The sequence below is a fragment of the Tenrec ecaudatus genome, chromosome 11, assembly GCF_050624435.1.
Source record: "Tenrec ecaudatus isolate mTenEca1 chromosome 11, mTenEca1.hap1, whole genome shotgun sequence".
Classification (NCBI taxonomy): Eukaryota; Metazoa; Chordata; class Mammalia; order Afrosoricida; family Tenrecidae; genus Tenrec; species Tenrec ecaudatus.
The window spans coordinates 75,675,047-75,819,225 of NC_134540.1; positions in this window are offsets into that span (position 1 = coordinate 75,675,047).

Below are 144,179 nucleotides of genomic sequence, written 5' to 3' on the forward strand. Positions count from 1 at the left end.
GCAGCTCTTTTGTTACTCTGGTTATATTTATTCTTGAGTATTTCATCTTTTGGTTTGCTCATGTAAATGGTATTGCTTTCCTGATTTCCTTTACAGAGTTTTCTTGTTTAGCATTCAGGAATCCTCTCCACTTTATCAAGCATGGTGTCCATCTCCAGGGACTGGTCACTCTTGACAGTTTGTCCATAGTATGTAAGGTGAAGTCTTGCCATCCTTGCCTCTAAGGAGCACGCTGGCCCTACTTCTTCCAAAACAGATTTGTTTGTCCTTTTAGCAGTCCACGCACTTTCAGTATTCTTCACCAGTCCTGCCATTACAATGCATTGGTTATCCTCAGTCTTCCTTATTCAATGTCTAAATTTCACATGCATAGGAGGCAATGGAAAGTACTGGGGCATGGGTCAGGTGCATCTTAGTCCTCAGAGTAACATCCTTGCTTTTCAGTACTCTAAAGAGGTCTTGTGCAGCAGGCTTACCTAATGCAGCACATCTTTTGATCTCTTTACTGCTGCTCCCATGAGTATTGATTGTGGATCAAAGCAAGACAAAATTCTTGACAACTTCAACCTTTTCTCCATTTATCATGATGTTACCTACTGGTCCGGTTGTGAGGATTCTTGTCTTTCTTCTGAGCTATAGTCCATGCTGAAGGTTGCAGTCCTTGATCTTCATGACCAAGGGCTTCGAGTCCTCCTCACTTTCAACAAGCAGGTTGTGTCACCTGTATATTCAGGTTGCTTCCTCCAATCTTGATGCCACGTACTTCTTCATATGATCCAGCGTCTCTGATGATTTGCTCAGCATACGGATTAGACCAGAATGGAGAGAGGCCTCAACCCAGATACAGACCTTTCCTGATTTTAGACTATGCCACATCCCTTGTTCTGTTCTCACAGCTGTCTCTTGGTCCATGTACAAGTTCTGTATGCACACAATGAAACATTTAATTCCCATTCTTCTCCAAGTTATCCATAGTTTATTATGGTCCACACAATTGAATGCCTTTTCATAGACAATAATGAATTACAGCGATTGTTTTTCTGATGTTGAACCATACTTGCGCACATAGTATGAATTCCACTTGTTCATGAAGTGTTTTTAAAATATATATTGTTGGAGACTGGGAAATCACCCTGCCAGAGCTCCTGCTGTTAGACCAGAAAATTGGGAGATAAGGTGAAGGAAACGGGGAGGTGGAGTCCTGAAATTAGAACTAGGGTACCAGGGTCTCTCCTGAACCCCCCTTTTCGCGTGTGATTTTCACTCACAAAGCAAACCAAGAACACTTTAAAGTGCTCTAGCTTTGGCAAGCCCACAGGTGCCAGCTACGATTTCTCCAGGTGGATGCCCTAAAGGGGACAGAATCCCAGACACAAGGAGAACCCCACGCCAGAGCTCTCCGCGTGGTTGGCTGCCTTGAGCTCACAGCCTGGAGAGTGGCAGTGGTGGGTAGTCATAATCTAGAGAAGAAGAAAAAGCAGATATTTGTGCCAAGCAGATTGCAGTGTGGGAGGAAATAGGCAGATAGTTGGAGTCCAGGGAATGAATTTAGTTCCAATTGAACAAACAGGAAGCAACCTCCCTGATAAGCTGGATTTCCCCCTCTGGGGGTCAGCCCCCAATTTGGAGCACATCACAAGCATAATAATAATATAAAAGGGTGAAATATATATTATTGGTTTAAAACTCTAACCCAAGTCTGGTTGCTCAGCTCCAAGGAGCGAATGGGTGGGGGTCCCTTAACAAATCGGCATAAGAAGAAACCAAAAAAGGAATGCCAGAACTCAGCTACAGGTCCTGGTGGCTCTTTGCATAACAAAGACCCACTGTAGCAAGTGTCAACTTCAAACAGCCCCGAGTTACAGCCCAGAGACTTTGGGAGACAATTTTATTTGATTTTATTCTAGCTGGCCAGGGGGATAAAATAAAATAAAAATAAAATCCTCTGATTTAGTAAGCACCAGCAGACTACTAAATAGGACAATAAGCCCAGCTTCCCTCTCAGTGATTCTACACATAGCTGGGAGGCCCTGCCTGTCCTAGGGCACTAGACGGGGCTGTGGGAACACCCCAGTCCCTGCTGCAGTGCTACATACGGCACAAAGGCAGGTACATCAGCGAACTCCAGCACTCAACTGATGCCTGGCCATGGGTGCGATCTGGCCTTTGAAGTAATCCCACACAGCATCTGTGGAACCCGACATCAAATGGGTACACCACCCTGCTACCTTGAGGAAGAGTTGGAACTCCTCTAGCCTCATGGACAGGTGATCAAATCTCATCTCCATATCTACTACTCTATTTCTTCCTACTCTATTCACTAGCCCTTCTATCTTTCCCACTGTAGTCAGTCTCAACGAGCTCAGGTTTGTGTTGTTTTTTTTTCTCTCTTTCTTCTTTTTCTCTCTCTTTTTTCTTTTCCCATCTTTCTCCTCTTCTTTCCCACTCTCTCCTATCATGTGCCACTACTGGTTTCCAGGTAACTACCCTCTGCTTAGGGAAAATCAACCCAAATAGCAGGAGGAACTCCAACCTGTACTGTACACCACAAAGGGAAGCTGGGACAAACATCTACACTGTGCTGTGCTGCTGAGGAAACTTCCGTCGGACCTTTAAGGTGATCTCGCCATAATGGCAATTCTGCCCAGCACCACTGCATCACAGCATTAAAAGAGCACACCAACCTGGCATTGTGGGGCAGGGTCTAAACCCCTCTGTGTACACATTCAAGCAATTGGGGATCAGTTATCTCTTTATTTCCTCCTTCTCTTTCTCTTCCCTCTTTACCATCACAGCCAATATTAGTAAACACAGTTGGGTTTTTTCTTCTTTCTCTTTATTCTTTTGTTCTTTATTTTCTATTTCTATCTTTGTTCTCTTTGCCTCTCTCTCTTTGCTTGTATGATTCTCTCTGCTCCCTCTCATTCCTTTCACATGCCACTGCTGTTTCCCAGACCCCAATACTCTTCCTAGGGAAACCCTGTCCTCCCAGTGGGCAAGCTGACCCCTAAGACAGTGCTGAACACAGCACAGCATGGGCAAGCTATTTATTTATCTATTTTTAAAATGATCTCTCTTTCTCCTTCCTTTTCTCTTCTCTTTTTTCTGTCTTTGTGTTCTTCTTTCATGTTTTCTTATTTTCTCCTCTTCTTCTAGCTCTTCTCTGTTTCCTACCACAGCCTCAGCAGATTCAGTCCTCCCTTTTGTTGTTTTCTCTCTTTCTTTCTTTTTTTAAATTATAATTTTCACTTTTGTTTACTCTGTGCATTTTATGTGTGTGTGTTAGAGTGGGTGTGAGTTTTCTTGGCATTGTTTCTCCAGTCTGTGTCTTCCTCTTTCTCTATTTTCTCCCTCCTTTCACTCTCTTTCCTGTCACAAGCCACTGGCAACCTCCAGGCCACTCCCCTCTACCTTGGGCAACTCTGAAGGCCCAATTGGGGGAGCTCCCACCCACATTTATTGGCTTGGCAAGAAGCTGGGGAATCCACACTGGTCCTCTTTACACACCAAGCAGCAGCGGTTTCTCCCCTACAAAAAGTGGGGGCATCACAGTCAAATAAGACAATCAAGATAGCTGAAGAAAACTTGAGAGCCATGTCTGATGCTATGAAAAGAAACAATATTAGAATAATTGGGCTACCGGAACAAGACACAACAAGGAAGTCAACAGCGAAAATAGAAAGGGAATTCTTAGAGGAGAACCTCCCCAGCTTAATAAATGAAAATCAGACAACCATCCACGAGGCTGAAAGAACACCAGCCAGATTGAAGTCCAAGAAGAAGTCACCAAGACCCATAATTGTCAAATTATCCAATTATGAGGAAAAGGAGAAGATCATAACACCAGCTAGGGAAAAGCAGACAGTCATATATAAAGGTACCCCAATAAGAGTATGTTCAGATCTATCAGCGGAAACGATGAAGAAGAGGAGGGAGTGGAGTAGCATATTCCAAAAATTGAAGGAAAACAACACAAACCTAAGAATACTTTACCCAGCCAAATTATCTATTAAGATAGATGGAGAAGTAAGAGTCTTCCCAGACAAGGACAACCTCACAGAATACATAAAAATTAACCCAGCCCTACAAAAGATCCTTGCCGATCCAGTATGGGCAGAAGATCAACACTCACAGAAGGCAAATAAGAGGCCATCACATAGAACAACTCCACCCATAGGGCGACAAAGAGGAAACAGCCCCCAGAAAAGCATCAGTTCAATAGTGGAAAGAAAGAAAACATAAACCACACACACAAAACAAGCGGATAAGATAGGTAGATAGGAAAATATCCAACACAAAAGGTACAAGATGACACCACAGAGTCCACAGTTGGATATAATAACACTGAATATGAATGGCCTGAACTCAGGCATTAAGAGGCAGAGGCTAACAGACTAGCTTAGGAAACATAACCCATCGATCTTCTGTCTTCAGGAGACTCTTCTCAAGCTTACAGATGAAAACAGGTCGAGAATTAAAGGCTGGAGAAAAATATACCAAGCAAATGGTAATGCAAAAAAAAATCAGGGTTAGTGATCTTAATATCTGACCAAATTGACCTCAAGGTACAGGCCATAACAAGAGACAAGGAGGGGCACTATAAAATGCTCAAGGGAACAATAGACAAAGCACCAATGAGCATAATAAACATATGCACCTAATGAGAGACCAGCGAAATTCGTAAATCAAACACTCCAAAATACGAAAAAAGACATCACAGGCTCAACAATTATAGTTTGTGACTTTAAAACATCATTCTCTGAAAAAGACAGATCATTGGGAAAGAAACTCAACAAGGAGCCTACAGAGCTAGATAGCACAATTGGAAGACTCACCTAGATAGATATTTTCAGAGCTTTCCACCACATGCAAAAAAATCACAGTCTTTTCAAGGTCACGTGGCACATATTCTAAAATAGAACACATGCTGGCATACAAGTCGAACTTCAGTAAACTCAAGCACATAGAGATTAGACAGATATCACTCTCCAATCATTGCAACGTAAAGCTGGAAATGAGAAGGATAGTGAAGAAAACAAGGGTAAACAATTGGAGGATGAACTATTTCCTATTGTAAAAGGATTGGGTATTGACCCAGATCAGAGATGAAATCAGGAAGTTTCTAGAAACCAATGAGAATGAAAATACGACATACCAAAACTTGTGGGATACAGCCAAGACATTTATCAAAGGAAGGCTGATAGCAATAAGTGCACACATATTAAAAAAGAAGGGAGACTACTGGATGATAGAAAACTATGGGGAAAAAAATTAATGCTGCTAAAAGGTGGTTCTTTGAAAGAACCAAAGAAAAGAAGGAACAAACAGCATTTGCAAGGATGAGGGATGAAACAGGGGATATTACAATGAACCCTAAAGAAATCAAAAGGATAATTACACAGTACTATGAAGGTCTATAACAAATTCAACAATTTTCAAGAGATGGACAAATATTTGGAAACACAATCCCTCCCTAAACTATCCCAGATGGATGTCAAGAACCTCAACAGACCCATAGCAATGGAAGAAATAGACAAGGTAATCAAGGGAGTACCAACAAAAAATCCCTTGGGCCATAAAAAAAAAAAAGCCGAGCAATGAAAAAAATAAAAGAAAGAAACACAATGTTTTGGAAATGATGATGGTAACATATGTACAAATGTGCTTGATACAATTGATGTATGGAGTTTTTGTTGTAAGAGTCCCCAATAAAAAATGATCTATTAAAAATTTAAAATTAAAACAAACAAACAAACAAACAAAAACCCTGCACCATATGGCTTCACAGGAGAAATCTATCAAGCATTCAGGGAAGAATTGACACCAATCTAATACAAACTCTTCCAGAACATAGAAAAAGATGGAAAACTTCCAAACTCTTTCTATGAAGCTATATAACTCTGATACCTAAAGTGGGCAAAGATGCCACAAGAATCGAGAACTATAGACCAATATCTCTAATGAACATTGATGCAAAAATCCTTAATAAAATACTAGCCAATAGAATACAAAAGCATATTAAAACTAATTAACCATGACCAAGTGGGATTCATACCAGGGATGCAGGGATGGTTCAACATATGAAAGACCACCATCATTATTCACCACGTTGGCAGGAAAAATGATAAGAACCACATGATAATATTGATAGATACAGAAAAAGCAGTCAAGAACATCCAACTCACATTCCTCTTTAAGACACTCAACAAGACAGGAATAGAAGGAAAATTCCTCAATATTATACAAGCCATATATGAAAAATCAAGCGCTAATGTGGTAGTTAATGGAGAAAAGACTAAAACAATTCCACTGAAAAAGGGAACCAGACAAGGCCTTGTCCACACTCCTATCTAACATCATCCTGGAGATCCTAGCTAACAACATAAGACAAAGGAAACATATTAAAAGTATTTAGCTGGGGAAGGAAGAGGTGAAATTATCATTTTTCAAAGACAATATAATTCTATATATCAAAGATCCCTTAAACTCCACAAGTGGAGTGTTGGAAGCAATAGAGGAATATGGCAGAGTGGCAGGATACAAAATCAACAAACAAGAGTCTATTGGACTGCTCTACACATCAGACAAGATCACAGAAGAGATGATTAAAATGGTAGTACCCTTTATAATAGCTAAGCACAAATTGAAATACCTACGGATATACCTGACTAAAAAACCGAAAGATTTGTATGAGGAAAATTATAAAACATTACTTCAAGAAATCAAGAGTGACCTCAACAAATGGAAGAATATCCCATGCTTGTGGATTGGTAGACTGAATATAGTAAAGATGTCAGTTCTGCCCCAGGCACTATATAAGTTCAATGCTCTCCCGTTATGAACACCACCACCCTTCTTCAAAGAATTGGAAAAACAGACTACCAACTTCATATGGACGGGGAAGAAGCCCAGAATTAGCAGAGAAATCCTCAAGAAGAAGGACAAAGTGCAAGGGCTTGCTCTACCTGACTTTAGTATGTACTATACAGCCACAGTAATCAAAACAGTGTGGTACTGGCATAATGAAAGATATTCAGACCAATGGAAAAGAGCTGAAGCTCCAGAAATAAAAACATCAGCATACAGGCAACTGATCTTTGATAAGGGCCAAAAACATTAAATGGGAAGCAGATGCCATCTTCAATACATGGTGGCAGAAAAAATGGATATCTACCTGCAGGAAAATGAAGCAAGACTCCATGCACAAGAATGAGTTCAAGGTGGATCACAGACCTTGAGATAAAGCCCCAAACATTTAGGGCCATTAATGAGGGAATTGGGACAAACCTGAGAACCTTGGCTTGGCACAGGGGATACATAGGCTATCAGAAATAGGGAAGGATACAAACACAGAGGAGTCACAAATAGACAAATGGGATATACTGAAGATAAGATACCTGTGTACATTGAAAGAATTCACCAAGAGAGTAATAAGAGAGTTCACCAACTGGGAAAACATCTTTAGCAATGACACATCAGACAAAGGCCTTATTACTAAAATCTACAATACTTTGCAAGCCTACAATAAGAGAAAAACTAATTTCCCACTGAGGAGTTGGGCAAAGGACCTGAACAGAAGTTTCACAGAGTCTGAAATCCGAATGGCCAATAAACATATGAGGAAATGTTCCTGATCATTAGCCATAAGAGAAATGCAAATCAAAACAACCATGAGATACCACCTAACACCCTCAAAGATAGCCCAATTCAAAAAATCAGAAAGCAACAAGTGTTGGAGGGGCTGTGATGAGATAGGAACTCTCATCCCCTGTGGTGGACCTGTAGGTATGTACAGCCACTATGGAAATCGATTTGGCAATTTCTCAAACAGATAGAAATTGAGTTAGCATACGACCCAGTAACCGCCTTACTGGGAGTATACCCAGAAGAGGCAAGTAAAAAAAACACGGCCAGATATCTGTGCTCCAGTGTTCACTGTGACACAGTTCATAATCGCAAAGAGTTGGAAACAATCCAAATTTCCATCAACAGACGAATGGATTAAAAAACTGTGGTACATACATACAATGGACTACTATGCATCGCTAAAAAGCAGTGATGAACACATGAAGTATATCACCGCATGGGAAGAACTGGAGGAAATTATGCTAAGTGAAGTAAGCCAAGGGCAAAAGGAAAAGTATAACATGAGTCTGCTGAGGTAAGTTTACATATATATGAAAGAACAGAAAGGTAAATGCAAACGGGGCACAAGGAAAAAACTACTGTATACAAACACTCCTGGGGTGAGGTCCAGGTAACATGGCAGGGGCGATACCAAATCCAGGGGTACATATGGTAGCCAACTAAACAGGGGGTAGAAGGAGGAAAGGGGAAAGTAAAAAAAGATGTGTGTATTGTTTGTGTTTCCACAGGGAAAGAAAAAGGGACCAGATATAGTGCCAGTGCCAGATGAATGCAGTGTGCCGACAAGGAGTGGGGAGCCAGTGGAAGGGCCTTAGGGCTCAGCCCCAATACAGCTACATGGACAACTGCCCCTCCCCCAGAAGAATTTACTTAAGAGGATGGCACTGAAGCTACAGCCAGGGGAGAGGGGCATGCCTGATCAGAGGAAATATGAGCAAATGAAGGGGGAGGAAGAGAGAGTGGAGCACAACCTGGCCCATCAGGTCTGGAGAATGATATCCCCACTCTGAACAGTCAATGGACAGAGTGGACAACATGGCTGATCCCACTATGGGACACACCGTCCCTAGATGACCCAGGGCCCTGAGGGGGACAAAACTGGAGACTCAGGGTCGGGACTGGCCCAGACGACCCTGTGACACTGAGGCAAACCACTAAAAGTGGGTGGCAGAGCAACCGTGGGAGCAGAGCAGGGAGGCCCTGAGGGAGTACAAAGGACAGACTCTGGGTCAGAGCATGGTACCCCATTGGACCTGACTGAAGGATATGCCTAGAGTTGAAAAAATCAGACCTTGATCTATTGACAGGTTTTTCTTTCTTTTAAAAATTTTTTTCTTTCAATTAATTTATTCTTCTATGGGTAATTAGTTTCCTTTTTAGTTGTCATCGCGGTGTTCTTACTCATTGCCTATCTTGCTATGACTTGATTTTTGGTGCATATTATTATATGCAGATCTATCTATATAAGATAGGCTGGATGAATAGTCTGGAGGAGAAAACAATGGGAGCAATGGTTTCGGGGGACATGGGAGAGGTGGAGATGGGGGTAAGGAAGTGGTGCTGACCAACCCAGGGAAAGGGGAGCAACAAGTGATCCAAAATCAGTAGCAAGGAGTGTGTGAGAGGCCGGGTAGGGGTTCAGCAAGGGCAAGGAAACCGAGCAAAATTACTGAAACCCAAATAAAGGCTGAGCATGATACTGCGACAAAAGGAAAGTAAAAGGGTCTAGAGGAAAGAACTAGGTGACAAAGGGTATTTATAGAGGTCTAAAGACTTGAATGTACATATGTAAATACATTTATATGAGTGTAGGGAGATAGATTTACATGCATATATGTTTAGGTTTAGTATTAAGGCAGCATATGGACATTGGGCCTCCACTCAAACACTTATTTAATGCAAGAACATGTTCTATTAAATTGGCATTCCAGGATGCACACCTTCCTGACACGATAGCTAAAGAAAAATGTGTACATAAGCAAATGTGATGAAGAAAGCTGGTGGTGCCCAGCTATCAAAAGATATAGTGTCTGGGATCTTAAAGGCTTGAAGATAACTAGTGGCCATCTAGCTGAGAAGCATCAAAACCCACACGGAAGAAGCACACCAGCCTGTCTGACCACGAGGCGTAGAAGGGACCAGTTATCAGACATCAAAGAACTAAAAATCATATCAGTGGGTACCTACCTTTCTGATATGATCACTGAAGACAAACGTGTGCATAAGCAAAGGTGGTAAAGAAAGCTAATGGTGCCTGGCTTTCAAAAGATGTAGAGTCAGTGGTTAAAGGATTGAAGATTATCAAGTGGCTATCTAGTTCAGAAGCAACAAAGCCCACATGGAAGGAACACACTAGCCTGTGTGACCACGAGCTGTCAAAGGGATCAGGTATCAAGCATCAAGCAACAAAAAAATCATATCACTGTAAAGGTGGGTGAGTGCAGAGTGGAGACTCAAAGCCCATTGGTAGCCAACCGGACACACACTTACTGAAGGGTTGTGGAGAGTAGATGAGCCAGTCAAGGTGCAGGGTAGCAATGATGAAACATATAACTTTCCTCTAGTTCATAAATGCTTTTTGCTCACACTATCATGATCCCAATTCTATCTTACAAATCTGGCTAGACACTGGTACAGAGAGCAACTGGAAGCATAGGGAATCCAGGACAGATGACTTCTTCAGGACTAGTGGTGAGAGTGGCAATGCCTGGAGGCTGGAGGGAATGTGAGGTAGAAAGGGGTAACTGATTACAAGAATCTATGTATAGCCTCTTCCCTGGGGGATGGACATCAGAGAAAAGGGCGGTGTAACATCGGACAGTGTAACATATGACAAAATAATAATAATAATAATAGTTTATGAATGATGAAGGGTTCATGAGGTAGGAGGAGTGGGGAGGGAGGGGGAAAACGAATAGCTGATATTAAGGGCTCAAGTAGAAGCCAAATGTTTTGAGAGTGATGATGGCAACAAACGTACATATGTTCTTGACACAATGGATGTATGTATGGATTGTGATAAGAATTGTATGAGCCCCCAATAAACGATTTAAAAATATATTGTTATATTTGATTGGGTGGATTTTATTGAGATTTTTGCATCTATGGACATGAGATATATTGGCCTGTAATTTTCTTTTTTACTTATGTATATGCCTGATTTTGATGTAAAGGTTATATTTGCTTCATATAATGAATTTGAGAATTTCCCCTCTTTTTCCTATCCTCTGGAATATTTTGTGAATAATTAGCTTCAGCTTTTCTCTGAGTGTTTAGTAGAATCTGCTCATAAAGACTTCTGGGCCTGCAATTCTTCTGTTGTGAATCTCTTCTGGATTTCTACTTTAGAGCACGTTATTTTGGGTTGGTGGTGCATTTCCAGAAATTTATACTTTCCCCCCTACTTTTTAAATATTCAGATTTGTAGGAGTACAATTCTTCATAGTATTCTGTTATTATCTTTTTTTTTGAAATTTCAATTGGTTCTGTTGTGAGGCCTCCCATTTGGTTTCTCACTTGTATTATTTATATTTTGTCCTGTTTCCTTTGTGAGATTTGCCAGTGGTTTGTAGATCTAGTTAATCCTCACAGAACCAACTTCTTGTCTCATTGATTCTATTTTTTCTCTGTTCCATTTATATTTCCACTAGTCTTTATTATTTTATCCCCTGCATGGCTGTAGGCTTATTTTCAGTTCTTTTTCTAATATTGGAGATGCTGAGTTAAGGAGGTGATTTTGGTTCTCACTTCTTTTTTTGATGACTACTGTGGTCATTGCTTTCCGAGCGCTGCTTTAGCGGTTGTGTCGGGAGGGTGAGCACCATAGAATGCCAATTTATTTATTTGACTTTTTTTTTTTGCTACTACCACCAAGATCTACGCCTGCGGCGGCTCCACCCGGGGCCTGCGCCCTAGGCTTCAAGGCTCACAACGGAGGATTCCCGGGTCGGGTGGCTCTCATCCTCTCGCGAGTCCTGACTGCTGGATATGAGCCAGATGCTCCAGCACCATCCATTTTCAGGGCTACTTGATTCGGCAGGTGAGTTGTTACACACTCCTTAGAGGATTCCGACTTCCATGGCCACTGTCCTGCTTAGAATGCCAATTTAATAGAAGAAAGTATTCATGCATTGAGGAAGTGCTTGAGTAGAGGCCCAAGGTCCATCTGCCACCTTAATACTAAACCTAAATATAGGCACATAGATCTATTTACCCATCCTCATATATATATATATATATATATATATATATATATATATATTTGCATATGTACATGTCTGTGTCTAGACCTCTATAAATGCCCTTTGCCTCTTAGCTCTTTCCTCTATTTCCCTTTCCTTTCCTCCTGTCCCACTATCATGCTCCGTCCCCACCTGGGTTTCAGCTATACCTCTTCTTTACCTTACCCTCGATCATTCCCTACCAGGCCTGCCACACCCACCTCACCTCCAATGTGGATCCCTTGCTCTTTCCTTGTCCCTGGGTTAGTTAACACCACTTCCTTACCCCCCACCTACTCCTATCTCATGTCCCCCGGAACTGTTGGTCCCGTTGTTTTCCCTCCAGATAGTTCATCATCCAGCCTATCTTATTTAGACAGACCTGCGGAGATAATAACATGCACTAAAACAAGACAGAACAAAACTAAATAACAGTATACAACAAAACAACAACAACAAACCACTGACAAAGAACAAAACAAAACACATCAAGAAAGAAAAGCTTGTAGTTAGTTCAAGGATCGTTTGTTGGCCTTTAGGAGTGTTTTCCAGTCCAGTCTTTTGGGACACCACGCCCTGGCTCCAAAGTCCACTTTCAGAATTCCCTGGGGACATTGCCGCCCCATTCCCTTGTACAACCCAGAACTTTTAATGCATAGTTATTCAATTTCGTTATCCTTGATTATTTTTCCCCTTTGATCTTCCTCTTGCTGGTTGCTAATTTTATAGTGATATAATCTGAGAAGATGCTTTGCCATCTTCTGATAGTTTTTAATGCACGTCCTATCCTTTCTTCTGAAGCTCAAGGTTGTAGGGCTTTTACCTGTATCCGTTTCAGTAGGTTGTTGGTGTCTTTGTTGTAGAGGGCCTTTCATGTGTCTGTCCATATCATGCTGGACGTCCTCTATCTGACTTCAGTTTTTCACCACATTTTGAATCATTCTACAAAATTATCCCAATATCTTGATAAAGAGAGACAGAGAAATGTAAGTATTTGTCTCCAGTATCACTAGGTAACAAAAGGTCTAGGGCAGTGTAGATTCAGGAACTATGGTCTTAATTACACTATATTATTGCTAGAATGGCATGGAGTCCAGACCTGACCTCCTGCACTGACACAAGCCACAAGGAGAATCCAGTTCCACATCAGCCCAAGACCGATTTCTATGAAGTAGATGCCAGACATGCCTCACCTGCCAGCCTGCTTTATCCTCTTCTGACCCCAGTTTTCCCTCTCCCAGCACTCTACTTCTCTGCTGGTCTGACAGTCGGTTGCACTGGCCATAGGGCACTCACAGATGATGATCAATAGGATGGAGTTTTGAGTATTATGGAGCATTATGGAGAGCCTCACTTTTGGAATGTGATAGGTTATGATTAAGGGCCAGAATATTAAAGATGCAGTGATTTTGTTTGTAGTACTTGTTCTCAGCCATATGGGCATACCGATTCTCAGCTCTTCATCCACCCAGCCCGTGGCCTTTGCTGCACTGGAGTCCATGTTAGAAAATTCCTCTCATGCTACTAAATACCCAAAGGGCACCCTGATCTACAAGTCAGCCTCTGGCCCAAAGGCACATTCTGTGGACTGGGAAGCCTGTCTCTCTCGCTCATGCTTTGTCCCCTCTGCTTTTGCCACCTCCCCTCCCAGGGATCTCAGGGTCTAAAAGATGCACTCATCTTCCGAGTCTGCTTCATTTACGGTCTCGAGATTCCTCCCTCCTGCTTCTGAGATGGTTCAAGCAGGATGGCAAATCGGTGGGATCCCCGCATATGCCTCTGTTCATGCCTCTACCCCATCATCTCAGCAGATTTACAAACCCTACGGCTAAAACAAGTGATACGTAGTAATGAAACTGTGCCACAATCACGCTGCCCCAAGCCTTTACCAGGCCTCTTCATTCCCATCGGCATTGTTTTCACATCACTAGGCTGTTGTCAGATTCTTAATATTCCTGCTCCCCTGACCTCAGGTTCCTTTATAAGTCACAGGGGAGAAATACCACTCTAATAATCAATACATGCGAATTCTATTCTGAGGTTTAATTACCATATACACTCAAGTAAAAGCCTGCCTGAGATTCTTAAACAAAAGTTTTCGAAATTTTACTTTGAAAATTTAGGGTTGGCTTATACTCAACTATATACGGTATCTCTTGAGTATGATTAGAATGAGTCTGCTCCAGAGAGTCTGATAATTGTCAAGATCATGCAACCCTGGTGCCCCAGTTTCCATTAAAGGCACACCCAGTCATCCCTTATGGCTAGGCTGCCTCTCCTTGGGATGGGCAGAAGAATCCTAGAAATCTACATTCCAACCCACTCTGCCTGGGGACAAAACTTTTTACATTGCCGGTCAATGGTGATGAAGAAGGGCGTCTTTTGCATCACTGGCGCTGTGGCTAATTGTGCCAGGGTTGTAGAAGTGGGTGGACAGTGTGCTGACAGACATCCAGGATGGATTCAGAAGAGTGTGTGATATGAGGGTTTTCCGTGCTGACATCAGACGGATCTTGGATGAAATCAGAGAAAGGATGTTCACTGGTGCTTCATTGTTGATGCAAATGCGTTTGATTTTGTGTGAACCATAACCACCTATGGACAACCTTGAGGAGAACGGGAATGCCAGAAGACTTCATTGTGTCCATGCAGAGTGTGGCAGTCATTCAAACCGAATAATGGAAAATCAAATAGGTTAATATCAGCAAAGGTGCGTGGTCAAGGTTGTATCCTTTCGTCATACTCACTATTTGTATGCTGAGCAAATGATCTAAGAAGCTGGAGTATATGAAGAAGAACATGGCCATGGGAAAGCTTATTAACAAACTGCAATATGTAGACTACGCAACCCTGTTTGCTGAAAGCAAGGAGGACTTGAAGCACTCATTGAGGAAGATCAAGAACTGTAGTATAATCCAGTATGGATTATACAACTCCATGTAACGTAAATCCCAATTCTCACAACTGGACCAACAGGCGACATCATGATAAATGGAGAAAAGATTGAAGTTATCAAGGATTTCATTCTGCTTGGATCTACAATCAGTGCTCATGGAAGCGCAGCCAAGATACCAAATTTTGTATTTCGCTGGGTCAATGTGCTGCCCAAGAACACTTTAAAGTGTTTCAGAGCAAAAGGTCAATTTGAAGACTAAGGTGGGCCTGCCCCAAGTCAAGGTATTTTCAATGGCCTCATCTCCATGTGAGAGCTGGACCACGAATAAGGAGGACTGGTGAAGAGGTGATGCACTTCAATTATGGGGTTGGGTCAGAATATTGAAAGCACCATGGGCTGCGGTAAGAAGAATAGGTAAGTCTGTCTAGGAAGTAGTACAGCCAGCGTGCTCCTTATCATCAAGGATGGGGAGCACATCAATCAGGTACTTTGGCTATGTTCTAAGGAAAGGCCAGCCCCTGGACAAAGACATCATACTCAGTAAAGCAGAAGGGCAGCAAAAAAATAGAAAAACTTTTAAGGAGATGGATTGACACAGTGGCTGTAACAACAAGCTCAAACAACAATTGTGAGTGTGCCTCAAGACCAGGCAGTATTTCTGTGGTGAATAGGGTCACTGAATCAGAATCAAGCCTAACAACAACTCAAGTCAGAATGGACTCAATGGCAGTAGGTTTGGATTTGGTTTGGGTATAACCTCTGTTTTCCCTTGGAACAGAGGTAAATAAGCAGTCATAGGACCTACCAAGATTCTAGTAGCAGTAAATCTTTTTTACTGAAGTTATCTCTTGGAATGTAAGTGTTTTCAACAAATGGCAAATTAACTTTACCTGTCAGTAATATATCTGCACATTTCAAGATGAAACTCATGGGCCAATGAAAAGAATTTGGCCCAGAATCAAAGACTTGTACTATCGAAAAGACACACCTCAATTAAGTGGGTCAATGAGAGGTACCCTGCCTTAGCTATGAGCTGTTGGAATGTCCAGTTGAATTCAGCCAAGACAATACAAAAGCAAGAGCTGTGGCTGTGTCTGCTGTTGTTTTAGCCTACAGATTATGGGGAAAAACACATGAAGAAAAGTCCAAGAATTAGAGACCTGACAGCATGGATGGGGGCCCTAAGAGGGTATTTGAAGAGAAGGTGAAGAGTGCTAGAGGGAATGTCACACCGCTCGTTTGCTTGCAACAGGGGAAGTGCTCTAGACAGAACAGTGTCCCCCTCAAATGTTACATTGATGGCGCAATCTTTGTACCTAAAATTAAGGTGCTGTTTATAAGTAGGAGTTTCCTTTTGTTAATGATGTTGTATTAGTGTAAGTGGCTCCTAAATCTAATTATGTCTTATAAAAAGAGCAGAACCCACACAAGGCGAAGACAAACACTAGATCGGGACTGGTCTACAAAGAAATGCCAAGGATTGCTGGAAGACACCAGGAACTCGTTGTGAGGCCACAGAAGGAACAATGTGGATGAGACTCTGCTTTGGAGTTCTAGCTTCTTGGGCTGTGAGAAGATGTGCTTTTGTCCTTTCAAGGCACCCATTTGTGGTAGTTCTTGTTATGGCAACATTGGATAACACAGATGTGAAGGTTGTGAGACACACTGGGGACTGCTTTTCCTAAAAACAACTTCAAAAGATTATGAGTGTTCCTTAGAGCTTCTGAGCTCAGGTCGTTAAGACCTCATCCCACCAAGATGTAACTGTTTAATAGTCTTGGAAACTCTCCTTTCAATGTGTGTCATCTCTTAGAACAACATGTTCCATGAGGTTACCCGAGCATCGAGAAGTCACATGTCCTTAAAAAAAATCATTTTATTAGGGACTCATACAATGCTTACCACAATGCATCTATTGTGTAAAGCACATTTGTACATTCATTGCCCTCATCACTCTTAAAATATTTGCTCTCCACATAAGCCCCTGGCATCAGCTCTTCATTTTCCCATCCTTCCCCGCTCCCCCCTCCCTCATGAACCCTAGATAATTTATAAATTATTGTTTTGTTATAGCTTGCACCATCTGATGTCTCCCCTCACCCACTTTTCTGTTGTCCATCCCCCAGGGAGGAGGCTATATGTAGATCCCTGTAATCTATTCCCCCTTTCCACCCTACCCCCCCTCCACCCTGCTGGCATCGCCACTCTTACCACTGGTCCAGAAGGAATCATCTGCCCTGGATTCCCTGTGTTTCCAGTTGCTATCTGTACCAGTGTACATCCTCTGGTCTAGGCACATTTGTAAGGTAGAATTGGGATCATGATAGATGGGGGTGAGGTGGGGAGGAAGAATAGGAAATTTGTATGTTTTACCATTGCTTCACTGCACCCTGACTGGCTCATCTCCTCCCCATGACTCTTTGGTAAGGTGATGTCCAATTGCCTACAGATGGGCTTTGGGTCTCCAGTCTGCACTCCCCCTCATTCACAATGATATGATTTTTTGTTCTGATGATGCCTGATACCTGATCCCTTCGACACCTCATGATCATACAGGCTGGTGTGCTTCTTCCATATGGGCTCTGTTGCTTCTGAGCTAGATGGCTGCTTATTTACCTTCAAGCCTTTAAGACACCAGATGTTATATCTTTTGATAGCCGGGCACCATCAGCTTTCTTCACCACATTTGCTTATGCACCCATTTGTCTTCAGCGATCATATCAGGAAGGTGAACACACAATGATGTGATTTTTTTTTTTGTTCTTTGATGTCTGATAACTGATCCCTTCGGCACCCCATGATCACACAGGCTTGTGTGCTTCTTCCATGAGGGCTTTGTTGCTTCTGAGCTAGATGGCTGCTTGTTTACCTTGGAGCCTTTAAGAGCCCAGACGCTATATCTTTTGATAGCTGGGCACATCAGCTTTCTTCACCACATTTGCTTATGCACCCGCTTTGTCTTCAGCGGTTGTGTTGGGAAGATTAGCATCATGGAATGCCAGTTTAAAAGAACAAAGTACTCTTGCATTGAGGGAGTACTTGAGTGGAGGCCCAATGTCCACCTGCTACCTTAATACTAAATCTATCTATCTATCTATCTATCTATCTATCTATCTATCTATCTATCTATCTATCTATCTACACATAGATCTATTTCCACATCCTCATATGTAAGTATATTCACATATGTACATGCCTTTATTTAGACCTCTATAAATGCCCTTTACCTCCTAGCTCTTTCCTCTATTTCCTTTTACTTTCTTCTTGTCCCACTATCATGTTTAGCCTTCATTTGGGTTTCAGTAATTCCTCTCGGATACATTACCCTTGGCCATGCCCTACCAGGCCTCCTTCACCTTCCTCACCACCGTTTTGGATCACTTATTGTTCCCTTGTCCCTGGGTTTGTTAACACCACTACCTTTTCCCCCACCTCCCCCTCCTCCATGTCCCGCTGGAATGTCGGTCCGATTGTTTTCTCCTCCATATTGTTCATTCAGCCTATTTCTTTTAGACAGACCCCCATAGATAATAACATGCACAAAAACAAGACAGAGCAAACCCAATCAACAAAACAAAACAAAACAACAATAACAACAAGAAGCTAATGACAAACAAAACAAACCAAAACACAACAACAAGAACTTTTTGTTGGCCTTTAGGAGGGTTTTCCAGTCGTCTGTTGGGGCGCCAAGCCCTGGCCCCAACGTCTATCCTTGGTACTCCCTGGGGAGAGAAGTCACATATCCGATTCAGATATCCTACATGCCTGCGTCTCTTGCTCCAGAAACAGTACTGCAAGAAGATATGAGCAGGTAGTATACATGGATATTTTTTGGTGAAAGTTTTCCTTAGAATTATTCTCATAAAGGTTACCAATATACTATTGGGAAAGAGTTGCAATCTTTCATCTGTCCTAGCCCCCACAAGAGGCCCGGGGTCACTGTGGATGTTTACTGACAAAATTTACTGGAGCCAAAAGGCTGACTGCTGTCAAAACAGGAACCACCGTCCTGGTCCCGTGTTTACACGAAACTGAGGTTAAGCTATGTTTTGAAAATTATAAGAACATTTGGTTACCACATCTTAAAAAAAAAGACATAGTGAGGTGTAAGGAATTTTCCAGGAATATACATGATTGGTTATGTACATATGCAGATCAAGTCTTCGTGAGGCACTGGCCATGTGCTTGACCCTGGGTCAGTCTCTATTCTCTCCCGAGTTGGGTCAAGTTTATCACTCAACAAGTGAAAAGAGTTTTCTTGATGGCGGGTGCAGAGTAAGGGCTCGCTAGAAGTTTTCTTCCTTCTTTTCGCTCTTAATTAAAGGTATGCAATTAGATGGTAGTTTAAGATGTTCAGGTTTATTTAGCTAGAAAAGATCGAGGTTTGGGGCATATGAACATTATTGTAAAAGTCACAGTACAACTCTTAAAATAGTGAAAACATATAATTTATATAGAGAGATGAATTGGCAATGGAAACTGTAAAAATCTTAATAAACAATGAATTGTACTTATCTATTAAGTTGAAAGTATTTCCAAGTTAAAAAAATTAAAAATAAAAACAAACACAAATTTGAAAATATATAAAAGAAGTGCCCTTTTCTGGGGGAGTTTTGGAGAACAAACAGGAATGCTCACTACCTGCAGATAGTCAGCAATGGGTGGAATACAATGTGATGGATTGAGTTGTAGCCCTCAAATGGGTAAGTTGAATTACTTACACTTGTGACTGGGAATAGGGGTTTTCTTTTGCAATGTTACGGAGGCCAATTCTAGCCAAACCCAGAGGTCTGAGCCCCAGGGGTAGGACGGGAACTAAGAGAAAGCAGGTTTACCTCTGTCAACACAGATTTACAACACTGAGTAGAGAGGAGTGGATCATGAGACTAAAGTTTTAAAATGACCAAGGCGGTCTTCAAATGAGCACCAGGCTGGTTTAATAACCAAAGCTTTGGGGGATGGGCAGAAGGGTAGTTAAAGATCATGGGTCGAAGGGTAAGGGGGGGGTGGTGGGGCTGACAGAGGCTGGCTGTGGCTATTGAAAACCGAACAAACCGGCATGTTGTGCTTTGCCCCCAGAGAGTTGAGACTCCTCAGTAAATTACAGAGCTTATGAAAGAAAATGCTCCCCCGTCCCATCTAAAGGTAACACATGACTACTCAAACGTATAAGCTAAGGTCACAAGGAGCGTGCCAGGGAGGCAGGAAGCTTTTGACCTGATCCTATCTGCCTTGTCAATCTCCTGGAAGTCTTTCTGGTATCAGACGCCCCTGCTTCCTCCTGGAAGCCCTGCTCTGCTGTGCCGGGAGCTCAGGGAAGCAACCTCTCCTCTCCAGGCCCTCACCGGTTTCCTTTGACTCCTGGTTCTTTAACCACCATTTTTGGGGGTCCTACTTTCTGCTTTATTTTATTGCAGAAAACACATTTCTAGTCATGACCTCACTTACTCATCTGATAGAGATTCTCTTTACGACAATATGTATAGTTTCTGCTGGTTGTACGCTAATGTTTAAATGTTCAACTCATAAGGCTTGTGCCCACACCTTAAAATGAAATGCTAAGTTTACTTTTATTAACCTACTAGCAGGGGGTCCTTTAGATGCTTGATCCGAATGGAGAGAGGGAGAAAGTCGGAGGAGGAGGAGGAGGAGGAGGAGGAGGAGGAGGAGGAGGAGGAGAAGGAGGAGGAGGAGGAGGAGGAGGAGGAGGAGGGGGAGGAGGAGGAAGGGGTGGGGGTGGAGTTCTAGTTTACTATATGTGTATTTATTAGAACTTGGTCCAAATAGCTGAATTGTAAGCTAACATTTTGACCTAAATTTCAAAATAGTATACATTTTTTTCCAGGAAGTGTGATACCGCAGTGACTAGAGGAAATAAACAGGATTGGCCACATTCCACTTCACTATTACTGAGTAGCAAACTACTACAGAACTTATAGTTATGACTAATTTTTATACCTCAGTATTTTGTAGGTCAGGAATTGGGCTGGGCTCAGCTTGTGATTCAGCTGTTCCAGGTCGCGTCTACGCAGGTTACTTAATGACATTCGGCTGGGAGATGTTTTGGTGGGAGGGTTCCTTATACATCTGGAATCTTGGAGTGGGAGTGGGATCTGCCTTCACTTTTTCATGGGAGGGATAGCAAAGAATCTGCAGGCATATTTATTCTCCAATAGACTCTATTGACATTCTGTTCACTATTTGGTTTTGGTTAAATTCATTGGGCCCCGCTAGCTTGGTCCGTAGAATAGACAATTTCCGCTCTTTACCAGCATTCTGAGGCTCCTTATGCAGGAACTAACTCGCCAGGGTCCTAAATTGAGCAGCACTTTTAGAGGTGGAGCAACTAGTGGTTGATAGAAAAATATCACACCAACATTTTCGTCGATATACTTTTAAAGTCGTTAAATTTTGATCATTGTGTCATTTGACGTGTAGTGACAAGGGTAGCCCAGCGTGATGGTAACAGTGTAAGTTTGCAGTTACTTAGGCTTAAATCTCTGCTCTGACGTTTATTGGCTGCCAAAGTGTGGGGGAGTCATTCGAATTTTGTGATTTTCCTTTCAAAAATGAAAAGATGAACTCTACCAGATATCTCAGTCATCCTTCACTCCTAATTGGTGTCCATTCCTTCAAACCCCAAACTGTGGAGGATTCGCAATCACTCCTCTCTCCCCAGATCCTGGCGAACCCGGTAAATCACGCTCACCCTGCCTGCTCCGTGACACTTGTCTCTGTTTTGTGCTCCCACACTCCTGCTTCCTGGCCATACTTCCCCCATTAAGCACCCGCCTTCAAGGCCATGCCCCAGGCTATGTTTTCAGAGGAATCAAATAATTGGTACCTTGAAGGATCATAGCAAATGTCTGTCTGCTCAAGAGCCTGGCGCCGAGATGATCTCAATGCGTGGACTGTCTTCTGGTCCACCTCATTCGAAAGCCCAGGTGGCGGTTTGGATGGAGGGGCCATCAGCAGAAGCCTGCAGGATGTCCCGGGACGGCTTCCAGATTAAGGGCAAGCTACGCATGGTGTGTGCTTGCTCCTTCTCACTGCCTTGATGGGCTGCTACTCCCACCCCACCTGGGATTAAGAATTAAACAGGAACTGCTGACTGGCCCCACCCCCCAATACTCCTGGTAAAGTGAGGAAAACATTTTTTCTTCATCTTTTTAAATTGTTGTAAGTATATATAACTTATGCAACATTTGCAATTGAACCCGGCTCCCGTTGGGGAACCACCCCACATAATTGTTTCCAAGGTTTCCGGCATCATAAACAGAACTCACTGCTTCCCAAACGGGGCTCCCTGATTCTCCCCCTGCCCGCCTCTGATAACCACCGGCAAACTTGCACTTCTGTACATGGGTCCTGTGCCACAGGGGTGCCCGTAGGGGATACGTTCTGGGGAAATACTTATGTTTCATCTATGAAGACATCTTGCCCACTTTGGTTCCAGGAACAACCCGACAGCAAGCGAGGTTTGTTGGACTGGCTTGGGGCTATTGGAGACAAGTGTGACCGACAACGATACTGGCCTCAATGCATGTGTGAGAAGGTCAGCAGCTCAGGGAGCAAATGACCCCCGGCACGCCCCTGACTCCGCCAGGCTCACTGTACCTGGAAGAATGGTGGCATGCAGAAAGGGAGGGGGAGCCTCCGTCTCTCATAAAATGCCCTTGGATGGGCTGCAATGTCAAAGGTGTCACGAAACCTTGGAGGGAAAGAGTTACATTGAGAAGATGGGGGGAAATGGGCTAACCAAAAAGTGTGGGCAAGGTTAAGATACACTTTGCAAGGATCTTTTATGTCTGAGAGGTTTTTGAACTTCTCTGGCTTTGACTTTGAAGATAAGAGTCCTGAATTTCCTCAGGATGGACACCGCTGAGTAGAAGCTGCATTAGAAAGAGTCGCGATACACGTGTTTAGAGAAAAAAGTATCCTTGGTAGGTACTTGGCATTCTTTCCAAACGATTTTGTCCTAATAATATTTTTATTAGGGGTTGAAACAATTCAATCTTGGTTGAATTGTATTTCACTGGAGCTCAGCCAGAACTCTGTGACCAACAGCAATATTCCTTCACATTTTTAAAGCAGGAAACTTGAAGCCCAGAGAACAGAGAATATTTAGAACGCTGCCAAAGACTTCAGAAGGTTCCCCTGTTCTCAGAGCAAATGCCCAGGCATCCTCCTGCATCAACGAGTCCACGTCTAAAGGCGTGGGAGCGAGCGGGTGGACTAAAGGAGCTGCAGGCAGACAGTGCAGCGGGCGCACGTGGCAGCATCCCTCTGAGGCCGTCATCTGCAGGGGCACTAGGAAGGGATTCCTGGAGGGCTCGAGTCTTCTTTTTGATTAGAAAAGAATCCAAACACTCTACCTCTGCTGAATACCGAGTGCCCAGCACAACCCATCCGTTCATTCACTTCATGTGCCTTTGACATTGGGGAATCTGTAGACCTCTACTTTTCAAGTAGGATGGGATGAGCTCCCAGGTGTGCTCCAGGTACACATGTGGATCGTTGGACGGGCCGTTAGAGCAAAAGGCTGAGGTGAACTCTCTGGAGGGACACAGGGGTGAGGACAGGGACTTTGCCTTTCTTGTCACTGCATGGTCATAACCTGACACTACCCTTTACTCATTCAATGTGTCCTTTTGCTCTGATGGTGGAGTAGGTTACATGTTGATCTGCTATGTGGTTAGCAGTTCAAATCCACCAGCTGCTCTTTGGGAGCAGGATTAGTGTTTCTGCTCCCATAAATATTGATAGCCTTGGAAGCTCACAGAGGCACCTCTGCTCTGCCCTGTAAGGGAGCTATGTGTCTGAATCAAATCTGTGGCTGTGAGCTTACTTAGTGTTTAGTGTATGTCAATACTGTGCTAGTGGCCAGGACAAAACCAACAGTGTAATAACTTCTCTGTCCTCAAGGTGCCTACCATCGAGGATCAAGACAGACACCCTCATTTCAGGGGACGTCAGTGCCCTCGGAGAGAGCACGGGATAAGAATGCACCATCTGCAGATAGAGAAAAAGGGTGTGCAGCCTGTCTATCCTCCTCACTACTTTGTGATTAGGGCAAGTTACTCAAACCTTCTAAGCCTCCGTTTTCACATGTGAATTACAAGTATTATTAATGGTTGCCTTGTAGATTTAGGGGAAATGAATTAATGAAGTAGTGTTTGAAACAGGACTCACACACCAAGCACTGATAACCATTTTGATAGTTATAGCTGCCTGGTGTTCTGGGAGTATTGATGAGAGATGTCTATTCTAGGTTTGGGGGCAAGAAGCAGGAAAGGTATCCCAGGCAAGACCTCAACAGTAAGAAGATGTCAGCCTGTTGAGAGAACGCGGAAGATTTTTCAGACTCCATAAATAGCACACGCCTAGCCAAATCAGAGAGAGTGGAGACTTGAAAGGAAATGCAAGGCTTTCAGCCTGGGTAGCACTGTGGGGGTGGGGGTGGGAGTGAGAGACTGACAGGAGATGAAAGCAGAGCTAAACATTCATCCACTCAATAATTATTTGCTGAAGGAAGAGACGAGTCCCTCGGGGTGCAGTATAGCCCTGTATAGCACTGACGAAACATACGACGTTTCTCTAGTTCTTTAATGCTTCCTCTCCCCAACCATACTATCATGACCCCAATTGTACCTCACAAATCCAGGTAGACCAGAGCATGTACACAGGTACAGGTAAGAGCTGGAAACACAGGGAATCCAGGACAGATAAACCTCTCAGGACCAATAATGAGAGTAGCAACCCCAGGAGAGGAAGAGGAAGGTGGGGAGTGGGAGAACAAAGGGGGACCCGACCACAATGATCTACTTGTAACCCCCTCCCTGGGTGACGGACAACAGAAAAGTGGGTGAAGGGAGACAGCATTTGATGGAAGACATGAAAAAAATTTAAAAACAAATTTTTTATATATTATCAAGGGTTCATGAAGGAGGGAGGGTGAGGGAGGGAGAAAATGAGCTGACACCAAGGGCTCAAGTAGAAAGAAAATGTTTTGAGAATGATGATGGCAACATAGGTACAAATGTGCTTGAGACGATGGATATATGTATGGATCGTGATAAAAGCTGTAAGAACCCCAATACAATGATTAAAAAAGAAAACAAACAATCCCAGTAAATATATATTTACAAAAGAACAAAAAAAGTAATTGCAGAATGTCTTAGGTAGGGTAGCCTAGAAAAACAAAGCCAGTGACACTCAGACTGAAGAAATAACTTTATTTCACATAAACAAAGAACTTTATATTGCATGAACAGAGAACTTTATATCAAGAAGGTGTCTCAGCTGGTCCAACTCAAGTCCATGGGTCTGATGCTGGCTGGAACCCTCTCTGACTCATGTGGCTGCAGGAATGTGAAGCAGGAAGAAGCGGAGGCTTCAGGTCAGTATGTGCAGGGCCATGTGGTCCAAGGTCCAGCAGCTCTCCGGGTTGGCAGCCCGTGCGAGGCTGCCCCTGGGGGCAGACACACAATGCAAGTGAGGAGGAAGGCATAACAGGGAGGCATTATCTGACGATGACCTGATTGATAGGTTAGACTCCACCTCTACATGTTCACACAGGTTCAAGCTGACAGAACTTGAACTTGCCTTTGTATAGCTTACAGTCTCACAAGAGAGAAAGAGAACAATATAATTAACCTCATAGAAATTAAACAAACAATACAACTCTTTGCTAAATCTGTTTGACTAATAGCAACCCAGTAGAACTCACTCTATAGGGTTTCTAAGGCTGTACATCTTTATGCAATCAGACTGTCACACCTTTTCTTCTTAGAGGGGTGGGTGGGTTTGAACTGCCAACCTTTTGGCTATCAGATGAGTGTTTAATCATGCGCCACCAGGGTTTCTTCATAGGTTCTTGTTGCTGTCGTTACATGCGGACTAATCAGATCCAAGTCACAGAGACCTCATGTGCAACAGTGGAAGACACGGCTTGGTCGTGTGCCATCCTCACAACGGTTGTGATGTGTGAGTCCATTGTTGCAGCCACTGTGCTAATCCGCAGCATTTGAGCTCTCCGCCTTTCTGCTTCATCAAGCATGATGTTATTTTCCAGGAACCAGTCTCTCCTGAAAACACGTCCCGAGTATGTGACAGGAAGTCTCACCATCCTTGCTTTTAGGGACACTTCGTTTGTCCTTCTTACAAGACAGATTGTTCTTCTGGCAGTCTTCAGGACTGTCAACACTCCTTACCAACACCCTCACTCAACTGTACCCACTTGACTATGGGCATCCGTATTCACTGACGACTTTCGCGTGCGGATGAAACAATTGAAAGTAGCATGGCTCGGGTCGGGCACCTCCCTGCTCTTCACCACGTGAGAGTCCTTCATGCAGCATATTTACCCAGTACAGTATGTTGTAGGGATTGCCGACTGCTCTTAGGTGAGCACTAACTGCGTCCAAGCAGAATGAGACCTTTGACTTGAATCTCCTCCCCATTTACGTGACCTTTCCACTATTATCTAGCGGTCCAGTTGGGAGGATTTGGGTTTCCTTTACGTTGAGTTGTAAACGCTATTGAAAGTGGAGGCTTGATCTGTCAGCAGGTGCTATAAGGCCTCCTCCTTTCAACAAGAATTAGTAATTCGTAACAGAAACCAGTAAGCATTATGTGTCACAATAAATGTCCATATAAGGTACTTGCTGATTTCACAACTGGGAGATACTAGTGAAGGGGTTATAAGAAGATACGTAGTGGGAATGACATGTGAATAGGGCTCGAAAGCACTAGGATTGGAAGAAGTGGAAAAGGCTAGAGCAGAGGTTCTCAACTTGTGGGTTGCAACCCCTTTGGGGGTCAAACGACCCTTTTACAGCAAAATTACAGTTGTGAAGTAGCAATGAAAATAATTTTTATGCTTGGGGGGGTCACCGCAACACGCGGAACGGTATTAAAGGGTTGCGGCATTAGGAAGGTTGAGAACCACCGGGCTAGAGCATGGACTAGCTGTCAGAAAGCACAGAGGACATGGGAAAGCTCTTCTTGTAGTTGCTTTCTTTTAGTACATGGGCATTCATTGATCCATCCATTCAGCGAACATTGATTGAGCATCTGCTATGTGCTGTAGGGACTTCCTCCTTTCTGAATGTCTTTGGCACGGATGTTGGACTATTCTGGTATGATTATTCTTTTGCAACTATGGGGTCTGATGAGGGCTCTGACCCCCACATTCCTAAGCCCAACACTGAGGAGATATCCCAGATGTCCTTAAACATTTGACCTATGTTCAACTACTCCATCTGTTCTCATTTGAAAGGGAAGACACTTTTTTGTAAGAATAAATAACTGCATAAGAACACTAATAACAATACTTGAAATATAGTTGCTAGAAATGATGAAGAATTATTTATTTAAATATTAAAATTTTATTTTTTAAAATTTATTTACTTATCAATTTTTAAAGTTTTTGCTTATATTTTTATTTTTATTGTGAACTCTTAAAGATTCTATTACAATTCATAGTTCAATTAGATCAAGAATTGCTGACTTCATCATTTTCAAAACATTTTCTTTCTTCTTGAACTCTTTGATATCAGCTCCTCTTTATCCCTACCCCCCAGGAACCCTTATTATGACATATTATTTATTTATTTATGCCATATCTTACACCATCCAATATGTCCATTCACCTACAATTCTGTTATTTGTTCCCCTCGAGTGGGTTTATACAGTCATCACTGTTATTGATTTCCCCTTCTCCCTCTCTTCCCGCTCCCCAGGGAATCATCACTCCCATTATTATTTCTGAAGGCTTTATCTATCCTGGATTTCATGCATCGAATGACTTTAATTATGCAAACGAACATACGAAGGTATCCCAAGATTAATGAGATGAAATTGAGACCATAATAGTAATGGGAGGAAATATTAAAGAACTAGAGGATAATTATATGTTTCATCAGTGCTGTATTGTATCCTGGATAAATCATTCCTTCCATGTGGCCCTTCTGTGAGGAAATGTCCAATTATCTTACAGGTGGGTATGTGGTCTCCACTTGGTCTGTTCTCCTTCATGTCAATCTGATTGCTTGTTTTTGAACTTCTGATACCTATTCCTGTTGACCCCTCATGGTCACACAAGCTGGTGTGGTTCTTCCATGTGGACTTTGTTGCGTCCCTGCTACATGGCTGCTTGTTTAACTTCAAGCCTTTAAGATCCCAGATGCAATATCTTTGAATAGCTGGCACCATCAGCTTTCTTCACCACACTTGTTCATGCACCCCTGTTTGTCTCCAGTGATCACGTCGGGAGGGTGAGTGTCATACGTTGTCACATTATTCAAACAAACCATTCTTGTACTGGGGTAAAATTTAAATAGAGGCCCACAGTCCATCAGTTTCCTCGTTGTATTTACACACACACACACACACACACACACACACACACACACCGACAAATACACCTATCTTTATATATTTACATATCTATATTCATACCTATAGATAAATTTTGCTTTCTTCTCTCTGTTTTTAAAGGATTGCTTATTTTTTTCACTTCTGTTTTCTTAAAATCATTTTATTAGGGGCTCATACAACTCTTGCCACAATCCATACATACATCAATTGAATTACTTATTTTTTTAAGAGTACCACGTGGATACTCCTGGATACGCTCACCGCTCACTCATCAATCCTGGGGAGAAGGTGGGGTGGAGCTTAGTGGATTCATTTAGGAGCTCTGTGCTTCTATTCTCTTTGGGGTCAAGCTGTGGAAGAAAGCACCTTTTGTTCTCTGCCTCCTGCCTAGTGTTTTCCAGGTGGGGCCTCACACTAGAAAGCCAGAGAGTCCCACACTTGTCGTTGTAGAGGAGAAGCCTGTTGAGCTCTGACTCTCAGAATTAGAAGCCGTTTGCCACATTTCCAAATGCATTCTTCCAATACCAGATTTGTCAATAAAAAGCATCAATTTTGGGGTGCCTTCTGTCTACCCTTTTGTCTTTTCTCAGAATTGGTCCAGAACTTCAAATAGGGACAATTGGAGCGGTGAAGAGAAGAATTTGTGTGGGGAAATACATACATCATCTGATGTTCCCAGGAGGATGAATTTCAACTGTGGTAGCAGTCCTGTGGGTTTTCCCCTGCACAGCTGGGTCATGCGGCTGTGGTTTTTACTAGGTGGTGATCATGTTTCAGTCTTTGTCATGCTTGGCCCCTTAGAATCTTCCCTGGGCGGGTTGCTGTAGCTCATATTTTCTTATTTCATTTTATTAAACCTTTTTATGGCAGGCTACAGTCTAATCCAATTAAAAACAGTCTTCCTGGTAAAGGACATCACTCTTGGTCAAGGAGCATGGCAGTGAAAAAGAGGAAGACGCTTAATGAGAGGGATTGACAGCCCAGGGCTGCCACAATGGGCTCGAACACAGCAACAATTGTGAGGCTGACTCAGGCCTGGGCTGTGCTTTGCTCATTCGCACATAGGGCTGCTGAGTTGGAACTGACTGGATGCTGGCACACAACAAGGATATAACAACCACAACAGAAATGAAATAAAATATAAACTTATCGCAAATACAAAAACAATAATGAGGGAGCCAATTGTTACGGCTCAACCTTGAACTAACTAGATACAGGTGGCAAAGTGTCTCAAAAGTGAGAAAGAATCAGGCCTTTCTAACATGTGGAGAAACAAGCTGCTTTTAAGCCTCTTAAGCCATCGCCTCTTCTCTCCTTAGAAGGTCCCAAGCTTCTGCCACTCGGTGTCCCCCTGAGTACTTGACTCTGTGCATCTTCTTTGGACAGCTTGGCTCATTTACTTGCTTGGTTCAGGGATATTTTAAAGACACAGAAAATGTGTGCAGAAGGTGCAGATTGTTCCTGTGTAGCTTCTCTCCCCACTTCACACAGTTGCTCCAATTATCCACCCTGCCTCCTGTGTTACATTTGTTCAAATTGATGAATCTAAACTGACACATTATTGTAAGTTGAAGTCCTTAAAGAATTTCATTAGGACTTACTGTTTGTGTTGTGCAGTCTTATGCGTTTAGACAAAGGCATCTGCATCATTGTCCATTATTAGTCTGTCTGACAGGATAATATCACTTCCCTGCACATGCCCCATACTCCCCACTTGCGCATCATTCTCTACCTCTCCCCTCACCCCCCGCCTTTGACAAATGGCTTGCTGTTCAAATTTAGTGGGACTTGCGTCAGGTCTCAAGTGTGTTAGCCCTTGGGACTCTTTATACAAGGATAGGTGAGAAGTCAATTCAATGTCAAGGCTCTAAAAAGCCATGTGCATCCCTGCAGAAGATAAACAGACCAGACTGCAATGCGTCCCCTAAGGGCAAAACCCGGACTAGATTTGAGTCAGAAGGAATCGAGGAGGGGCAACTTAGTTTTAGTGTCAAAGTTATTGAAATTCGATTTCTTTATATTTTAAAGTGCAAGGAAAAAATAATTTCATCTTTTTTTGGTGTGGTGAAAATACTTCCCATATAACAAAACATTTGTCAATTCTGCAATTTGAGAATGTACTATTCAGTAACATTGGTTAGTATCTTCATGTGACACAACCATTGCCGCTGTCTTTTACCAGTTCTTTCCACCATGGCTGACTTTATCTCATTGCCTCATGAACACTAACAACCCTCTTCCCCTTCTTCCCATCCTTGGTAGCCATTAGTATGTTTTGGCTTCTATACATTTGACTCATAAATGAGATCACACAGTAATTGTTCTTGGCAGCAGACTTATTTTACTCAACATAACGTTCTTAAGGCTCATTCACATTGTGGCATGAATCAGAACTTCATTTTTTTTGGGGGGGAGCCATAATTTAATAAGTGTCCAAATCTCCCTGGAAACCTGATAATGGGAACAGTTTATAATTAAAATCTGGCTACAAATATTATTCTACATCCTTTTGGATATATGAAGGTTGTCAATCCAAGACTGCATGTGTTTGCAGCAAGAACCTTTAACAGCTAGTGTATAAATGCCTGCCAGATTTTATTATGGCTGATTTATTGAATAAAGGACATGTGTTATTTTCCTTGCAAAAATTACATAGAAGGAGTGTTGAGGTTGTGATATTTAAACTTTTGTGTAAACTTGACTTTGCTAAGATTATTGGTGGTTTGTAAAAAGCAGCTAATCTCTTGTGATGGGATCTTCTGAAGGATGTTGTCTGCTTCCAATATAAGTGGACACTGTGGAAAAGCTTGTTTGCCTTTTCTGAATATAAATCCTGTATCTACCTCATCACCTGACTTCTGGGTCTTTGGACTCGAGTCAGTGTCCTTCTGCATTGTCTGCTCATCCTGGGAGTTGTCAGAAGCTTCATTTGCTTCTGCAACTAGAGCTTTCCATTTGACCAGTCATGTTGGATTCCTCAGTCCTTGAACTACAAAAGTCATACAAAGTATGGAGCCTTACAACTCACCCACAGAAATTGGACCTGCCCACTCTGTGTGTGTGTGTATACACATACATATAATGTATATAAGCTCACTAGTGTTGAGTGTGGCTTTGTTTTCTGGTTTTGCTTCTCTGGAGAACCCAGCCTGAGACAACAGTGGAACACATTTATTTCACTGGCTTCTTACATTTGACCATTTATTTTCTGGTATAACTTAAAAAAATAACATTTTTATTGATATATAATTCTCATTTAATTAAATAGTTTAAACATATTAAAATGAGTTGTGAAATCATTCCCACAAGCACTTTTAGAACATTTAGTCATTGTTATTAGGTCCCTATATCTCCCCAATCTTCCCTGCTATAACCCTAAAGCCTTGAAGGTAAACAAGTGGCCATCTAATTCAGAAGCAACAAACCCCACATGGAAGAAGCACACCAGCCTGTGATCATGAGGTGTCGAAGGGATCACATATCAAAGAACACGTATCACGTATCAAAGAACAAAAATCAAATCATTGTGAATGAGGGGGAATGCAGATTGGGGACCCAAGATTCATCTGTAGGCAACTGGACATCCCCTTACAGAAGGGTCATGGGGAAGAGATGAGCCAGTCAGGGTACAGTATAGGAACAATGAAATATAGAACTTTCCTTTAGTTCCTAAATGCTTCCTCCCCCCCCCCCCCACTATCATGATTCCAGTTCTACCTTACAAATCTGGCTAGATCAGAGGATGTACACTGGTACAGATAGGAACTGGAAACACAGGGAATCCGGGACAGATGATCTCTTCAGGACCAGTTGTGAGAGTGGCGATACCTGGAGGTTGGAGGGAGGTTGGGGGTGGAAAGATGAGGATCTACATATAACCTCCTTCCTGGGGATGAACAGCAGAAAAGTGGGCAAAGGAGACATCAGACTGTGTAAGATGACAGAAAATAATAATTTATAAACTATTAAGGGTTTCTGAGGGGGGGTAGTGGGGAGGGAGGGGCAAAATAAGGAGGTGATACCAAAGGCTCAAGTAGAAAGCAAATGTTTTGAGAATGATGATGGCAACAAGTGTACAAATATGCTTGACACAATGGATGGATGTATGGATTGTGATAAGAGTTGTATGAGCCCTCAATAAAATGATTAAAAGTATATCAGAAAAGGTGTGCATCAGGATTGTTTACTTTCACCATACTTGCTCAATCTCTGTGTTGAGCAAACCATCAGAGAAGCTGGATTATATGAAGAAGAGTTTTGCATCAGGATTGGAGGAAGGCTTATTAACAACCTGCGGTATGCAGGTGACACAGCCTTGCGTGCTGAAAGTGAGAAGGACTTGAAGCATTTGCTGAGGAAGATCAAGGGCTGTAGCCTTCAGTATGCATTACGACTTACCAAGGAAGACCAGTATCCTTACAATTGGACCAGTAGGCGACATCATGATAAATGGAGAAAAAACGGAAGCTGTCAGGTGTTTTTTCTTGCTTGGATCCACAATCAATGACCATGGAAGCAGCAGTCAAGAGATCAAAAGATGTGTTGTATTAGGTAAATCTGCTGCACAAAATCTCTCCAGACTCTTGTTTCAGATTGAAAAAAAGGATGTGCCTTTGAGAACTAACGTGCACCTGACTCAAGCCGTGGTGTCTTCAATCGCCTCATAAGCATGTGAGTTAGAAATTGAATAAGGAAGCCCACAGAAGAATAGATGCACTTGAATTGTAGTGCTGGAGTAGAATGTTGAAAATAACACGGACTGCTAAAAGGACAAACAACTGTCTTGGAAGAAGTATGGCCAGAGTGCTCCTTAAGGGGCAAGGATAGCAAGAGTTCGTTTTACACGCTTTGGGCATGTCGTTAGGAAAGACTAGTCCCTGGAGAATGACACCATGCTTTGTAAAGTGGAAGGGCAGCCAAGGAGAGGGAGGCTCTCAAAGAGATGGATTGACACAGTTACTGCAATAATGGTGTGGCAGTTACATAATCTACTCAGAACTTGAGGAAGGAGTAGAGTCTGGCCTGTCAGTCAGGTCGTAGCTTGATGACCGCATTTGGAGGCGCCATGGAGGTAAATAGTTCACTGGAGGCCAGACACACTCTCTCTGCTTCATCTTTACAATTGACAAAACATATATTGCTATGCTGATGAAGCCAGGGCCCTGGAGCTGGAGAAGCCATGTGGAGACCCATGCCGGTGCTGAGATGGCTTCCACTCGTGCCACTGGATCCACATGACTTTCCATTCAGTTGCCTGTGATCTTTTTGCATTTAGCATCATTGCATGTGTTGCATGAGTCTGAAGAGGAATTTATAGACTGGTATCAGACATACGGACTGATATCGGACTTATGGACTTGATCTGGACTGGGCTGGTGTGATAGTTATATAATCATTTGTCAATTTGAGGATTAAGAATGTAGGGGTGGAATCTAGCCTGTCAATCAGATCATAGCCAATGAGGCCTCTGTGTGGGCATGGCCTTCTCCTGAGAATTCTGGGAAATCTTGTATTTTTCTCCTTGAAGATGGAAGGCACTTCTCTCTCTCTCTGCTCATTCTCTGGGAGACGTTGCAGCTGACAAGATACATGGAACAACACTAGTGCCCTGAGCTGGAGAAGCCACATGGACCTACCCTGATGCAACCAGACCTCTGAAGCCAGAGAAGCCACGTAGAGACCCCTGCTAGTGCTGAGATGCTTACAATGCCACTGGATCCAAAGACTTTCTCCCCACTGGCCTGTGATTGTCTTGCATTTGGTGTCAATGCATGTGTTTCATGAAGCTGAAGAGGACTTTATAGATTGGTATTGGACATACGGATTAATATTGGACTTATGGATTTGGACTGGACTGGGTTGGGATGCTTTCTTAACGTGCAATTACCTTTTATGTAAAACTCTCTCTTATACACATATGAGTTTTTATGATTTATTTCTCTAGTCTATCCAGGATAACACAGCTGGGATGTTTTTTTTTAATGTACAATTACTCTTTATATAAAGCTCTTTCTTATACACATATGAGTCTCCCTGGATTTGTTTCTCTGTTTACCTAGACTAACATATTAGGCTCGGGCATAGGAATGGCGAGGATGCTGCGGGGCTGTGCAGTGCTTCATTCTGCTGTGCATAGGGTCACCAGGGGTCAGAACTGACCATATGGCACCTAACAGCAGCAACAAGAAGTCATCCATTTCACCTTTTATTGTGCTTGCTTTCCTTATGATATTTGGTGGTATGTGTTGGCCCTGCAATAGGGCCCTTAAATTTGTCCAAATTTTCTCATAGGCCTGGTTGCATAGCGGTTATACTTTAGACTCCTAACTACGAGATCAGCAGTTTGAAACCGTCAGCTGCTCCACAAGAGAGAGATGAGACTTCCTGCTCCCATAAAGAGTTACAGTTTTGGAAACCCACAGGGGCAGTTCTATCCATTCCTATATGATTCAGAATTCACTTGCTGACAGGGACTTTGTTTATGTTTGTTTCTTAATAGCTCTGCTGCACTAAGCTCTATGATCCATCTTGAGCTTATTTTTCTATGTTGGGGTGAAATATGGGTTCTGTTTCATTTGTCTGCAGCTAGAGATCCTGTTTCTCCAGCACCATGTGTTGGAGAGGCTGTTTCTTTCTTATGTAATGCTCTTCTATCCTTTGTTGAAAACCAGTTGCCTAGCAGTGGATGCATTTATTTCTATGCTTTCTGTTCTGTTCCACTGGTCTATGTATCTATCATTGTACCAGTGCCGAACTGGTCTGACTAATGGGGTAGTGTAATAGGTTTGGAGGTCAAGTAGTGGGATTTCTCCTACTTTGTTTTTCTTTGCTTATCTTAGGATATTCCCTCTCCATATGAAGTTAATAATTAGTTTTTCCATTTCTTTAGAGAATACAGTTGGGATGTGGATCAGAATGTTTGCACTGTATCTACAGGTTGCTTTGTGAGCTCTGACATTTTCACGATATGAAATGTTTCCATAGGTGAATACAGGAGATTCTTCCACTTGTTTGCTTTTTTGGAATAGGGTTCTGTAGTTTTCATATGACAGGTCTTTTGTTTTTTTGGGTTCAGTTGATTCCTAAGTATTTCTTCTTTTGTATAGCGATTGTAAATGCTATTTCTTGATGTCTTTTTCAGAGCTTTCTTCACCGGCATACAGAAATCTAACTGATTTTTGCTTGTTCATCTTGTTTCCTGCTACTTTACCAAATCTCTCAATTGTTTCCACCAATCTTGTGTGTGTGTGTGTGTGTGTGTGTGTGAAGTCCTTAGGGTTTTCTACATATAAGTCACACCATGTGCACATAGTAAGAGTTTTACTTCTTCTTCTCCCTCTTGTATTCCCTTAACTTCTTTCTATTGTCTAATAGTTGTAAGACTTCTAGCTCAATATGAATAGTGATAGGGAGCATCCATGTCTGGCTTCTGTTCTCAGGGGTAGTAATTTCAGTTATTTCCCACTGAGTGTGATGTTGTCCATTGGTGTTTCATATTTGGCCCTTATGATGTTGAGGAACTTCCCTTCTATTCTTATTTTGTTAATTGGATATTGTCAGCTGTCTGGAAGACCTTCTGATGCATTTTAAAAGACAATTGAGATGAACATCATTTGGGATGGGACAGGAAGCAGAGTATATTTTCAGCCTTGGCTAATGCTTGGCTTTGCAGCAAACACACTTTCCCTATCCATTTCCGAGCCTTGTACAGCTAACTTTCCACTGCCCCCCCCCAATAGGTGGGGAGTGGGTCATTTCGTTACTATTATTGATGCTTCTTTTGGCATGGGAAAGTCTCTTTACCCTCACACACTCCCAGCTTCCTATCCAGTGACTTTAGGGGAGGGGGGACTTGGACAGAGTCGCTCAGCTCCACTCAGCCCCTTCTTCCCTCTTTGGAGTCGCCCGACTGCCCACAGGAAGCCAACGTTTGCTCTGCTCATGCTTACTCTAAACACGGCAAGCACAAGACTCCCACCCCCAACAACGGGCCAGCTGTTCTCCAGCTGTGTCAAATTCTGGGAAACGGTACTAAGAATTGTTGAATAGATATATTAAACAGTGCCAGATATGGATATATATGTGTATATATACACAATAATAAGAGTTTGGGGGAAGGGGGGAGGAGGGGATAAAAGGGAGCTAATATCAAGGAGTGTGTTAGTCTGGATAGAGTAAAGCAACAAAATCAATATACACTCATATTTTATGATAGTTTATGATAGTAAGTGTACATTAAGAAAGCATCAAGGGCTGTGGGGAGGTGACGGACCAGTCAGAGTGTAGTGTAGCAGTGATGAAACATACAATTTCCCTCTAGTTCTTGAATGCTTCCTCCCCCCGACTATCATTATCCCAATTCTACCTTACATAACCAGCTTGACTGGAAGATGTATACTGGCACGGATAGGAACTGGAAATGCGGGGAATCCAGGACAGATGAGGCCTTCTGGAACAGTTTTGACAGTGGCAATATCAGGAAGGTGGAGGGAGGGTAAGGGAGAAATGGGAAACAGATGACATGGTCTACATGTAACCTCCTCCCTGGAGTACAGACAGCAGAGAACTAGGTGAGGGAGACGTTGGATGGTGTAAGATATGATAAAAATAATAATTATTTATAAATTATCAAGGGTTCAGGGGGAGGGGGAAGCGGGGATGGAGGTGAAAATGAGGAGCTGATGCCAGGGGCTCAGGTGGAGAGTGGGTGTTTTGAGAATGATGATGGCAACATATGTACAAATGTGCTGGACACAAATGATGTATGTACGGATTGTAAAAAGAGTTGTGTGAGCCCCTAATAAACTGATTAAAAGACCACCAGCAGTGGAGGAGGGTTCCTACTTCACCACAGCCCCTCCAACACTTGTTGCTCTCTGATTTACTGATCTGGGCTAGCCTCAGGGGTGTTAGGTGGTATCTCATGGTTGTTTTGATTTGCATTTCTCTTATGGCAAGGGACTTCGAGCACTTTCTCATATATTTATTGGCCATATTGATCTCCTCTCTAGTGAAAGTTCTTCTCATTTCTTTTGCCCACTTCCTTAGGGGGTTAACTGTTTTACTCTTTTTGCAGGTCATGATGGTGTTGTAGATTTTAGTAATGAGCCCTTTGTCTGATGTGTCATTACTAAAAATCTTCTCCCAGTCTGTGGGTTGCCTTGTCACCCTCTTGGCAAAGTCTTTCGAGGTGCACAGGTGTTTTATTCTTATTAGATCCCATTTGTCGATTTCCAGATCACCTGTGTGTGTCCCCTTCCCTGTTGCAGTGAGCCTATGTGCTCCCTGGGCCAGTGCTCTGAGATTAGTCCCGATTCCCTCCTTAATGGTCCTGATGGTTTGGGGTTTGACTTCTAGATCTGTGATCCACCTTGAGTGTATTCTTGTGCATGGGGTGAGGTAGACGTCTTGTTTCAACTTTCTACATGTGGATATCCATTGTTTCCAGCACCACTTATTAAAGAGGGCATCTGCTTCCCACTTGACGTTTTTGGGACCCTTGTCGAAGATCAGTTGTCTATATGCTGATGATTTTACTCCTGGGCTTTCTATTCTTTTCCACTGGTCTGAGTGTCTATCATTGTGCCAGTACCATGCTGTTTTGACCACTGTAGCTGTGTAGTAGGCATTAAAATAAACTGATTAAAAGAAAAAAAAAAAGAAAGCATTCAAACCCAGCCAGTCCGAGCCCATAAGTCTGACATTAGTCCATATGTCCGACAGGTATCTACCAAGTCTTCCACAAACTCACAAAACACATACAACAACTGAAGGCAGGAGGAAAGTGGAATCAGTGAGTGGGTAAGCATCTCAGTGTTGGCAGGAGTCTCCACGAGGCTTCTCCAGCACCCAGGGCTGCATTGGGGTAGGTCCGTGTGACTTCTCCTCAGGGATATCTTGCAGGAAGTGAGCCTTGCCAGCTGAAGCATGGAACCAGCTAAGGCAGCTGTACCCTGGTTTGACCATTACAAAGCAAGACCCAAGAACTAGAAAGGCGAGGCTCACCAAGCCATTTATCTCTCTGCCCTTCAATTAATCCCACATGTGTTTATTGGCCAGGTTGGCACAATAAACCTTAACTATCACAAGGAGGCTAAGAAGAAGGTAGAATTTCTTGAACTGATTGTAGTAACAAGTGTATAATACTGCTTGATGTGAGTGAACTAAAGAATGCTACATCTATATGAGCTCCCAATAAAATGATTTAAAAACATCCATTTCAACATTAAGAAAAATAGAACAACTACTTTCACAATCAAAGCTACTTTCACAATCAACTTCTGATTAAAAGAAAATGATTAAAAAACAGAAGTCCACTGTTGTTGCATATCTACGATGCAATATTGGGCACATCACAAATGTGTTAGGCCTCTTTCCTCCGATTCAGCCTTACTTTTGTCTCTTACTGTTTCCTATCTTCCAAAGTCATCTCTCCCTTGGATCTTGATGAGTAGTTCTATTCCTACACAGCCTGACTCCTGGACTTCCCAGGGCCTGGTCTTTCTGCAGAACTGGTGGGCAGCGATTCTGGGACTTCCTCTACAGTGGGTGTGTTTTGCTCTGTACTGAAGAATGAGGAAGAGATTTTGCAGGAGACCAGGAGGAGGAGAGGCTGTGGCTGAGGCCTGACTAGAGGGCTGCAGACCTATCGTGAGGGACTGGCCAGGACACAGAGACCCCTCAAGAGCCTTGTCAACCTTGTAAGTCATGTGAGGACTTCAGAGAGAGCACAGGAGGTCTTTAGTGGCCGCTGGATACTTTTGCTGTGGACTGTAAGGGGCAGTACTCTCCTCTGTAAGGTAGCAGGGTAGTAATGAAGAGCCTGTAAGAGATGGCAGCGAGAGCAGGTCACAAAGAATAAGACTGCCAGGGGCAGGAAACAGGTCACAAAAACAACAGGGAATCCAGTTCTAGGAGGTCACAGAAATGACCCAAGAGATTGGCAGGTTGGGCAGGAGTGGGAGATCATCCAGAGTCCTGTTACTGAGAATCTAGTAGTGCACACAGGCTGACTCTCTTATGAAAACAAGAATCACGCAATGTCTGTTCATGCAACAGATATGTCCAAAGTACCCACTATGTGGCAGGTCACCTGCCAGGGCCAGGGGATGCATGAGAGGACAAGAATATGCCAGTTCCTGATGATCTTACAGGTCCAGTCCATCCTCTCTGAAAAGTTCCTCAATACTGAAGGCATCAGGTTATTTTTGGTGCCTATTTTAGAACATATATTATTTTTGGTGTTTATTACTACTATTCTTACTGGTAAAGATCAGAGACCACTGTAACCTTCAACGTGGCCTCTACATCAATGTAAAGAAAACAAACATTCCGACGACTGGACCAATAAACACACAAAGCAGACACTAGACCAAAGCCGGCAAAGGTTTAGTTGAATTGTGCTTATAATCAATGATTATGGAAGCAGCCTTCCACAAATCAAACAATATGTTGCATTGGCAAAATCTGCTGTAAAAAACCAAAGAAATATCTTTACAATTGAACATCTCCTCACAGAAGGGTCACAAGGCTGGGTGTAATACAGCACCGACAAAACACACAACACTTCTCTAGTTCTTTAATGCTTCCTCCCCCCACTATTATGACCCCAGTGTACCCTACAAATCCAGTTAGACCAGAGAATGTACTGTGGCACAGAGATCTTGACACACGGAATCCAGGACAGATAGCCCCCCCGAGGAACAATAATGGGAATAACAATACCATGAGGGTAGGGGGAAGGTGTGAGGAGAAAGGGAGAACCCATCGCAATGATTGACGTATAAGCCCACCCACCCAGGGTGACAAACAACAGAAACATGGGTGAAGGGAGACAAGGGATGGTGTAAGATATGAAAATAACAATAATTTATCAAGAGCTCATGAGGGTGGAAGGGAGGTAAAAAATGAGGAGCTGACATCAAGGGCACTTGATAAAAAGTGTTTTGAGAAGGATCATGGCAACATACGTACAAATGTTCTTGACACAATGGATGTATGGATTGTGATAAGAGCTGTCAGAGCTCTCAATAAAATGATAAGAAAGTCTTTAAAGTGTTCAAAGCAAATATGTTATTTTGAGCACCAAGGTACACCTAATTCAAGATATTGTTTTTTTCAATGGCCTCATATGCACGTGAAAATTGGACAATAGACAAGGAAGACTGAAGGAGAATTGATATTTGAATTGTGGCACTAGCAAAGACCACTGAACGTACTGGGGACTGCCAGGAGCATGAGCAAATCGGTCCTGGAAGAAGTCCCGGCAGCCTGTTCCACTGCAGGCAAGAGGGTGACACTGTGGACATGTTCTCAGGAAGGATCCATTCCTGGGGAAGGACATCATCCATGGTAGAGAGTCCGGGAAAAGAGGAAGACCTGCAAAGAGATGGAGTGACACAGTGGCTGGAGCTAAGTGCTCCAACGTGAACCTGAGTGTGACGATGGTGCTTTCTTCCTTTTTAAATAGGGCTTGAGATTGACTCACTCTCACCTAACAACAATATATGATGAGCATCTACTCTTATTTGGGGAGGTACTACTTTTACTGGATAACATTTATGTTTGCTTCACTACCGACACTGTACAGAGGTGTAAGTTTTCACAACTTATCATCCCCTCCTTGGGAGATTTTGTAGGAGGTGAGAAGATTCAACTACAGCAATTTAAACCAATAGAATGACATTCTCTTATTTCATATATATATATATATATATATATATATATATATATATATATATATATATATATGCATTGCCTTATGTCATGTGGGGGTATCAAATTTGGGCCCAGCATCACAGATTTAGATTAGTCACAATATTAAGTTCAAGACACATTTTTCATTAGCCCATGGCATGCCTGTTTTTAAAATAGCTTTGTTTGACAGTAGATTAAACAATTGTAACCCACCAGGAGCAGCGGTGCAGAATTTGATGAAATTTAACAATTTCCTAATCCACCCCACCTTGTATCTGCCTCTCACCTGATGACATCATTACCCTGGATTTTGATTTTGTAGTTCTTTTGCTTCCTTAAAAAGGCAACCTCAATTTAGCTAGAAATATCCAGGAGAGACAAGTTTATCACTTATAGATGTACTTGTAAAAATAACACACACATTATGTATACAGAGAGAGAGAGCAAAAGAGAGAAGAAAAACTGTTAAGTTTTAGTTATTTTTCCAGGAAAGGACATCATCATGCTATAGGTAAACACTTCATTGGTAATATATTGCTCATATAAACTACCATTAAACACTATTATTTTGAAGCTAATCTCACATATATTATGTCATCCATAAATATTTTAGCGTGCCTCTTAGGTAAACCACAAAAACTAAGACTCTCAAAATGCAATTTATTATTTTATCGCATCATGGATCCTTTGTTCAAAATTCCCATGGTCTCATGCTTTTATGAATAGTGCGTCTCATTCTCCTGAACTGGGTGAGGTGGGGAAATGCAGACCCCTGTGTGGCCAGGGAAGAAGCTAAGACTTTATCAGAGGCTCCCTTCTGGTTGCAGTTGGCTGTTTCTCTGGGTTTGCTGGAGCTGCCAAAAGCTGAGGGTGATACTCCACAGGGAACTGGGTGAAACATCCCAGCCAGGAGGAGGGAAGCTCAGCAACGTGGCTGAGCTGAGGACACAGGCAGGAAGAAGCTCCTGAGCAGCAGGCTGTTCACCCTTACCTAACCCGGTTTCTCATCCTTGCCAGGTGAGAATTCCTGATGAAATCCCAAAAGCCCCTGCCTCTTCTGACTCCTTCTCCCTTTTTATATGCTCAGAAAATAGAAAAAGAAGAGGAGATAAAAGTAAGGAAATAAAAAAGTAAGATCAATGATTGCCTACAGTTTCCATGGCTAAAGCCAGAGGCATCAGCCTTCTGGGTAAAGGACCACTCTCTCTTACTGCTGCGGAGTTGAGTTCAATGTACAGCACCCCCAGGCACAGAGTGGAACACTTTGTATGACTTCTGGGGCTGTAGATCTTTATGGGAACAGACAGTCTTATCTTTCTCTCCATCCTGTGAAGGACTCCAAACCAAACTACATGGTAAATATTTTAGGCTTTGCTCTTTTCACGACTCTGCTTTCAAAGCACAAAAACATATGTATGCCAATAAATGTGGTTGTGTGCTAATAAAACTCAATTTAGAGCAATGTTAGTCTGAGTAGGCTAGAGTAGCAAATTCATAAACACACATATGTGTATAAGAAAGAGCTTTATACACAAGAGCAGTTGATTATTGAGAAAATATCCCAGTCCAAGCCAGATCAAGTTCGTAAGTCTGATACTAGCCCACATGTCCGGTACCAACCTATAAAGTCCTCTTCAGGCTCATGAAACACATGCAATGATGCTGAATGCAGGAAGATCACAGGCCAGTGGCTGGGAAGTCTTGTGGATCCAGTGGCATTGTAAGCAGTTCAGCACTGGCAGGGGTCTCCACGTGGCTTCACTGGCCCCAGAGTTCTGGTTCCATCAGCCTCTCTCCATGTGACTTCTCCACAAGGATGTCTCTCAGGGAGTGAGCTAAGAGAGAGTGTGTCTCCCACCTCCAAGGAGAAACACAGGGGTTCCCAGAATCCTCAGGAGAAGCCCATGCCCACACAACGGCTTCATTGGCTATATTCTGATTGACAGGTCAGGCTCCACCCCTACACTCTTAATCCTCAAATTGACACCAGATTATATAACTAGCACAGAGGGCTCTGGATTTTGGTCTTAGCCTGTATTTTGTTGACCTCTGATCACAACTTCTGTATATTCTTCTTTGGTAGCATAGTGGGTTACACATTGACCTGCTAACTGCAAGGTCAACAGTTTGAAACTACTAGCCGCTTCTCAGGAGAATGGTGAGGTTTTCTACACCCGGAAATATTTACAGTCTTGGAAACTCACAAGAGCAGTTCGACTCTGTCCTGTACTGTCACTCTAAGTTGGAACTGACTTAATGACACTGTGCTGCTATTGTTCTTTTGTGGTTACATCTGAGCATTAAATAGCTAGCACTCTACCACAGTCACTATTATCCTTATGCCCATTCTTCAGACGAGGAGCCTGGAACACTGTGAGACTGAAGGACTTGCCCTAGACCACAGAGGCATCGCATGGCAGAACTTGAGCTTGATCTTCACAGTTCTCATTGTTAACGTTTACTCTTTATCTATATGCAAACAAATTTTAATCCAGCTACAATCATACAAATGGTGCCATTTAGAATGTTCCTTAGCATCATAAACAAACACTTCAATTTCACAATCTTGATCATTCTAATTCATAATTGATGCTTAATTAAAAAAACCATCAGGACAATCAGTTTCAATTTGCTATTCTCAAGGATCTAATCATTTTCTTTCAATGAATTATAATCTAAGGTGAATACCCAGGAGCAGCTTTATTGGATAGGGGCGTTGCTTTGTTTCATTTGTTGTCAATTTCTATAGTTTTAGTCTTCTTAGGATGGCCAATTTTGAGCTACCATCTTGACATCACTGAACAAGAATGGGGAGAGAGATGCACACTCAAAGCCTGTAAGCAGGTGCAAGCTGGCCCCAGCACCACGCCCCCGGACTGGATACGTGTGCCTCTGTACCTCCCAGTACTAAGTTACAAATGATACCACAGGGTGTGACAATGACTTGAAGATAGCCCTGGCATCCATTTTTTAAAATGTTTGATAGTGTGTTTGATACCAATGCTTCCACTGACCTGTCATTGGTTTTGTGCTTAAATAATTAGGCTGCTAACCAGTAGTTTGGTAGTTTGAGTCCACCAGCTGTTCTGAGAAAGAAATGTGTCTCATAAGGTCACTATGAATGAGTTAGAATTGATTCAACAGCAAAGAGCTCTCAATACTCTACCTTTCTTCTTTATTTGTAAGACTATCATTACATTACGTGCCCTGTGGTGCTGTCAGGTAAGTACTGAACTGATTGAAAGGTCAGCGGTTAGAATCTCCACGGACAAAAATTGAGGTTATATGTTTCTATAAAGATTAATAGCCTCAAAAATCCTATGTAGGGCCACTGTGCGTTGGAATCAACTTGATGGCACTGGAGTTTTTTTTGGTTATACCTTGGGTGTATTTCTCAGCTTACTAGTGTACGAGGGCATAACCCCCACCCCCCAAATTTGAATTTTTTTCAAAGTCATTTATTTATTTATTTATTTTCTACAAAGCAACCGTATCACCTTCAAAGTATTCTCCATTACACTTAATACATTTGTCAAGTCTGCGATTCCATTCTTGGAACCTTTTTCAAATTCATCTGTTTGGATGGCTGACAGCACCTCCTTCGTATTTTTCTTCACCTCTTCTACATCTTCAAATCACTGTCCTTTCACATTCCTCTTCATTTATGGAAAAAAAGAAGTCACATGGAGCAAGGTCAGGAGAGTAAGGTGCGTGGGACAAAAGAGGCATGCTGTGCGTTAGCCAGGTGCATTGTTGTGGTCACAAAACCAGTCCTCCAACTGCCACAAATCAGGACTTTTTTGTCACATATTGCTATGGAATCTTTTCAGAAGGTCTAAATAGAAAGCCTGATTAACAGTCTGACCTGGTGGAATGAAATCCAAATGCACTATCCCCCTCACATAAAAACAAATGAACACCCACCCAAGGGGAGGGTGTTGTTTATATCTTTACAGGGAAAGAGGGACTAGACTTCAACCCAGTGCTCCAACATGTGAATGTAACATGCCAGCATGAAGCAGGGAACTAGTAGAGGGGTCTGAATGGCTGGTCCCAATCCCAACTACGTGGACAGGCTTCGGAGGACAGCACTGAAGCTACAGCTCAGGGAGAGGGACATGTCTGATCAGAGCACATGGAGCAAATGAAGGGGGAGGAAGAGAGAGCGGAGCACATCCTGGCCCACCAAGCCTTGAGGGTGATATTCCTGCTCAGAGCAACCACACTACAAGACACTACATCCCTCACTGATCCATAGCCCTATGGGAGACAACACTGGAGACACAGTGGAGGAATTATGCCCGGTCTTACCCCACCACACCAAGTCAAAACACCAAGGGCGTGCAACAGAACAGCAAGGGGAGTAGCACAAGGAAGTCCTGAGGGAATACCAAAAATAGACTTTGGGGCCAGGGAGTGGCACCCCATCCGACTTGACCGGAAAACACTCGTAAATGTCAACAAACAGACCTTGAACTGTTTACAGGCTTTCCTTTCTTTGTCATTAGCTTGTTGTTGTTGTTTTGTTCCCTTTTGTTGATTTGCTTTGCTCTTTCTTGTTTTTTTGTGTGCGTATTATTATCTTTACAGGCCTATCTAGATAAGATAGGCAGGGCAAACAATCTGCAGGAGAAAACAACAACGGGACAGATGGAAATGGATGTTAACAAACCCAGGGACAAAGGAACAAGTGATCCAAAATTGGTGGCAAGGAGGGTGTAGAAGGCGTGGTAGGGCTTGATCAAGGGCAATGTAATGGAGAGGAATTACTGAAACCCAAATGAAGGCTGATAGTGGGCTGCGAGGAAAGTAAAAGGAAATAGAGGGAGGAACTAGGAGGCAAAGGGTGTTTATAGAGGTCTAAATACCAGCATGGACATATGTAAATATATTTAAATATGATGATGGAGAAATAGATCTATGTGCATATATTTATAGGTTTAGTATTAAGGTAGCAAGCAGATGGATATTGGGCCTCCATTCAATTACTCCCTCAATGCAAGAACACTTTGTTCTATTAAACTGGCATTCCACGATGCTCACTTCCTGACACAATCGCTGAAGACAAAGTGGGTACATAAGCAAATGTGGTGAAGAAAGCTGATGGTGTCTGGCAATCAAAAGATATAGCATCTGGGGTCTTAAAGGGTTGAAAATAAACAAGCGGCTACCTAGCTCAGAAGCAACAAAGCCCACATGGAATAAGCACACCAGCCTGTATGACCACGAGGTGTCGAAGGTATCAGGTGTCAAAGAATAAAAAAATCATATCATTGTAAATGAGGTGGAGGGAGAAATGGAGACCCAAAGCCCATCTGTAGGCAACTGGACATCCCCTTACAGAAGGGTAGCAGGAGGAGACGAGCCAGTCAGGGTGCAGTGTAGCAACGATGAAACATACAACTTTCTTCTAGTTCTTTAATGATTCCTTCACCCCCCCCCCCCAACCCGAGTATTATGATCCCAATTCTGCCTTACAAATCTGACGAGACCAGAGGAAGTACACTGGTAAAGACAGGAACTGGAAACACAGGGAATCCAGGATAGATGAGCCCCTCAGAACCAGTGGTGAGAATGGAGATACCAGGAGGTGGAGGGAAGATGGGATAGAAAGGGGGAACCAATCACTAGGATCTACATATAACCTCCTCCCTGGGGGACAGACAACAGAGAAGTGGGTGAAGGGAGACGTCGGACAGTGTAGGACACTACAAAATAATCATAATTTATACATTATCAAGGGTTCCTGAGGGAGGTGGGGTGGGGAGAAAGGGGGAAAATGAGGAGCTGATACCAGTGGCTCCACCCAGCAGAACATTTTTCCATTTTATTGGGGAGGTACCCCCTTGTATTCCTGTATATCTATTTTTCTGATGTTGTTTGCTGTGCAGTGCTGTTACGTTTGTTCTGATTCATAGTAACTCTATGCACAACAGAACAAAACACCAGCTGGCCCTGTGTTGTCTGCACAATTCTTACATGTGAGTCCATTGTTGCAGCCACTGTGTGAATCCCTGCTGCTGAAGGGCCTCCTCTTTGTGCTGACCGTCTACTTTACCAAGCACGATGTCTTTCCCCAAGAACTAGTCTTTCCTGAAAACTTTTCCAAGGTATGTAAGATGAAGTCTTGCCATCCTTGATTCCGACGAGCATTCTGACGGTACTTCTTCCGAGACAGATCTTTTGTTGTTCTTGTGGCAACCCACGGAAATGTCCAGTGGTCTTCACCAGCACCACAGTTGAAATGCATTTCTTCTTCAGTCTTCCTCAGTCAATGTCCAACTTTCATAGGCATATCAGACAACTGAAAATACCATGGCTTGCGTCTGGCACGCTAGTCTTTAAAGTGAAATCCTTGCTCTTCAATGCTTTAAAGAGGTCTTATGCAGCAGACTTGTCCAATGTGATATGCCATTTGATGTCTTCACTGCTGTTCCTATGAGCATTGATCATGGATCCCAGCCAGAGAAAATCTTTGACAACTTCAATCTTTCTCTATCATGATGTTATCTATTTGTCCAATTTTGAGGACTTGGGTTTTCTGTACATTCAGTTGTAAACATGGACCTTGTTGGTGATAAGGCCCCAAAGAGAAAACGATACTAGTTTCTCTGTTTAGGCGTCATCTCTTTACACATCTCTTGAGACATCCAGGCACCAACACAATCTCAGCCTGATTTCCCAGATTCTTATCTTCTAAAATCTGATAGGGGAGGCAGGTATGGAGAAAAAGTGAACCTGTCATTTCTAAGCAGCTTTGGACACACCTGGAAATTCTGGTGAAATTGCTTTCAGTTTGTGCTCTTGGAGACCAGACATGCTAGTTTATGAACAATATAGGCAGAGCTATGACAATTAGCTCAGGCTAGGAAGATTCTTTCTTATTCGACTAAAATGATTATTTATTTTAAAATTTTAAATAATTTTATTAGGGTCTTGTACAACTCTTATCACCGTCCATATATACATCCATTGTGTCAAGCACATTTGCACATATGTTGCCATCATCATCCTCAAAACATTTTCTTTCTACTTGAGTCCTTGGTATCAGCTCCTCATTTTTGCCCCTCCTAGATTGTATAAGCTCCCAAAGTTCAAACCAGACAAATCACAGTTCTGTTTTGGGTTTTTCTATGGATCCCAGAGGTTGGCTACTGCTTTTGTTGGATTTTCTTCCATCAGGTTGGTGCCCTCCTCACCTTTCCCCACCAACTCACTATAGCTGGGATAGACCCGGCTCTGTACTGTCAGCGGAGTCTTACGCTGGTGGTGCAGTCTGTATTCGCAAAAGCATTGTATTGGGTTGTCATGCTCTGCCCTGAAATCTTGACTGAATCACTAGCTTTCTGAGTTTCAGTGCGTCTGGAGCAGACACCCCAGGCAAACATGGGGCAGATGTATTATGCTGAGAACTTACAGTCACTTGTTTTATTTGGATAATGGAAAATTAGGTTTTTAAGATCCTTCATGTACGAAGTCAAGTAATAGCCAGTGGTGGGAACAGCAATGTCTAGTGTTGGGAAACACGGTTGTCTCATCAAACATAATTTGCATATTTAACATAGGGAGTTTCCAGCCCTGCAATCCTCAAGGGTGCCTCCTACCCTCCTCTCTCCATCATTAACATTCATTCTGGAAGCTGAACTTGAGATGCGGGCAGCAGCCAGGCCCGAAAAGCTGTGGTCAGGATAACTGACATTGGTAATTATTGTAGTATGGTAGTTATTATGTCCAGAGATTTGCACAGTCCCCTACTATCTCTTATTGTGCAGTTAAAACATTCTTGTTAAAAATAAAATAACATTCTGGCCGGCCATGGTTTCCAGGCAAATCATTGTGTTAACTACACATAATTTCTATTCAATAAATAGAAAGGTCTTTTAAAGTATTAGGCAGCAGCCACATTTCATTCAGAGTATTAAGATCTTAATCTAAAAATATTTGATATTTGGAGCAGTTCCTCAGACCCAAAGGGTAGGTCTGGTTGCTCCAGTTTCAGAATGAGGAACCTTTTTCTAGAGATGACTGTTTATGAGAACAGAATCCTTTGTTTTAACATCAACATTCTTTAGAGCCGCAAGTGGCTCACAGTTCCCTGAGAAGCACAAGAAGTGGGTTAGATACTGTGGCTAAGCCTCATAGCCCGCTCAAAGATTTATGAACATGTTTAAGGATCAGGCTGCAGAATGAGTAATGGAAATGTATTAGTTCCAAAAATATAGAACCAAGTTTCAAAAAAAATCAAGTAATGAATGCTATTGTGCTATTTTAAAAAATCATTATCAATGTCCGCTAGTGAACTACAGCTCAGCTTTTGTAGTTATATATTAAGTTTGGCTTAAAAAAACAACATGCTTTTTAAAAAAAATTAATCATTTTACTGGGGGCTCTTACAGATCTTACAACAATCCATATATTGATTGTATCAAGCACATTTGTACATTTGTTGCCATCATCATTTCCAAAACGTTTTCTTTATACTTGAGCCCTTGGTATCAGCTCCTCTTTTTACCCTCCCTCCTTTACCCTCCCATCCTTGTGACCCTTGACAAATTTTAAATAATTATTAGTTTCATATCTTACATCTTCTCCTGTGTCCCTTCACCCATGTTTCTGTTGTTCATCCCATGGTGTGTGTGTGTGTTATACATCTAACATTGCAATCGGTTCCTCTTTCTCCCCCTTCTCCATCCACCATTCCCCTGCCCTTAGGGTATTGATATTTCCATTATTGTTTCTGGGGGATTTATCTGTCCAGGATTCCGTGTGTCAAGAGCTCTTCTCTGTACAGTGCACTTGCTCCGGTCTAGCTGGATTGAACAACAGAATTCCTAGCGAAACTCCATTTTTAAAATTCCAGAAACCCACAAAGCTGGAAGCGAGAAAAGTATTTTTGATATTGCCTGTGTGTCGCACATTTGATATAGGATCGTCTCCAAAAGGAAGTGTAAACCTTATAATGCTTTTGCAATAGCTCTGCAAGGAGAGCGACCATATAAGGACAGGGTAGAACTACCCTGTGTTTCCAAGATGAACTCTTCATGGGAGTAAAAAGCCCTATCTTTCTCCCGCAGAGCAGCTGGTGGTTTCCTATGGCTGACCTCGTGGATGGCAGCCCATCAGGAACCTCTGCACCGCCAGGGCGCCCAGTAAGGTTGAGTTGCCTGCATAATGCTTCTAGCATGAAACATAGGAACGTACTCTATTGCCTGCTTTCTCTCTCACTTGGCCATCAGGACAGCCACTGTCTATCCAGGTGCCACTGACCGTCTACCACACCAATGGAGCCTGATTTGGGGTCAACTCCCAGGAGTTAGTCTTGACCTTACAAACCGAAAGGCCTAAGCCATGACTCCCGCCCAGAAAAGATGCTCCCCAGTCCGACAGCAAACCTGACCTGTGGCCTCTTCTTCCTCCTGTCAAACATCCATCACCAAACAATTCTTGGCTTTCAAGGAAATTTCATTTCCTCAAATGTGTCTGATAACACAGAACTGTAACATTGACCAAGCCCTTTCCTGTGCTATCAGCTAATCAACGGCAAATACCCTGGGACACTTGAGTCCCTGAAGGTCAGTTGCCTCCTGCAGGGCATTCTGAGGATGAGGAAGGGAGGGGGGAAAATGAGGAGCTGATACCAAGGGCTCAAGTAGAAAGAAATTGTTTTCGCAATGTTGATGGCAACATAGATGCAAGTGAGCTTAAAACTATTGAACTATGAATTGTTATAAGATTTGTAAGAGCCCCCAATAAAATGATTAATTAAAAAAATTCAGATTAACATCTGGATTCATTCTCTCTTCCCAGTACTGGTCTCAATGTTAAAATTTCCCCAGGGTTCTAGCAAAAAACAACCACACACAAAAAAGTGAACCTTTTCTTGCTTAAGATTAACCCTTTAACAAATCCCCAGAGTCTGACAGTGCAGCAGCCCCGCACCAGTCACACTCAGCAATTTCTCTTTGTAAGTCACCAAAGGAAAGAGCCCCTACTTTCCCCCTGCACTCATTGCTTCCTAATGGGTAAAGAACTCCTGATGGAAGACCTTAATGGCTTAATTTTATTTTTACATAGCATGGACAATTAAAAAAAATCTCTGATTCTTTGTGCTTTATTTACCTGTCCTTGATATTTCATAGATGTGAAGGCACACAGTCTCTGACCTTCTGTGTTGGACTTGGCACAGTGTTTTCCATGTCCATTTTTGTAGCATCTATCAGAATTCCATATCTCTTTATGGTTGAAAATTATTCCATTGTGTGCGGACCTCACAGTAGTTGACACTTTCATCCATTGGGTGATGGACACTTGGCTTGTGTTCATGTTGTGACTATTGTGAACAATGTGTTTGGAGGCCTAACCCAATGAAACTAATATGATCTAGTGAGGGGGATCATGGTGACAGGAATTACCTCCTCTTCTTTTTCTGGGAAAGATGTAAAGAAAAGGGGTGGAATTAGACAAGTCTTCATTTCAAACTCATGTTTAATTTCCATTGTTGAACTAATTAATTAGTCACCCTTACACTGTGGCCAGCCATTATGAGAATCAACCTTTGGCAAAGGAAACAATCTTGATACAAAATTAAAAATCTCTGGCCAATGTCTTCTCAGCAGAGCATTTATGAGAAGCAATCACAGATGAACACATTCCTGACAGCCATTCTGTGCTCGGTGATTAAACAATTAGTCCTCCCCAACTAAACTTCCTGAGGGAAATCTACAAAGCAGCTTTTCACCAAAGGTGGTCTTTCTTTAAAATTTGTCTCCATTTTTTTTTAAATACCTGTCTTGGAGTCCTGGAGACTAATTTCTTTAAAAATAGGACCAGGAGCTCAAGAAATGTTAGCTTGTCCAGCTAACCTCACTATGATAACTAGTACTGGCCACTGATGGCTTTGTAATTGATAAAGTACATTTGCCAAGGACCCCCAGTAACGGAAATAAATTGTATCTCTGCAGTGGAGCAGAAACGAAGGCTTGGGGTGAAGAATTATACACATACATTTTTAGCCTCTTCTCACTTTTTCCACTAAAGAGCACGTTGAAAGCTCAGCATGAGTAAAAGGAGCCCTGGCAGCCCAGTGAGTTAAGGGCACCCTGGGCTGGTAATGGGAAGGCTGGCTATTTAAATCCACCAGTAACTCCGTTGATAAAAAAGGGGGCAGTATACTTGCATAGAGAGTTAGTCTCAGGGACTCTTAGGGGAAGCAGTTCTACTCTGCCCTGTAGAGTTGTTTGAGTTGAACTCACTGGAGTCTCAGTGGGTTGCATGAGCAAGCATGAAGCAAATGACAGCGGCACCCAGACAGCACTGAGCTGCTCAGTCTTTTTCAGAAGCCTCCCGTCGCTCACAGTCCTTTCGTAGCTATCCCAGTCAGGAAGAGAAGCACACCATTTTCCTCAGAAAAGAAGAGTCTCAAAGACTAGATATGTACGTGCTTCACATATTTAAGCTGCCATCTGAATCCCCTGGATGGCTTCTTAAACAATGAATCTCTGCTTGCCTCCCGTCTTCCCTGTGCCAGAGTTACGGATGTGTGCAACATGGCATGCAGTCCAAGATTACGCATGTCTAACAGTGCTGCTAACTGTGGACCTGGTAAAAGTCATTGAGATACAGCATTACTGCAACACAGGATAATATGCAAGTTGGCTCCCTATTATTCTTATGCAACATTGAACTAACCATAAGAGGGGAAACTTCCCTGTGGGAGTCACCTAATGTGGTGTCAATTTAAGGATTAAGAGTGTAGGGGTGGAGTCTAAACTGTCAATCTGGAGACAGCCAATGAGACTTCTGTGGGCATAGCCTTCCCCTGAGAATTCTGGGAAATCTGGTACTTCCTCTTTGTAGGCAGAAGACACCTCTCTCTCTGCTAATCCCTGGGAGACATTGCAGAAGACAAGCCACATGGACACAACCAGAACTCGGAAGCCGGAGAAGCCACAGAGAAACCCCTGTCAGCGCTGAGATGTTTCCAATGACACTGGATCCAAATACTTTCTACCGACTGGCCTGTGATCTTCTGCATTTGGTGTCATTGCATGTGTTTAATGAGTCTGAAGAGGACTGTTATGGACTTGATCTGAAATGGGCTAGGGATGCTTTCTCAATGTTCAATTGGTCTTGTATATAAACCTCCCCCTTATATACATATGTTCATGAATTTGTTTCTCTAGTCTACCCAGACTAACACATCCCCCTCCAAAAGAAAAATTCCCCCAAACCTGATGCTTCATTTGTTTTTTGATGTGAGGGGGATAGTGCATTTGGAGTTCATTCCACCAGGTCAGACTGTAAATAAGCTTTCTAGTTAGAGGTTCTGAAAAGATTGCATAACATTGTGTGAAAAAAAGAGGCCTGATCTGTGGCAGACGGGGACTAGTTTTGCCACCACAACAATGCACCTGCTCACGCAGCCGTCTCAGCGCGCCAGCTTTTGGCAAAACCCAGCACGCCTCTCTTGTCCTACACACCTTACTCACCTGACCTTGCTCCATGTGGCTTCTTTTTGTTTCCACGAATGAAGAGGGACATGAAAGGATGATGATTTGATGATGTAGAAGAGGTAAAGAAAAAATGGGGAGGTGCTCTTGGCCATCCAAACAGATGTGTTTGAAAAATGTGTCCAAGAATGAAATCGCAGATCACTGTAATGGAGAGTACTTTGAAGGTGATAAAGCTGTTTAGCAAAATAAATAAATAGATAGATAGATAGATAGATAGATAGATAGATAGATAGATAGATAAAATATAGCTTTTGGGGGGAAATCCAGTTTTGGGGGGTGCCATCCTCGTCATCGTTGCTAGGTTTGAAGTAATTGCTACGAATGCATCTTTACCGTTCGCCATTTACTTTACCAAGCATCCTGTCCCGCTTCAGGGATTGAAGACAGGGATGATGCCAAACAGTCGAAGTCTAGCCGTCCCTGGTCACAACGCTCCTTGCACATAGAATTCCTGGTAAAGCTATGAGAGCCCTTGCTATGATATCTCACTGATATCAAGAGAAAAGAGATGTCTTGGGAAGATGAAGAGGGCCATTTCCACGGAACATGTCAATGCCCAGCCTTCTGATTGGAAAGTAAGATGAAATCGTAGCATCCTGAACTTACACATAAAGTTACAGTAACTGCTCTGTTGGCTGGTTCTGTGGGTGCATACCTTCCAAGGGGGACTTCCAAAGGGGATCTTGCAAGGCAACTGCTGTCTCACTCCCCCTAGTGGTGCATTGTAGTCTCAGACTAGGAACCCTGTCATCGCTACCCCAGGGACTTACCTTCCTTCTGACAAACCAAGCCAGTTACAAGTCAATGACTCCATGGATGTCAGTGTAGACTTTCACTCGAGAGGGTTTTCAATGGCTGTGATGTCTCAGAAGTAGATCCCCTGACTTTTCTTCCAAGGCATCTCGAGGGGTGGGTCTGAAACCCTAACCTTTCAGTTGGTAGTTGAGAGTTTTCCTTACACTGTATTTACCTTTTGGAGAGCCACATGCATGTCTTCTTCACCTAATGCTTTGGGATCATTGACATACCTGTTTTTCTTTGCCTTTCATACCGGAGGTATTCAAGGAATTCTACATGGGCCTTAATTGTCTCTGCAGCCTTGTTATTGAACTGAAATGGAAAGATTCCTGAGGATAAGTGTTTATGGTGACCATGTAGTTGAATATTCCCAGTGAAGTTGGATTGAGTCTTTTTGAGAAAATGTCATGTGACATGTCACACCTGTAATTGTTGGAATCTCCATGAACATATTGTGTGTCAAAAAAATAGTTACCCTCACTTCTCATTGTTTTGAATCAGAACAACAGAACTCTTATTGAAAAATGTGTTTTAACCTGTACTATAGACCAATTAATTCTCAAAAGTTATACATCATAGCTTTATCATTACAATCAATATTTAACTTGACACCTGAGAATTGCCTTGGCACTTACATGATGAATGTTGTATACAAAGTACACTTCTAAGAAAAATAGTATTAATCCAAATAAAAAAGGGACAGAAGACACAATTCACCAAAAATGACATCCAAGAATCATATGAATAAATGTTTGTGCTCACTAGCTATAAGAAAAATGCAAATCAAACAACAGTGAGCTACCACCGCACACTGGTACTGATAGCAACACTCAATGAAACAGAAACTAGCAATGAAGATAAATGGAAAAAGAGATGGCTGTTTGAACTGGTCAGAAAAACATCCTGCTGGAAAGGATGTGGAGAGATTGGAACCCTCTGGCGATTGCAAAATTTTACAACCACCGTGGAAAACAGTATGGCGCTTTCTGAAAGTAACAAATAGAAATGTCCTGTGATGCAGCAATCCCATCGAAATGAAGCACAAACCAAGAGCAGATATGTACACACCATGTTTACCTCAGAGCTATCCACAATAGCAGAAAGATGGGAACAACCAAGATGCCCACCTCCAGAGGAAGAGATCAACTCTGGTCCATGCAAACAACGGAATAGCATGCATCTTGAAAAACAATGATCAAACTGTCAAACACCTACAGCGTGAGTTGACCTCATCGCACTGGATGACCTTTTGTTCAGCAGAATTAGTCAGTCTCATAAAAACAAATATGTGTGACCATTATTTTACAACATTTGAAGAATATAAAAAACCAGAAAAATACCTCACCCAAAAGAAGTAAACTTTGAAGGTTAGTTGGAGGTTGGGGAAGGCAAAGGTCTGTAGGAAATTAATTTATTAAAGATCAACAATAACAACAAGAGCAACAGAAATAGACACCGACGTGGATGAGGATACGGACAAACACACCCATGAGCACAGACACAGATGTGAGTTGTTGGATGATGTTTGAGTGGCCAGACGTCTGAGTCTAGCTCTTATTCTATTCTCCACTAACCTTTCTGAAGACCTCTGGCTCCAGTTCTTGGTGATGGATGAGTATGTTTCTCTGACGAGTTCAAGCATCTCTTTTCCATTTATCTTCCCATCACCTCTCCCCCAGCTAGGACATTCGATCATTTCCCCATATACTCAACTATCTAATTGTCCAACTGTACACTCGCCCGCTCACTCATGCATCCTTTCCTGTCATTATACATTCAATCCTGTGCCCATCTCCACAGTACTTCTCTATTCCCCAACCCACTTATTTATCCACGCTGTCTTTCCACTCACCCTTCTCTCATTGATCACCTATCATCCTTCTGTCTAGTCATCCTTCCACTCACCCAGTGACTCAGCAACTCAATCCCTTACCCATCTGCTCACAATTAAAAAAAAAATTACAGTTGAAGCTCTACCAAGGGTGAAAAAAATCAACTATCTCAAACCACTATCTGTTTAATGACTGGATAAAGGGTTTATAAAAACAGAACAAATATGAATGTAACTCTAGTTGAATTTTTTACAATAGGAAATTTACTAGTATATGAAATGGGTTGATTTACTTAGCCAAGTACAGTGGGAAAAATAATACAATATATCATGCAAAATCCGATATGCTTATGATCTAACAGCTGCTGACAGGCCTTAAAAGCTGGTCAGGGTAGAACACTACTATGTCACTAATATTGAATGACACTGTTGAAAAGAGATGTCATCCCAGAAAACACCCTACCATAATTTGAATTTTAAGAGTAAATAGATAAAATTTTGTAGGGAAATAACTCAATGCGAATGATGACACCACTCCCACACGCACACATTGTCAAAGGGTAGGTTCTGTACTGAAGAGAACCCTCTAGAGGCTGGCTTCCAATAAATTATAAAAAAGAGTGACACAGTTTGAGGTTCCTGTGAGCACAAAATGTTCTCAGAGACATCTCTTTCAACCCCCGGGTGCATGAATGCTTTCAATAGTCTACTATAACTGTGAGTCATTACATAATCTTACTGTGAATGAGTAATCTTACTCTGAACAGACATACTTAAAACAGTCACATGACTCATAAACTATTAAAAGTCAACATTTTATTATTTCAAACATGAGTGGGAAGATATAAAAAATTATCCAAACATGCTCATTACCACAGCTGTGCCCAGGGTCCCGACACATGAAGGCTACCTTGCACAGTAGTGTATGTGTGGAGCTGAAGTGAAGTTTTTCTTTTTTATTTATTGTTAGCGAGCACTTGGCACTTAACAGAAAGATTGTCAGCTCAAATCCCCCCAGCCAGTCCTCAGGAGCAAGGTGTGCAGTCCACTGATGTAAGATAGCTAGCTTTGGACTCTCGATGGGCTAGTCTCCTCTGCCCTGTAGGGTCATTGTGAGCTGCAATCTATTGAACAGCAATGTGGTTGGTCTTATTAATCTATCAGTTGAGTGATTCTTATTTCTGGGTCTCTGTTTCCTAATTTGTAAAGTGGAGATACTCACTGATGAAAACCAAAGACTGCAGTCTTCAGTGTGGATTACACCTCAATAGAGAGAAAGCAAAAATCCTTACAATTTGACCAATAAGCAACCTCATTAAAACTGGAGAACAGACTGAAGTTGTTAAGGATTTCGTTTCATGTAATCTACAATCAACGCTCGGGGAAGCAGCAGTCAAGAAGAAAGAGCAAATCGGTGTTGGAAGAAGTACAAGCAGAATGCTCCCAAGAAAGGACGACAGCAAGATGATCTGATGTCCGTTAGCCATGTTACTAGGTAGGGTCGGTCTTGGTAATGTCAAGGCCATCAGGCTTGGTAATGTCAGGGTCAGCAAAGAGAGAAAGCCTCCGTGGAGTGGCTGGATGCAGTGACTGCAAAATGACCCAGCACGGACGGCGAGGAGGAGGCAGGAATTGGAAGTGCTTTGTTCTGCGGTCCACAGGGCCGCTCTGCATTGGAACCAGCAACAGACCACATTTAACAACAACTTCATTTGGCTGCGTGGTGGAGTTCAGAATGGGCTTGCACCTAGTGCATGCTGAGTAATCGCGAGCATCATTCTGATGAAGCAGATTTTTCATCACCACCACAGGGGACGGTTTCCCAACAGAGTTCTCATTGGACAGGGCTGGCTAATGTCAAAGAATGAACAGGTGCTTTCCATGATGGTCAAAAAATTTCTATGGCACAACCATCCTTGCCTCTTTCTCACCAGGGTAATTTTCACTTATTGTTATTTAGTCATAACAAGCCCCAATGATTGTCCTGTGTATCTTGGAGAAAATATACCAATATTCCCTCTTTGGAATTCCAAATCCCAGTAACTATAATCTGACTTCTCTGGCTTGAATGGGGATGGGCTAGCAGAATCCCTTAGGAGCCACTGTTTTGATAGGGACTTTTGGAAATCACTCTAATGAAGCTAAGATCATTTTGTCCTAGACATATGTTTAAACATTAAAACAAGAAAACCAAAGGAAACCAACCAACACAGGTATGAATTAGAATCCTTGCAACCAAACCTTTTTACTCACTCTCCTATCTAGTTACATTACCAGTCACTGATTGGCCTATTATTGACTAGGGTGTTGGATAATTTCTATCAATGACTAAACAATTTGCCCTTTCTCTATCAGTATATAGTCTATATACCAGGGATTGCAAGCGTTTTCTTAAATAGTTAGACAGTCAATGTTAGGGCGTGGGCTCACCACTCAGACTAGGGGCATGGTGCCCATCAGAGCTGCAAGAGCAGAGCTGCCAGTCCAGTCAGCCTGGAAGTTGAAGCCAAGGATGAAGGGCCCTTTACCAGCATCCAGAAAGCCTGGTCCGCTGTCAGAGTCTGGAGGGCAGGGCCATTGCCTAGATTGTTTCAGAGCAAAGCAGTCCTTTAAAGTCTTGGAACCAATGAAACGTGCTCTGAATTTTTAACTGACTTGGTGCTCATTATCTCCTTCTTCTTCGCTAATTGCTTCCATTTGTAGTGGAAACATGTACGTTGCTGTTTCCTTATTGCACTTGGGAAGTTATTCACTTATTCTCGGTTCACAGATACAGAGGACGTTCATCCCTTGTTAGAATTTGGATTTGCCAGACTTTTGGATGGCACGATGGGGTGAGAGTGTTTGCAAAACCCAAGGAAAGTTTCTGCAAAGAGCGGAATGTCATGGATCAAACTGTGCATCCGCCAGTTATGTGTCAAGTGGGCTGTGCCATGATTCTCAGTGGCTATGTGATGATACAACGCCTCTTAGTTATCATATATTGTTATAAAAGATTCCACACATGGCTGGTCTTCACAAATAGAAATGTACCGTGGTAGTTTCAGAGTGGTCCTCTGTGATGTGATCTAATACAATAAACTAACTAGAGGATCATCGACAGGATGCAACTCCCTCCATCCTTTCAGGGTCTGATGTCAGGCAAGGGGAGTTTCTCGGGGTATGTTCACCAGACGTTTATCCCACCAGAAAGGAAAGGATGTGGGCGTGATCAGCGAGAGGAAGACCCTACTACCACCGAGAGAGAAGAGCGTGGAGTGGAATGCATCTCCTTGATGCTTAAGCTTCAGGGAAGATGGATGCCGACACCCATGGAAACCCCTACAGCTCTGTACCGAAGATGCTGATGAGAAACAAAGGCCTTGGTGGGGAGTCCACAGAAAGAAAAGCAGACCTTTGCTCCCAGTATGGATTTCCGGTCTCCTAAACTGTGCCTGTACGTCAACACATTTCTATTTGTTATGACCATCCATTTGTCGTATCTGTTATAACAACAATTGATAACTAAGACGTAGGTATTGCAAAATTTTTTCTATGAAAGGTCAGAGAGTAACTGTTTTATGTAAGGCAGCGACACTCCCGACCAGCTTGAAGTAGCCACATCTGTCTTTGACCATTTCTCCCCTCTCCCTACCCCAAAATGTGGAGTCCTGCTCTCTTCAGCGGGGAATGACAGGGACAGACCAGGGGTTTCTGCCCTGCTTGCTAAGAAAAGGAAAATTGGACCCTGTAAAACAAGCTATGAACAAAAAACCTTGTGAAACATTGGCTTAGAAAACTCCTGAACCTTGAAGCTAAGCCCTAGTGAAAATCTTGACACACAACTTAACTCAGGGATAATCCTAAACATTCTAAAAAGTCCTGATGCAGGGCGTTGCTGGGAGATAAGTACTTGTTGATTTTCTACTTGTTACTCTTCAGTAAGGAAATCAAACTTCTCCCCTTAAACGTTGCAGGCTTTCAATAGCTAAATCCTAGTGTTTGGTTTCATGGACTTCATTTGCAAATTTGGGGAATTACAGTTATTGTAATATTTTTGTTTTTTGTAGTCTTTAAAAAATCATTTTATTGGGCTCTTACAGCTCTTATCACAACACACACACACACACACACACACACACACACACTGTGTCAAGCACATTTGTACATATGTTGCCATCATCATTCTCAAAACATTTTCTTTCTACTTGAACTCTTGGTATCAGCTCCTCATTTTCCCCTCCTCCTACCCCCCATCCCCATCCCTCATGAACCCTTGCTAATTTATACATTTTTTTCATGTTTTACACTATCTGATATCTCCCTTCACCCACTTTTCTCTTGTTTATCCCCCAGGGGAGGGGTTAGATGAAGATCATTGTGATCTGTTCCTCCTTCCTCTCCCCGCCTTCCCCTTCTGCTCCTGGCATTGTTACTCTCATTATTGGTCCTGAGGTGTTAATCTGTCCTGGATTCCCTGTGTTCCCAGCTCTTATCTGTACCAGTGTACATCCTCTGGTCTAGCTGGATTTGTAAGGTAGTATTGGGATCATGATAGTGGGGTGGGGGCAGGAGGAGGAAGCATTAAAGAACTAGAGGAAAGTTGTATTTTTCATCGGTGCTATAGTGCACCCTGACTTGCTCGTCCCTTCCTTGTGACCCTTCTGTAAGGGGATGTCCAATTGCCTACAGATGGACTGTAGGTCTCCACTCTTCACGCTCCCTTGTTCACACTGAGATTATTTTTTTGTTCTGGGTCTTTGATGCCTGATACCTGATCCATCAACACCTCCTGATCACACAGGCTGGTGTACTTCTTCCATTTTCTTGTAGTCTTAATCTTTATGATGCTTACTTAAGAAGCTTTACTTTCCATCCCCGTGCACAGCAAAAGATGTTTGATGTATACATTTCCACAGCAACAATATTATCACTTGCTTTAAGTAATTAAGAAGGGAGAGATGTAGGGAGATAGTGTTCTGTCCCCACAGGGAGGGTTGTTTGGATGTGAAGATTGAGTAACCCTTGAGTATGTGGTTATTTGTATGTTCCAAGACTTCAACGCAACTGATGTGCAGTAAGGAGACACCTCGCTGCAAACAGAAGACATCTGCTTAAGTCAGAATGTGTTTGAAAGTTTGAGAATGTTTGCTAATTAGGAATCATGAAAACATCTTGAGCCTGATGTCACTGTGCCCTAGAATAGGCCCTGCATTTGAACTTTCATAATTTGTTTTCCTTTGGCATTCAAATAAAAATGGGCGAATGGAGAAGCTTGGAAGGTCTTCTGTCACTTGAATACTTCTCCTTTACCCGCACGACTCAATCTCATGTCCTTTTTTTTTTAAAGTGGCAATGATAAAATAATAATAATACAAATAAAAATAAAAATACAAGTTCGATGCTGTCAATCATGATTACACCGATCTCTTTCTGACAGTAAAACTGCTCAAGACCTTTACTTGGGAATAGTGGGGGCCTGTCACACTAGCGGCTTCATCTGACAAGATACACTGCAGGTGTTCGGATCCCCTTTTATGAATTGGGTGTTCTCAATTTAGGTTCTGTTACTTTTTCTTGTGTCATTTTTGAATGTTGTTATTGGCTCTTTGATCACACAGACAGGTGTGTTTCTTCCATGCGGACTTAGTTGACTCCTCACTTACATGGCTGCTGGCTTGAACACAAGCCTTTAAGACCCCACACACTATTTCAATGGATCACCCGCATCATCTGCTTTCTTCACCACACTTTGTTGTAGCACCCTTATCTTCAGTGATCATTTCGTGAAGGTGAATATCGAGCAGGACCATGTTATCAGAGCCAGCTGTTCTTGGATTGGGGCTGGAGAGCCGAGGGTGCCCAGAATCCATCTGCTTGTCCCTGGGATATGCACGACTCAGGTTTCCTTTGGCAGTCATCTGTTGACAAATTCAAAACCCCATAAGACCAGCTACCCCAACAATAGTAACAACCAACTAGCAGACAACAAAAGACAAACAAACAAAAGCAAGAAAACTAAGAGCAAGAACATAAAACCCCATAGAAACAGAAGAGGAAAGCATTGTCAATCATCCTCCTGGGGTAGAAGGCAATTGCTCTTGTAACAACATGAATTTTCCCAATGGCATAGCCCTCTGGACACTACAGGTATACGGTATCTATGCAAGTACAGTTCCATTGTGAACCACAACCCAGGCGTTGTGGCTCCATGCAGTTTGATCTCCCATTCATTGACCTCTGTTTACTCTAAACATGGGGGTTGGTGCCTGGGGGAAATTTCCTGGATCAGTTCTTCCAAGTCCAAATCCCTAACCCGACAGATCAAAACCCATCATGTCACTGCGGTGGGGTGGGATGGGATATTGAGGTAGTACATTTATTGTGATTCTGAGTCTCTTTCCATTGAACACCCACCCAACTGGAGGTTTTTCCACAAAGGTCTAATGACTGTCAACTACTTGTGTCTTGATTAGCTACAAATGGTGCCAGAAATCCCTTTCTGAACCTGCTAGCGACTCCCTTCTCAAGGAGCAAGCGAGGACTCTTCCTTACCAGAATTTCCCAGGATGGACGGCCCTTGCTTTCACTTTCACAGGGTGCTCAGATTCCATGACAATGTCACAGTCACCATTAGTGCATCACGTGCTCATTCAGAACGTGTACACGGGTCAAGAGGTGGTTGTATAAACAGAACAAGGCGCACTGCATGGTTTAAAATCAGGAAACCTGTGCACCAGGGTTGTATCCTCTAAACCAGACTCGTTCAATCCATTTGCTGAACAAATCATCAGAGAAGCTGGATTATATGCTGGAGAGTGCAGCATCAGGATCGGAGGAAGGCTTATTAATGACCTGTGATCTGCAGATGACACATCCTGGCTTGCTGAAAGTGAGGAGGACTTGAAGCCCTTGCTGATGAAGATCAAGCCTTCCTGTGCATTCCACGTCAATGTGAGGAAGACCAAAATCTTCCCAACTGGACAAATAGGGAACATTATGATAGGGGTAGAAAAGGTGGAAGTTGTCAAAGATTTTACCTTACCTGGATCCGCAATCAATGCTCATGGCAGCAACAGTTAAAAGAACAAAAGATGCCATGCATTATGTACGTCTGCTGCACCAGACCTCTATAGAGTACAGAAGAGCAAGGATGTTACTTTGAGGACCAAAGTCTGCCTGACCCAAGTGATAGCATTATATTCATGTGAAAGTTGGACATTGAATAAGGAACACAGAACCGATGCCTTCGAATTGGCATGCTGGAGAAGGCTATCGAAAGAACCATGGACTGCTGAAGGGAAGAAGGACGGCCAGAGTGATCTTTAGAGGCAAGGGTGGCAAGACTTGGTCTCACACACTTTGGACATTTTGTCAGGAGAGACTAGTCCTGGAAAGGTACATCATGTTTGGTCCAGCAGAGGGGCAGGGGTCAAGAAAAAGGCCCAGAGGAGGCGGAGTGACAGAGAGGCTGCAGCAGTGGCTGCAGTGGCTGCAGGTTCAGGTACAATTGTGAGGATGGTGCAGGTCCGTGCAGTAATTCCTGTGTTGTGCACACGGTCGCTATGCACCGGGCCAGCTCCATGGCCCCTGAAAATACTCGCAATCGATTTTGGCCTGGTGCTCACATGGGTGACATGGAAGGTAGTAATCAACAAGAGGGAGAAGAGAAATCAGGGGGCAGTTGAGGTATCAAACTGAATAAAACTTTGATGATTTGAAATGCGAACTCCCACGTAATTTACAGCAAGAACAAATAAGTGGAACGCAATGTGCGTCCCTTAAAGATACCCAAACCAGAACGACACAAACCAGAACAGCACACTCGCTGGCCCTTTGGGCAAGAAAATGAAAGGATGTGGGATCCAGTTCTTGACCCCAAGTGGCTTACTCTCTAGGTGGATTTTTTTAAAGCAAAAGAGTAGAGAACACATTTTGGAGAGGCTTAGGAGAGATTGGAGCCCTCGCACACTGCTGGTGGGAATGTAAGTATGCACAAGCCGTGTGGACATTGACACAGTGCTACCTCAAGCAACGGGAAGTAGAAATGGCGCATGGACAATGATGACCGGTGGGCTTCATTTTATCATTCATATGCACCCCCTTCTCTAATAAGGGTAGCGTGCTGTCTTCAGGATGGCTCTGGCGGAAAGAAGGCAGTGAGTAGTGCCGAAGTTTGGGCCTCAGTCCTGACTGAAACACTGGTGACTTGAACTCACAGGGAAGGCCACGTGGCAGGCAGCGGCTGTAAAGATCACGGGCAGGAGATTTCTATGGAGCAGGTCAATTTTGAAACCCACGAGGTCACCAGGCACTGGAACTGACGTCACTCCAATGAGTGGGCTTGCTTGGAAAGGAGTCATTTTATTTCAGGAACTCTCCCACTTCAGACAGTTTCTACTCCCATCCTCCTTGTAGATCAACAAGGAGAAATAAGCTGGACACTTGTACTGTTGAGTGCATACATTTGGAGAGAGAGAGAGAGAGAGATTCCAGCCTGGATTCCATCAGCAGCTCTGTCCCTGTTCTATGTCCAAAGAAAACAAATCATCAGAGGTAGCAACACAAATGCCAAACGAGCAGTGAGTGGAAAACCTCCACTACACCAGGGTCTGCCAGGCATGCTGGGGCATAGATTTCACTGAATTCATCGACGGAATTAAAGCTTTTAGGACTACAACAATCACAATTTATGGAAACTCAATTCCTTTGGAGCGTGGTCCCTACAGAACTCCAGAGTCGCTGTCTGAGCATTTTCATACTGAAGAGAGGTCAGCAATCATTCATGTATTTTCCCAGAAGTTACTTATGAAAACATTTGCACAAGCCAAATGGATTTTAAAAATCTGTTCGTTGCCTACACATTACCACTGAGGAGAGAGGAAAATGGCGTATGTGTTCCTATTTGCAAAGGAGTTCAGACCTGGAATCTGGTCTTGGCTCTCTCTCTCCACGTGCCATGTGTCCTACAGGATGAAGGATAGCTTCTGTTTCCTAGGCTTAGAAATTTTGTAACTTAAAAAAACATTGACATTGGCTCCAGGAGACCTGGGTCAGCAAGGCAACTCTAACTGTACACTGCTTTGGAAAAATCACTTTTCTCCAGTGGATCACAGCTTCCACAAGGAAAAAAGGATTCACATAGTCTAAATCCTGAATACACGAGTATGGTTCCTGGGCTTGGAGTATATAGCATGTTGGAAATGCAGATCTCGGGACATTCTCAGGGCGACTGAATCAGTGTCTGCATCTGGATAAGATCCCCTGTGGTTTGGATGCACATTAAAGATGGATAGACGCTGATCTCAACCATCTCTCAAAGGTCACATTACAGTGTCCCATGGTTGCCTTGTACCATTTTTAATTAGGCTTTGGGACAATTTGGTCTGAAGCTTACTTTCTGATTTCATTCCTGCTCTGAGGAAAGGTGCCTGCATAATTCACAATTCCCCGAGACCATTACACTGCACTGTCTTCTCAGGGAAATAGTCCCTTTAATGTGTTATACTTCCATGGAATTTACATATTTATAGGATTTGACAATGTTTTCAAGCACAGATTGATGAGTAGGAAAAACATCAGATAATTTATTAAAGGAAACTTTTTTAGTACTTAATGAAGTCATGATTACTAAGAGGAAAAAATGAATTGACTAAGAAGAACAAATCAGGCCCAACTTCTTCCAATCTTTTGCTTGATGGAAGGTCAACACAATAGACTTAGTGGATCAGGCCTTCACAAAAGCATTTTCAAACAATCTCTCTTAGGAATGAGGTGAAGAACACGGTTAGTAGAACTAGATATGTACATGAATGCCCATAATCTGGATAAATGGTCAATTTGAAGAGTAGTCTTTAGTAAGAAAACTTGGGATTGGTAATGGTAAGTTACAAACAGATGTATGGATAGATATGTAGGCTGAACGAGTGGGAGAGAGAGGGGGAATATGCCCAAAGATATACATAGGTTTGACAGGATATTTGCACATGTGTATTTATCTTTGCTACAAATATATCTATAAAGATGATGGAGCACACGGGGAAAAGTTATGAACACTCCTTATATGGAACAAAATATCTTGAGGGATGGATTCACCAGGCCTGGGGGCCCAGGACTGTAGTCTTGGGGAACATGAAAACAATGCTCTGGATCTACTTTGACAAGTAGCAACCAGAGTCTTGAAAGCTTGTGAATGGCTATCTATGGTGCAAATATTGATCTCCACCTGTCCAGAAATAAGGAAAGTAATGAAAATCTAAGATATATGAGATAGTTAATTATGCCAGCCTGGCTGATAAACACAAGTGGGATTAATTGAAGGACTAAGAGATAAATGGCTCGGTGACCCTTGCCTTTCTTGTCTCTCATTCTTTGATCATCAGATCAGTGTGTGGCTGCCTTGCTTGTCCTGTGCCTCAATTTAAAGGCTACACTACCTGTGGGATGGCTAGCCTGTGGACTGTGTCCCTGTAAGTTGAGGTCCCTTTAAGACCACACGATTGGAATTTACATCTCTTTATCTGAGGACTGACTGTTGGTGATCTGCCTTGCTGTTTGCTGCCTGTGCTGGGATAGCCTAGCTCTCTCTACAGAGGACTACCTAGAAGCCCTCAAGACTTGAAGGACTGCCAGGGTCTCAACTCTCTCACGGAAGTGAGTCGCACTGAGCCATTTGTACTGCTTTATAATTTAACTGTTCATTTCTTGTATTATATATCTATCTGTATATAATTTAACAGTTCATTTATTGTGTTATGGATCTATCTTTATCAACAATCTGGTTTTACCCTGTTTAACACATTGTGGTACCGAGAGTGGGGTGCTTCTAGAGAAATAAAATTATAAATATGGGCTTCTTAAATTGGCTTTCCATCCTGATTAGTCTTAACACTAGTGATGATACTTCAACATCCCAAAGCATGGGTAAGTTTTCTACTCTTCCTAACCCATGGTGTGAAATAGCAAAGATAATACCTAAAGTAGCACCACCGATAGATGAGGTGCCAGTTACAGGAGAGGCTCTGAGTGATTGTATGTTTGATATTTTCCAGGAGTTGTGTAAGGATGACAAGTATAGGGAAGCTGGTTCGCTGACCTTCTCACAATGGAAAGTGTGGTTAAGAAGAGGGATGATCTCAGAGACTCAAAAGCGCGCTTCAGGTGCAGACTAACAGATTTGAAAACTTCCACCTGTGCTACAAACGATAGCCTTCTCTCCTCTAGTAAGAGAGCTGACATTACTGAGAACCAGGTCCAGAGTCACATTATGAGTAGCTGAATTACAACGGCAGCTGAATTGCAGACCTAGAGCAGTGTCTGAAACTGAAGTAAGGGCATTGATTGGGAAAAGCTGGGACCCTGAAACATGGGATAGGAACATATGGGCTAATGATCCAGAAGAGGAGGATATTGAACCCTTAGAAACAATTGACCCACCCCAGTCAATAGATCCACCCCTCCCAGCTGAAAGTATTAATTCACAATCCACACCTGAGCAGATTAGCTAAACTATTCAAGATGATATGCCTGGTGGGGCTGCATCAGTAGCACTGCCTGAGGGAGATGCCTTACAAGATATTGCTGAGAGCACTCAGGAAACACCCTCATTATTTCTGCTACACCTGTCACTAAAAGTAAGTCTCAGGAAGCTCCTAAAGGTTAGGTTGAGATGATTAACCAAGAAGAAGTAAGCTATACTCATAAAGATCTGCTCGAGTTTTCATATATGTACAAGCAGAAGCATGGGGAATATCCCTGGCAATGGTTACTAAGGGTGTGGGTACTGGTGCACGAAATGTAATATTAGACCGGTCTGAGTTTCTGGATATGGGACCCCTAAGCACAAACGCTTCTTTCAATGTCTGTGAGAGAGGCTAAAAAAGGATCTAATTCTTTATTTGGTTGGTTCAATGAAGCATGGACTGCCAGATGTCCTAGATTGGACCAATTTGAAGTACCTGACCTACCTTGGTACAGTGTAGAGGAGGGCATCCAAAAGCTTAGGGAAATTGGTATGTTGGAATGGATCGATTAGGATGTTCCCATAGACTTAAAAATGGGGTGTCCTGAGAACATACCCTTTACCACAACCATAAGGAACAAGTTTGTGAAGTGGGCCCCATCATCTCTTAAGACTCCTGTAATTGCTATTTTATGTGCACCAGGATTAACAGTGGGCACTGCCATAAGCGAACTCCAACATTTGCCCACAATGGGGCTGATTGGTCCCCGTGGTGGTAGAGGGCAGGTGTCAGCACTGAATCAACAGAGACAGGGTGGGCGTGGTTATAATAGACAACAAGGTTTTAGTAGTAATCAAAGCAACCTGTCTTGTGTGGAATTATGGCATTGTCTACTTGAAATAGAAGGGAAACCTACTAAATATTTACTTGATCTATACAGGCGAAAGAATGGTAGATCAGGTGAACAGCAGAATAGACAGCCATGATCGCTCAATCAATTCCCAGACCTGAGCCAGTTTACAGACCTACAACCCCTTGAATTAGGGGGAGGCTGAGTCCCTTTGAAGGAGGACCCTACCCTGCTATATCACCAAAGATCTACACTGTTAGTCTTTCTTCTATCCTTCCCCAAAGGGATCTGCAGCCTTTCACAAGAGTAACTGTTCATTGGGGGAAAGGAAATAATCAAACTTTTCAGGGATTACTGGACACTGGCTCGGAACGGACACTAATTCCAGGAGACCCAAAGTGTTTCAAAGGCCCACCAGTCAGAGTGGGGGCTTGTGGAGGTCAAGTTATCAATGGATTTTTAGCTCAGGTATGCATCAATGTGGGTCTAGTGGACCCCCGGACCCATCCTGTGGTATTTCCCCAGTTCCAGAATGCATCATTGGAATAGACATACTTAGTAACTGGAAGAACCCCCATATTGGATCCCTGAGATTTGGAATAAGGGCTATCATGGTAGGAAAGGCCAAATGGACACCATTAGAACTGCCATTACCTAGGAAAATAGTAAACCAAAAGCAATACTGCATTCCTGGAGGTATTGCAGAGATCAGTGCCACCATCAAAGACTTGAAAGATGTGGGGGTGGTGATTCCTACTACATCTCCATTTAACTCACTTATTTGGTCTGTAAAGAACCAGATGGATCCTGGAGAATGCCAGTGGATTATTGTAAACTTAACCAGGTGGTGACTCCAATTGCAGCTGCCGGTCCAGATGTGATTTCATTGCTTGAGCAAATTAATGCTTCTCCTGGTACATGGTATGCAGCTATTGATCTGGCTAATGCCTTCTTCTCCATACCAGTCTCAAAGGATCACCAGAAGCAGTTTACCTTCACCTGGCAGGGGCAACAATGTACTTTCACAACTCTCCCCCAGAGGTACATCAACTCTTCTGTCCTGGGCCATAATTTAGTCTGAAGGGAACTTGATCACCTGTCTATTCTATAAAATGTCACACTGGTCCATTATATTGCTGACATTATGCTGATTTGACCCACTAAGGAGGATGCATCAAAGATTCTAGATTCATTGGTACAATGTCTGCATACAAGAGGTTGGGAAATTAACTCAACAAAGATTCAGGTAGCCTCCACATCAGTAAAATTTCTAGGGGTTCAGTGGTGTTGGGCATGTTGAGATATTCTTACTACAGTGAAGGATAAGCTATTACATTTGGCACCCCCAACACCTAAAAAAGAGGCACAATGCCTAGTGGGCCTCTTCGGATTTTGGAGGCAACATATTCCTCACTTGGGTGTTCTACTTCAACCTATTTATCAAGTGACATGAAAACCTCCAATTTTGAGTGGGTCCCAGAACAAGAAAGGGCTCTTCAACAGGTTTAGGCTGCCGTGCAAGCTGCTTTGCCACTGAGACCATATGATCCAGCTGACCCAATGGTGCTAGAGGTGTCAATTGTAGATAAAGATGCAGTTTAGAGTCTTTGGCAAACCCCTATTGGTCAATCACAGTGTAGACCCTTGGGATTTTGGAGTAAAGTCCTGCCATCCTCTGCAGACAACTACTCGCCCTTTGAAAAATGGCTGTTGGTCTGTTACTGGGCCTTGGTGGAGACTGAACACCTCACCATGGGCCACCAAGTCACCATGAGACCTGAACTACCTATCATGACCCACGGAACCATAAAGTTGGATGTGTGCAGCAACACTCCATTGTTAAATGGAAGTGGTATATATGAGATCTGGCCAAAGCAGGACCTGAAGGGACAAGTAAGCTACATGAAGAAGTGGCCCAATTGCCCACAGTCTCCACTCCTGTCACATTGCCTCCTTTCTCCCAGTCTGCACCTATGGCCTCCTGGGAAGTTCCTTACCATACTTTAACTGAAGACCAAAAAAGTCATGCTTGGTTTATGGATGGCTCTGCACGATATGCAGGTGCCACTCGCAAGTGGACAGCAGCAGCACTACAGCCCCTTTCTGGGATCTCCCTAAAGGTCAGTGGTGAAGGGAAATCTTCCCAATGGGCAGAACTTCGAGCAGTGCACCTGGCGGATCAGTTTGCATATAAGGAAAAGTGGCCAGATATGAGACTGTATACTGATTCATGGGCTGTGGCTAATGGCTTGGCTGTATGGTCAGGGAATTGGAAGGACCATGATTGGGAAATTGGTGACAAGGAGATGTGGGGAAGAGGTATGTGGATAGACTTCTCTGAATGGGCCAAGAAAGTAACGTTGATTGTATCTCACGTGAACGCTCACCAAAGGACCACCTCTGAAGAGGAGGACTTTAACAATCAAGTGGATAAGATGACACGCGCTGTGGAGACTGGTCCTCCTCTTTCCTCTGCCACCCCTGTTATCGCCCAATGGGCACATGAACAAAGTAGACATGACGGCAGGGATGGAGGTTATGCATGGGCACAGCAACATGGACTTCCACTCACCAAGGCTGACTTGGCCACTGTCACTGCTGAGTGCCCCATTTGCCAGCAACAAAAACCAGCATTAAGTCCAAGATATGGGACCATTCCTCAGGGAGATCAACCAGCAACTTGGTGGCAGATTGATTATATAGGGCCACTTCCCTCATGGAGGGGACAGCCTTTTGTTTTTACTGGAATAGACACTTACTCTGGATATGGATTTGTCTTTCCTGCACATGATGTTTCTGCCAAAACTACTATTCATGGACTTACAGAATGCCTCATCCACTGGCATGGCATCCCACATAGCATTGCTTCAGATCAAGGAACTCACTTCACAGAAATGCTGTGCGGCAATAGACCCATTCTCAGGGAATCCACTGGTCGTATCATGTTCCTCATCATCCTGAAGCTGCTGGCTTGTTAGAACAATGGAATGGGCTCCTAAAGACACAATTATGGTGCCAACTAGGTGGCAACAACTTGCGGGACTGGGCAATGTTCTCCAGAAAGCTGTATATGCTCTAAACCAGCAGCCAATATATGGTGCTGTGTCTCCAATAGCCAGAATTCATGGGTCCAGGAACCAAGGGGTGGAAGCTGGTGTGGCACCACTCACTATTACTCCTAGTGATCCACTTGCAGCATTTTTGCTTCCTGTCCCAGCAACCCTGTGTTCCTCAGGCCTGGAGATCCTGGTCCCAAAGGAAGGAACTCTCCCACCTGGAAACACAGCACAGATTCCACTGAACTGGCAGCTGAGAATGCCCCCTGGCCACTTTGGGCTTCTCATGCCTTTGGAGCAACAGGTCAGGAATGGTGTTGCTGTAGTAAGTGGTGTGATTGATCCTGATTACCAAGGAGAAATTGGACTGGTGTTACATAATGGTGGTGAAGGATAAGAATATGTCTGGAATCCAGGTGATCCCATAGACTGAGTCTTAGTGCTACCATGCTCTGTGATTAAAGTAAATGGTAAATTACAGCAATCCAATCCTGGCAGGACTTATAATGACATAGACCCCTCAGGAATGAAGGTCTGGGTCACCCCACCAGGCAAAAAATCATAGCCGGCTGAGATGTTTGCTGAGGGTAAAGGTAATATAGGATGGGTAGTAGTAGAAGGTAGCCTATCGATTATGACCACATGATCAACTGCAAAAGTGAGGTTTGTAATTGTCAGTATATTTGCTTTTTATGTGATTATTGCATATCTTTCATTTGTTTAGGTATGATATATCAGATATAATTGGACACAGTGTGTTTTCATTTATATGTATGATAGATGATTGATGATAAGTAAAAGTTTGATTTTCTCAGTGTCCAGAAATTATATAAGTATATGTGGCTAAGAAATTGTGTACAGGTGCCAGGTTGGCAAGGGGTGGACTGAGTAATTTATTGTGACAGACTGGCCGATAAACACAAGTGGGATTAATTGAAGGACTGAGAGATAAATGGCTCGGTGAGCCTCGCCTTTCTTGTCTCTTGCTTTTTGATCATCACACCAGTGTGCAGCTGCCTTGCTTGTTCTGTGCTTCAACTTACAGGCTACACTACCTGTGGGACGCCTAGTCTGTGGAATGTGTCGCTGTAAGTTGAGGTCACTTTAAGACCACATGTTGGAATTTACATCTCTTGAGCTGGGGGCTGACAGTTGGTGACCTGCCTTGCTGTTTGCTGCCTGTGCTGATATAGCCTAGCTCTCTCTACAGAGGACGACCTGGCAGCCCTCAAGACTTGAAGAACTACTAGTGTCTCACAACTCTCTCATGGGAGTGAGTTACACTGAGCCATTTGTACTATTTTATAATTTAACTATTCGTTTCTTGTATTATATATCTATCTGTATATAATTTAACAGTTCATTTTGTGTGTTATCTATCTTTATAAATATATATTTATATAATTACCAGAAATCTGGTTTTATCTCTCTAGAGAAGTCTGTCTAATACAACATATGAAAACACAATGAACTTAAGGACCATGTCAAAAATAAGGCTCTTTGACTCCGGGATCAGAAGATCTAGGTGGTACCTATCACTACCAACTACTCTGAAAGGACCACATTAGATGGTCTAGAATAGAGTGAGACAAAATATGGACCATTTAAAAAATTCTAATCTAGACTAAGGTTACTGGTCAGATAGATCCTAATAGATCTCCTGTGATGACAGTCCTTAGTGACTCTTCACGTCTTGCTCAATTTTCACCTAAACAATAGACAGGTCTAAAAGGGGAACAATAATTCTAAGGGAGAGGGTGTAAGCTCACTTTAGAAAAATCAGCCATTTGAGATTGAAAGGGCAGAGTTTCCCCAAGGGAAAAATTCAGACACATTCTGGCAAAAGGAGGAATGAAAATAGGAGCTACAAGGAAAGGCGGTGGAAGTGATATTCCGTGGAGGGATTGTATTGCATGAGATGCATCAACATGTGTGTGTACTATTGGATGGAAAACAGATTATTTTCTCTGTAAACCTCACCTGAGCTGCGATTAAAAAATTAAAACCACAAGCCTAGGTATTGGTTGTGGCCTTGTCCTGACTCCTGTGCATGTCGCTGGCATCTCTCCCTCTCATGGCAGAGAGTACAAGCCAGACTCTTCAGGGCATGTTGTGAACATGGCTATGGTAACATTTGAAGACGTGGAGCTAAAGGAAGATGAATGTTGTTGCTCTCAAGTTGTTGTTGCCCTGTCCTAACAATTGATATATTTGAGTCCATTTTTGCGGCCACTGTATCAATCCATCTCATTAAGACTCATCCCTTTTTCAATCTGTTCTACTTTACTGAGCATGATGTCCTTTGTCAGGGACTAGTCTCTCCTCATAGCACCTCCAAAATGCATGGGACTATGTCTCCCTATCCTTACTTCTGAGGAGCATTCTGGCTGTACTTTTTCCAAGACAGATCTGTTTCTTCTTTTGGTAGTTCGTGGTACTATTTTATTTGTTGTTGTTGTTGTTTGCCAGTATCACAATGAACTGAAAGCAATACAATTTCAAAAAAACAAAAATCACTGATATATATCACCAGTCTGTCTGTCTCTCTTTTCTCTCTCTCTCTCTCATCCATCCATCCATTCATCCATTTGTATGTGAATGTATATTGTATACAAGTGACATAAGAAAACAGTGAGAAGGAGATACTATTGGCTTATGATGTTGTTAGGTGCCATTGGATTGAGTTGACTCCAATGCATAGTGACCCAATGTATAAAAGAATGAAACGCTGCCTGGATCTGTGCCACCTTCACAATTGTTACTATGGAAGAGCCATAGGTGTAGGAGCTGTGCCAATCCATCCCCTCAAGGGCCTGTCTCTTTCTCAGTGACACACTACCAAGCATAATATCCTTCTCCAGGGACTGGATGCTCTTGATAACAAATTCAGAGTCCTTGAGATGAAGTCTTGCCATACTTCCTTCTTGTAGGTTCTTTTGGTAACTCAGGGTAATTTCTTCTCCAACAAATTGAAAGGCATCAGTTCTTCTGCAGACTAGTTTATCCACTCATCGTCCAACTGTCACTATGCATATGAGGCCATTGAAAATACCATGGCCTGCGTCAGGCACATGCAAGCTATCCAAATATCTTGGCTTAGATGAGTGAATGCTTCCAGTGCTTCATGAGTTTGCTAAAACATTTCAATTCCTGGAGCCTTGTTTTTGGCTAAGGCATTCATTACCAGCAGTTAAAACCAAAGCAAGGGCTGTCTGTGGAACAGATCATCAATTCCTCGGATGTAAGTTCAGGATAAGCCTGAAGAAAATGAAAACAAATCCACACGAGCCAAAACAGGACCTTGAACCTATCCCACCGGAATCTCAAGAACAGATTTGATGCATTGAACAGCAATGACAGGACTCGACGAGCTGTGAGAAAACATTAAGACTATCGTTTATGAAGAAAACAAAAGATTATTTTAAAGACAGGAAATAAAGATCAGATCAAAATGGATGTCAGAAGAGAATATGAAACTTGCTCTTGATCATAGATTAGATAAGGCAAGTGCAAGAAAGGGTGAAGTCAGAGATGAATAGAAAATTTCAAAGGGAAGCTTGAGAAGACAAAGCTGAATATTATAATGAAATGTATGAAGACTTAGACTTAGAAAAACAAGGGGGAAACTATGCTCAGCATATCTGAAACTGAAAGAATTCAAGAAAAAAATATAAGCCTTGAATTGTAATATGGAAAGATGGTATGGGCAAAATATTGAATGATGCAGGGAGCTTCAAGAGAAGATGGGAAGAACACACAGAGCCACTGTATCAGAAAGAACTCGTCTACAGCCCACCACTTCAGGAGGTAGCATACGAGCAAGAACCAATGGTGTTGAAGGAAGAAGTTCAAACGACAGTGAATGCCTTAGCCAAAAACAGGGCTCCAGGAATTGATGGAATACCAATTGACATGTTTCCGCGAACTGATGAAACATTGGAAGCATTCACTCATTTATAATAACCAAAATTTGGAAGATAGTTACTTGGCCAACTGATTGAAAGAGATCCATATTTGTGGCCACTCCAACAAAAGGTGACCCAACAGCATGCTCAAAATATAGAACAATATCATTGATGTTTTGTGCAAATAAAATTTTTTCTGAAGACCATCCAGTAATGATTGCAGCAGTACATTGATAAGGAACTGCCAGAAATTCAGGCCAGATTCATTGTGCTCTTGCAGAATTTGTACATGGATCAAGAGGCAGTTGTGAGAACAGAACAAGGGAATACTGCATGGTTTAAAACCAGGAAAGGTGTGCATCAGGGTTGTTTTAATATACCGTTCAATCTTATAGCATATAATCAAAGAAGATGGCTTATATCACAAAGAGTGTGGCATCGGGATTGGAGGAAGGCTTATTAACAACCTGCAATATGCAGATGACACAGCCTTGCTTGCTGAAATTGAGAAGGACTTGAAGCATTTGCTGAGGAAGATCAAGGACTGCAGCCTTCAATATTCATGACAACCCACTGGACCAATAGGTACCATCATGATAAATGGAAATCCTCACAACCGGACCAATAGGTACCATCATGATAAATGGAAATCCTCACAACCAGACCAATAGGTACCATCATGATAAATGGAAAAAGGGTTGAAATTGTCAAGGATTTTGTCTTATTTGGATCCACAATTAATGCTAATGGGACACCAGTCAAGAGATCAAAAGATATATCACATTATGTAAATCTTCTGCACAAGACTTTTTACCAGTATTGAAAAACAAGGATGTTTCTTTGAGGAATAAGGTGCATCTGAACCATACCATGGGATTTTCTGTTGCCTCATATGCATGTGAAAGTTGGTCATTGAATAAAAAAGACCCAGGAAGAAAAGATGCATTTGAATTGTGGTTCTGGAGAAGAATATTGATAGTACTATGGACTGCTGACAGGACAAATCAATCTGTCTTGGAAGAAGTAAGGTCAGAGTGCATCTTAGAGGCAAGGATGACAAGAGCTTGTCTTACATACTTTGGACATGTTGTCAGGAGAGACCACTTTCTAGAGAAGGACATCATGCTTGGTAAAATAGTGGGGCTGCGAAAAAGAGGTAGGCTCTCAGTGCGGTTGATTGACACCACGGCTACAATGATGGGTCAGACATAGGAACAATTATAAGGATGGAGTTAGAGTAATATTTAGTTCTGTTGTGCATAGGGTTTCTCTGGGTCAGGATCAACTTGATGGCACCTAACAACAACAACACTTCCATGAGTGTTGATTGTGCACCCAAGTATTGGCTCATAAACCAGTGAAATTACATCTAGGGACAGAACGATTTCAGCTATGTTGGATACAAGGGACTATCACAGTATCTCATCTTGGTTTCTCTTGGACAGGTTCTCTCCAGGTAGTAAGTGGTCACTGGTAGCCAAAAGTGGCTTTGAGTCCACACAGCAACCAGCTTGCATCAAAACAAAATCCATGTATAGCCTATACCTAGCTGACACAGCCAGTGAAGAGTGAGACTGGTCCAGTTTGTGTCCTGGGTTTTTCTCTTGACCAGTTTGTGGGCATGAGGTTGTGTCGTCTGACAGAGCAGGCTTGGATGATATGTCCTCCCACAAGCTACAGTTTAAAAATGGCGAGAAGAATATTCTTCTGGTCGATTTCTTAAGGCTCTTATACAGGTAAGATATTTGTTTAGTGAATCCTTTCTATGGTGTGTTTTCTGTTCTGAGAGTGCTTCATTGAATTACAAGTAAAGATGTGGACAGACAGATGCAATCTCAGTAACACATTGGCTGGCCTGGTGATTTCTTCATGGGATTGGGCGGGGGGGGCAGTGGGGGATGTAGGGAGGAGCTCATCCTACTCCCCTCTCCTTGAGATTTGCTCCGTGTTTTCCTTTGTTCTAATTTTGTAAGTTCTTCCTATTATACTTAGAGAAAAGAAAAGAACTAGGCTGAAATGATAAACTTGGATGTTTTTATTTTTGAAAAACAAACACCCAACGTCCTTAAAAATGCATCTCATCAAAATCAAGGTTGAGTATACCCATAGGAAACATATCAATTATTTTCTTTATTTGACTTACTCTCAAACCAACTGACTAACCAACCAACCAACCAACCAACCAACCAACCAACCAACCAACCAACCAACAAAAGCCCCAAACCAGTTGCCATGGAGTTAGCTTCATGAATGTCAAAGCAGAACTGTGTGTACCACATAGATTGTTTTATTTTCTCTTTATTTCAACAAAACAAATAGTCCACAACAAGGAGATGAGGGGAAACAGGAGGAGTATAAGGCAAGCTATTGGGAGGTTTGATAAGTTATTAAAAAAATTTAAAACAATGTATGGGCTGAAATGTAAAGCCTCCACTTCATTCACAGTAAAAAGTTTTTAAAAAAATGAAATTAAACAACAACAAAACAATTGCCAGTTCAACATTTTGTCCCTCAAACGATTCAATGAAACTGATGGCATCAACCATGTTATGCAGCCATCAAGGACAGGTTTCAGAAGTCGATCACCCAATCTTCCTTGCACTTGAATTTCCCTCCACCTTTTGGCTAGCATCCCAGCACGTTCACCATGCGCAACAACCAGGGATTCCAACTTACTCTTAATGAGGCCGCATAAGTTCTGACAAATTGTTTGTCCAATAAAGAGGCTGCGGTAATAAAGTGATTTTTTTCTTTTCAAAAATGAGGTGCTACAGTTGTTAGGGCTGACTCCCTTCTTAGGAAAGTCCCTTGAGATGCAAAATGAATCATCACTTTCTCGGGACTATGTTCAATGATTTGGTGTTAATTGAAATCCCCTTTTGGTGAGATTTTTTTCCCTAAAGATTAGGAAAAAATGCTTTGGGGAAAATGAATAATATGAAACCTTGAATGTTAAAAGTCTCACTTTAGGAGACAGACATTTTAGGAGATAATTTTCATTTATAATCGAAGCAATTTAGAGTATGTCATAGAAGTAATTGGAGCCCATCTGGGCCTAATTGTTATTATTAGTATTTACAACCACAGTTTTTTTTTTGTCAACAGGTAATTGGCCCCCTTGAAAGTAAATTAAAATTAAAATGCTAGTAGATGTTCTGGGTTTGCAGACGGTTATGGATTACAGTAAGTGGTAGTTAAATAATCTCTTGTCAATTTGAGACTTCAGAGTTCAGCCTTTCCAACAGGTTGCAGCTTGATGGCTTCATTTGAAGTGCTAAGGAGATAAATAGCTCTCTGGAGGTAGGACACATGCTCACTCCCCGTGAGACATTCCTATGAAGACACATGGAGCTACGCTAGAGTCCTGGAGCTGAAAGGAGCCACGTGGAGACCCCTGACAGCACTGAGATGCTTCTACCACCCCTGGATCCACAAGACTTTCCACCCACTGGCCCATGATCTTCCTGCAGTCGGTGTCATTGCATGTGTTGTGTGACTCTGAAGAGGAATTTATAGACTGGTAATGGATATGCAGGCTAATATCAGACTTATGGACTTGATCTGGACTGGAGTGGGACGTTTTCTCAATATTCAATTGCTCTTGTATATAAAGCTCTTTCTTATACGCAGACAAGTCTCCCTGTATTTGTTTCTCTAGTGTACCCAGACTAACACACAGTGGAAACCCAAGATCCATTCGCAGAGTTCAAGTCCAGTGAATCACTTCTGACTTAGGACCAGGGATGTGGATGACCTTGCTACCAGAGTGGCTTGTAGAGTGGACTAGCACAAACATAGTTAGGTTAGAATGTGACATCATGTCATTTGATTTCCCTTTTGATCCATTATATATTTGTTCCAGTTTTTAATATCTTCTGATTTCTTTTTGATCGGGGCTTTCCTCTGTTTTATTTTGTCATTGGTGCTGTTTTGTTTTGTATGTTTTTCTGCATATGAAGTCCAGGATAGGTAAATCAATAGAGACAGCAACTGGATTCATCGTTTCCTAGGAGCCTGACAAAGATGGTGAGGGGGACAAAGGGGACTAGCAACAAGGAGGACAAGAAAGAAGAAAATGTCCTAACGTGGGTTGTGGCGATGACCGCACAACTCTTTCTAATATGACTGAACTATTGAATGTGAGTTATATGTCAATAAAACCGTTAAACATAGATTATGTCACCCTGCCAAATGTTTAATATATGTAGAAATATAAATTACATCTCACACATTATTTATACCATAAGATTATGCATGCGTCAGATATACCATTTGTCTATGTATTTAATGGTGACCATACTGTGTGCATATACCTCAGACTTTTGTGAAACTAATTATAAGCAATCATCTCAAACTTTAAAAATATACACAGGAACTGTTGAGTTGATTCTGACTCAAGGAGACCCCATGTGTGTCAGAGTGGAGCTGTGCTTCCCAGTATTTTCAACGACTGATTTTTCAGAAGTAGATAACCAGACAGACCTTCCCTCATAGGTTGCTCTGAGTGGACTCGAACTGCCAACCTTTTGATGAGCAGTGGAGAATATTATCTATGTGCACCAGCCAAGGACTGAAGGAAACCAGAGCTTCTGAAATTGGAGGTAACGGCGCAGGATTGAGCAATGCTTCCTTCCTTTGAACATAGGGTCGCTACAAGTTGAAATGGACCCAACAGCACCTAACAACAATAACAACAAAGAGACCAGGTCCTATGCAATGATCAGAACTTTGCATACTCCATACTAGAATTTAAAATCTCAACTAAAAAAAAATCTCACTGCTTTTCTCCCTTGGGAAAACTCGACCCGTGTATGGATCTTCTATGTCCAACTCCCATGTGGCCTTCTGAGCAAACAGTCACTCCTATTTTCCATTGTACTTTGATGACTTTTCAAGTTGATTTTGACCTCTTTTCCCTAAGAGTCACAGAGAAATTCGTGGGAGGTTTGAGCTCTGGTCATGGATCGAGAGGTGTGATACAGGGGTCCTCAGCACATAATTCCCTGATTCTTCTTCCTGCATACTGCTTCTCAGTAAACAGCCAAAGCCGTATTCCCAGTCTTTATCTGTGGTATTTTCCCTTAATAACCAGCCTCCTCTTTCTGGGCTTCCTTTTCCATCAGTGGCTTCTTTCTACTTGCACTTAAATGGCATCCCAGTGAGAAGAGGGCTGGTTCCAGTCTTTTGCTCTGAACTCTTGTTATCTGCTTAGCCTTGTTCTAGGACCAGTTGCAGTGACAACAAAGCATGTATGTGCCCCATGGCTTCCAGGGCTCTCCTACATCAATTTCAGGACCTGGGACTTTCGCTGACATTACAATCCTCCTGCTACATGTTTAATTGATTACACTCAACTTGCTACTCTTCATTCATAACAGGAGGTAATATGTCATCCTCATCCCTTGGGATCCTGTGAAAATCCAGTGAGAGAACATCACAGAGAGCCACGATGGATGCTTGCTTCCAGCCTCTGCAACAGGTACAGCTAGAAACCCTTGTCAGTTTCATGAGCTAATAGATTTTCTACAGGCATCAAGCCAAGTCATTTGTGTTCAGGGGTTTACAGATCCAGACTCATCAGTTTCTTTGATTTTCACACCCACCTTGTGTGGAAAGTCTGGCAGTTAGCCTCACTTTTGCCAATGGAGAATTGCAGGTGGACTTATGCAAGCCTTGCCCTTCTTCAGCCTGTCTTTCCCGAGTCACCAAAAACCCAACTCAGTACCATCGAGTCCATTCTGACTCATTGCAACCCTGCAGGGCAGAGTAGAGCTGCCTCTGACGTTGTAAATATTTACAGGAGCAGAACCCCCCGTTTTTCTCCCACGGTGTGGCTGGTGTTTGAATCACTGACCTTGTGGTTGGAAGCCTAGGGATAGAAACCCACTATGCCACCAGAACTCCTTTCCTACTAAGATAAACCTTATTCAGAAATGTTACTGTTCAACAATTTTAAGCAGAAAACAGAGTTTGCAAGAGCATGTAGGCCTAAGGGGCGATCAGAGCCTGCTCTAGGTATACTGGAGTGTCTTGGTGGCAAGTATATTTAAGGTGGTTCTGATACTTGCATTCTTGTGAGAGGCAGTTTCCTTGTTGAGATTTAACGTCTTCTCAGGCCACAGTATTCCATTAGCCCTTGTCCTTGTACAACATGAATTTCCCAGGACCCTTCCAGGCACATCCCTGAGCCTGGGTTCTGTGATGTTATGAGGGAGTGAAAAGTTCAACTATTGGAGAATTAGAACAACGGAGCTTGGAGCTGAGAGCTATCATTTAATAGGTGCACGATTAAGGCCATTGCCTTAACCTCCTTCTGTCTCACTTGTTTGGTCATTGTCTTAAACTCCTTAAATCTCACTTAAAAAATACCTATGTTATGTGGTTTTGTGAGGATTCAATTAGATAATGCATGTAAATTTAAAAAAAAGAAAGTACTTTTTTGTTGCCAAAGAAGAGTTCAGATGGCCTTATGCAAATCTTCTTATTCCAATACATGTCCTTTCAAACTCACCAAAAACTCAGTGCCCTGAGTCAACATTGACTTGAGTTAATTGTTTTAGACAGGGTTATCCAGAGAAACAATTCCAGGCCACTTATGAGTATATCTATATAAATATGTATAACATGAATAAACAGCTAATTAGTCGACAGAGCAGTACAAATGGCTCAGTTCAACTCACTTCTGTGAGACAGTTAATAAATACACTGGCAGTCCTTCAACTCATGAGGCCTGCTGGGTGCGAGTCAAGGAAGCAGACAGCTGAGTCTTCTGTAGAGTAATACAAACAGTCTGGTCACCAGCAGTCAGTCAAATGACAGGGTCCAACAGTCCCCAGCTCCAGTGATATATATACCAGCTGTTGGCGAAGCAGGTCTTGAAGGAACCTTTGTTGGCTGTCCCACAGGCAGTGTAGCTCACAAGTTGAGGCAGAGAACTAGCTAATTAGTCTGATCATCAGAGAGCAAAACACCAAAAGGCAAGGCTCACCAAGCCATTTACCATTTATACTGAAGTATAAGTTGACCCAAATATCAGCCAAGGCACCTAATTTTACCACTAAAACTGCATAAAAATGCCCTGGAAAAACTCAGCTTATACACAAGTGTATACGATATCTCTTTGCACTTCCATTAAACTGCAACCTTATTAATCCCACATATGTTCATTGGTCAGGTTGGCACAATAAAACTATCGCATTACTATTCTCTCATAGCAACCCTACAGAGAATAGAAGTGCCTCTGTGTGAATGATTGACATCTCAGCATCTCAATAGCTCTCTCTCTTACACACACACACACACACACACACACACACTGCTTTGGTAGTCGTGTTACCTATGGAAGTGATTTCTCTGAGCCTTAGTTTCTTTCACTCTAAGACAGAAATAGTGAAGTTGACACCCAACTACCGGAATGTTCTCAATCTGAACTATATTGCTCTTTGCGTGTTGTACAGCACTCTGCTGGGATCTGACGTCAGCTGAATTACAAATAGAGGTGCTGGAGCCTTTCTCTCCCTCCTCAGCTTCTCAAAGGAATGTCTTTCTCCTGCCACAATTGAAATGCAAATGGCAATTGCCACCACCCACCAGGGAGTGTGCCACAGTTGTGGAAGTTTTAAATAATACATCTACCGGAAAAGCCTATTTCTGTCTGGTGAAGATCAGTTTCCAGATTTATAGAGACTCAGACCAGAGATCCAAAAGGAGTTGAGAGACCAAAATCTGTAGAAGTGAAATGGCTTTTCCAGGGTCCTAAAGAAAGTTTTGCCTGAGGAGTGATAAACGAAACTGGTCACACATGGCTGTAGCCTTTAAAAGGATACTTGGAGCAGTGTATGTTTTCCTCTCCAGGTGTTCCATCCTTCCTTCCTTCCATCCATCCATCCATCCGTCCATCCGTCCATCCATCCATCCACATCCATCCATTTACTTTCTAATTGGAAAGGATACATTTGAAATACATATGAAATGTTTAATAAGAGTTATTGTTTCTGGTGTTAGGTGCCATCCAGTTGATTTTCAACTCATAGCAATTTCATGAGACAGAGTAAAATAACTCTAGTTCCCTCATATCTTTCTGGCTGTGATCTTTATGGTAGCAGATTGCTAGATCTTTCTCCCATGGACTGGGTGGGTCGGTCTGAGCCACCAAGCTTTCATTAAGCAGCAGAATACTCAGTCTTGCGTCACTAGGGCTCCTTGGAGATGAAAAGCGACAGCTATAGGTTCTGGGATCTGGACGTGAGTCCACATTGGAGAGAAAAAGTGGGCTCATTGTGGCGATGGCATACTTTAGGCCAGGGGTCTCGATGAGAGAAACAGGGGTGAGACTATAGACTTGAATACATAAGACCTGAGCCGTGCGCCCCTCCAACTTTAAGATGTTAAGAGGATACAGAGAAACCAGAAAAGGAGAATGAGAAGAAATGGTTAGTTAGATAGCAGGGAAATGGAAAGAGTGAAAAATTATATCAGTGCAGATTAAAGGGAGGAGGGCAGGACCCCCGTGGGCACACCTGGCCAGATCGAACCCACCATGGAAATGCAGGGCTCCTGGAATCACTGGAGTTCAGATTGTCTGAGATACTCTGTTCAGGTTAGTCATGTGTGAGAAGAAGGGTGGTGGAGGTGACAGCAAAAACCCTGCCTCCCTCGCCGGGCTGCCCCTCAAAATAGCCACTCCCACAGGTACCACTAATTTCCCACTCACTCCTTCACCTGCGACCAATGTGCAAGCTGTAAGGTTTCAGAACACACAGGAGGTTGTGCCTGGATCCCGTTCCTCAGGGCGTTTACGCCTCTCCTCCGTGAACATGGGTTGACAGGGTGAGAAAACCTCTCCTGAGGCACAAGAGTAACAAAGGGGAAACCGTCTGCTGTTGCCCAGTTGACTCTGACAAGTGAGCAGAATGGTGCGCCACAGCATTTGCAATGACCGATAGTCAAGCAATCGCTCTCCAGCCCTTCCTTCCCAGGGAACCCTGGGTGCACTTGGCTGTGCAGCTTTTTTGTTAGTAGCTGAGTGCAGGTCGTGCCCCCCAGGGACCTCTGTGAGGAATGAAGCAGCCAAAGTGTTTGCCTAGGTGACAGATACCCCTAAGAAAGCCTTTGGCATTGCATCTAGAATTTACATCTGTATACAAATGCTTACATCGAAACATTTATATATTCTGTTCTCTGTTTTTCCCTCATTAAAAAGAAATGCTGGTAGTTAGCCATTGCTATGATTTCCTAACCAATTTAGCGTGCTTTCTCCAGAGAACATTGACGAGAGTTTGCTCACTTGCCATCATCTGACCTGCACCTGGCCGCTCATGCTCTATCAACGAGCATGAAATACGAGCCATAGGCCACGTATGGCCTGGCGCTGATTTTGTATGGTACCCCGGCATGACTGGAGTATGCTAGCATGGGGAGCAGTGGAGGACAAGCTGAGCTGACCCCTCTTTCCTTTCACTTAGTCCCCAGCAATGTCCTCCCCGACCTGAATGTGTTTGCCTTTTCAGCAGGAGCCTGGCTAGCCATCCAAGTTGATATGGGTGAGCTCTTCACAGGAGAAGAGAGCCCACAGGGACCTGTGGTATCTAAGCCCCCAGCAACACCCTCACTGTAAACACTGGCCCCACCAGGCCCCTCTGAATCACTCTTCTTTCCAAGACCGCCTCACATGAAAGCATGCCCATCACTGGTCCACCGTGGGCCACAGCCCCACACAGGGCCAGGGTTTTCCTTTTTGTTACTTAAGTAATTACGTAAGACCTTTGATTTAGCTTCTTGTCTTGTAACACCTAATGTATTGATTCTATGTGGAAAAAGGATGCTTGCTAGGCAGGAAACTTAGGGGAAGAGAGTTTCCCCCAAAGGCCCACCAGTTGCTAGCCAAGCCCATAAAGAAAAAAGGTCTGTCCTAAGAAGTCAGGCACACACCAGAAGTCTATGGGAAAAGGCATGCTCAGTAAGGGCCAGTTATGCCACACGCCTACTTTTGCATGCCCACTCAAGGCTTGGGCATGTTGCATGCACACAAGCACATCTACCAAGAGCCCACGGACACACACAACCAAGTCCTCTGAGTGACCTTCGAAGAGACTTGTGAATCAAGAGCTTTATTACTACGTGTCTCTCCATGTTTCTGGTGTTGGCTCAGTCTTTCTCTTTTTTATATTAATAGATTGTTTTATTGGGAGTTCTTACGGCTCTTATAACAACAATCCACACATCAATTGTATCAAGCATACTGGTAGATAGGTTGTCCTCATTACATTCTGAACATGTCCTTTCTATTTGAGATGGCTCATTCTTGTCTGTGAGAACGTACTTTCCAAAGTTACTTTCACTTCCTATCATGCTTCTGCCATGTGAATTCTTTCCATGCCGAGAAGTAAGAGTTGAGGAAAGCATCCCATAACATACCATGCTGATCCCCGTGGTCTGCACCGGGTTAGGTAACCCCAGAAAGACTCAGTCAATGTCAAACAATACGCAATAGTATTGGCCACGATTTGTTGAGGCTCAGCAAGGGTAAATCATTTGTCTGAGGTCATGCGGCTATTAGTTGGACTGGGGTTTCACCACGAGACCATAAAACAAGAGGGCACTTAATGAACTTGACTCTTAGCTTTGCCAGATGGCACATGGCCCTCCCTTCAGCTTCTCCAAGGGCCCACTGGGCAGCCAGAGCTCCGTGACCCCTATTGTATTTGTCAGAGTTCTCCCTCTCTCGTTTTCTCATTCTTCCTGTCAGATTCACTCACCTTTAGGACCTGGCAAGAACTGGCATGGGAAACTCCAGGAGGACATCTATGTTTACACTCTTAGTTACAGGCTTGAGGCAGAATCCTTTTCCCTCAGGAAACCTCAGTTTTTGCTCTTAAGGTTTGTCTTAGACTAGAAAAGCAAAACCAACAAGATGTGTGTGTGTGTGTGTGTGTGTGATTTATATTAAGAAAATAACTCACATACTTGTAGAAGCAGGCAAGTCCAAGTCTGAGCAGATTTTAAGCAGGAGGCTTCTTCTGACTCTTTTCTCTGGGACTGATGAACCCAAGATGGGCAGGAAGACTGCAGGCAGATGGCTGCAGGGCGGATGGCTCAGTCCAAGGTCAGCTGGTCATGCATGTGACAACAGAGAGATGCATGAATTCAAGGTTGGCAGATTGGCTGGCAGACCTCTGATGACTCCTGGGAGTGGCCATCGATATAGTAGCCCGTTCCCTCAATTCTTAAGAGCCAGAGGTCAGTGATCCAGTTTCAGGCCCCAGATATAGTAAACATCAAGGAAAGCTTTCTCATAGCATCCTTACATTGGACGCTGGCCACCTCCCGGAGGAAATGTCCTTTTAATTGTATCAGGGTTATGACCTGAGTATAGGCATTGAATTTCACCCTAATCATATCCCAGTATGTGAGTGGACAAGGGATTGGCTGTGATTACATTGTGTTAGGCCAGGTCACGGAGGATTAGTGATACACACTGCCCAAATACAAGCAATCACAAAGGACTGATGAGGCTCACCATGTCATGGAGAATAATTGGTTTTATGAGGGCCAAGTGGTTTAATTGTTAATCACGTATAACTATCTTTAGAGCACCATCTAGACTGGCATTTGACTCAACAACCGGGCTCCATTGTCCAGCCCTGTGAACACACACAATTAGCAAGCACAATTGCCCCTCCGGCAGAGTTTACTCAGTGATTATGGCCTCACATCCAAACACTGGGGTCAACAATTCTAACTTTCTACTATTTTCTTTTCTGTACAGCCTCACACCCTCTGTGGCTCCCTTGTGACCTGTTGAATTCCTCTGCAGAAACATGTTTCCTCTTAAACTTCTTGACATCATTGTTTTTAAGCATGGCTGAGTTTGATTTGGCAACATGGAGAAGTCACCTACCTGACTCATTTCTGAGTAGACACACATATTTGATGGGAATGTGCTGTTCAGTAGAACTCCCAGGAATCAGAACTCATTGCTTTGTAGACCCAATTTTGGGCATTTTAACAATTTTGCCTCTTCACCTTTATAACGTATACCAAACCTTCCTTTCCTAAGCAAAGTTCACCTGCAAACATTTCATCTTTTCTTGATAATGTAAACCACCCACGAAGAAAACATTAGTTATTCAATGTCTGTGAGATAGCAGAAAGCTGCATAAGGTGGTAGCGAATTTGTGACCTCGAGAGCTTGACCTGATATCTTGAAGTTTCCAGTTTGCTCATCTGTGAAATGGGGGCGTAGTAGTCCTGCCCTGGTGGCGTAGTGCTGCAGGTTGAATGCTCTAATTCAGCTAGAGCACCGTGCTTGGCATCCCGTGCATACAACCAGTGCACACACCCACTAGACAGTTACTATGAGGAGCAAAAGAGAATCCTGCTGTGGGCAGTAGTCCCCACGCCGGCTGCTCACTGGAATGCCACATGATGCTGTCCACCCGAGACTGATGGAATCCACATCTGTGCAGTGTTGCCACTCTAGCATCACTGTGTCTCTTTTTCTTTTAATTTGCCCACCGCAGCCATGTCGATTGCAGGGCTGCTCGGGAAGCCTTATGTTGTCACTGGGTGCCTGTTGGCCCTTCTCATTTGGTCACTGGAACAAAGGGGAGGAACTCTTCAGAGGTACAGGGATCTCAGGAGGATTCCAGGGAGATGATTCCAGTAGCAGGCAGGAGCCCTCGGGCTCTTCCCCTCACCGTGTGCTACATGGACCAGGGTCTGGCAGCTTTGTGGACATAACATTGCTCTTTCCAAGTTAATGTCCATTCTGATGGAGTGAGGACGCGTCCTCTGCGGGTCTCACAGATGGAGCCAGGGGAACTGAGGACCCCGAGATGACGGAGTTCTTTCTGAGAAGTTATTCTGAATGACCGAGGCCTCTGTCCTGTGTGGTGCTGTCAATCTCCTGGGTCCTGTGTGATGCAGGCACTACCGAATCTGGATGTTAAGGAGGATGACAAGCAGTCACGCTTTTTGCCTTGTTCCCCTCTTCTTAGGGAATCATTTCTTCATCATGCTGCTCCAAACATGATCCATCTCTAAACCAAGACACTGTGGTGACGGCTGAGCACACCAGACTCGTCTTAGGCATCTCTGGAGAGTGACCTGCTCCAAATTTGTGTGGTCCCTATGCAGCTGTGTCCTTTGCTCGCAGGTCAAGACATTTGTCGGATTGTAAATGATCCCTTAAGTCATTATGCTCAGTGTCCCAGAGTTTTGTATCAGTTCTGAACATCTCCAGGGAAGAACTTACTAGTAATGCTTCTCTACCAGGAAGTTCTAGGGTGGCCGGACCCTCTCTTGGGGGTTTATATAATGAAATATCTGTTCATTATACAAACCATGCATCAAAGTCATGTATGGCTGCATCTTTCTAATATTTTGCACTGATCGGTGGTCCCTGATGGTGGGCTTTTAAGGGGGGGTATTTCTTGGTGTGACTCTATGAAGCAGGCGTAGCTGAGTCATTTAGGGTCAGTCCTGTGTGTAGAGAGAGTTGCATTGGTCGGTGTTGCGGAGTCAGCTCTGACTTACAGAGATTCTAGCTACAGTGCAATGGAACATGGCCTGGTCCTCACAAGAGTTCCTAAGTTTGAGCCCACTCTTGCTGCCACCTTGTCAGTCCATCTAGTTGAGGGATTTCTTCTTTTCTGTAGACCCTTGCTTGACTTTACCGCACACGATGTCCTTCCAGGACCCATCCCTCCTGATAACATGTCCAACACGTGTTCTATAAAGTCTCCCCATCTTCACATGTAAGAAATATTTTGGTTGTAATTCTTGCAAGACTAATTTGTTCATAGAGAGAGTGTAGGTGATGCCATTGTAAGATTGCGCCTCATTGACACCTTGCCACCGGCTCTGATACCCTCATTGTTTGTCCTGCGTCATGCGTAGGGAAATGGGTGGACTTGGGGGATGCTCTGTTTTCAGGGAATTTGACATATACACTTGTTCTGCTGAGTACCCAACAGAAAACTGTACTGGGACATTGGTAAAGAGCAAGGGAGAGAAGTATCCTAGGACAGGACCACCTTCCCCATGTCCTGCTTCCCCCGCCCCCTCTTGTCCTGATTGATGGCCCCAAGTGATACTTACCAAGTGTCCACTCTCAGGGGCTCACACACTTACCACCTCCCATTAGTCTGTTTCCTAAAATACCTCTCAAATTTGCATCCTTCCCTTTACTGCTGTGACCTTCACCCACAGCCCATCATGCCCCGCGTGGGCCATTTCCAGAGTCACCTAACTTTCTGAAGCCCAGACCTGACAGACACCTGTATGAGAAAAGTCCTGCTCCCAACAGCAGTGGTCCCTAACCTCCACCGGCTGCCTGGCCACCGACCACGCTTCCTTCTTACAGCAATGTGGAAGACAAATCCATTACAAGAAAACTCTTCTTATGTCCTAATTAGTAATATATGGTTGTGCCCAACTTTCCAGCTCTTGCACCATCGATGAGGACATTCTGGTTGGGCAACACTAGCCCAGAGGTAGAGGCCAAGGTCCCTGGCAGGGTAAATTCACCCCAACTTATCATTCAGTCCTCAGTTGTTTGTTTGTTTTTTAATTGACTGGGATTGATACACATATTAAATTCCCCTCCTCTCTTCTCCTGTGTTCCTAAAGTCCACTCTCTACTTTCTTTCTTGTACATCTTGTACTGCCTCCCACCTCTCCTCCATCTGCACAATCCCTCCTCCGTTGTCAGACCCAGCCCAATGGGAAGACTTCCTTCGCCCCTTTTTGTGCTCCTGCGTCATACGGCCCACCATGGCACGTCTTATTGTGTCACATCAGTTTTTGTGAGCTATCAGTTAGAAACAAGAAAATGTACTCATTTTAAATGCAATGAGTTTTGACAAGCGTATAAACCCATGTTGCCCCCACCAAAGGGGAGATACAGACCATGACCCCCACAACATTGCTCTCCAAAGATCCCCTTGCGCCCCTTCTTAATTAATATCCTTCACCTTGGTCCCAAGAAGTCACTGATCTGGTTTTTGTAGCTAGAGCTTAGACGAATCTTTTCTAGAGTTTCCTGTGAGTGGAGTCACGCAGTATGTACTCCTGTGTCTAGCTTCTTTTCACTCATGATGTTTGTGTGATTCTCCATATCGAGCATATCAGCAGTTTGTTCCTTCCTTTGATAACATCATCCCATTGTATGAATGAACCACGGCTTTTTAACCAGGTTTCATACATTGAGACTTTTTTCAGTACTTGTACTATTGTGATTAAAGCAGCTACACAGAACAGGTCATTGTTGTGGACTCTTGCTTTTATGTTTCTCGAGTAAATACCTAGGATTGAAATTTCTGGGTCAAAGTGTAAGTGTATATTTAGTTTGATAAGAAAGGGCCAGAATTTACCAAGGGGTTGCTCGTTTTACATGCCCATTGGCAGCAGATGAGCGCTTCAGTTGCTTCACATCCTTGTCTGCATGTGTTATCGTCAATGTTATTAAGTTCTAGCAGTTGTGAGGGTACATCTCATGGTATTAATTTACACGTTCCCTATCAGACTGCATTTAAATGATTTGCCTAAGAGTCTTTCTTCCCCTCAGATTTCAGTTCAGGGATAGCTGCATTCACCTGTGCTGGTCCACTGAGCACAGGTCGGTACGTCACATAGTCTCTGCCCTACTTGAAAACAAGCGGGGTCTTCAGGGAAGACAGCACAAAGGTACTAGGTAAATCGCCATTAAGTTCTGCTCAGGACATGCATTTTTCAGGTTGCAGGATTTTCGGTATTTAAACTGGGACAGTCCTGGGCAAACTGAGATAGTTTGCCTCTCAGCGGGTGTAGGGCTGGCTTGTACATAGCAAGTACAAGGTTCAGTTAAATTACACAACGATGTAACTTTTCTTTCTCTAACTCAACTTCATGTAGATCACCAGCCCCTACTTCCATTGAGGGTAGACACATTCAGTCTTTCCAGTTTGAAATAATTCAGATCTCCTCAGTCTTACATATTGTCATGGAAGGATTTAAGCATAGTTCAAGGCGCTCGGCTGTCCATTCTCTTCTTCTAGCTCTGTCCATACTGATGTCTGTCTTCATGGGGTTGTTGATGTAGTCACTGGACACCATTGATTTCTAAATTTCCTGCATCTCTCTGGTCTCATGAGACACATCTCTGCAGAGATATCTCAGAAACCTTTCAGAGTCCTTCTACAATTTGTTAGGGATGTTGATTGTAGAATGTTGGGCTTCCTTTAGCTCATCTTCCTACGCACCTCTGCCGTCTGCTGCTAACTTTACGGGCCCTATGTTGCAGGTGAGCTTCTTGCATGTCAACCTGGAAACTGAGATAAAGGTTCTTTTTGTCTCAGTATCTTCTTGCTCCCCTTCTGGCCCATAAATTCCCCCAAAACTTCTTTTGTTAAGTGCTAGTCAAATTTGTAGGAGTCTTGGTTGGTGTAGTGGTTATGCATTGGGCTGATCACTGCAAGACCAGCCACCCTGCCAGAGGAAGACAAGACTTTCCACTCTGTAAAGAGTTAGTTTCAGAAACCTGCAGAGGAAGCTCTAACCGGTTCTGTAGTGTCACTCTGAGTTGGCATTGACCCAAAAGCACTGAGATTTTGAATTTTTTTGGTCCAGTTTGTATTTCCTTTGAGCAGGAATTCTTTTGTTTGTGGCTTAAAACATATGCCTGTGGGTTTCCAGATGTTCAACTCTAGAGGTATAAGGATTACTTCTTTAGGATTCTAAAAAAGGCCAAACTACTATAATTTTAAAAAACCCACAAAAGATGATCAAACTATTTTTTCTTCTCAAGAGATAGACTAAAAGTCCAGGCTTTTCCCTGGATGAGACTGGAGACGATCTCGCTGAATGAAGGTCGTCAGTCTCCAAAAGGACACACAGACACAAAATGCCACGACTCCAAGGACAAACACCCAGACAACGACTAGGCACCTGGTCACAGGTTGTGGAATCACGTTCTCTGGTCTCCCAAGCAATGCTGGGCCATGTCCGTCTAAGGCTTGTGAACCTTTTATCAGTCTCTCATCTGCGCCCCTTCAGAACCACTTTTGAATCTTGATGTGTGTATGCACAGGCTGAGGCTCTTGCTGCGTGAGTTAGGCCACTGTCCTGGCTCCACGACATCCCAAAATGACTCCTATTTCGGATATGACACGATTGTCCTCACGTTTGACGTCCGATGAGGCTTGATCTTTGCTGTGATTGGTTGGGAATACTACTCTTTGGATATGATGCACAACCCATCTGTGAATTTGTACCCTTCACTGTGAGTAAATAAAGGACTGGTAGGTCAAGTAAACAAACAAACAAAAAACAAACAAAAAAAACCCCACTTTTGCAGCTGAGTCCCCGGTGGGGTCCCGACCTCAGCTGGAGTCAGTTTTTCACTTAGGAGGGACTTAGAGAGGACTAAATAAATCCTGGCAAATCGCATTTCCCCCAAGCCACTCGAACATAGCAAACACTCCAACAGTGGTGTTCAGAGAACTTCAATGAAAATTTAGGGCCAGAGGAGAAGGTGGGACATGTCTGTCTCAGAGAAGGGATTTCACTCTGTCGGTGAGTAACCTAGGGAAGGGGGAATGGGTAAAATTCTTAACTTTACTTGCACAGACCCCGCCAATGGGAGAATTCACTCTGCAGGACCTTACTAATCATGCATTTGTAACTGAGTGTCCCTTCTGCCCTGGATGACGCAGGCCTGTGTCACAGGGCACTGAGATGTTAGATTTTGGCTTTTAGAGAGGACAATGTTCTTCATAGGCCACTTCAGAAGGATTACATCTGGAAACCCCTATACATGAGTCAGACTTTATTTTAAACACAATTTTCTCAGATTAAAGGAACTGATGTACTCCTTTAAACTGAAAGCTGAAACACCCTAAGGTGAGAAGAAGCAGATGACTGCTCTCCCAATGTCATGGACATGGAGACCAATGGCCTTTGGTTCAGATCTCCTGCTTTCAAGGTTGTCCAGCGATTGACAACTTAAGACCAACATATATGTGTTATTTTCATAAAAATGGAGCAGCCGGTGGTTTGAAACTGCTGCCCTTGCCGTTAGTGACCTCACAGGTAACCACTGCTTCACATCGTTAGGTTAAAGTTCAGCATCTTACCATTTGTTTTCCTCTGTCACTCATTTTTAAGTTGTTCTAGTTTTTATTGTTTTTCTGTTTTCTTTTGGATTGAGGTTTGTCCATGATTCATTTTGTTTGCTGGATTAAAAATATATCTGATTTTCTTTATATGAAATGGAGGATGGGTAAATCTGTAGAGACAGTAACTAGATTCACAGCGCTTTAAACTTATGACAGAGGAAGCTGAAGGGAAATGAGCAGCTAATGATAATGAAAGCAAGAATGGAGAGAATGATCTAACATGGATTATAGTGGGGTCCGAGCAACTCTTTCTCATATGTTCACCATGGAATTGTTTGGTACCCAAATTATGTCAGTCAGATGCTTTTTAAAAAGTCAAGTCTTTAGTTACAATGTTTACAAAGTTAAGATTTCAGAAATCAACTGTGCGTCTAAGTAGCTTGTTGATCCCACAAGCCTGCACTTGCCCACAAGCAGTGCCAAGAGCAAGTGACACAGCTGCCTTAGAGGGAGGGAGACAGGCAGTGAGCTCCAGGAGGGGTGGAAACCCGGGAGAGGCAGTTGGTCCACTGGTTCTCTGAAGAGATGAGATTAGAGGTTGGGTTTTAAAAGAAAGGTCAAACCGGGCTGAGGGGAAAGTAGCTGGAAATCTTGTATGAATCACAGCACCAGGGAGATCGAGCTTGATGTGGGGGGATATGGTAGGACAATTTAGATGCAAGTTGTGTAAATACTGGGAAAATTCATCTCAACACATCCACATAGGTCATTTCTGATGAGCACCGCTGAGTGTCAAGGTTGGCCATCCCTATTGTTTCTAGGATTTGACGTTTACAGCTTGCCTGTTTCTTACTTTTCTTTGGTTATTAGGAATTTTGAGCATATTACCTATTGACCATTTAGTGTTCCTTCGGTCTACTATGTATTCATGTCCTTTCTCAAACATTCCCTGGGCCTTATTTTTGGTGGTAGTGTTAGGTGCTGTTGAGTTGGCTCCAACTCACAATGACTTCCTGTACAAGAGAAGGAACCCTGCCCAACCCGCCACCACCCTCAGGGTCCACTGGGCCATCCGACCCATTGAGGGGCTTCCCTTTTCTCTGCTGACGTCTCTGCTGGCCTCTCCTGATAACATGTCCAAAGTTCATGGGACTAGGTCTCCCCATCCTCACTTCTAAGGAGCACTGGCTGTACTTTCTCCAAGACAAGGCTATTTGTTCTGGCCCCATGATACTTTCAGTATTCTTTACCCACACCATCATGCAAACGCACCGATTCATAGTTCGTCATGATCCGCATAGTCAAATACCTTTCCATGGCCAATAAAACATAATCCACAGCTATCTGGTGTTCTGCTTCCAGCCAGAAGCCAACTGATGTGAACAATGATATTCCTCTTTCACACGGGAATTTTTTGTGTACGATGAGCTTTGATTCTGTGCTGATAATACATGTTGCAGATACAGCCCTAAGCTTTCATGTTTATTACACACTTTTTCTCTAGGATTCTTTTCTATCTAAGTTATTCACATTATTATAAATTTAATGATCATTTATTTTCCCATTTTTGTGTTTCATTAACTATACAAAGGAATTAAAAAAAACACATTTTATTAGAGGCTCATACAACTCTTATCACGATCCATACATACATCAATTGTGTAAAGCACATCTGTACATTCTTTGCCTTCATCATTTTCAAAGCATTTGCTCTCCACTTAAGCCCTTTGCATCAGGTCCTCTGTTTTTCCCCCTCCCTCCCCACTTCCCCCTCCCTCATGAGCCCTTGATAATTTATAAATCATTATTTTGTCATATCTTGCTCTCTCCCACGTCTCCCTTCACCCCCTTTTCTTTTCCTTAACAGTCCCTGAATTCTATGTCATGCTGAGAACGACTTCCTCTCCTGAGAATTGTGAGAATGCTCTTCCGTATTTTCTCTTTAATGTGTTTCTGTCAATCTCTCCTCTTTTGAGAATTTAGTGTACTAAGTGAAGTTAGAAGTGGTGTTTGGATTCCCAGGTGTTGGTATCCAGAGCATGCTGTCTCCACAGTTCCCCTTGAGACAGGCACACATAGGACTTTCATGGTTTCACAAGTCAGATCAAACAGGACTTGTCCCCAGCCTGCGGTGTGCCTAAACACCGTGTACTAGATAGATTTGCTGGGAAGACGCATTGGGTTCAATGATTGCTTCCAATTAGCTTGCTCATTTCTGAGCCTCAGTCAAGTCAAATGGAACTGATCAGTCTGAGTGAAAACAGTTGCTGAGGCTGTGGGTCTACCCAGCTCTCTCACCTCTTTCATACTTGCTGTTGGAATACCATGATCTCTTACCACGGCTCTTGCTATTTTCTAAATGTTCTCGTGGTTCTTAGCCTTCAGAAGGCACAGGGATTAACCCTCAGAAAATGCATTAAAGGGAGGGTTTTGTAGACAGATTCTTGATGCAATAGGCCTGGGATCCAAATTTGGGAAACTCTGCTCTCTTGGGTTCTGCCAAGCTTTCCTGAGGACTCAGGGCAACTCTAGCGGGCCTGGATGCAATCTCTGGAACATCATAGAGAAGGTTCCTGTTCTTATATAACATATTCTACTGAGGGAGACAGACAGACAAACTCACTCAGACATCTAATGAATCAGTTAGGCAAGGTGATGTCCCGTTGATACCAGCACACGCTGACCTCTAATGGGCCACAATTTAGCAGGGTTGTCCCATGGGGTCTTCAATGGATGACTTATTGTAATTAGGTCTTTCTTCAGAGGTGCCTTTAGAGCAGCAGTTCTCAACCTGTGGGTTGTGACCCCTTTGGGGGTCGAAGCCCTTTTACAGGGGTTGCCCATTCATAACAGTAGCAAAATGATAGTGGTTAAGTAGCAACAAAAATAATCATATGGATGGGGGTCACCACAACATGAGGGACTGTATGAAAGGGTCGGGGAATTAGGGAGGCTGAGCACCGCTGCTCTAGATGGACTCAAACCTCCAGCCTTTGGGTTAGCAGCCAAGCCCTTTAGCTATCTGCACTCACTTGGGTGCCTTAAAAAGAAAAACAACATTAATAACTGTTGTTAAGGAGGCAGAGAAAGCCAAGCACTCATGTGTTTCTGGTGGAATTGTGAAATGGTGCAGTCACTTTGTAAAGGAGTTCGGCAACACCTCAAAATCCTAACCAAATGACACAGCAATTCCACTTCTATCTCTACATCCAAGAGAATTAAAAACATATGTACACTAAAATGTTTTTATACCACTGTGCGTTAAAACATTATTCCTTATTGTTGAAGAGTGGCAATCAACCCATGAATGGACAAACAAGATGTGGTATTACCACAGAACTAAGTTGCCATAAAAAGGACTCAAGTAATTCTGAGTACTACAGAATGAGCAAATCTGGAGTATATTTATGCTGAGTGAAGTCAATTGCTCACAGCAGACCACATGCTGTTTGGCTCCATTGATTGGCAATGTGTAGCATAAGAGAATCCATAGAATCAGAAGTGTGTTCAGTGGTGATCAGGGGTGGGAGGAGGATATGAGGACGCTGTTGAGTATGGGTTTCAAAGGATCTTAGATTGTGTAAAGGATCTTAGATTGTGGTTAGATTGTGGTGATCGGTGGATCACTCTATAAAGAGACCAAAACTCACTGAGGATTAAACTTTAAGTGAAATTTCTGGTATGCGAATTATAGCTCAACTACCTTCTCTTTTCTACAAAAAAAGAATCGGTGAGAATAGCTCTTTGTAGATATAGAGCTTTACAAATAATTTGGAGACATAGGCTGAAGTAGTGGAGATAAGTGTGGGGGAGATAGTGAGAGCCGCATGCTCCCCTAGTCTTTACATGAACTTTCCAGAGAACCGGAGATAACATCTTCCAACTTATGAACACCATGATTTCAGACGCCGTCCTGTAAATGATCGTATTTTCATAATTAAATACAAGCGAGGCCTGAGCTAGACTAAGAGTGGCATCCTCCACAGCAGGCCTCAGCGATCAGCGAGTGGGACAGCTCCCTGTTAAAGCGTCCGGAGGACTTGCCACCCTTGTTTAACAGCCCAAGGTTGACTAGACCAGAGAATAGCAACTGGACGCTCACGTGAACACAACAGCCGCTACCATGGAACGCTCATATGAAGGAATATTAGCTACCACTGAAAATCATCACGTCCTCACGCGCGAGAGTCCCTGGACTCGGGCTCACTAGCTACGAGGCAGTTTGATGGTCTTTCCATCTTGTTCGCCTCAGTGGTTGCAGTATGAACGGCTCAGTTAATCACTAATCATTTTAGTCAATCGTTTAACCTGGGCACTCACCAAACTCCAAGTATATTGCCGTGGAGTTGATGTCAACTTACAGTGACCCTATATGACAAGGTACAACTGCCCCTATGAGATTCTGAGACTAACTCTATTTAAAAAAAAATCATTTTATTGGGGCTCATACAACTCTTATCACAATCCATACATACATCAATTGAGTAAAGCACCCTTATACATTCATTGCCCTCATCATTCTCAAAATTTGCCTTCCAGTTGGGTTCCTGGAATCAGCTAATTTTCCTTTATTCCCCCCCCTCCCTCCCTGCTCCCCCCTTCCTCACGAACCCTTAATAACTTATAAATTATTACTCTATCCTATCTTACACTGCCCGGCATCTCCCCTCACCCACTTTCCTGTTGCCCATCCCCCAGAGAGGAGGTTACAAATAGATCCCTGAGATCGGTTCCCCCTCTCTACATCCTCTTCCCTCCCGGTGTCACCACTCTCACTGCTGGTCCTGAGGGGTTCATCCGTCTTAGATTCCCTGTGTTTCCAGATCCCAACTGAACCGCTGTGCATCCTATGGTCTACCCAGATCCGCAAGGTAGAATTGGGATCATGATAATTGGGGGAGAGGAAGCGTTCAAGAACTAGAGGAAGGTTTTGAGTTTCATTGTTGCTACACTGAACCATGAGTGACTCATCTCCTCCCCACTACCCCTCTGCAAGGGATGTCCAGCTGTCTACAGATGGGCATTGGATCCCCGTCATGCACCCCCCTCATTCACGGTAATATGATTTATTTCCCCGCATTTCTTGTGTGAAATCTGGTCCCCTCGGCCCTTCATGATCACTCATATTGGTGTGCTGCTTCCATGTGGGCTTTGTTGCTTCTGGGCTAGATGACTACGTGTTCACTTTCAAGCCTTTAAGTCCCCAGACGCTATATCTCTCAATAGCCGGGCACCATCAGCCTTCTTCACCATACTTACTTATGCACACATTCGAGACTAACTCTTTAAGGCAGTAGAAAGCTCTGGCTTTCTCCAGTGAAGCAGCTGGTGGTTTTGAACTGCTGCCCTTGCAGTTAACCGCCCCCCAAATGTTCCAAAGAGAGAAAATGCAGTCTCAACTTTTAAAAGATTGATAAACATCATACTATCTTACCTTGACATTCACCTGTTTTCCTGCACCTTCTTTTTTGTCTTCAAATTAAAATTTCTTGTTTCATCTTGTGTTTGTAATGATCTGTTCCTCTGTTTTCCCTTCCTATGTTCCCTCAATACATATTTAATATATTTCTTTAAATGCTAATTTGGAAAATTTCTTATCATAGGATCTGGTTTCATAGAATAATGAAGAGAAAAACATGTCTTAAAAAGTACTGTCTTAAAGCCAAGGATGTGCACTGTAACGAAATGTTTTAGATTGAAGTGGGGCATTTGCATTATTTTGATTTTTCAGTAATTGGTCTTTGATTTATCAGCCTGTGGTGGGAGATAACGGAAGTGTTGATTTTGTTGCTTTTTCCTGTTCTATCTGTACTGCCAACAAGGAAGCCATCGAGTTCTGCTCTGCTGTGTGAGGTCGTCCTGAATGGCATTACTACAATGTCTCCCCTTCTCTGTTAAAATGCTTTAATTGCATCTGCCATCCCCAACGCTGCCTTACAGAAATCATTCAGTGCTGAGCTAGAGGCAGTGGGAGCTAGTTTTTGAATCGTCAATAAGTGGTACCATGACTGACTCACAGTGGCCCGGTGTACAACAGAATGAAGCATTGCCTGGCTCTTTGCCATTCTCTCAATTGTTGCCACCCCTGGCTGATCCATTTCACCGAGGGTCCTCCTTTTAAATGTATTTTGATTTATTCACTTCTTTATGGCTTTATGGAGGGCCCTCTACTTTATTAAGCATTCCTTAATTATTTTCCAGTTTTCAAATGAATGTGATGTGATTGAAAGTAAGGTCAGGCACACCTGGGTCTTCAAAGTAGTTTTTTTTTTTTAATACTGTAAAGAAATCTTTTGCAGTACATAGATTGATTTCCTGACTGCTGCTTCTGTGGACATTAGCTGTGAATCCAAATAAAATGGAATCTTTCAAAATGTGAATCTTTCTTTTGTTGATAGTGATGCTGCTTGTGTTAGGCAGGGTTCTGCAGTAAAAGGAAGCCAGCACACTTGCACTTATATATAGATATAGCCAGATAGATAGGTTGATACAACGAGAAGGAATATAACAGCTAAGTAGTCCACACAGCAGTACAGAGGGCTCAGTTCAACTCACTTTTGTGGAACAGTTAATATACTGGAAGTCCTTCAACTCACATGGGCTGCCAGGCCCAAGGTCAAGGAGGCAGACAGAGGAGTCTTCCCTCAGGCAAGGCAGGCACAGTCTACCTGCAGATAGCAGGGTGAGTCAGCAACAGTCAGTAGCTCAGGAGCTCAGCGAAGCAGGCTTGGATGGGATCTGGAGCTCAAGCGCAGTGTCGGGATCTGCCAGCCCCAAGTTCAAACAATGAGCGCAGCAGCAGCATGGTGAAGTCGGTCTGGAGGGAGCGTCACACTCTAGCGGTATTGTCCACGGGGTGGGTTGGCCCCACACAGGCTGAGGCAGAGAACTAGCTAAAGCAGCAGCACGCTGGTCTGATCACCAGGGAGCAAGAGGGAGATGGGATGCAGGCTGTCTTTATTTATTTCAGTCATCCTCCAATCACGCTGCGACCTAATTAAACTCCATCCAGTATCTTCTTATTGGCCTAGCTGACACAATAAGCCTAATTCCCACACTGCTTATTGGTCTAATTTGTGAAGATCTTTGTTTTCTTTACTTTGAGGTGTAATCCTTGTTCAAGGTTGTGTAGTCTGTGATCCTCATGAGTAAGTGCTTCCAAATCCTCTTCACTTTTAGCGATTAAATTATACCATCTGCATATTGAAATTGTTCATAAGTCCTCCTCGATTCCTAATGCTACATTCTTTTTTATGCCATCCAGCTTCTCAGATCGTTCAGCATACAGATTGACTTAATATGGTGAAATACAAGCATGACGTACACCTTTCCTGATGTTAAGCCATGCAATGTTACCTAGCTGGATTTGAACAACTGCCTGTTGGGCCACTGTGTAGAAGTTCTGCATGAACATCATCAACTGTTCTGGAGTTCCTATTCTTAGCAATATTATCCATAATTTGTTATGATCCACACATGAAAATGCTTTTTTCCCTAGTCAATAAAGCACAAGTAAACCTCTTTCTTGTATCCATTTCTTTTAACTAAGATCCATCGGATGCCAGCAATCACACCCCTTCTCCCACCTTCCCTTCTGCATCCAGTTACTATTTCTGGTAACTCCCTGTTGGTACAGTGTTGCAGCCATTTATGGATTAGTTTCACCAAACTGTATTTGCATATGGTATTAATACTGTGTTTCTGTGCATATGATTTTTAGTGACTAATTTTTCACTACCTATTCTAAATTTTCACTTCCTAGTCTGTTCATAGTCTGGTAACTCTGCTGAAACCTATTCAGTGTGGTTGATCCCATTGCTATTTAAAATACTGGTGTCGTAACATCCAGCATCACAGCACCACACAGGCCACCACAGGATGACAAACTGACACATAAGGAGGGAGTTCACTGATTTTGGTTATTAGTGCCTAAATCCCCTTGAATCACCTTTCTTTGAAATGGCACAAATATGGAGTTCTTTCAGCTAGTTGGCAAGATAGCTAGCCTCCAAAATTTCTGGCATAGACAAGTGACTGCTTTTAACATTGACTCCATTTGTTGAAACATCTCAATTAGTAAGCCATCAATTTCTGGGGCTTTGTTTTTTCCCAGGATCTACAGTTGAACTTTTCCTTCAATACCATTGATTCTAGATCAGATGCTACCTCTTGGAATGATTGACCAATTTTTTCGGTCACCCTTTGGTATATGTTCATCTCTTTTATTTCGCTGTTTCTTCCTTTAGCTTTGCTGCACTATAATCAAAAGTAAGGTTGAGAGTCTCTTCTAACAAGTATCACTCCTTGGAAAATATTATCTCATTGACGGAAGTGATTCTCCAGGTTGCATGACAGAATTTCGCAAGACCACTGCAAATACATTTTTTTTTATAGAAAAGAGTTGGTTTATTGTAGTTCAAATACATAAAACTGAACATTCAAACATCTTAGATTTAAACTTTAGGAACAAAAGTTTAACATTTAAACAGGAATATAGTTTACAGGGAACCGGAAAGGTAATTTATTGTATGTCTACTCCAGAATATTCATAAAGATCACTTAATGGTGACTAAAACGTGTTTAACCAGCAGTCCTATTCTGGCCAACCTGTTAATTGAACTGTGGTTCAATACCTGAGAAGAAATCACTAAACAATTCTTCTCTTAATCTAAACAAGATTTGGCCTGTAATTCAGAAGGGAGCACATAGTGAACAACAAACTTGACAGTCTGGTGGAGACAAAGGGAAAGCATGTTCATTAGAATCATCTTAGCCCCTGGAAGAATTCAATTTTCAGTGTTTCCCCTTTTACCCGCTTTAAAAAAAAAACAAACAGAAAAAATTAAAAAAACAACACAAACAAACCCAAACTAAGGTTTTCTTGGGAGTCTGTGGTATGTGTATCCTTCAAGTTCAAACCATGAATGCTTTTTTACATTTTGCATGTGTAACACTGCTAGGAAGAACATCACCAAGTCACTGGCTTCCACACCTCATAGGATGATTTTTAGCTTCAAGAGTTTAAATTTACTAGACAGCATATATTTGATTATGTATGTCAGTCATGCCACACAAAGAAAAGCATAAATATTTCCAAAGTGTTCTCCATTGAGACACTGTTCACAAATGCTTCTCCTCCTGTTCGTCAGACGGTTTTGCAATAGGTTGACTAATGTACATATATGTAAAAGTCTGAAAATTGGCAAATACATTTTTTCAGCATAGCCAGAACACACGAAGAAAGCACAAAATCATTAAAAGACAGGAAATAAAGAAATGTGAGCACTAATAGCCTAAACCATGAAGTTGTCTTGCTTGAGTATTTTGCAAGATTGTGATAGTTCTTCAGTAACTAACCATGCCACGTGTGTGAGGAATGACGTCCTCTCAGTAATTGTAGATAGGCCCGGAGTTTGGACCTGTGCCGGTTTTTAAGTGAGAACAGTAACAGTGTCAAAGAGTCCGGGTCCCCGGATGGCAAGCACAAGACACAGCATCTCTGCGCTGTCCAGAGAGAGACTTTCTGCTCATGACAGTAAGTGCTGACTGCTTTCCTGAGGATGTCTTGTTGACCTCAGGACTCCAAGAATGTCCACTTCTACAGCATTAGGACACAACTTCTGACCTTGACTTGGTTGCTTGCTGGAACCTAAGGCATGTAGAATAGAACACATTTTTATTTTGTGTGATCACATTTTCCCAGATGGATAATTTGTTCTTATGTATGCTGGGACCCTTACATATAATGACATCATTTACATATAACGACATCATTTCTCTGTGTGTAATCCTATTAGACTCCTTTTTGTGACATCAATGACAGGTATGATTGTCTAAGACTAACTCTTTAGCTGAACTTGACACAAGGATATGTGGTTTCTTGAAACTTCAAGTTGTCCTGGTCTTAGGTCTGAAAGAATAAATACTTTAAGTGATTTGAGCGTTGCTGATAACACACTTAAGTATTTTTAAATACAGGTAGTTTCTAACTTACCAGAGGTTCTGTTTCAGTCTCTCCATTATAAGTCGGTTCTTATGTAAGTTGAAAAATTCTTTGTGTGTGTGTTCATTATAATTGTCTTTTATTTTCTATATCTTTATAAATCTGCCCTTTCTTTGTACTCGGGGGTTGGAAACACTCCATATAAAATTCCTGCTCTCTTTTAATACATAAGTCATCAAGCTTTCTTTCAATAATGAAGATGAACTGATCATTTGTATCTTGTCCATTGACAGTCATAACTCTACTTGTGGAAGGTTCTGGAACATTTGGATTACTCCTGGGAATAACAATGCCATTTCTGGCCAGAAAATTAGTGTGAGTTGTCTGTATATTTCTTTTTGTGCTTTCTTCTTATAGTTCAAAGTAACATCTCCCTGCTTCCTGAACCTGCTTCGGAACTTTAGCAAACTGGTCAACATTCAGGTCCAGCAATAAGAGGTCAAACTTTTAGGTGGCTGTTTTCAAGCAATTGAAGTGTCTGATTTAGTTTAGAAAAAACTCCAGCGTGTCCTTGCATGGTACTTTTCCTGGACAACTTCTTTCCTTCCTCTTCCTCATTATTCCTTTCTTTTACAGCATTCTTTACTTTTAATAACACAGTAAGTCCTGATCTACTAATTCCACCTTTTTTTTTTTTTGGTCATCTAAGAACTGTTCCACTTTGGTCATTTTAAGTTCTAAATTCAGTGTCCTTGTCAGAGAATCATTTATCCATTGATTGTTTTCATCATATTATCCTGATCAAATACTTGGAAATTATTCATGTAGCTCAGCAATTTCCCTCATATCCTTTATATTGTTTTCTAGAATATTGTCCCCAGAAAATATAGAAGACAATAACAATAAACAAAATATGGACAGTGATAAGTTGTAAGCCCAATGGATGGATGGATGGATGGATTGTGGTAAGAGTTGTATGAGCCCACAATAAAATGATTAAAAAAACCAAGTTGTAAATCAAAGCATAATGAAAAGGTATTTAAAAACAGTTGCCAAGTTTGCAAGTAAATATATCAATAATTAATTTTTGTTTGGGTTCTGTCACTTGGCTCTGTGGCTTTGATGTAAACTTTTCCTCTGAGTCAGTGTCCTTGCCAGGAGCACTGAGATAATGCAGCTGTAAGAGGAGGCGGAAATGAGAAAGCCATGTAAAACCTTGGCCTGGATGTTTAAATTAGAGCGAATCAAATTAAACTTAGCTCATTCCCATGGTTTGCACATTTTCCTCATTAGTTCTTCAGAATCCTGGAGCATGGCATGTTTGCTGTAAACGGAGAGATACAGCAAGTTGATATTTTCATGATTCTTCAGTGCCGTGGTAGAAGACTTTTGAATAAGTCGGCTAGTCTAACACGGCACTAACTTTAAAAGCTAAGAATGTTTAGTGCACAGGCAGGGCATGTAGAGGTAAGCCAAGGAGAGTGTCAGTAGCATACATCACGGTAGGGAAACTCACCCGCGGGTGATGCTTTCTTATCACCCTGTAACAAGCTAATCAGCCTTTTGACATGCATGCTATGCACACAGAAAACTGAACATACTTTAGATAATTCAATGCACTTTTTGCAGGTCAATTTTTATGGATGCATTATGCTTTTTTCATTGTATTCTTTTTAGGGAGTTTTAGGATTTGACTATTTTGCGCAGGGTTGTTAAGCATTTCTTTTATAGATATCTTGTGATAAAATAGCAGTCTTTTCGGTTGGACATCAGCCTGAGGTGTAAGTGCTGACTTGTAAGGAATGTCTATGTTCCAGTATAGTGGATAGTGTCAAGTAATTTCCCAATACATTGTTACCAAGGGGAATCCCCAGCAACCCAATCACTGAACAAATAAATCACGCTTGGTAAATTGGAGGATCAACAAAATGAACTCAGCCCACCAGCCTGTGTGATCATGACGTGAACTCTGCTTGTTATGATTGAAATATTGAATTGTATGATATGTGACTTACATGCCAATAAAATTGTTGAGAAGAGAAGAATGTATTTTTAGTTCAATAAAGAAAAGCACATTACAATGAAGAAATCCAGGCTCCTTAAAAACTAACGAACTAGAGAATCCTCGGGTGGTACAAACAGTTAAGCTTTCAACTCCTAGTCATGGGGCTGGTGGTTGGAACCTGTCTCCAAGCACTTAGGAAGACAGCCTTGGAGGGCCATCTCTGAAGGGGGGCGGCCTGGGAGCCTGGGCAGCAGTCCCACTCTCCCCGCAAGATGTTGCCAGGAGGGGGAGTCGACAACTCACAACACAATGACCATGTAGATAGAATCTGTCTCGTCAATCACTTTTTTCATATCTCTACTGGGTCATCCATCTTTTCCTTATGGGTTTAAATATATATATTCTATTTTTGATACATTTTACATAATAATGCTTTCTCAGATCTATTACGTGGCCTCAAAAGGTGTGTGGGAAAATTCCATGATCTTTTAGTGACCTTTCCCCCAGACTTTTTGAAGCCCCTCCGATCGCTTGCGAATACTGTCTTATGCTTTCACCCTCTTCGTGTGTCTTTAGATGAACAGCAGGTTCTAATTAGTTCCTAATTTCTTTTTAACTTGTATTTTTTCCATTCTTTTTCTTTTTCCTGGTAGAATAAATCTATTTATTTCAGTCAAACTAAAAAGTAAGATACAAAGAAACAAAAATATTTGACAAGGAGAGATACCTTCTGCAAGCAAGCTTACAGTAATTCAGATATGTGTGATAAATTCTAAAGCTCTATTGGTATTTTAATGGGAGAAAATAACCCGCAGGAACACAAAAATAAAAATGCAGTGCCATTGTCAGTGAAAGAAAACACTCCCATAAAATCAATAATACTGTTCACTTTCAACATTTTATGTACAGCCGTCTTGAAATCTGCGTTCCCTAAATTCTGATGTTTCGCTGCAGTTAAAGGGTACTCATTCGTTCGTTTCAATGACTATGTCCCCATCAAAAGCAAGTAAGAGGAGCATTTCCTACTACGTAGCTATACAATACTTCAAGACTAACACTATTTTTATTGCCAACACATTTAGGGCAAATAAAATTGTATTTAGCAGCTTAGCAAGTTCATGGAGGAGAAATCATTCTCCTCATAACCGTCACTGCTTTACCAGAGTAAAATAATTTTTCTTTTTATGAATGCTAAGGCTGGCTGTTCAAACAGCCTCACAACTATGCATGTTAATTCTGTTGTTTGTTACTTTGTGAGTTTTTGTCCTATAAATAATAGTTGTAGTCCCTATAAAAATAAGTCGTAATTTCTTTTTAATATTTAGAAATTTTCCCTTGGAGTCGATACAGAAAAGCTGGGTTTAATTACCTGCCATTTATCTAGGGCATCGGGACAAAGTGGTAACTCAGTTTTACCCATGTGCTTCACTATTTTTTTTTCAGGCTCTTTGAACAAACCTTTGCTTATCCTACATATCAGAGATTTTCTCCTATAACTTTGCCTTAAAGATTTTGTTGTTCTATCATTCACATTTAGATATACAATTCATTTATAATCAGTTTAAAGTATGCTGTTAAATGGAGGTTAAAGGTACAATTTTTTAAAAATTGGATGTTGAAATGCTTTACTTCCATTTACAGGAAAGAACACCTCTTATATCACTTCAGTGTCATATTTGTCAATATAAAGGGACTCTTCTGAAGCCAGCCAGAATTTCTGGCAGCTCCCTAGCTTTGTCCTGTTGCAACTATTTAAAAATAATCGTCTGCAACATTTTACTTTCCTGTGGTACTGGTGAGCTTGTCCGACAATGTCCACCTTCCGCTGCATCGGTTTCCTTAGGCATGGCCGCCAGCCGGCAGTCTAACATCTCTTTGCAGAGACCAGGGTGTGTTTCCTGTGCTACACCCATTTGTTGAAGCGCTTCAGTAGACGGTCCGTCAGGCTCCGCGGAGCATGGTTTCCACGGATCCTCCAGTGCAACTCGGACCTCTTACTTCAGTAGCATCGGTTCTTGATCATATGCTGCCTCTTGAAGTGGTTGAATGTCAGTGAATTCTTTTGAATACAGTCCCTGGCCGCTTCTGAGCTCCGCTGGGAATTCTGCAGGTCCATCTGTGGGGCTTCCTGCACCAGTGAACAGTTGGCCTTTAGCATGTTTCACTATTGCAACTCAAGGCTTGGCTTTTATTTCTAAAGTGCTTTCAGCTTGAGATAGGCTGAGTGTGCCTTTCTCTTTGGGCTTTTGTGTTAGACAGGGTTCTCTAGAGAGATAAAACCAGATTGCTGATAATTTTACATATATATACATATATATATTTATAAAGATAGATAGATAGATAACCCAAGAAATGAACTGTTAAGTTATAAAGCAGTGCAAATAGCTCTGTGCAACTCACTCCCGTGAGAGAGCTGTGAGACACTGGTAGCTGTGAGGGCCGCCAGGTAGTCCTCTGTAGAGAGAGCTAGGCTATCCCAGAACAGGCCGCAAACAGTCAGGCAGGTCACCAATTGTCAGCCAGGTCATCAACTGTCAGTCCCCAGCTCAAGAGATGTAAATTCCAAACGTGTGGTCTTAAAGGGACCTCAACTTACAGCGACAGTCCACAGACTAGGCGTCCCACAGGTAGCGTAGCCTGTAAATTGAGGCACAGAACAAGCAAGGCAGCCGCACACTGGTCTGATGATCAAAGAGCAAGAGACAAGAAAGGCGAGGCTCACTGAGCCATTTATCTCTCAGCCCTTCAATTAATCCCAGTTGTGTTTATCGGCCAGTCTGGCACAATAAACTAGCTCAGCTTCCAAATGGGGGAACTTTGCCCATTCAATGAAAATGCTTTATTTTGACTTCTTGAGCTGCTTTTTGAAATTTTCTATCCAAATTTTTTATTTTGCAATTTCTTTAGTGTTTCTATGTTTGAGAGCATGCTTCCTATTATCTTCTGGCATCTGCTTTGCTCTTTCATTTCTTCCCTGTCATTTTAATGACTGTTGCTTTATTCATGTATGGGGTTCTTGGTGGCATCTAACTACGCATATGGTCTTCAGTCATGAGTGTTCAACATGTCAAATCTGTTCATGAGATGGTCTCTGAATTCAGGTGAGATCTACTCACAGTGCTATTTTGGCTCTCAGGTACATATTTCAATTTTCTTCAGCTTCACTCTGAACTTTCACATGAACACTTGATGGCTATTCCACCATCAGCTCTTCCCTTATTTAGGTGGATGATTATAGGCTTCTCCATTAACTCGTCCCACAGGCTTATGGAATTTCATTCCCATGTATTCTGTGTAGCAAGGTCCATATGTAGCTCTCTCACTCACTACCATTAGACATCGTATAACTGCACGAGTAGATTTCTGAAACGAGGTCACTATGGGAGTAGAATGCCCGATCTTTCTCTGAGATGGGCCTGGTGAGCAACACAATGCATAATCCCCCACCCATGTCACCAGGGTTTCTTTTCATATGTATGGTTACAGGGTGTGTTAGGAGGAGCTTTCTAGAGAAATGAAACCAGGACACTTATGTATGCATGTGTGTGTGTGTGTGTGTGTGTGTGTGTGTGTGTGTGTGTATACAGGGAGAAGGAATATAACAGCTAATTAGTCCACACAGCAGCAGTTCAACTCACGTGGACTGCCGGGTCAAATGTCAAGAAAGCAGACAACAGAGTCCTCCCTGGGGCAAGGCAAGCAGAGTCTGCCCACAGGCAACAAGCAGCAGGGCGGGTCACCAACAGTCAGTAGTTTGGGAGCCTAGTGAAGCAGGCCCTTGAGGGGGGTCAAACACAAACAACTCAAGGCAACAGAATCCACCAGCCTGAAGCTCAAACGATGGGGCACCAACAGCGGGTAAAGCAGGTCTCAGAGGAACCTCAAGCTCTAGTGACATGAGCCACGGATTGGCCTGCCCCACAGGCAGTGTAGCTCACAGGCTGAGACAGAGAACTAGCTACAACAGCAGCACACACGCACCAGCACACCTCAGCATGCTCCAATCACCAGAGAGCAAAAGAGAGGGGGCAGGCCTTGCAGAGCCATTTATCTCTTTGCCCTCCAACCAAACTGTAACCTGATGAATCCCACAAGTTCTTCTTGGCCAGGTTGGCACAATAAACCTACCAATCACACAGGGTGTGTTGCTGAAAAAAATATTTGCAATGAAGAAGTTATTGGTCTTGCAAAATTATATCATGCAATGTCCAATATTGTTTCTCTCACCAAGGCCTTACTTTCCAACTACTGATCTTTTTCAACTCTTTTGTCATTCCAATAGTTATTAATGCAATAATAATTATTGCATGTTGTAATTATTACTGCATCTTATAACACATCAATTATTAATACAAGATAAATTATCAACAGGATTAACAATTAATAATGCATATTTTTTCAGGCACTCTTTCTAGTAATCATCGATGCACTTCAATTACATCTTTGGCCAATTTCAGACTGAAGGAGTTGGTAGGATTCTTCCATTTCTTTGTCATTGACTTTAGTGGTTGGTAGGGTCCCTGGTGGCACAGGGGATTATCTGTTGGGTTTCTTTCTGCTAGGTCAGCTGCTTAAAGGCATCAGTCACTCTGATGGAGAGAAATAAAGCTTTCTACTCCAGTAAATACCTAGAATCTCAGAAACCCACGGGGGCATTCTACTCTGTCTTTCTAGGGTGGCTATGAGTTGGAATCCAATGGGTGACAGGGATTTTTGTTTGTTTGTTAGGTGATTGGTGCATGCATTTGTAAAATAGTGGTATTCACTGGTCTTCCTTGTAGGTATTTATACTTTAAGACAGACTTTAAGATATTTTTAAAATGAAAATATGCTGCCCGTTCTCTTGAACTTGCCATTCCTAGGAACTGTGAGCCAGCGTAGCGAGCCATGCGACAATCTGATTCAAAATGGCCAAATACCAATCGTCTTCAGGTCACTAATGCTTCGGATATAGATATTCATGAGTTCCGTTTCACTTTTGTGGATCTCCACAGTGAGTACCCTGAAGATCAGGCCAGCGATTCTCTTAGACGTAAGCTCACTGTGACTACGAGACAATTAAATGATATCTAACAACCAGAAACTTTTCCATAAAAGTATTTCTGACTTCTTGAGCAAAAACACGGTCATTCTGGTGTTCTTCAGAGACTATGGTACAGAGCACCTTGTATTTACACAGATTCTGATCATTCCAATATTAAAAGCCCTGGTATTAACTCAGTGATTTCTTTGTTTCATCATAGATGGCAGACTCTGGTGTTTTGGAAAATTTCCATTATTATCTGGTATCGGATCTTCATTGCCAATGATGACTATTTGTTTTCATAAGCTCGGTGGGGAATGAATCAGCAGTTAAACTCGGGCAGTGGTTTGTGTGTGTGTGTGTACTCACACAGGCTAACTAAACAGTACAGACTCAAGAAACTTTTTCTCCTTGGTGGGAAACAGAAAGGAGGAATGGGGAATGTTGGAGAAAAGTCTGCCTTAGAAAAGCATACATGAAAAGTGTCAGGATATTTTTGGAATTAAATTATTCTTCCCCACTAGAGGTTCATTAAAGATACTAAGGTATGTAGAGGAAAAATAGGTTAGCATACTCCTTTGGGGGAGGGTAATGCCTTCGTTGGATAAAGTTATTTCATCTTTATTGCCTAATATCTACCTTATCTACTTACTAAGTGAGAAGTTGCTTTGAGATTAAGCATGAGGTCATTTCTGTCTTGTTTCCCTCTTCTCAAGGACCTGGAGAAGGAGCCCTAGGGGCATATTCAACAGTTATGAGTTGGGTTGCTACCCATAAGGTGTGCAGTTCGAAATCACCAGCTGATCCTTGGGAGAAAGACAGGGATTTCTACTCCAGTGAAGCGGCACCGTCCCGTCTCAGAAACCCACAAGGACAGTTCCACCCTTCCCTATGGATGTTGGGAGCAGTGAGCATTTGAGGTTTTTGGTTTTTTTTTATATCATTTTCTTAGGGGCCCATACAACCCTTATCACAATCCATACATACATCAACTGTGTAAAGCACATTTGTACATTCATTGCCCTCATCATTCTCAACACATTTGCTATCCACCTAAGCCCCTGGCATCAGCTCCTCATTTTTGCCCCTCCCTCCCTGCTCCCCCTCCCTCATGAACCCTTGATAATTTATAAATTACTATTTTATCATATCTTTTACTGTCCGATGTCTCCCTTCACCCACTTTTCTCTTGTTTGTCCCCCAGGGAGAAGGTTATATGTAGATCCTTGTAATCGGTTCCCCTTCCAACCCACCCTCCCTCTACTCTCCCAGTATTGTCACTCATACCACTGGTCCTGAAGGGATCATCTGCCCTGGATTCCCTATGTTTCCAGTTCCTATCTGTACCAGTGTACATTCTCTGGTCTAACCAGATTTGTAAGGTAGAATTGGGATCATGATAGTGGGGGTGGGGGGTGGGGAAGAAGCATTTAGGAACCAGAGGAAAGTTATATGTTTCGTCATTGCTGCATTGCACCCTGACTGGCTCGTCTCCTCCCCATGACCTTTCTGTAAGGGGATGTCCAGTGGCCTACAAATGGGCTTTGGGTCTCCACTCTGCGCTCCCCGCTTATTCACTATATGATTTTTTGTTCTGATGATGCCTGATATCCCATCCCTTAGCCACGTCATGATCACACAGGATGGTATGCTTCTTCTATGCAGGAAGAAGCTAGATGGCCGCTTGTTTACCTTCAAGTCTTTAAGGCCCCTGATGCTATATCTTTTGATAGCCAGGCACCATCAGCTTTCTTCACCACATTTGCTTATTCACCCACTTTGTCTTTAGCGATTCTGTCGGGAAGGTGAGCATCATGGAATCCCACTTTAATAGAACACAGTTTTCTTGCACTGAGGGAGTACTTGAGTGTAGGCCCAATGTCCATCTGCTACCTTAATACTAAACCTATAAATATATGCACAAAGTTCTATTCCCCCATCCTCATATATAAATAGATTTACATATGTACATGCTTTTATTTAGACCTCTATAAATGCCCTTTACCTCCTAGTTCTTTCCTCTATTTCCTTTGACTTTCCTTTTGTCCCACTATCATGCTCAGTCTTCATTTGGGTTTCAGTAATTCCTCTTGGTTACATTACCCTTGATCATGCCCTACCAGGCCTCCTACACCCTCCTCACCACTGATTTGGATCACTTGTTCCCTTGTCCCTGGGTTTGTTAACACCACTACCTTTCCCCCCACCTCCCCTTCTCTCATGTCCTCCCAGAACTGTTGGTCCCGTTGTTTTCTCCTCCAGATTGTTCATCCAGGCCATCTTATTTAGACAGACCTTTGGAGATAATAAGATACGCAAAAACAAGATAAAGCACAACCGAGGAGCAATATAAAGCAAAACAACAATAATCACAAATCAGTTACAAAAACCAAATGAAAACACAACAAGAAAGAAAAGCTTGTATTTTGTTCAGGTGCTGTTTGTTGGCCTTTAGGATTATTTTCTAGTCCAGTCTGTTGGGACACCATGCCCTGGTCCCAAAGTCCACCTTTGGCATTACCTGGGGACCTCGCCACTCTGTTCCCTTGCAGTTCTGTTGCACCCCCTTAATGTTTTGCCTTGGTGTGGTGGGATCAGATTGGGTGCAATTCCCACACTGTGTCTCCAGTGTTATCTCCTGTAGGACTATGGGTCAGTGAGGGATGTCGTGTCTGAAAGTGGGGCCAACCATGTGGTCCTCTCTGTGGACTGGCTGCTCGGAGCAGGAACATTGTCCTCAAGGCCTCAATTTTAAAGAGCCTGAGTGCTGTGTGCTCAGAGGGAGGCCATGGATCGTTCTGGAATTGAATATTCACCTCAGTGCCGCTTTTTCCTGACTCAGAACCTCACAAGGTATTTGGCTGTGCCTAGGAGCTCACACGGAGGCATTGTCTGAAATTTGTAGCTTCTTTTCTGTCCTTGCAAGTCTTTTCTTGTCCACTTTAAAAAAAATGTACATTGAAATATATAATTGTTCATTTTATTATAATTTTTCTTGTAAAACTAATTTTAATGTTATTTAAAAATTCCTGTGGAAGTAACACTTAGCTTTTTTGTCTACAATATGATTTTGAGTCTCTGAAAAGTCTGAGCCAATATCACTCATTGGATGGAGTTTCGCCGAATCCCCCAAACTCCTATGCTCCCCACCCCAAACAGGGTTTTCCCTTGTTGCTCCAGCCACAGCTGACCTCCCCTTTGCCCTGGATCACTGTAATCAGTGTTAACTGCTGTGGAACTAATGTTAACACTTCAAAAGGAGGCCATAGCTAGAAGTGGTTTGATTTTGGACCCTAATGGTATAGTGGTTATGCCATGGGCTGCTACTGATAAGGTCAGCAGTTTGAAACCACCAGTTACTCTGTGGGAGAAAGAGCAGGCTTTCCAATCCAGTAAAGAGTTACAGTATTGAATCCCATCGGACAGTTCCACCTTGTCCTGTAGGGTTGCTCAATCAGAACCACTTCGATGGCTTGTTATGGGATTCGAGAGTGGTCTGGGGCATGAACCAGCGCACTCTCTCCCGCTGTACACCTGGGGTGTGTCTGAGTAGTGGGGGAGTCACAAGAGGACACAGGAAAGTAAAAGGACAGAGGGAGGTTACAAGGAAGAAAAGAAGGTGGGCAAGCAGGAGCGAGAAGGATAAGCACCGTAGCTACGGGAGCTGAGAGGGATGAAACACGAAACAGAAAGTCAAGGGAAAGAATGAGTACGACTGGAAATGTGTTCTCTGAAATGCTCGATACATTTACAAACTGTCAGCAAAGCTAAACAAGGAAAAGAAGAGGATGGACATAACATGGCTAAGAAATCAAATGGGCAATGTCACAACAGCCCCACGGAAACCAGAAGGAGACAGCAGAATACCACGCAGCAATGTAGCAGCCCAGGTGGCAACGGTCTGACACCACCAACGACTCCTGGGGCGAAATGAAGGGCTCCGACTCTGGTAAGATTTGCCCTCTCAGAAACTCACAGGGCCTGATACTTCTCCCTAGAGGGCCACTGAGTTAGAACTGACTTGTCGGCAGTGAGTTTACAAAGAACTGTATTCCAAGAAATTTCGAAAGAAGAAATGGACAAAAACTCTAGATACACACTGCCTACCTAAACTAATTTACTGAAATAGAAAATTTGGACAGACACATAACGAAGAGAGGAAGTAAACAAGTCATTCAAAGCAAACAAACAAACTAAAAACCCTCCCAATAACAAATTCACTTAAGAATTCTACCAACATCTGGAGAAGTGCTGATACTAACTCTACTGAGACTATTTCATAATATAGGAAAGGGTACGACTTACAAAACAGTTACATTCTTCTACCCCAGTGTTTCCTGGATTGGGTGATATTACCCTGTGGGGGTGCTGGAGCAATCCATCAGTCCATCCATGGTGGGCTGCCAAAGCGGATACCTACACTTTGTCCTGGATTCTAGTAAACTATCTACAGTACAAATGTTTTGAATTGCCAGGGGGAGGGGGTGTCACACACAATCATATGGGCACAGAAGCAGGCAAGTCAAAACCTAGGCAGGTTCCAAGTCTGTGAGTCAGATCGTAGGCTGGAGACTTCTCCTGAGTCACCCAGTTGTGGGGGCTGATGGCCACAGGCTAGTGGCAGCAGAGACAGATCCAAGGTCAGCGGGTCAGGCTTATGGCTGCGAAGGCAAGGAATCTAGCCAACTTGACCACAAACCTGACGATTACGGCATATAACTGGGACCCCTGAAAATTAAACACTTCTACACATCGCAAGACTTCTTCAGAAAGGTAAACAAAGAATCCACAAACTGGAGAAGATTTTGGTAATGACATCTTACACAATGGCCTAATCTCTGAAATGTGTATTAAACTTCAGCCCCTGAATCACAGAAAGACAAACAATCCCATATAAGAATGGACAGTGGATAGGAGCAGACACTTCCCTGAAGAAGACATACATGTGGTCAAAACATACATGAAGAAATGCTTACAAGAACAGTAGAGAGATTCAAATCAAAACAACAGGGAGATAGCACCATGCCCAAGCAATAGGCAAATTAAAACAAAGTAAAAACCAAGAAACAACAAATGTGGCAAGGGTGTGGCGAGGTTGGAATTCTCACACAGACACTATCAGTGGGACTATACAATGGCGCCTCCGGAAATACAGTATGATTCAGCAATCCCACTACCAAGTACACACACTAGAGAATAAGACTGGTGACACAAATACGTATGAGCACACTCATTTACGGCAGCACTATTCACACTAGGTGGGGGTTGTCTTCTGAAGCCACCCTCAGAGCCTTTGTCCACTAGAGGAAGGGTGGGGAAGGGTCACACATAACAAAGAGAGGAATTAAACAAGTCATTCAAAGCAAACAAACAAACAAACAAAAAAGGGTCATTTCAGTCTGGGTATGTCTTGACTTGCTCATTGAGTCACCAGATGTCTTAAATTGTGCTTTCACATTACAGATATGTACACCAATGTCTGCAAAACCACTACAAGAGTGTCCCAATGAGCTTCCGGATCATTTGACTTATTCTTAAAGTGACTGAAATCCTTGCCCTCAGCTAAACAGGACCACTGGATTGCTCAACTAAAGCTTGTTAATCTACCCATCAATCCTAACTACTTGGTAATTACATAGAAGAAGAAAGCATTCTGCAATGCCCTGCGGATAGGCAGCAAGAAACCAGAGTTGATGGCCTGGAGCATTAGCCTCAAGCAGATAAATTCTGTTCCCAGATGCCCCATGTTGCTTTGCAAGACAGCAAGGACACTAGATTGAGCATCCACCCAGTCCGAGGGATCTTGGGGAAAGTACTTAAGCTTTGGTGCCTCAGTTCCCTCACCTGTAGGTAGAGATGATTAAAGCACCTACCTCATAGATTCTATGGGTTTGGCCTTACACTAAATGGTCACCGGAATTTAAATTAAAATAATAATGCTGAACGGAGAGACTCCTAGTTCTTAACTGCCAAGTCGCTTTCACGCAGCGTTAAAATAACAGTGCTGACCCTGCTTCTCTCTGTGTCATAACAGGGGTGTTATCGGGAGAGTCCGTTCAGGATTTAGTAGGCATACTTGCGGAACCAGGGGCTGGGAGGTATGACTGGGAGGATGGGGAGAGGAGCACAGAAAGGGTGAGAAATGTGATCTGTGGGTGGCTCACGCTCACCAGGTTCAAGAGCATGGACAGCAGGATGGTGGCTGTAGCGTGCCACCAGCCAGGGCTTGGACCGAGCGTTCCTGAGACTGGGGGTGTGATGGGAGGAAGCGCCCTGCAGGGGACCATCTTCCTGCTGGTGCTGCAGGTGTTTGAGCAGAGGATGGCAGGCTGGAAACACTGAGAATATTCATCTGGATTCATGGTCCAGAGTGGATATGTGAGAAATACGAGAGGGAATCTAGTAGCCTGCTCTCCTGTGGGACCAATAGGACTACGGGATCCTGTTGCTGTGGTCATGGCCCCCACGTCCCTCCTTCCTGCCCCCCTACCTGCTGTCACTGGGTTGGCCATCACCCTCAATTCAAGGGTGGTCCATGGGTCCAGACCTAGCCAGAGCACATGGGGTGAGAGAACCATCTGGAAGTGCCTGCTTGTAGTGGCTTGTACCTTGGGCCCACCTGCATGTTCGTGTCAGGAGAAGGTTGGGGAGGTAGGCAAAGAGGAGGGAGAGTTCCCGAAGAAAGTGCCAGGTCCTAGTCCTGGCTCTGACTGACCAAGAATGGTGCTCTCTTTGACGGGGACCTGATGAGCCCAGAGAGGGCCGACATGGGCAGGTTTCATGTTGGAGGCCCAGCAAGTCAGCGTGAGGAGAGAGCGCAGGCCTGTGAATGGACAGAGGCTAATGGGCAGTGTATTTCGTAAGGATCTGGCACATTTTCTGAATGATTCTGGCTGGCTGCCTAGCTCTTGAGTTTCCTGTTTATCGTCCCCGCAGTGTGTCATAACGGAGGGCTCTGACCCAGCCACCACCACTTTGTCCTTGCTCTCAGCCTTTGCGCAGGCTGGGCTGTGGAGGGGATGGGAGCTGCTATCCACGTGGCACCGAACCAGGTTCAAAGGTCTTTTTGGAGAAAGCACATGGAATTAGCAGCTCGATCTAAACCTGTGGATCTTCTGTGAATCTTCCAAAACACACTTCTGTTCTCCATACCGACTTCGCCTCGGGAGGCTTCATTGGGAGAAGGAAACCCTGCACACTCAGTCTGAGGTTAGCATCTCCTATGAAGCCCGTCCTTCCCAGATTCCACAGAGACGGTAAAATGAAAAATGGCACTTTCCATTTTCCCTCATCGTTTTTTGGGTTTACTTGTGAATTGATGATATACTTAGGAGAGGCCGGTGGAATCTTATGAGAGTCATCTTATACAATATTTGGGAATAGATTTTAAGGAGTTTTATGAATTATGTACTCATAATTTCATGTGCTACTTTAAAAGAAGTATTCAGAAATATAATCACTTATTACTCATGGTTTGTTCTATGGAAGATTGCTATGAAATATGGGTAATGCATTTTATAACTGTACAGAACTTATAAGTCATAGTAGTTATGTGAGTTTGTGTGTGGTTAAGTGAAGGGCATTATAAATGGTGTTCTTTCAGTGCTGTTGTTGGTGTTAGAATGAAGACTTACTTTTTCACTTTGCGTTAAGCTTTGAAAAGAACCCTGGTTGCACTGTACATTACGAATTGGGCTGCTAACCCCAAGGTCAGCAGTTCAATCTCAGCAGTCGCTTTCTCAGAGGAAGATGAGAGTTCGTCCTACTGTAACAATTTATAGTCTTGGAAGCTCAAAGAGATACTTCTACTGTTCGCTATGATTACCATGAGTTGGAATCAAATTGGTGGCAGTGAAGGAAGGGGTTTTAGAAGGACATAACGTGCCCAGTGTTTGACTGACGACATTTTTCATCATTAACAGACATCCATTGATTCATCTAAAATAATACTGTATTAGCAATTGATTTACACATTTTTCCTTCAATGAGTGTGTTTAAAATATAAATTAAAAACCATGAATATTTTTTCTAAATGCTTTAAGTAAAGCAGATAAAAACCAATCACAAAGAAAGCAGAAAGCATTAAAAACTGGAACAAATTCAAGTGGTCTATAAGGGAGATCACATGATTGGCTGCTGAATTTTAACCTATCTGCATCTGCAGCAATCTATTTTCTAATGCAGAAAATGCTACACACTTAAAGCTATTGAGAAGGCCATTCACTGTCCCCGAAAACAACAGCAACAACAACCAAAAGGAAACCCGCTGTCATCGACATCTTTCCATTTGTGGTGGTCCTTGTGACCTGTATTTCTAATTGGTCTACCAGGCCCTGTGGCCACCTTTCACTTCCATAGCTCCTATCAATAGTGCTAGTGTGGGAAGAATCAGGAAGAAGGGAAGAATGTGAAATGACAAAGAAAGAGCAAAAGACAGCCAAAGGAGACTTACCATCTAACTATTTTCAAAATCACTGTTACGCTTCTGCCACATGCTCTATTGGCCTTGTGGCTAGGTATGGAGCAGGAGAGGATGGAAGAGGTGCTTCAAAAGATGCTGCTGGTACCCAGTGGCTCGGAGCATCACAGTGTTTACCCAAGTGGTCGTTTGAAGAGCTGTGCTGTGTGAACTCCCTAGATGCTTGATGTGAAGTGAAAAGTTCTCATGGCCATTCTCGACCGAGCAGGCATTTGTTCATCTTTTTACTCATTAACCCTACTGGACACAAATCTACTACCTTACTTAGGAAAGAAATTGCATAGCTATTGTCAGGGGATGACAGGTACACTTCTGAAATATAACCTTTAAATTTTTGAGCAAACAGCACATGCTTATGAAAAAGTAAAATTAAAAAATACATATACATTCTATTTTATGTATGTAGTCTCAGAAAGTCACAGGGATAGGTCCACTCTGTCCTACATGGCCACTTTGAGTTGGCATCTACCCGATGACAATAAGTTTGGTTTCTGGTACCCTGGGGGAGCAGTGGTTATGCATTGAGGCTTGTTTGGTCAGTATGGTGGGCAGTTCTAATCACCAGTAGCTCTGAGAGAGAAAAATTGAACTTTCTTCTTCCATAAACAGCTATAATCTTGGAAATCCACCAGTAGGGGTGGGGGTCAGTCCCTCTGAGTAGCATTGACTCAATGGCAGTGAATTTGTTTGTATAATTATTATATATTATAAGTATAATACCTATGTACATATAGAATGGATGAAAATAAAAATCATGCCCCCCAAAAAAAAATCACCCATGGACTCATCAATGCGAAATAGTAATTGTTAACATTTTGGTAGACACTCTTTGCTCTGAGTACATTTATATTAAAAATGACACTCATATGATACATCCAATTTTATTAACTGCTTTCACCCCTCAACAATATTGTTTGATCATCTTGTCATGATTTTTTATACAACTTTTAAATCATGTTGCGTAGGCAATGTATTAAATTTGTTGATAGTTAACTGCTCTTTTAAAAAAATTAGCAATATAATAAACTAACACCCACTTGGCTAAACCTTTGTATTTTCTCATGATTATTTTCGTGAGATCAATTTCCAGAAGTGGCATTACTGGGTTAAAGGACATGAGCATTTTTAAAGTTTTTGATACCTATTGCTCAGTTAATTGTATGAACACGCTACTAATTTATACTCCCATCTCTACTGTATCCCTTTCACTTTCCACCACCCTCACCAACTTTATCTTCTTCTGAAACACACTCATCTGATAGCTCCGAGTCCTTACTGGTTATGTGTTCAGCTGCTAACCAAAGGTGCGAAACTCAAAACCACCAGCCCTCCCCAGGGAGAAACGCGAGGCTTCCTACTCCGGTAGAGAGCGACATTCTCTGACCCCCCAGGGGCAGCTCTTCCTTGTTCTACAGGGGTGCTTCTACGGGGTTGCCGTGAGTCGGAGTCCACCCAATGGTAGTGAGTTTGGCTTTGGGGTTTAATCAGATATCTAGTCAAGGACACTTCATTGTTTTAATTTGATTTAAGGACACCTTGTGGCCTTTGGCCGTTGCCTCTCTGGTTCATCTTGTTCTTTTTGGTAAGTTATTGCCTAAACAACCACTCTGACAGTAAGTTCTGCCAACCTATTTTTGGTGTCTTTTGACCTCATTTGCCGACTTTCAGTAAGTCTAAAAAGATGAGGGCAGCAAAAGCGGGGGCTGTTGATCTCTTTACTAATTTCACAAGTTGGGGCAGACCGCAACCTTAACAATCTTCTCTCATTTTCAACTGTGTGGTTTTGAGGTAAAGCCATATCTCTCAGCCCCATACAGTTGTACTGGGAATATGAGTGAGAAAAGGCATGGGAAAAATTTTTGAATAGAAAAAAAAGGCAAGATGCTATTATTGTTATTACCGTAACTTTATTTTATTGTGATCTTTGTAGTTTCTGGAGCATTACACGCTGGAATTTTGACAGTCTTCTAAACAAGGAAAACGTGTGTGTGCACTTGTGCGTGTGTGCTTGTGTGTGCATGTGTGTGCGTGTTTGTACGCGCATGCATCTGTTTGATGCTTAGATCAAGAACAGATTGTTGAGAGTCCAGTCTATGCTGAACCTTGGTCTCTTGTGCCAGGAATGTTGAGGAAAGTTAACTTTAAGGAACTGTCCATAAAATCTAATAAGAAAAGCATCCAGATCTTTGCATAAAACAATTTTCATTGTCTTCTAAATTTTTAGTAGTAAAATATTAGATGAAATCTAAACTTTCATGATTGACTTTCCAAGTAACTTTTGGCAGATCCATTAAAATGAATATTAAACACATTATAATCAAAATTTAAATATATATTTCAATATAATTATATACATTATTATGTAAACCCTGTGCATGATTATACAAACCCTATGCATTGGGCCGTAACTCTTCACCAAACCCAGCCCCTCGCTATAGAGCAGATCCAGACTCACAGGGACCCAATACATGGCTTCTGAGACTGGTCGATCCCTCACCTTTCTCCTGAGAAGTGACTGATAGGTTTGAACCATCGACCTTGTGGCTAACAACCCCAATCCTTAACCAAACAGGGATTTTCAAGCCTTCAACAAGAAAGTCTAAAACACATCTCTAAGGAGGCTGGGGTGGAGCTGGACAGCACTTACTTGGGAATGGAGGCCCAGTCCCACTTCTCTCAGCACAGTTTCTTTGTGCAGTTGTTCTAATTATAACATGAGGATTAGAATCTATTTTAAAACAATTTTCTCTTTAAGTGTCTCCTATTCTTTCCAATCAGATTTTGAAAGTAACCATTTTGTATAGATAACCATTGGAGGGGGCGAGTTAGCATAAAAATTGATGAGCTAGTCAGCAAAGACTTCCTGTCTTTCCTCATCCCAGCCACGTGGCTCCTGCTTCACATTGGTAGCTGTTTTTAATGGATTCTTGTAGCTCTTTTCATCGCTCAGACTAATGACAGGTTGTTTCAAATCCTGTCTTCTGAGCTGCAGGAGTGACATTCAATCCAAAGTTGGCCCCCAGGACACCCGCACTCTCTTTCCAAGTCCTGATTTCTTCCGTGTGTGATGAGTGACAAAAATGCTGCCTAAATATTACCTTGGGTTCATTTTTAGACACCCCCCGGGGTAATTTAAACTTAGCTTACAAAAAGCTTTCTTATTTATGATCTTATATATTAATTAACCGGTGATGTTAACAAACGGCTGAGTGGTAAATCCTGTGCTCTGTGCTAGGGATGCTGAGAGGAAGGCGCCAAGGTGAGAGGGGAAACACAGAGATGAACAAAAGGAGGAGGAGCTTACAGTCTGCCAACTGCCCATAATGAAAGGAAGGCAGGTGGGGGCAGCGCAGGAAGAGCCAGTCGTTTCTGGTTTCCATATGGGAATGCTGGTCTACCAGTGGATCCTGGCCCACAGGTGGCCCCGGCGTATATTCTGTGCATGCGGCTACAAAGAGAGAGGCCCTTGTATTTATTTCTATAGGCCATGGCCTATCTTGAGAGGCACAGAGCCAGGAGCGCTCCTCAATCCTAGGAAACTGGCTGGTGATGCTTGGATGTCTTTCTTTGCTCTGTGTATGAGGCCCTGGCTCTCTGTGTGCTTGAATAGAGTGCAGTTCCTCAATCTGACCACCTGGGGAAGGCCTTGAGGAGGATCTCTTTCTAGAGAGCACCTTCTTCCACACTGGCTCCCTGATTGCCGCCCTGATTTGCTTTGGAGTCTGTGTGGTCGGCAGGGCTAGCAGAAGGCGTGCAAGGTGGGCTGGGCCACATCAGGGTGCTGATGGGTAAACGCTCCAAGTCTTGGGTGCTTCTAACATGTGAGGAAGTATAAAGAGACACTCTACCCATCTCCTTGTCGGACTGCCATAAACAATAACTTGTAGTCAGAGCAGATTGGGAACCTCATGTGTGGGTGTGCGTGCGGGTGTGGGTGTGGGGTTCTTGCGGGGCAGACGGTCTTCAGTAACTTAGAGGAAGTGCTCAGGAGACACTGGTTTCCACAGACAGGAACAGCCAGGCAGGAAGTGGCAGGATGGAAAATTCAGGTAACACTTCAGAAAGAACTTGGCCTCCTGGTTCGGGGAAAAGAGGTAGGACTTGATTTTGAGAAAGAAGAACATGGCAGTGAATTGCAGACTCTCTGCCCAGACCGAATTGCCCAATGGAAACACAGCGTGGGGTTGGGCTGCGCATGTCAAATTATAATGCCAGGAAAGAGAGGCAACAAAAAGAATATTTACCAAAGAAAATTTCAGGTATTTATGAACCTTGAAATGGATTGGTGCTTTTTATAATTGAAACAGACACTCTAGGTTCAATAGATTTAGAAGATTTGGATTATACTATATCAATCTGTGTTTAATCAGCTAAGGATAGACCCAGCTTGACAGCCTAAATTTCTGGTATGGATTTTGGTAAGGTTTATATGTCTGAAGCCTTAGGCATCCTCAAATCAATGAACAAGTGATTGATGACAAAGCTTTCTAACTACGTTACTATATTTCCATGTCTTTTTGTGAAACATTTTCTTCTTTGGCTATTTAAGGGGAAAGTATTTAAATTGAGCATACTTACAAATGACCTTGTTTCTTTTCCAAAGATACCGAACCTCTTGACAAGAAATACACTTTTGGCCGAGGGGAGTGGTGCTGCTTTTGATGGTTCTAACTACCTAGTCATCTATGCTAATGATATATTCTAACATGAACCTAAAAACCAGCACATTCCAAAGCCATGATCCGTGCCCACCGCAAAATCAACGTGGCTCCCTTAAGTCTATTCCTGGAGTTAGTGACAGGGTACCGTTTGACTGGAAATCTTGGGGCAACACACACTCCTGCAACTTTACTTGCTTGAAACTTCATTTTCGGGCTACTTGTTCTCTCTCATTCAGTGCTGATCAGCAGCCATTCCCTCCGGGGCCAGCGCACGTGTTATCAGTCTCCCTGGCCGGATGCCCACCTGGCCTGGCAGTTCTAGAATGAGCCAGGGTCAGCAGGTGACCATTTCTTTGCTGTCATGATCCGGGTGCATTTTAGACATTAACGGTGTTCCTCAGAGTGACTCTGCAAAGCCGTCCTTGTTATGTTCCATTTGCATCCGTGGAAACCGAACCTCGGGGATATTAGGCAAATAACAAAGTCATTTTGGGAGCCCAGGTCGTTTGTGCTCCCAACCTCTCTCTCTTCCATTTGCATGTGGCATCTGGTGTCACTTCCAATTGGACTTTATGCTCCATATTGGCACATATTATCCATAAAAAGGCAGTAGGCGCAATCACCACTAAGTCCACTACTTGACTGCCATTTTGTACTGCGCTAGTTTGGGCATTGCTATGATGCTGGGCCTCTGCCGCTCATATTTTAACAATAAGCAGGGTCCTCAGGGTGGACAGCTTTCAGCAGACTTTACCTATTAAGACAGACTAGGAAGCAGGGTCCAGAGAGATACCAGTTAGCCATTGAAAACCCTATGGGCCACAGCAGAACACTGCCGGTCTTGCTTGCTTTGGGCACATCATTGGATTGATCACTCACTAGCGGAGGGCACCATGTTTGGTGAAGCATAGGGCCAGTGAAGGTGAGAGAGATTGTCAGTGAACTGTATTGGTATGACAGCCTTAGCAATGGAATTGAATAAGTTGGTGACTGTGAACTTGAGCAAGAACTGGGCAATGTTTCATTCTATTGTACTCATGATCACTAAGACTTGTAATTGAATTGATGCTAGCTACCTCTATCTATCTATCTTTCTATCTATCTATCTATCTATCTATCTATCTATCTATCTATCTACTCTGTGGAGGAATCAAATAGATCTACTATGTGCAAGAGATCAAATGATGCATTGCATTGGGTAAATCTGCTGCAAAAGACCTTTTTAAAGTGTTGAAAGCAGTGATGTTACTTTGAGGCTAACGTGAGCCTGACCCAAGCCGTGCTATTGCAATTGCCTCATATGCGTGTGAAAGTTGGACATTGAGTAAGGAAGACCAAAGAAGAATTGATGCATTTGAATTATGATGCTGGGGAAAACACTGAATGCTCCATTGCTTGCCACAGGAACACACAAATCTATCTTGGGAAAATTATCTCTAGAATTCTTCTTAGAGGCAAGGATGGCAAGATTTACCTCATGTAATTTGGACATGTTGTTAGCAGAGACCCATCCCTGGTTCAGGAGAGGGTGCTTGGTGAAGGAGAGTGGCAGTGAAAGAGAGGGAGGCCTTCGACAAGTTGGATTGCAATGGACTCAAGCATAAGAACAGGTGTGAGAATGGTGCAGGGCGGGGCGGGGTTGTGTTCTGTGGGACACAAGGTGGCTATAAGTTGTAACCCACGCAACTGCACCTACCAACAACAAAAACACGTGCCAGAGATATGTTTTAGACTCGTGAATAAAAAGGAGAAATAATTTAAGCCCAAGTCAATACAAATGAAATATGTATAACATAAATTATAAATTAAAGAGTACCAGGGATTTGGTAGCTATTTCACTGGTATGGTTAAACAAACTCCCCCTGAAATCAGAAGGAGAAATCTGGTCACCCAAACCGTGCCACCTGTCTGTTAAAGAATAATCTACGGAGAAACATTCTGCTTCCCTGTGTCAGTAGGAATGTATGCTATAGTCCGTGGCTATGGAATGTGCACTGAGAATGATTTGATTTTAAAAATCACATGTGATGTTGCCGTAACTATCGGTTGAATAGATTCCCTTCAAGGTTTTCACGTTTCTGTAAAGTAACACGGCGGGTTCCTGAGATGAGTCATTCACGAGAAACGGAGGTTACATGTTTGCTATTATTACTCATCACACTTGAATAGCTATCGTCAACCTCACAATCTGAGGTTATCTAACTTCCAGATCAGAGTACTGCACTTCCCGCCTCTCCCTGCACCCCTGTTCAAAGATTTAAAATAGTTGTTTAGGTAAGGTGACCTGCGACTTAGAAACTAAGCCCACTGATGGGGTCAGTGGGTTGTCTTGATAGAGTAACCATAGAACGGAATTAAATGTGCTGGTGATTGTGAGGCTGAGACAGAGCTGGGTAGTTTCATTTCATAAGGAGCCCTGGTGGTGTGGTGGGATATGCTTTGGGCTGCCAACCATAGATCAGCAGCTGGAGACCACCAGTTCCTCTGTGGGAGAAAGATGAGGTTTTCTACTCCTGTAAAGAGGTATAGTCTCAGAAACCCACAAGCTCCTTGTACTATAGGATTGCAATGGGTCAGGATCAACTGAATGGCAGTCTGAAAAATCCAATGAGGATTCACTGGCAAGTGAGAAAAAATTCTGTGAGAGTAGATATAGGCCTTTTCTCATCTATAAAGTCCTCTTCAAACTCTCTCTCTCTCTCCCCACATGCACACCACACATATTTCCCCTCCAAACACATATATCACACTCACACACATATGCACCTCACAACAACATTCATGTGGAACTGATGTCTAGGTCATAGATTACAGTTCTGGGAGAACCGGCTAGGTGTGACTAGCTCAATTCTTTTCCAGTCAGCTGAGTCAGTGCAGAGAATTATTTCGTTGTATTAATGAAACCACTGACTTGAACCACCTTCTGCAGGCTTGGATGTTCTGACGTGAGAGGTGTGGGGTGCAGTCTGGAACACAGGGGATTTTTATGCCTCTCGAGATAATCACAATGTGCACACAGGGTTGAGAACCATCGAGCCAGGAAGTAAACAGCCACGCGGATGCAATGAACTTGTTCTGGTTTGTGATTGCCCAAGACTGCCTGCTAGGAGCGTTTAGGTTCATTTCCCCTAACACTTGTCACTAGAAGTTAAAGTTCTCTGCGCTGCAAAAGTGGTTCCAGTTTTCTTGGCAAATATTTACAACGTGCTCTGTTCAAACTGGGGTCAGCAGGAATATCTGCTGTGAGGAGACTCGAACTCATGGGGCCCCCAGGCCCAGTGAGAACTACTTTATCCCATGACGCACCATGCCCAGGATTGGTTCCAGAGAGGATCTGTGTGATCTGTCACAATTTCATTGGCTGATTTGGGAAGTAGGTGACCAGTTCCTAGTTCACAGAAACATGGGATGATCCTCAGCCGTCTGGCGCTGGATGTGCATTGTGGGAAACAGAACTGGGAAAACTTTTCATACGTTAAGGAGTCTGAGAGGCCGGGCTCCCATGGAGGGAAAGTTCACATTCGTGGGTTGGAGATGTGTCCTACTCACGTTCTCTTAAGTAATACCACCTTAAAAAAAATAATGCCAAATTTAAGGTGCTGTTTGCAAACACCTGGTTGCTCACTATACTCTTGAAGGTTAACTGCCTGACGGCTGTCCACCATCAAAAGCAATCAGACCCTATTGTCTGTTCAGCCCAAAACAGGGCCCTCTGAAAATGATCATAGAGTGCTCCCCTGGAGAAGAGCTCAAAGACACCTAAGGTCAAGCCAACACAGACGACCAAGGTTAGGCTGCCATCTTGACCCTAAAGCCCGCCCTCTTGTTATGCACGGACCTTCCTGTCCCATGTGTGCCCATAGTACAAGCCCTTCCTACTGCGTGCACAGCCCTAGCGTGTCCCTCTCATGCTGCCCGGATACTTCTAACATGAGCCCTTCCTGCTCCCTTACGAGTTGACTGTGGCTTGCTTGCCGAGATGATATAAGTCTGTGAGTGAATAAAACACAGTGTCATTCTGGTTCCAGTCTCCATCAGAAGAAGTGAGCCCTTGCACGCTTTATTTTGTCATCCCCCCCCCCAATTACGCAACGCCCATTGGCAACTAGTCAGCAGTTGGCAATGAAAGGGGTAGAGACTTGGGAAACGAACAAGGAAGCTTGCCTGAAATTTAGGACATAACAGTCAAGATGGGGAAACATGTACAGAGAGTTAGGTTCAAAATGGAGTGGTCTGAGCTTCATTCAGGAGGCAATGGAGAGTCACTATTGCGGGCTTGGTTTCCAAGGTTGAAGCAAAGGGAGAGAAGGAGTTTGTCTCATACTCTTAATCCAGCAAATCTGACTTGTTTAGGAGTAAAATGTGTTTTTGTTTGTCTGGTAAAAGTTGAATCAAAGTTTATGTTTGTTGCACCATCGAGGAGTCCTCCGTTTACATTAACACAGAGGTTTCACTGTTTACAAGTCGATCTCAACTCATAGAGACCCCTGACTCACTGAACGGCTACACAGGATAGAGTGGAACTGTCCTCGTGGGTTCCCGAGGCTGCAAATCTTTCCTGGAGTGGAGAGCCTCATCTGTTTCCATGACAAGGGGGGAGGTGGATCACATTATAATAGCTCTGGTTTTCTTTACTGCATTGCTCTTTTCTCTAATTTCTTCCGCTGAGCCTGGTGTTGCAAATAATAACAGTGAGATCCTGAAGATAGGAAAATCGGACGTGGTCATCCGGAGCTTGGATGGTTTGCATGCTCATTACCTAACAATTTTTTGGCCACATTAATTTCTAAGACAATAAGGCAACTGATTTTGTATGTGTGTGTGTCTCCCCGGGCGGAGATCCAAAAATAAATTTGACGGGTCAGCTGTATTTTGGCATAAATGGCCTGGACATTTCCACATCTAGTTTGTATCCAAGTAAGTTTTTGATGTCTTTACAAATTTTGTTAAGAAAGATTGTGAGTGCCGGTGAGTCAGCCTGAGAGAGGAGTAATGAGAGATGAACTTCCCTACAGCTGAAGTCTAATCTTAAAGGCTCACAAAGTAATCTTGTCTGCCTGGTGCTGTGCTAGGCACGTCATAAGACACAAAAGAAAACAAAGAAAATAGGAGCGATGGTCATTTTTCTGTGATCTTTCCCTCTCTTGGGTTTTCTTGTGTTCCTTTAGAGGAAAGGGGGGGGGGTCGGGGTTCCTGTTAGCAGACATTCCACACTGGTCCTTTGTTGCTGGCAGCGACCACGGAGTTGGCTCCTATCTGTGCTGACACTGTACACACAGGATCAGACTATTGCGATCCAGAGAGGTTTGGGGAAATAGCTTGTCGGGAATTTCTTCCTCTTCTGTCTTCGTCTGGAAGCACCAATGAAAGCCGTTCCACATGATGGTAACACTCATGCTTCCATTGACAGGGGGAGAGGGGCTTTGGCTTGGGATCGAACCCCAGACCCCCTCACAGAAAACAAGAATTGCACCATGGAATTACCACTGTTTTCTTTGTGACCAAGTGGACATTTTTAAAAGATACAATTTGCATATTTCTTAGTTCTACTAATTCATAATTCCATTGTGACATTATCTTTGACTCATCTCACAGAATCTAGATGATACATGGGGAAGAAAATGATTTTTTCTTAGATAATGCTTAGTCACATATGACGCTTGGCTACACGACAAAGAAGGAACGAAAATATCAAAAGACCTTGGTTTTCACAGAGTGGGTTATACACTGGGCTGCTAACCTCAAGGTCACCACTTGGAACCCAGCAGGCATGGCACAGGAGCAAGATGAACTGTCAGAAAGCCAAGGGCAGTTCTGCTCGATCCTAGAGGGTTGCTATGAGTTGGAATCAAACTGACGACAGTGGGTTTGGTTTGGGTTTTACATAGCATGCAGTATTATCCCCACATCTACCCTTTTCCTCCTCAAGTCACACGTCCAACTTTGAATTGAGAAGGCATCCAAATCTGGCATCCAAGAAGACATCCGAATGCTACTCAAGGTGCATCTGAATTCATCGCCTCTTCCCGCCAAATAGCAACAATACAAAGCACCTACTAGAACCCAATGTCCCCACCATGCACACTTTCTCTGTATTTCTCCACCCTGGCAAGGTGGAGACTGAGGCTCATTCAACAGGTGAGGGCACTGAAGCTGATGAGTATCATGGCAAAGAGGGGAGCTGTCTCTGCTGTTCTGGAGCGTGTGTTGCCGCTCTTTCCCGTTAGCCTGACATATTCAAGTAGCAAGAACGTTGCTGTAGTGTTCCCTGCAGCTTCTTTCATCAGCAAACACTGGTTAACGCATCTCTTCAAAGACCTCTCTGTTCCGAGAGCCTTCTTTCAACCCCACGTCCAACTTGCTGCGGGTGGGCAGGGCTTCCTGCGTTTCTCTGGACTATTTATTTGTGGACTCGACCCTCACCTTGTTGGAGAGAGGATTCCAAACAGTTCTCTGCTTGTTTAAGTGTGTGTTCAAGCCTGGGCGGTCCCCCCAGGCGGAGATGGAAGACGGGTTTCTCAGAAATGGTATTTGTGTGTGTGGGAACACTGCCCGGTAGAACACGCTGCCGCTGCCCAGGGTTCTCAGTGGCCGAGTCTCAAGAGTTGCCCTCATTTAAAAAGATCTTGGAATTGTACCCATGCTGCTCCCTCCTAGGAATTTTCCATCTACATCGGCCTTCTGGTGCGGTGAGGCATGTGTTTGTTGAGGCTCAAAATAAGTTTCTTTTCAACAGCTGGACATGGGACTATGCCTCCACCAAGAGCAGAGGCGGCCGGGACAAGACTGTTGCTTCAAGCTGGACTTAGGCAGCCCTGTCCTTTGAATCATTCAAACAGACCCCGTTAAAGTATTCATCACAAGTCAAAAGCGACTTGATGGCCTCGAGTCTGACTGGGTCTGGTGGAGTTACAAACGAAGCAACTTACGCTCCTCCCAAGAGAACGCTTTGTCCACTGTGAGTTTTCTACTTTTAAAACTCTTTGCAGTCTCTATGAGAAGTTGGGAGGTTTCTTTTCTTTCTTTCTGTTTAAATATAGGTACACAATTGTCCTCCTATTAGTCTGAGAAAGCGGTGGTGGTGCACCTGGCTACAGGGAGCAGCCTGACCTTCGCAGTGACATACTTGGAAGGATTTTCAATGGGATCTAATAACAAGGTCTGATTGCTAGCTCTCGGTCACACAGGCGAGTTTTACCTATGATTGTTCTCAGGGACATTAGGCCCTCTCAACCCTAGAGGCCCTTTGGAGGACTCAAGCAGACGCATCCTAAGGGCCTCCTCAGAAACTCTGTCCCCTGCCTCTAAGCTCGGTAAGATTGACATTGCTGTGGTTGTTGCCAAGGGTCACCCCGTCAGAGCTGACTCTGAACTCCCCTATGTCCCACAGAGCGCAACCCCGGCTGCCCAGCACCATCCTCACCATTGTCACAGCCACTGTGTCCCCCATGTCATGGGGGGCTTCCTCTTTTATGTCGCCCCTCTACGTTACCCAGCATGATGTCCTGCTACAGGGACTGGTCTCTCCTGATGACCGTATCCAAAGGACATGATCCTACGTTTTCCTATCCTTCCCTCTAAGGGGCATTCTGGCTGCACTGTTCTGAGGCTGATCTGTCGGTTCTTTGGGCAGTCCATGGTACTTTCAATGTTCCTCATCAGCTCCACAGTTCAAACGCCAAGGTCATCCGTGTGAAGCCACCAGCCACTCTGTGGGGAAACGATGATGGCTTTGGAAATCCACCGGGGCAGTTCTATCCAGTCGTATAAGGTTGCCATGAATTGGAACGTAGATATCTTTTTAATGAGTCCTGAACAAGCAGTGGTTAGGCACATAGTTACTGTCTGAAAGATCAGGGGTTTGAACCCTCCACCTTCCAGATGCGCCTTGGGAGAAAGCTGTGGTACTTTACTTCTGTGAAGATTATACCTTTGGAAACCCTATGAGTTGAAATGGGCTTGATAGCACACACAATGTAATTAGCAGTGTTCTTCATAAGCTAACTCAAGCTACATGTCTGTTAGGTGGTTTTTAAAGTACTTCAGTATTGAGATTTATTTGCCGTGTGTGTGGTGTATCTTCTATGGATGTGTATGTGTTGCATGAGCATGTGTATGTGAACATATGCTTCATATCAGTCTGTGGTTTATTCTTTGTGTGTGTATCTTATATGAATCTGTGTGATGTGTGTTGTGTGCACTTTGTATGTATTTGCTTTGAGTGTTGTTGTGTGAGTGTGTGTTTTTGTGTGAATTTTGTATATTTGAGCATGTGTGTGTATGTTAATGTGGGTGTTGTAAGTATATAGAGCTTTAATTCACGTTCTAGGTTACTCGGTTCTCCTAGCTCACGAAGCACACCCAGAATGAGTTGGGTGGCAGTTAGAATTAAGGCTTGTATGTCAGAGACAGATATACATGGGCTTCAACTCTGTATCTGCTCCCCAAACCCGAGTATTTAAATGACCCTAACAGAGAGTAGAAATGGGTTCTCATTAGTGAAAGGACTTCTGCATAAAGGTAGGGATGTTTTTGCTTTAGTCACAGGTGTATCTCAAACTCTGTGAATACCGACTGGCAGAAAATACTTGCTCGATCAACATTGTTGAAGACATGAGCTAATCAATAAGTGTCATTTTCAGACATTTGGTAGAGACACTTTCCACCCTTGAAAACTAGGGAACGGGGGAATCCAGAACGCCTGGTTTCTTACCATCCCTCAAGCAGCTCTGGGAAACGTGATTGCAAAACAGTCCTGGGCTGACTGACTCCTGGTAGATTCTGAGTGTCCAGTGTCCACTGTAAAATCAAGTGAGTCCTGCCTGGCGAACATGGGAGTTGTGCGTACATCATGGCTTGGGGATAATATCTGTGCTGCTTGTTCTATGGTCTAGGCTTTGAGGGACACTGTTTCTTTTTTATCTTGAACAGTTTTCACGAACTGCCTAGAGTTTCCCCAAATGTATTCTGTTCTCAGTCACCTCAGCTTAGGGCCGGGACCTTTTCTCTGGCGCTGAAAGCACTCCTCAGGAGAATCTATCTGCCCCCAAATCTTCAGAACCTGGCTACATTAGTCCAGGTAGACTAGAGAAACTAATCCGGACATGCTCAGGTGTGTAACAGAGAACTTTACATTAAAGAGTAATTGTATCTCAAGACAACATCCCAGCCCAGTCCAGATTTAGTGCATAAGTCTGATATTAGCCCATATGTCTGACACCAGTCTGTAAATTCTTCTTCAGACTCACACAACATATGCAATGCATCAAGTGCAGGAAGATCACAGGCCAGTGGGTGGAAAGTCTTGTGGATCCAGTGGCAGTGGAAACACCTTGGCGCTGGCTAACAGCCTATTATGCCTTTTCTAGGTACTTGATAATTATTTATTAGATGAAGGAGCAGATATAATCCTACCCCCATGAAACTCGCTGTGTAAATTAACAAGATGGTGGTCATTTTCTTGAAGTTTGGTCCAGTTTTGTGTCTGCTCTTCTGCTGGTGGGAGATGGGTTGATACGCAAGGATGGTACTTTGAGGATTCAGGTGCACCTGACTCAAGCCATGGTGTTTGCAATCACCTGTCAGGACATTCGATGCATTTGAATTATGGTGACAGCAGTGAATATTGAAAGTACCCTGGGCTGACTAAAGAACCAACAAATCAGTCTTGGAAGAAGTGCAGCCAATGCTCCTTAGGGGAAAGGATGAGGAGACCTCTCGTGTGCTTTGGACATTTATCAGGAGGGAACGGTCCTGGAGAAGGATATCAGGCTTGTGAAAGTAGAGGGGCAGTGAAAAAGAGGAAGGGCTTCAATGAGATGGATTGACACCGTGGCTCTGATGATGGGCTCAAACACAGAGCACTTGTGAGCATGACACAGAAACTGGCAGTGTTTCTTTATGTTGTACCTAGGGTCACGATGAGTTGAAACCGAGTCATTGCACCTAACAACAACGTTCTGCACATCAGTGATATTTACACAGAAACAATGCTGAAATAAACACGCAGGAATATATGCACAGGGCTTATACATAGGATTACATATAGGGTACTTTAACAAGTTCATTGAAAATTTTGATGATCTTTAAAAACATGTATTGTTACGTGGGTGAAAGATTAAAGAGCAGATCAGGTTTTCATTCAACAACGCATGCACACCGTGTTTCATTTCATTCATTGCACTCCCCACAATTGTAACATCAATAGACCACTTCTTCCTTGTAGTTTCTGTTTTCAACCCATCTTTCTTCCTAACCATTCGGAACTGTGTGCTTGGGTAAATGCCGCCCTTTTGATCACAAGTAGTTGATAATTCTAAGGGGTGTGCATCTCTACTGCTATGGCTTGCCGTATAAACCTATTTATCATTCTGCTCACCAGGTGTGAGTTCGTGTCCAGACCTGAAAGTAACTAATAGTCATAGTGTCAGGGGTCCCACTTGTCTCTGTCTGACCAGTGAGCCTGATCTCTTATGACTAAACATTCTGTCTCTCATTCATCTCCCACTCTCTCCAGGACCTTCTAATGTGATCCCTGTTAGAGTAGTTAGTTCTTAGTGGTAGCTGGGCACCAGCTAGATCTTCAGGTTTCAGGGTTGCGGAGACATGTATGAGTGGTCCGTTGGAGTGTGTCTATTTGTCTGATTTGTATGACTCCTTTCCTCTGGACCAATTGTTAGTCATACCTACTGAGTGAGTAGGTATGACTAAGTGTTCTTTTAAGATCCCAGTCACTCCTCACCAAAATAGAACAAAACATTGGGTTTTCTGGACTATATTATGTCAGTTGACCTTCCTGTACCTGAGACTATGGTCCTGAGCACCCCTGCCCGGCAGTTGAGTTCTTCACGGTGTTTGGTTATGGCTAAGATTTTTTTTTTAGCTTTTCCTCTATATACTCTACCACATTCATTAATAGTTTTGCAGCAGTGATGAATACACATACACACACACATACACACACACAAATACCCTCTGCCAAACATATATGTGTATATTTGAATATATACTCCCACTCTTCCTTCCACATCCATTTATCCTGTGTGTCTATCCATGCATCATCTCATAGATCGCCAACGTTGCAGGATTAGGTGTATTACTGGATTTACGTCTGGTGCATTAACTCTTGCAGTGTTCCCAATGTCTTCCTCCTGGAAAAATTCTGTTACCTTTTAATTCAATTTTTCAACTTCTTAAAGGCCCCTTATATGTGTGTGTCTAAAGATAGTAGAAAACCCAGTGTCAAATGTGGTTTCCTGAAAAAGACACTCACCTGCCCATATCTATCCATGTTATTTGTTAGGTTTTCCTTTTGCCTGTCTATTTCTCATCGAGCGCAAGCTCTTCATGGGCAAAGGTTTTGTCTGATTTGTTTGTTCACTGATGAACCCCAAATACCTAGAACACTTTCTGGTATGTAACATGTTCTCAATAAATATTTGTTGGATGATTGAGTGACTCAATTAAATACTAAATGAATTCTGATGTAGTTTCCGCGAGGTTTAAAATAAGCAGACGTTATCATCTTTATCACACTTCACTTGAAATCTTAGTCACGCTCAGTAAGTAGTTTCTCCCTCGGACGCTGTCCCTCAGGTTGACCCATCATCTTTCAGGAATCACCTCTATGCTGCCGCTGTGGAGAGAGGTCTGATTCCAGCTGCTCCCTGGTGCGATGTCTCAACACATCTGATTGCCGCAGTAGCCCATCCTGTGTCCTTGCTCCAACTTGCCTCCGGTGTTTCTGTTGTGGTGGGATGGATCTCACCTGAGGTTCATGGTTTCAATTTGTCCCAGTGCCAAACACTGGGCCTTGTCATCACTTGCAGATGTGAGTTCCCTAGACTCTGGCTTCCTGGTTCCACAGTTTCCTCAGAGGCCCAGGGACTCTTGGCAGCATCAAGGCAGTGCTCTAAGCGCTGGTGACATCATAGAGTCTGGGTCTTGCTGGAAGTCCTGTATCCCTAAGGACCCTCCTACTCTGCTCCAGGTTTGGAGGCCGCCAGGCCCATGCCCTATGGTTTGCCAACACTGTAGATGTCTATCCCCTTCCAGATTTGACCTTAGAACCCAGCTCATTTTCTCTCTCTCTCTCTCTCTCTTTTTTTGCTTAAAAAAATCATTTTACTGGGGACTCATACAACTCTTATCACAATCCACACATACATCCGTTGTGTCAAGAACACTTGTACATTTGTTTCCCTAATTATTTTCAAAACATTTGCTTTCTGCTTGAGCCCTTGGTATCAGCTCCTCTTTTTTCCCCCCTCTCCGCCATCCCCTCCCTTATGAACCCTTGATAATTTATGAATTATTATTATTTTGTCATATCTTGCACTGTCTGACGTCTCCCTTCACCCATTCTTCTGCTGTCTGTCCGCCAGGGAGGAGGTTATATGTAAATCTTTGTAATAGGTTCCTCCTTTCTACCCCACCTTCCCTCCACCCTCCCGATATCGCCACTCTCACCACTTGTCCTGCAGGGGATCATCTCTCCTGGATTCCCTGTATTTCCAGTTCCTATCTGTACCAGTGTGCATCCTCTGGTCTAGCCAGATTTGTAAGGTAGAATTGTGATCATGATGGGGTGGGGGGATGGGGTGCGCGGGAAGGAAGCATTAAAGAACTAGAGGAAAGTTGTATGTTTCATTGTTGCTACATTGCACCCTGACTGGTCTGTCTCCTCCCTACAACCCTTCGATAAGGGGATGGCCAGTTGCCTACAGGTGGGCTTTGAGTCCTCACTGTGCACTCCCCGTCATTCACAATGATATGATTTTTTGTTCTGTGATGCCTGATACCTGATCCCTTTAATACCTCGTGATCACACAGGCTAGTGTGCTTCTTCCATGTGGGCTTTGATGCTTCTGAGTTACATGGCCGCTTGTTTACCTTCAAACCTTTAAGACCCCACATGCTATATCTTTTGATAGCCGGGCATCATCAACTTTCTTCACCACGTTTGCTTATGCACACATTTGTCTTCAGTGATTGTGTCGGGAAGGTGAGCATCATGGAATGCCAGTTTAATAGAACAGAGTGTTCTTTCATTGAGGGAGTCCTTGAGTGGAGGCCCAATGTCCATTTTTCTCTTTCTATGGGTTCCTCTAGCCTGCCACATGAAGACTCTTCCCCTTTGTGTGGTAGGAACGTCCACTGTTATGTTCCAGCTCTGCCTACTATGCAGTTTACTCGGAAGCCCCTAAAGGCCCCTTTGTGCTCGTCCACACTTGATATATAAAACCCTTCTGGGGGAGCCTCCCTTATCAAAAGTCTCCTTTTAGCTCTCAACAAAGCCTACAACAATTTTTCCTCCATATAGTGGATGATAGGCCATACTTATTTGTGATACACATTGTAATGAATAACATCTCATCTTAGGCTGTTGTCTTTTCATAGACTTAAAGCCTACAGCAGAGTTCAGAGTTGAGCAATAGCTCCTTTGCTCTAGCCTCTGTCTTCCTCTCTCTGAAGTAATAAATATTTCTCCTTCAAAGGTATGGAGCTACCAAAATAACAAAAAAACAAACAAACCCCAAACCAAATCCCAAACAAACTCACTGCCGCTGAGTCGATGCTGACTCATAGCAACCCCTACAGTGACCCTGTGCGGAAATAGAGGGCTTCTTCCAAGAGCACACTTTTATTTTACAACTTCCTAGTATATCATCTCACTCTTTGAGTCTACACAAAGGGTCGTTGTAAAGTCATAGCCTGACTTCCATGCTAGTCCATCTCCAGAGAGCCCTGATCTTCCATCAAGCACGAGACCCAGTGCACCCAGAGACCAACAGTGGATGCGCCTCCGGCACAGAGAGAAGATGCCTGGGATCAGTGGTCAACTGCACCTGTGAGGTCCCAACTTATGTAGGTGCATAGAGACTCCTTGGAGACGGATGTTATTTAAAGTGACACCCCTCTCTACATATGATTTATTGATTATATCCTGGTTTTCTTGTGTGTCTTGTTGGAGGAAGAAAGTATGCTGGTCAATACATAAGACTAGTTGGTTTGGCAGTTGTTGTTTTTAGTTTAAACAAATGTATCAAAATTCCACCATGGGCCTAGGCATCTGTCTAATGAGGAGATTATGAGTGTCAGACTCTGAATGTTTAAGTCTTTGGGGAAGTCTAAGAACCAGTCCCAGGGCAAGTGAATTCATAGGTTCAAGGTAATCTTGCAGGCTACTTTTAGGTTATCGAGATGTTATTTCTAGGAACTCTTTGATATAACATAACGCTTTTCTTTTAAATCGGAGTTTTCTACTTTTTTTTTTTAGAGTTTTTTTTAATTTTAACAATTTATTAGGGGCTCATATAATTCTTATCACAGTTCATACATATACATACATCAATTGTATAAAGCACATCTGTACAGTCTTTGCCCTAATCATTTTTTTCTCCTCTTTTCTTTTTTTACATTTTATTAGGGACTCATACAACTCTTATCACCATCCATACATATACACACATCAATTGTATAAAGCACATCCATACATTCCCTGCCCCAATCATTCTCAAGGCATTTGCTCTCCACTTAAGCCCCTTGCATCAGGTCCTCTTTTTTTTTTTTTTCCCTCCCTCCCCTTTCCCCCCTCCCTCATGTGCCCTTGGTAATTTATACCTTGTTATTTTGTCATATCTTGCCCTATCCGGAGTCTCCCTTCCCCCCTTCTCTGCTGTCCCTCTCCCAGGGAAGAGGTCTTATGTGGATCCTTGTAATCAGTTCCCCCTTTCCAACCCACTCACCCTCCACTCTCCCAGCATCGTCCCTCACACCCTTGATCCTGAAGGTATCATCCACCCTGGATTCCCTGTACCTCCAGCCCTCATATGTACCAGTGTACAGCCTCTGTCCTATCCAGGCCTGCAAGGTAGAATTCGGATCATGGTAGTTGGGGGGAGGAAGCATCCAGGATCTGGGGGAAAGCTGTGTTCTTCATCGGTACTACCTCGCACCCTAATTAACCCATCTCCTCTCCTAAACGCCTCTATGAGGGGATCTCCATTAGCCGACACTTGGGCCTTGGTTCTCCACTCTGCACTTCCCCCTTCATTCAATATGGTATATATATACATATACATATACACATATATACACATACATACACACACTTATATCAGTGACTAAGGGCGATACAGGGGACAGCACCGGAGACACAGTGTGGGAATTGCACCTGACCTGATCCCACCACACCGAGGCAAATCACTGGGGGAGTGCAGCGGAACAGCAAGGGAATGGAGTGGCAAGGTCCCCAGGGAATGCTGAAAGTGGACTTTGGGGCCAGGGCGTGGTGCCCCAACAGACTGGACTGGAAAACGCTCCTAAGGGCCAGCAAAGGATCCCTGAACTAACTACAAGCTTTTCTCTTGTGAACTGTTTTGTTCTGTTCTTTGTCAGTGGTTTGTTTTTGTTGTTTTGTTGTCTGGTTGTATACTGTTGCTTTGTTTTCCTCTGTCTTGTTTTCGTGCATGTTAGTGACTCCACAGTTCTGTCTGAATAGGACAGGCTGGATGAACTATCTGGAGGAAAAACAACGGGACTGACAGTTTTGGGGGGACTTGGGGTGGGGGGTGGTAGGGGGGGTAAGGAAGTGGTGTTAACAAACCCAGGGGACAAGGGAAAAACATGGGACCCCAAATGGTAGAGAAGGGGGAGTGGCAGGCCTGGTGGGAAATGATCAAGGGTAAGGTTTTCTACTTCTATAAAGAGTTTTTGTCTCTGAAACTCATAGGGGCAGTTCTATCCTGTCCTATAGGATCACTAAGAGTCAGCATCTTCCTGACGGCAGTGAATTTTTGGTACTCAAATCAATATTCTATGCAAAATTTTATCATTTCTTCATTTCTCTCTCTCTCTCTCTCTCTCTCTCTCTCTCTCTCTCTCACACACACACACACACACACACCCCGACACAAATAAACCAATAATAAAGAAGTGCCAACTTCCACTAGCAAAAGAATCTAAGACACAAATCCATCATGAGAAGAGAGGAATACTCATTTGTGAGCTGATGATTACAAGCAACAAGAGTTGGTAATTGCAAGTCACAGAAACAAGTACGGGATCGTTTTGCTTAAGAAAAGGAACCTCAGTCACATAGTTTCAGGGATGGGCTGCTAACCGAAAGGTCAGCAGTAGGTTATCCACTAAACGCTTCTCATCTCGAGAGAATGATGAGGCTGTCAGCATTGGGCACTGCTCCCTAACATGCAAGGACAGGAAGACACATGGGACTAGAACTAGCCTGAGTGATCCTATCAGGACTTTAAAAATTTCTTGTCTGAGTCTTGCTTTACTCTTTCTCTGAGAAGTGGTTTTCTCTGTGTCTCTGGTTAAGATGGAGGGAAAACTTGGCCACACTCTTTCTCCCAAATGGAGTTCAAAGCTGAACCATTCTTTCTGATCTAACCTTCATCCTCTACATATAGGAAATAGCTTTGTACGGTTCAAAGTTGCAAAGCAAAGTTCCTGGGAGAGAGAATGTAAATAGCGTGGCTTTGAGTCTAGTCATTACTCTTAGTTTAACTTGACGTGGTCAAAGGGATCTTCCCCATCCACATCTAAAAATTGGATCAGGGGGAGCGTAGAGTCAGGGAATTGGCTTACTTTTCTGAGAAATAGGGGAAGGATCTGTTCTAAACAGGGTAGATATTAATCCAAAGGCATCTATACCAAAAGAAAGTCAATGCAATCCTAAATGTTCAAGGATATTAAATTCATTTCCTTAAATTGTGATTCCATTCCAATTCAATACTTGTTGATTTGAAGGATGATATTTTATGTGGCTAAGCTCATCAGGACTGGGCAAGATTTTGTTCTCTTGTACAGAGAGTAGGAACTCACTCATGGTCCCTAGCAACAGCAATGACAGCTAACCACAGCTAGGCTGCTGTTGTATTATTCTCACTGGATCTGATGTTATGTGCATATACATAATATGCATTGTTAATATTGTGAAAATGTAATGCTAATATGCATTTTCATGGGTGGAGGAGTAGAAGAAAGGAGTGAACGTCAGTGGTGGTCAGACCCTCTGCCATCCTCTTATAAAAATCAGTTTCATAATGTCAATAGCTCCTAAACTCTAGCAAAGGGGCTGCGGTGGTTTAGTGGTACAGTCTTTACCTTCCGTGCTGGACTTCTAGATCTAATTCCTGGCCAGTGCACCTCACCACTTTTCTGTCAGTGGAGGCTTTTGTGTTGCTGTGATACTTACTAGAGTTTATCTGAACTTTGGTCTGGGGATCTCCTTCTGAACAGCAGCCAAGATTAACTCTGAGGATCCCAAGTGTCTGATCCCGTTGTGCAGACGGTTGCCGTGAGTTGGGGTTCAACATGACACAGAACTAACAACAACATCTTCTATGGAAATGTTCTTACCTGTTAGTCACTGACAACCAGCAACTCTTGCTTTGGGGATTGAGCTGTTTCTATAAACCCACCACAGAAGCAAATTTAAGTAACCTGAAGCATGTTTACAATATTAATGGTAAATGAAAAGAATAGGGACAAATAGTTCTGACATACAGGACTACAAAAGATAACCATTAATAATAATTTAGTGTGAGATAAACACACACACGTACAATTCCAAGAAAAGAAAGATGTATGGGCACAGAGTCTTCTGTGGGCCTTCTTTGATTGAAGGAGAGCAACGAGTGAAATTGGAAGGGATAAGAGGGGGAGACAGAGAAACAAAGGGAGAAGAAACAGAAGAAGTTGGGCAAAGTTGTTGGGCAAAGTCATCGAAGTAAATCACTCAGTGCTACTCCAACATTTTTGAGACAGAAATACTGAATCCGGATGGTGGTGGGCATCACCATTAATTATCCCCCTAACGGCTCTCTACAGTGGTGCCAGACACTTCCAAGAGCTCCCGTTTGATGACTACACAACTGCCTAGAACCCTTTGATTAACAGACAGTTTATCCCACAAACACAGTAGAGGCCCTATTACTGGCCACATCCCCTGTCATCCATCTCCAGGGTAAGCATTCTTAGCTTGGATTCAGTCACAGTGACCCTCTTCTCCTTGGTCCTCAATCTTGGTAATTTTGATAGGTGTATTGTTTCTTACACTGAGAGCTCATTGAGGCGGCAGAAAGGCAAAATGTCTGATGTAGACCAACGGTAAACACAGAGATGGGGCTCAGAACCCTGAGGGGTCAGCATATACCTCGGGACCCACAGGTCAGACAATGGGAGTGAGAGGCACAAAATGTCCTCCCAGCCTAGGGTGGCACTTACTGCTTTGGGTGAGTCAAAGATGGTTGCGTCAAGCCCTTCTTGTGGTTTGCGTGTGGCACTCTAAAGCAAGGCTATTGTTCATGACAAAGAGTCCTAAGACAGAGCCCAGGGGACTCTTGAAAAGGAAAGCCGAGCAAAGCTGAAGACATCTCCCAGAGGGCTCATCCCGAGCCCTCTGGCAATGGTTTGGATGCGGGAGTTCTTCCCAGAACACCGAGTTACTGAGTAGTTCACAATCTACTCATGATCCTGGTCTCTGCCTTGCTCAGGGAATGTTACAAAGCTCTTTCAGGACTGCTGATCAGTGCCAGTCGGCACACCTCCCTTCCATCAAGCTCAGGCCAAAGAAACTCAGCAATAGCTTGAAGGGTCAGGAAACCCAGCTGTCCAATGAAGTGCCCAGAGGCACCATGCTCTTCAAGTGAGTCGCTTGACCAAGGGTCCTCAGCCTTAACCACCGCTCCATGGGCTGGGAATTCTACTGCTCCGTCTCACGCTCTGGTTGTAGGTTTGGCTTCTGCCACCCCTCTCCAGCTTCTTTGGTGTCATAGTTTCCTGTTCCTGAATCAGGGATGGTCACCATGCAGGGATGTCACCTCTGGCTCCTCTCTTGATGACAGTGGGTTTCCCATCCTATTTCTGAGATGGCTTATTTTAATCCCGTTAACAATCACTCACAGCTGGATCGAATGATCTATCAGCATCTTCCTCCCCCTTCTCTGACCCAGACCCATCGGGAAAAAGTCATTTGGTGGACGTCACAAAAGCTGTGGCTAGAAGAGCCTTATCACAATAACCCACTGGGCTTCCGGGACAGTGGTCAGAGTGTTAGATCAGGGTTATCACCCTCATCACACGTCATATTTCCTTAATAAATATATTATAATGTTCGAAATTCATTCATGATATAACCCAAGCTATACATGATATTAAAGTTTTAATGACAGTGACCTAACTATAACATAAGAGAAAGGTACAGTGATTTACTATGCAGTATGCTGGACTGTGAGCATTCTTTGACTGAGACGCAGCTCCAAATGCAGAACTCGCAGTGTGTGCCTCACCGGAGCTTCAAAGAGCGTGTGCGGTTTTGTCATTGATGATGCGGAAGTCCCCAAGGTTGCGAAATCTATACATTTCCAAGAAAAATAAAGGTGAACTTTTCCTCGTGCTACACGCTGGCTGCATTTCTGAAAATGTGATGCACATGAAGACTGTACCCAATAGACTTAGAGTGTACATGGAAAATAAGTCAGGGTTCACGTTTAGCTAATCCCAAAGAGGATTTGGCTCACGTTCAAGTCTGGTGGTACGTTGGGAAATGTTGTTGGCTCTGGGACAATTTGCTGCTCCTGGCTGTCCTGCATCTTGTAGAATGTTTAGCAGCCTCAACTTGCGTTCCCGAAGTACCCTCTCAAATACCAAGAGCCCCAAACCCCCCTCATCCATCTCCATTGAATCAATTCTGATGCCTGGCAACCCTCTATGGGGTTGCCTGGACTGTACTCTTTCACACGAATAGATAGTCTTTCTTTCTCCCACAGAGCGACTGGCTGGTTAAAATCACCACCATTCATGCTAGCAGCCTACTCGTTACCCGACACTGCTGTCTGAGGGCATGTTCCATCCCATGGTGCCCTCTTGTCAAGCGTAGGTTCTACGGTTTGGAAAGGCCGTAAGAAGTCATTCAGACTTGCAAGTTGGTTAGCAGGGTTTGGTCTGAGAAGCACTTGGTGGTGCCTTAACCCCAGATTCCTGAGCCCTATCAATCCAGATTCCGCTCAGAGAAGTCTTGGACAGGTGACCCTGCTGACCAGCCAGGTTAGGACCCACTGACCAAAGTCACACTTGGGATTCCAAATACCTTTCTGCCCTATCTTGGACCAGCAGCTCTTCAGTCACGGCTTGAAGGACCCTTGTTTCAGAGAGCAGCCTCAAACATGGCAGTCCTCTTCCAGGCTCTTTGAAGGAAGACATCAATTTCATCATCCGGAGCTCCCAGCACAGAAGGTAAGCTGGGAAGCGAAGCAGTTGCTCTACTCACCTGTCCCAGGGAATCATCCAGAATGATTTAGACCACAGCTGTCGTCATTCTGTGCTCCACTCATGTTCATGTTTGCACCCTCTACTTTGTCAAAGGTGAGAAATGCTTTGCTCCAGGTCTCAGCCCCTGAAAGTCCCTTGGCTGAGTTCACCTCCCACTGATCTTTAAGAAGATTCAAAGCAGATAAGATATCCTAAAACTGCCAGCTCAAAACCGAAATCACTGCATAGAGTTGATTCCAACTCATAGGGACCTTGTAGGACAGGGTAGAAATCGCCCTGTGGGTTTCTGAGACTGTACCTCCGCATGGGAGTAGAGCGTCTCACCTTTCTCCCGCTGGTGGTTTCTAACTGTGAACCTCACAGGTAGCAGCCCAACACATAACCACCAGGCTACCGGGGCTCCTTCCTACTGCTAAGCACCTGTCTAGTCATGGGTCATGCAG